This window comes from Brachionichthys hirsutus, chromosome 5 (assembly GCF_040956055.1).
Source record: "Brachionichthys hirsutus isolate HB-005 chromosome 5, CSIRO-AGI_Bhir_v1, whole genome shotgun sequence".
Lineage (NCBI taxonomy): Eukaryota > Metazoa > Chordata > Actinopteri > Lophiiformes > Brachionichthyidae > Brachionichthys > Brachionichthys hirsutus.
The window spans coordinates 5549840-5655832 of record NC_090901.1 but is presented as its reverse complement, the minus strand read 5'-3'; the positions used below and the strand labels follow the sequence as shown (position 1 = coordinate 5655832).

General features: G+C 43.4%; 15 protein-coding genes and 1 pseudogene across 24 annotated transcripts; 6 read left to right on the top strand and 10 right to left on the bottom strand.

Moving 5' to 3' along the window:
* Nucleotides 1–891: 891 nt before the first annotated feature.
* Nucleotides 892–7911, top strand: LOC137893648 (pyruvate kinase PKM-like). Of its 2 annotated transcripts, none has more exons than XM_068739068.1 (11): nt 892–922; nt 2327–2502; nt 2576–2667; nt 3849–3980; nt 4090–4276; nt 4380–4650; nt 4738–4888; nt 4981–5133; nt 5778–5944; nt 6817–6998; nt 7135–7911. In XM_068739068.1, the coding sequence occupies exons 2-11, from the start codon at nt 2352–2354 to the stop codon at nt 7239–7241; spliced, it is 1593 nt and encodes a 530-aa protein (XP_068595169.1). In that variant the 5' UTR covers nt 892–922; nt 2327–2351; the 3' UTR covers nt 7242–7911. The 2 variants fall into 2 exon arrangements, with proteins under 2 accessions (XP_068595169.1, XP_068595170.1); XM_068739069.1 differs by having other exon boundaries at nt 909–918.
* A 991-nt stretch (nt 7912–8902) lies between these two features.
* Nucleotides 8903–20902, bottom strand: LOC137894473 (potassium/sodium hyperpolarization-activated cyclic nucleotide-gated channel 3-like). Its single transcript, XM_068739951.1, has 8 exons — nt 20298–20902; nt 16843–17266; nt 15931–16092; nt 14746–14964; nt 13431–13577; nt 12619–12859; nt 11480–11644; nt 8903–10404 (listed from the first exon to the last, which is right to left on the bottom strand). The coding sequence occupies exons 1-8, from the start codon at nt 20900–20902 to the stop codon at nt 8903–8905; spliced, it is 3465 nt and encodes a 1154-aa protein (XP_068596052.1).
* Nucleotides 20903–22867: 1965 nt separating this feature from the next.
* On the bottom strand, nt 22868–30939 carry LOC137893907 (neuroplastin-like). The gene is made up of 8 exons (XM_068739360.1): nt 30849–30939; nt 26448–26613; nt 26278–26372; nt 25314–25447; nt 24567–24840; nt 23463–23484; nt 23100–23176; nt 22868–22964 (listed from the first exon to the last, which is right to left on the bottom strand). Exons 1-7 carry the CDS (start codon nt 30937–30939, stop codon nt 23116–23118), a joined length of 843 nt encoding a protein of 280 aa, XP_068595461.1. The 3' UTR covers nt 22868–22964; nt 23100–23115.
* Nucleotides 30940–32012: 1073 nt separating this feature from the next.
* On the bottom strand, nt 32013–42505 carry LOC137893489 (UDP-glucuronosyltransferase 2C1 pseudogene; annotated as a pseudogene).
* LOC137893488 (ubiquitin-conjugating enzyme E2 Q2-like) lies at nt 35382–42227 on the top strand. 4 transcript variants are annotated; one of them, XM_068738899.1, is made up of 13 exons: nt 35382–35617; nt 37570–37674; nt 37862–37984; nt 38063–38119; nt 38203–38352; nt 38445–38529; nt 38619–38679; nt 38759–38849; nt 38938–38996; nt 39529–39577; nt 39666–39761; nt 40299–40365; nt 40448–42227. In XM_068738899.1, exons 1-13 carry the CDS (start codon nt 35459–35461, stop codon nt 40477–40479), a joined length of 1134 nt encoding a protein of 377 aa, XP_068595000.1. In that variant the 5' UTR covers nt 35382–35458; the 3' UTR covers nt 40480–42227. The 4 variants fall into 4 exon arrangements, with proteins under 4 accessions (XP_068595000.1, XP_068595001.1, XP_068594998.1 ...); XM_068738900.1 differs by having other exon boundaries at nt 38203–38367; XM_068738897.1 differs by having other exon boundaries at nt 38200–38352.
* Nucleotides 42506–44521: 2016 nt separating the features above from the next.
* On the bottom strand, nt 44522–46998 carry scamp5a (secretory carrier membrane protein 5a). Its single transcript, XM_068739950.1, has 6 exons — nt 46846–46998; nt 46482–46650; nt 45454–45610; nt 45261–45362; nt 44793–44910; nt 44522–44710 (listed from the first exon to the last, which is right to left on the bottom strand). The coding sequence occupies exons 1-6, from the start codon at nt 46996–46998 to the stop codon at nt 44522–44524; spliced, it is 888 nt and encodes a 295-aa protein (XP_068596051.1).
* A 2182-nt stretch (nt 46999–49180) lies between these two features.
* LOC137893872 (tubulin beta-4B chain-like) lies at nt 49181–53221 on the bottom strand. 4 transcript variants are annotated; one of them, XM_068739322.1, is made up of 8 exons: nt 53100–53221; nt 51578–51686; nt 51501–51503; nt 50911–51021; nt 50580–50824; nt 50165–50487; nt 49721–50065; nt 49181–49602 (listed from the first exon to the last, which is right to left on the bottom strand). In XM_068739322.1, the coding sequence occupies exons 1-8, from the start codon at nt 53154–53156 to the stop codon at nt 49449–49451; spliced, it is 1347 nt and encodes a 448-aa protein (XP_068595423.1). In that variant the 5' UTR covers nt 53157–53221; the 3' UTR covers nt 49181–49448. The 4 variants fall into 4 exon arrangements, with proteins under 4 accessions (XP_068595423.1, XP_068595422.1, XP_068595421.1 ...); XM_068739321.1 differs by lacking the exon at nt 51501–51503 and having other exon boundaries at nt 50911–51013; nt 51558–51686; XM_068739320.1 differs by lacking the exon at nt 51501–51503.
* A 1838-nt stretch (nt 53222–55059) lies between these two features.
* Nucleotides 55060–58783, bottom strand: LOC137893843 (tubulin beta chain). The gene is made up of 7 exons (XM_068739283.1): nt 58674–58783; nt 57816–57924; nt 56786–56896; nt 56455–56699; nt 56040–56362; nt 55596–55940; nt 55060–55477 (listed from the first exon to the last, which is right to left on the bottom strand). The coding sequence occupies exons 1-7, from the start codon at nt 58728–58730 to the stop codon at nt 55327–55329; spliced, it is 1341 nt and encodes a 446-aa protein (XP_068595384.1). The 5' UTR covers nt 58731–58783; the 3' UTR covers nt 55060–55326.
* Nucleotides 58784–59240: 457 nt separating this feature from the next.
* On the top strand, nt 59241–62492 carry parp16 (poly (ADP-ribose) polymerase family, member 16). Its single transcript, XM_068739640.1, has 7 exons — nt 59241–59283; nt 59984–60181; nt 60728–60865; nt 60935–61141; nt 61296–61467; nt 61594–61738; nt 61915–62492. Exons 2-7 carry the CDS (start codon nt 59993–59995, stop codon nt 62048–62050), a joined length of 987 nt encoding a protein of 328 aa, XP_068595741.1. The 5' UTR covers nt 59241–59283; nt 59984–59992; the 3' UTR covers nt 62051–62492.
* A 1618-nt stretch (nt 62493–64110) lies between these two features.
* si:ch73-330k17.3 (IGFBP domain-containing protein) lies at nt 64111–66257 on the bottom strand. The gene is made up of 4 exons (XM_068739949.1): nt 65930–66257; nt 64515–64602; nt 64245–64440; nt 64111–64158 (listed from the first exon to the last, which is right to left on the bottom strand). Exons 1-4 carry the CDS (start codon nt 66255–66257, stop codon nt 64111–64113), a joined length of 660 nt encoding a protein of 219 aa, XP_068596050.1.
* A 771-nt stretch (nt 66258–67028) lies between these two features.
* On the bottom strand, nt 67029–71689 carry ctdspl2a (CTD (carboxy-terminal domain, RNA polymerase II, polypeptide A) small phosphatase like 2a). The gene is made up of 12 exons (XM_068739417.1): nt 71501–71689; nt 70788–70923; nt 70551–70697; nt 70204–70431; nt 69563–69656; nt 69220–69331; nt 69053–69139; nt 68920–68982; nt 68735–68814; nt 68527–68653; nt 68335–68430; nt 67029–68079 (listed from the first exon to the last, which is right to left on the bottom strand). The coding sequence occupies exons 1-12, from the start codon at nt 71687–71689 to the stop codon at nt 68014–68016; spliced, it is 1425 nt and encodes a 474-aa protein (XP_068595518.1). The 3' UTR covers nt 67029–68013.
* Nucleotides 71690–73122: 1433 nt separating this feature from the next.
* sqor (sulfide quinone oxidoreductase) lies at nt 73123–77434 on the bottom strand. Of its 3 annotated transcripts, none has more exons than XM_068739035.1 (10): nt 77325–77434; nt 76985–77189; nt 76570–76740; nt 76365–76418; nt 76069–76263; nt 75771–75980; nt 75418–75601; nt 74179–74246; nt 73922–74100; nt 73123–73820 (listed from the first exon to the last, which is right to left on the bottom strand). In XM_068739035.1, exons 2-10 carry the CDS (start codon nt 77180–77182, stop codon nt 73763–73765), a joined length of 1317 nt encoding a protein of 438 aa, XP_068595136.1. In that variant the 5' UTR covers nt 77183–77189; nt 77325–77434; the 3' UTR covers nt 73123–73762. The 3 variants fall into 3 exon arrangements, with proteins under 3 accessions (XP_068595136.1, XP_068595137.1, XP_068595135.1); XM_068739036.1 differs by having other exon boundaries at nt 77265–77427; XM_068739034.1 differs by lacking the exon at nt 77325–77434 and having other exon boundaries at nt 76985–77255.
* Nucleotides 77435–78031: 597 nt separating this feature from the next.
* On the bottom strand, nt 78032–82413 carry galk2 (galactokinase 2). The gene is made up of 10 exons (XM_068739037.1): nt 82301–82413; nt 82109–82197; nt 81623–81746; nt 81411–81504; nt 81146–81292; nt 80919–81017; nt 80594–80746; nt 79772–79982; nt 79133–79334; nt 78032–78440 (listed from the first exon to the last, which is right to left on the bottom strand). The coding sequence occupies exons 1-10, from the start codon at nt 82348–82350 to the stop codon at nt 78233–78235; spliced, it is 1377 nt and encodes a 458-aa protein (XP_068595138.1). The 5' UTR covers nt 82351–82413; the 3' UTR covers nt 78032–78232.
* An 882-nt stretch (nt 82414–83295) lies between these two features.
* cep152 (centrosomal protein 152) lies at nt 83296–94337 on the top strand. The gene is made up of 27 exons (XM_068739371.1): nt 83296–83382; nt 84967–85073; nt 85172–85232; nt 85318–85638; nt 85797–85956; nt 86509–86649; nt 86980–87119; nt 87217–87417; nt 87536–87683; nt 87779–87870; nt 87980–88143; nt 88298–88499; nt 88693–88797; nt 88885–89015; nt 89092–89220; nt 89302–89437; nt 89842–90027; nt 90159–90416; nt 90530–90661; nt 90744–91358; nt 91839–91914; nt 92024–92191; nt 92282–92366; nt 92463–92545; nt 92689–92845; nt 92944–93047; nt 93126–94337. Exons 1-27 carry the CDS (start codon nt 83296–83298, stop codon nt 93938–93940), a joined length of 5004 nt encoding a protein of 1667 aa, XP_068595472.1. The 3' UTR covers nt 93941–94337.
* A 490-nt stretch (nt 94338–94827) lies between these two features.
* LOC137893596 (long-chain fatty acid transport protein 2-like) lies at nt 94828–99696 on the top strand. The gene is made up of 10 exons (XM_068739007.1): nt 94828–95290; nt 96077–96286; nt 96369–96524; nt 97209–97333; nt 97424–97618; nt 97710–97800; nt 98252–98450; nt 98538–98635; nt 99311–99438; nt 99520–99696. Exons 1-10 carry the CDS (start codon nt 94828–94830, stop codon nt 99694–99696), a joined length of 1842 nt encoding a protein of 613 aa, XP_068595108.1.
* A 1387-nt stretch (nt 99697–101083) lies between these two features.
* Nucleotides 101084–105735, top strand: LOC137893951 (long-chain fatty acid transport protein 2-like). Its single transcript, XM_068739405.1, has 10 exons — nt 101084–101667; nt 102490–102699; nt 102786–102944; nt 103048–103172; nt 103257–103451; nt 104041–104131; nt 104327–104525; nt 104923–105020; nt 105103–105233; nt 105556–105735. Exons 1-10 carry the CDS (start codon nt 101190–101192, stop codon nt 105730–105732), a joined length of 1863 nt encoding a protein of 620 aa, XP_068595506.1. The 5' UTR covers nt 101084–101189; the 3' UTR covers nt 105733–105735.
* Nucleotides 105736–105993: the final 258 nt, after the last annotated feature.

Below are 105993 nucleotides of genomic sequence, written 5' to 3'. Positions count from 1 at the left end.
CTCTCAGGGGGGGTGCAACATTTACAGCATTTATTTTAACAATAATTCCACATTTCAGTTTCAGCTTGAAACTCACACAGCAACTAAATTCACTTCAACCACTTGATGGCACTGTTGAAGAGCGAGATCCCATCTGAGTCATACTCGGGTCATACTAGGGTTTGATTGGTTTATAAGCAGTTGGAATTTCATTAATAAGTGTATTTCGCATCAGACTCAACACACTCATAATGACCAATCCCCAAATATCCTTGAGTAAAGTAAAAACATGATATAAATCAATAGAACATAAGTTAAAAAAGGAAGGAAAGCAGTTCCCATAATAAATAACATAAAAACAAGCGATAAAAATCAACAAATAAAACAGATAAAATCAACAAGCATAGGATGTGTGTTCTGTGGTCCCGCGAGAGTCCTGGAACTCCGACTACAATGGCGTCTATTTGATGCGTAAAAACATGTGAATCTCATCATTAGCCGGAGCAGCCAGTCACCGGCCACTCACTGACGCACAGTGGAGAATAGCGCAGAATGAATTTTCACAATTTATGTTATTTTCAATTTAGGTTGGATTTGTTTTTTTGTGCGCGATGTAGATTTTCGCTGCGCGAAGACCATATCAGCTGTGCGTAATTACGCACGAGCGTAAGAGGGAATGTTGCTGCGACGTACCTTCCTGAATATTGTCCAAATTATTTTTGTTTAGCTAAGAATTTCTCTCCGCATTTGAGTCACATACATGAAAGATCATACATGAAATGTTTGTTTTTTTTATGTTTGACCACAAGTGAAATATTTCCTTAAATTGCATGCACTATATCTCGTGAAAAGAGAAAAGTAGTTCCGGTTAGTGAGGAGCATAAAGTCTCAGGTCTCGGGTTGAACCAGCGGCGCCTTCGTCCCTGCAAAGATAACCCAGTAGGTGAGTACGAGCCTACCGAATAACAGAGGATTTAAAATCAATACTTACTCAAATAAATAGTGAAGTCAAATCAGTTTTCAGAATACTTTATTAATCCTAGAGGGTAATTCCATCAGCAACAGTGCTCCACTCAACAAAACTCAGAAATAAGAAATAGTGCATTAATAGAAATATAAAAGTATAATATTAAAAACATATAAAAAGCAATATAAAGTTACAATGATGCATTGTGAGCTGTCAAATGAATTGAAAAGTAATTACTAGGAGCTTTTTAATCATTACTCTTGTCAGTAACTGACTATCGTGTGAGTATATAAATATATATATATAAAGTGTCTCTTTTTTAGCATGTGTTTTTCCTCATATGTTTGTACTGTCCATAAATACTCAGGTCAAGTTATTTTAGTGAATGTTGTAATATAAGCACAAATAGTGTCCTAGCTCGCTGTCTCCATGCACAGACTTTGTCTGTTGTATTATTTATATAACAGGTGGTGCACTGAATCCTGCATTGTACTTTTTATATTTGTATTTTTGCCTTAGTGCAATATAAATACTTTTTCAATGTAGTGCTGGACTTTATCATAAACAAAATTCAAATAACTTCTTTCTAAATTGTTTTTCATTGAAATACACTGGCAGGATGATAATTGATAATTCTTAACTGGGGGCATCAAGAACTTTGTTTTTCTTAGGTATATGACATTGATAACAAGTAATTCACGGATTCTAATGGCTAATCCCAACCCATAACTTCATATTCTTGTAAATTCCCACGCTGTATTTCATTCCCACCTGAGGACGAAAGGCGTTCTTACCAATATGATATATTGTTTCACAGTTGTGTCGTGTTAAATCCTGTAGTCTGAACGCCTCCTCTCAGACCTCTTGTAGAACGTGTTGCAAACTGCAAATTCAGACCAAACTGAAAGCGGTCACCTGGAATGTCATCTGTTTGCAGCCTATGAAAGAAGGCGTCTCCTGTATCTGTTATATGTTGCATGTCAGAGGGAGACTTGTCAGGGACTGATCTACATGCTGTTCTATTTGTCTCTCTATCACTTTCTGTCCTTGTCTCTGTTTTTGTCTCTCCGCCTATCTGTCCTTGGCTCTCTGTCTTTCTACCTCTGCCTCTCTCTTTCTCTACCCAACCGGTCCAGACGCATGGCCGCCCACTATGACTCTTAGGTTCTGTTCAAGGTTTCTGCTTGATAAAGGGACGTTTTTCCTTGTCTCTGTGCCAAAGTGCTTGATCGTGTGGGAAAAGTTGGGTTCTATCTTTTTCTGCAGCACCTGTAAAGTGCCTTGAGATAACTTTATGATCCGGCACTACCTAAATAAAAATGAAATTAATTGAATTGATCTGATTGATCACAACGTTTCTTCCCTTTTGTGTCTCCATAGGACTTTTCCTGACACGGATCCAGTCATGTCGAAGTCAAAGGATATGGCCTCTTCTATCATCCACATGCAGCAGATGCCTGCTGCCATGGCAGACACCAACATTGAGCACATGTGCCTGCTGGACATCGACTCTGAGCCGGCCGTGTCCCGCAACACCGGCATCGTCTGCACAATCGGTTCGACTCAAACAAAATTCACCGATTTGATTTCTCTGCGAAATCCCATCAACATTCGCCTCCCTCCATGCAGGACCTGCCTCGCGATCGGTGGAGATGGCTAAGGAAATGATCAAGGCGGGGATGAACATTGCAAGAATGAACTTCTCTCATGGCACACATGAAGTGAGTTACAAATATTGAACGGAGCAGACGGCTCTTTACCCCCTGCATGTGACTCAGTTGTGATTTTACCCTTCACAGCTGCAGCCATCAGTGTGACTTTACTCTTGCAGCCTGGTAACTGTGGCTGTCATGTGATCCTTGAGCTTGGACATGACCCCCCCAGTGCCACTGCTGTGTTGTAGCTTTTTACTTGGCAAGCAAACTACATCATAGCCCACCTTATACTACTGACCCCTCACCTTTAAAAGTCATGCCTCCTTGTGTTTTTTCCTGCCACCTTTAGTGAATAGGCAATCAAATCAATTAAATCTATAATACGACTACCTAATTTTGATAAGTGGGTCATTAAAGGTTAACTGTATTGTTTTTTTTAAATATTTATTACTCAACTCTCAGGATTACGTTTGAGTTTACAGTCAAATATTTATCTTTAAGATGGGTTTTCAGCAACACAATATTAAAACATAAAGGTGTTCATAACTCAAGGAGAACAGAAAACTAGAAATGTGGGTATGATTCGTTATGAGAAGGGCAGAAATAGATTTGTCCTCTGTGCTACTTGCAATTGCAGCTATAAATAGGAGTTCACTGAGAGTCAGCTTCACAGCAACAGTATGAAAAGAATGCAAAGTGGTTACCACGAGTCATGATTGACCGAGGACGGTGGGCAGATCACACTGTCAATCTATTCCTCTGTAGCATTTCATTCCCTTCACTAGTAGCGGGATGTGAACTGAACCAAACATTTTAGGGTTTGTAGCTTTTTCACCATGAATGCAACGTGACTTTCTGCATACTGATGCCCTTTTGATTCTTATCGCCCCTGGCCTCAGATATCCACAGCCCGCCACTGCTCACCAGTCAAACTCCTTCTTTATTGGTTATCAATAAAATATTCCTGAAATATTCCTAAAAGACATGCTGGTCCATGAGCGGTTATTTATATCCAACTGAGCTGCAGCTGTTTGACGAGACTAACACAGCCGGCTCAAGGTTGTCCTTGTGACTCCATGAGTTTTTCCACCTGTTGTTGTTGATGTACTAATTTCACTCTAACATTTAGAAATGTAAAGGTGATCGATTCACTGCCTAAATTAAACAAGACAGGATTGTTTAGTTCTAAATAATGTGTAATTCATGCATGTAAAATGATTTTGTTTCTAACTCACCACGTCATCCAGTATCACGACGAGACCATCAAGAATGTCCGCGAGGCAGCTGAGAGCTTCGGCCGAGGATCCGTCGATTACAGACCTGTGGCCATTGCTCTGGACACGAAGGGACCAGAAATCAGGACCGGACTTATCAAGGGCGTGAGTTCTGGCCATATTACCAAGGCCCCAATGAGGCCCTACTGATTTTGCACAGATGAATATCAATGATTCCCCCCCCCCCCCCCCATCTCTCCTGGGCCTTGTTTAGAGTGGCACTGCTGAGGTTGAGCTAAAGAAGGGTCAAACTCTCAAGCTCACGCTCGATGACCAGTACATGGAGCAATGTGATGAAAACGTTCTGTGGCTCGACTATAAGAACATCACCAAAGTTGTGCAGATCGGGTCCCACATCTATGTTGATGATGGCCTGATTTCCCTCATGGTTAAAGAAGTCGGTGAGCATAAAATCACTCATCTGTTTGGCTCAGTCCTTATGCGGATGTTGCTTTTAGTTTTTAATGTTGAAATTAAGCATCACTTCCTTCTCTCTGTCTTAAGGCGGCGACTACGTTATGTGTGACATTGAGAATGGCGGTATGCTGGGAAGCAAGAAAGGAGTCAACCTGCCCGGAGCTGCTGTCGACCTGCCGTCTGTGTCTGAGAAGGACGTTAAGGACCTGGAGTTTGGTGTGGAACAGGGTGTTGACATGGTCTTCGCCTCCTTCATCCGTAAAGCTGCAGATGTTCACGCTGTCAGGAAAGTGCTGGGCGAGAAGGGAAAGGACATCAAGATCATCAGCAAGCTGGAGAACCACGAGGGTGTGCGCAGGTGGGCGGGCACCCGGAGGTTAAACATCAGTCGCACGGCTCTGAACCTTTAAGACTTGTTGAACTGATTTGTTGTTTTTCCTCACAGATTTGATGAGATTCTGGAGGCAAGTGATGGCATCATGGTTGCCCGTGGCGACCTGGGTATTGAAATCCCAACAGAGAAGGTCTTCATTGCCCAGAAGATGATGACTGGAAGGTGCAACAGGATCGGCAAGCCCATCATCTGCGCCACACAGGTCTGAGATATCAGAGGGAGCGTTGTGGGAAAACCTTTTTAGGAAAATAGCATTAAAAATGATCTGTATAAGAATGCACTTTTCCTCTACAGATGTTGGAGAGTATGACTAAGAAACCTCGTCCAACCCGTGCTGAGGCCAGCGATGTCGCCAACGCCGTGCTGGATGGCAATGACTGCGTCATGCTGAGTGGCGAGACCGCCAAGGGAGACTACCCTCTGGAGGCTGTGCGCACACAACACCGGGTAAGAGCGGCTCTGGCTTTGGTGTGTAGTCTATGCGTGTGCAGCAGCTTTTAATTAAAGCAAATGTCTGAATTTGCGCGATCAAGCAACCGACTGGTGATAACGCCTGTGCATCATCAGGTCTTCCAATGTAGGTTCATTGTTTTGTGTGGAGATTAACAAAAATGTGTGATTGCCATGTTTGATGGCTTGCACTACTAATTGTGCTGCACTTGTCAAGATTTAAAATCTGAAATTTGGAAATTCTAAGAATAATTAGAAAAGCATTCACAAACCTCCACCAAACATCTCATTTCTCCCGAAATGTAATTGGATCAAAGTTCGACCAAGACCCATCTTCAAGATCCACCCAGAAATTTTTCTGTAATCCGGCAAACAAACAAACAAACAAACACCGTCTAGATTTTCACCTTGTCATACATTACAAGAGCTGCATATTTCATTGTCATATTTTTGTCATGCAAATTACATATGACTTGTATTGTGAGCTAGTTGTTGCTCATTTGGGTTCGTTCCCTTTAACATGACACTTTTAGTCCTTATACTAACATCTCGACTTCTCTGACGCTTGCATGGACAGCTGTCCGTGGAAGCCCGACACAACTCCAATCTGTGTTTTTATTTTTTGTTTTCTGTATGATTAGATTGCACGTGAAGCAGAGGCAGCCATGTTCCACAGGCAGATGTTCGAGGAGCTTCGTCGCATTTCCCATCTGACCCGTGACCCCACTGAGACTGCCGCTATTGGTGCCGTCGAGGCGTCCTTCAAGTGCTGCGCTACCGCCATCATCGTACTCACCAAGACTGGCAGGTCAGACTCGGAGAAGTCCATGCTATAAATCTCCATCCTGCTGTCCTTTGTGCCATCATCATATCCTCCATGGCTACCCTTCTTTCCTTCCTTGGCTCCACCTCCACATTGAGTGTGCCAACCTTCCCTGCACTCCACTAGCGACCTTTTGAGATGTGAACTCTGACATTTTTTCCAGGTTAATTTTAACTCCTTGTTCATTCCTCTCCTTTGGGGAGTTCATCCAATCGCCACATGATTCTGAGTGCATATTTCTCCCAGCTGATTGGATAACACCAACATTAAAGTAGTCATACAGCCGTCCCTAGTTTATCGCGGGTGTTACATTCCAGGTGAGCTAGGCAATTAGCATGGCGTGTAAAATCTCACGTAGGCTCGTCTCTGTGTTTTCCCAATGCAAATCTCGTTCAACATGTACGTGTATAAAATACAGTACCGTATCAGTACTGCATTTTATATCTTGCAATACTGTATATGTTTTGTTTTAGCTATCTTTTTACTGTTTTATTTTTCTTAGGCTAGAAATTGTTTATTTTATCCATAAAAAATGAAAATAATAAAAATTCGAACATTTATACAAACGCAGAATACTGGGATATAGCAAAAAATCTGCAATATATGAATGCGTATATTCGGCAAGAGAACTTGAGATATCGTGAATCCGCAGAAAGTGAACCGAGGAACCTTGCCTTTAGTAGTTGGTAGCAAAAAAAAAAGTGTCAATTTTCAACAGGTCACAATCACATTGGATGAATATTGCTAATGTAGCTCTGAATCCATTATATAAAAATCGAATTATTTCTAACAATTAACATCAATTTCAATAATTTGCTACTTGTGGTTCTTAATTGTCTTTTACCTGCTGCCTGCAGGTCTGCTCACATGCTGTCAAGGTACAGGCCTCGGGCCCCCATCATCGCCGTGACCCGCTCCCTTCAGGCCGCCCACCAGGCCCACCTGTACCGGGGTGTCTACCCCGTGCTGTACAACAAGCCTGCTAGTGACGTCTGGGCCGAAGACGTCGACCTGCGTGTGAACTTTGCTCTGGAAGTTGGTAAGTACTGATGTGTTTAACGTATCTTTAAATTAGATGACTTTTTAACATTAAGACATTAGGACAGAAATCACCAGGAGTCATAACAATAATTTGGAATTAAGTGAAGCCAACTCATTTTTTTCTCCATCTGCAGGCAAGCACCGCAAATTCTTCAAGTCTGGCGATATGGCCATTGTTGTTACTGGCTGGCGCCCCGGTTCTGGTTACACCAACACGATGAGAGTTGTGCTGGTTCCTTGAACTTCATCAGAGGACATTGTTAACAGCTCCCCTCTCCCCAATCCTGTCATCTCCCCCACCTTCCCTTCTTAGCTGTTGGTCCCTGAACCATCAAAAACTCCAAAACCGGGCTGCTGTTTCAAAGAATTTATGACAGGTTCAGGCAGTAAATCTGATCCTGTCATCTAAATCCCGCTGCCAATCTGAACCCAAAATCTTTTAGTGGAAACTCTCCTGTCAGGTGTGTCGACTCGAAGAGTCGATTTCTCCACAAATACAAACTATAACATTACCTTGGTTCTTCCATTTTTTGGGTGAACATAAATTGTATTGTGTTCTCTACAAAGTAATCTGGCATGACTGCATTTCCGTCCATTTAAAGGAATTCTGTGATCACCTGTGTTTGTGTTCTTCTTGTCTAAAAGTACCTGGAGTGTAAAACATTAAACACACAAAATATTGGGAAATAAGCAATGCTATTAAAAATACACACCAATAATGTTTCAAAGCAATCCTGTCTGTTTTTATTACAGCTCATGACTATGAAATATTCTCTTCTGCCTCTTTTCAAACAGCTTATCGCATTCAAAATGTCCTTTGCTAAAAGTCACTTCACACTTCACATTTTCTCCCCACTGAAGTCCAAGGAATCCATTTGTAGTCAATAAAAACAGACACTTTTGTGATTATAGTTGTTGCTTGAATGACTAGTGTTTTGGCGATCTTTGAATGCTCTCATTGTTCACACAGTCTTTTAGCCCTTTGACTGGTGCAAGAAAAGTTCAGTTCAGTCTTAGTGCATTGCTGGTCTAAGGATGCTTGATAACCCACAATTCCCGTTTTTTTTTTTTAATCAGTTCAAACTAAAAGCAGAATCTCACTTATTGATTCAGCGATTCAAAGTACCTATATATACCTATATAAAAGAAAGCACAGATTATTGCATATGTGCTGACGGCACACAAGCCTTGGCTCAGGTGTACGTTCAAACTGAAACATGGTGACACCCGGCTAAATGCTGGAGCAGCTGTAAATGGATGAAACAGAAAACCCTCAGCCCATTCCAAAATGGATCTACTCCATTCAGATAGACATTACATTCATTGCTTCAGCTTTTGTTTTTATGAGCTCTGAGTTGTGTAACCCGTTTGGGTGTGCAGTATTTCTGAAACGTTATCTTGGAAGACGTGTCTTCATCTGACTACTACTTATGGGGATAAATGAGCAACGGGCACGATCTGTCCCTTCTCCTTCTTGAGGTATAACCTTGCATTCCGGCGACACACTCAAGAGGCGTGAATGGGTTAAAAGACGCTCAGTAATTTTTGGTTTCAATCAGAACTGGCTGCAGCTGTGGACAAAACTCAAACTAAACAAGGCTAGGCTAAAATATTTCACAAAACTGCCTGGATAATGGGCTTTAAAGAAATACTTACAAATCACAGTGTAGTTATAATACAATAGGTACAGTTGCTATTTTTATGGTGGTGCTATATGTGCCCATTGTAAAAAAATATCCATAAACATCCGTTATTATTCAGGATTCATTCACAATGTATTTAAAAATTGAACCACTGATCTCCAACGCGAGTCGAGTCACACACCCCCCGACTTTAAAAGTGGTTTAAGCGATGCCGAGAAAGAGGCGATCTCTCCTTTTGCTCAGAGGGTGTGTTCGAACCTCACAAATTGGATGGAAGTTTGAACTGTTTTTGTTCTCTAGCTATCTTGACAGGGGTTGTGGGAACGGACTGGATTTGAGGTTCCGGCCCTGGATGAGTCCGAGCAGCTCGACCCGGGATTAGGCCGTAGGGTTTACTCACAGCGGTGGAGGAGGAGAAGGGGCTCAATCTCCCCTCTACCCCCCCTGAACAGCCGCTCGTGGCCAAAGGCCTTTCCTTGTGTGTCGCGCTATGAGAGCCTGAGATTGTCTTTATTTCCCGGGTAAAGAGATCCACCGAGAAATCATTCCTGTCTTTGAGGGTGCAAGCCCCCCGGGCGGAGCGCGAGGTCGGATGGCTGGGAGAGCTTTCAGACCCCGCAGTGACAGGGTCCTGGCAAACTGTCCTTCCTTTGACAGGACTCTGTATGCTGGGACTGTGGACTGGAGGTGTATAGCATGGCGAGGCCTCGGCGGATCCGTACTGAGCCAAGGAGGCGAGAGCCGAATGTTCTGGGAGAATCTGGGGAAGGAAAGAAGATTGGAGACCTGCAAGGCTGTGCTGTGCCAGGGAGGCCGTGGCCCCAGCTCTGATTGCAGACCCTGGCTGAAAATATCCACTGGAGTGGGTGCTGGTGATGAAGGGAAAGGAAGGGCTCAGGCCACTGGACGTCCTGCTCCCACTGACATGACTTTGCCCCATCTGTTGTATGTTGGCGTGAGAGGACTGCTGCAGCTGGCTTAGGATGGGGCCAACTGAGCTGCAGATCAGAGGGCTTATGGTGGGGGCAGAGGGGGCTGGGAATCTCCCCACCAGCCTCCCTGGCACCGCCTGCTGGAGAAAGCCTATTGGGTGTGGTGGAGTGGCCATGGCACCGAGGAAGAGTTGAGCGTGGAGCTGAGGGGAGCAGTAGGAGACAGCAGTCTGGCTGACGGGGAAGACGGGAGGCATTCCACAGTGGGCGGGATGAGGCGAGGGCTGGTGTGAGGGCAGAGGGCCCAAAGGCTGCAAGCTGCTGGTGAAGATGGCCTGCGACACAAACGTAGGCGACACAGACCCAGTGGAAAGATGCATCTGGACGGACCCCGATGTGGGAATCGCTACCCCAGATCTGAATCTATTGGAGCTGGCAGAAGAACCAGGCCCTGATCCACAACTGCTGGACGCATCAGGTCCAACAAGGATTGTCTTTGGATGGCTGGTTGGGTCCTTCAGGGAGCCAGGTGCCAAGGGATGGTGAAAGAGGATGGGAGGCAGCTGGGATTGGTGGGCTAAGGCCAGGGCCAATGGGGTGGTGGCCGCGGCAGCCTGGAGAGGGCCTTGAATCAAGGGTGTCCAGATGACGGGAACGGGAGACGGAGGATTGGGGGGAGGATGTAGGCTGGTCTGAATCAGTCGGGTGCACTGGGCCATGTCACGGTCATGCTGCACTATTCTTTGGATGATCTCACTCTCTTGTATGTTTAGAGTGCCAGAACTTTGGTGATGCTGAACTTTATGTTGGAGAACAGAATTCCTCTTCCCTGTTAAAAAGAAAAAAGAAAAAAGGAGGCCAATTTAGAGTTGTTTTTGCTCATAAATGAGTACATGCCACATAATATTAAGATTTTCATTTAGTTTAAACGTGATATTAGAAGTGATAAAAGTGTATCTAGTTTGAATTAATATATAATTGTAGCATGGGGTCACTCTCAAGACAGCGCTTCACCGATACAAGGCCTGGTAGCTTGTTCAGAATTCAATACCAGCTTTTTACATTTATTCTCTGTGTAATGACATTAAAAAAACATTCAGTTGTCAACAAGACGTTCAAAGGGAGTTGCTGGAGTAATTGCCTTTTTAGTTTTTACACCATCACAGTGGTGGACTATAAACAGTGGAAATGACTTTTAACACAGGAGGATCAGCATTATGAATTTGCAGCATCAAGTCTGCCAAAAAGAATGAACCTCTGCCAAGCCACAGGAGTAATTCAATTTAATCAGAGGCATATTCAGATTCGTGGTCCGACTGGCAATCATATTTATAATGCTAAAGAAAGTGAAAAGATGTCATGTGAACGCAATATAGAAGTAAACCGACATCCACCAACTCCACACTTCATCGCATTGTAAAGTGCAGAAGAATGACACAACTTGTGAGTTAAACTATTGGGTTTTACACTATATTATTACTTTAATCTTGTATAAAATACATTTACATCTTTAATTTTGTTAATGTTTCATTTACTTTTGCAATAAATAAACAGATTGTCCAATAAACTCTGCAAAAGGTTTTTGATCATGATAATCAAATTCATTTCAGTTTCTCAGATATGTAATCCTTGTATCTGTATTTTGTGTAATAATAAGTAATAAATTAAAATCTGTTGCATAATTTGTCAAAATGTGCCCATACGACTACTGGAGTGTAGCCACACATAGACACTGTTAAAGCAGCCGGGCGTTTAGCAATCAGGGCTATCAAATGTAAGTGTCAATTATTCAAATGACAGTTCTTTGAAGAAATCTAAATAAAACAACCCATAAATAATAGAGCACATTAAAATGTATTAATCGGCTGCTATATACAGTTACCATCTTCTGACAAGCAACTCACCGATACGGTCCAAGCGGTCGAGAGCCACCGTCTCGAAGGCCCTCCTCATCATGGGATACTCCTCCAGCGCTTCATTGAAGTTGTCCACCGACAGAGAATACAGCCGACAGTAGTTATCTGCTCGCACGCTGGCTGTCCTCCTGCCCCGGGTCAGCAGGCAGATCTCTGCAGGGCAAGAGGAGAGAGTCCAGGGTGTCACACACATATTTACTGAGTGCAGCTTAAGCATCATCTACCAGTCAAACATTTCCAATACAAGTTGCAGGATCTATCACAACCGCATTTATATAATTTTACAGTCATTCACAAAAGGAAAAGCAAAACCAGTTTATTGATATTAACATGAGAAAGTCAAACATGAAGACTGATTTCCTCTGAACCTCACAGATGGAGGTCACAGTTTGGCCTCATCTGTCATTGCAGATTAGAAAAAATAAATATTTGCTCCATTTAAAAATGTACTCGTATTTTTCCTGACAGATATTGAGGATATACAAATACTTTCATCTGTCAACAATTACGTTTATTTTTTAATTTTAATCATTTGAGTGTTTTCCTGCAATAACATCTCCTGTCATTTCAGAGCCTTCTCAGCCTCCCTGCACTCAATCCAGCTCATCCCCTTCACCTGTGTTTCCTCAGTCACCTGCAGCTCATCTTCCATTCAGAGCCTCCCTGTTTCCTGCCTGAATACTTAGTTTGCACTGATTTGAATTGTTCTCTATTATATATATATATCTTTACACACATGCACACACACCGGCATCAGCTGAAAATGTAATATTTATATGAGTATTTCCTGAATGGCATTTCAGCCAGCTGCACAGCCATCATAATATGGGCAACGGCAACTGGAAAATTATGGAATTCAGCTTTAAACATGATGCTAACAAAAGGGAAACCCCCACGGATAGAAGCAAAGACACAAAGCTTTGCTGCTCTTAGTCCCGAGCCCTTTTAAGGAGATGATGTGGCCAAATTTTCCTCTCTGTGGCAGTCAGGGAAATTAATCTGCTGAGTGCTCGAGCCAAATAAATCAAGGAAATGATATTATCGCCACTCCTTCACATACATTCAAGCTGATTGGCTGACAGCTCCACAATGTATTAGCATGCAGGACACACAACAACAGACGTCACCTCCAAAATAAGAACCGTCCGACAGCTTGGTGTCTTTGCTGCTCTTGGTCAGCACGCTGACGACACCATGCTGGATGAAGTACATCTTCGTGCCAATGGTTCCTTCCCTGATGATGTAGTCGCCCGGCTGGAAGACCTCGAAGCGCAGTTTGGTCAGCATGGAGGTGACAAAGTTTGGATCCGCGTTGGCGAACAGAGGCATGGAAGCCACCAGTTTACGGCAGTTAAAGTTGATGATCTCCTGGAGATGACGCAGATAAAGCGAAGGCAGTATTTATTAAAGCAAGGTGATTGTTGCTGGCTTAGTGCCGTGAACTCGGCTTTCCTCCCGTCATTGCTAATTAGATTACAAGATTGTTATCGTTCAAGGTAAAAGAGCAATATTATTGTAAAATATCTAAAACAGGAGCAATCACATCATAAATGTAGTAATCTGAGGCCAAGCGCCATAAAGGTTATGAATAATAGGAATTAACTCATTGAGTGCCAGCCATTTTCAACCCCAGTTTTTGCGCATTTTTCCCGATTTTCCAAGCACCACAGAATATTCTTTATTATGACCATGCAAACGCCGAACCTACCAAATTAAAAGATTAAAGGGACTATAAATGATTAAAGTCTCTTGAGACATGAATGGCACTGAAAGAGTTAGAACCATTACATCTGTGTTTCTTATTGTGTCATTCACTCCTCATTCATGCAGCAACATTCACTTATATGTAAAGTGATCAAATACATGAATAAACCGTTAAATCTAGAAACCAGGAATAAAGTGCTTTCTTCAGTTAGTGACATGAGGAGTGACCTCTGACCTCCCGCAGTGGCTCATTCAGCTCCTCCAATATGCTCTCCTCGTCAAACATTTTCCCCTGATACCGGTGCTCGTAGTAGTCGTGGATCCTCTGGCGCATGTCTGCAGGGAGCTTGTGGAAGGACATGTACTGCTCCACCTGTTTGTACTGTGACAACAACACAAGTCCAGGCATCAAACGTTCCATCGGTGAAATAACTGTCGACGCAGCGCAACTGCATTGGTGTCCAAGACAAAATGCAAAGTCACGTTAAAATGAAAATATTACAGTGATGGATTGTGTTGGCTCCGGGGTGGACTGTGATGTGCCTCATTATGTTAACAGTCAAGTGCCAGGCCATCTGTGAAACCTGTCCACACCGCAGTGCTGTGAATCTGCCCCATCTGACAAATATGTGCTCTGCAGGCTGCAGCTAATGACATTAACTGGTCTGTCCTTGAGCGGTGTGTACTACCAGCAAAACACACGAGTGGATAACGTCTGTTACGTCCTGCTGTAAGTCACCTCGCTGCAGTGTTTGCTGTCAAAAATCCACACCAGCAGCTGAAAAAGCCCCGTCCTCGTTTCCTACGTTGCTGGAACGAGTCAAACATTTGCATCAAGCAGATACAAGTTTTCATGTCATTCCTGGATGGAATTCCGTCTGAGGGGATGATTATTTATTAAGATGTTTTACTCAAGCAAAAGCAGAAATGACAGGATGGAAAAAATATTTAGAAGCAAGGTGAAGTAAAAGTACAAAGTAAAATATATTAATGTGTATTAGAAACTGAATTCTACATGATGCAGAAATGTACCTTATAATATATTACTATTGCACTTTTCTCTTATACCGTGAGGGGTTGCCACAGCAAATCAACCTTCTCCACTTCACAAAATGTACCTTATAATAATAAGATATTTTTTCAATGCCACATTTTTAAAATTATTTAATGCGTTTGTATTCTGTGGACCAGCACTGTGTTCACAGAAACAAAAAATTATCCTATTTTGTCTGGAGAGGATGCTTAATTTTTTTTACCAAGGTGCCAAAACAGGTAATAAATATTTAAATTTTTTACTTGTATGTAAGTTTAAAACAAGCTGAGACAAATACTGATTAAACATCATTTATTTAATTATTAATATTTTCTGACTTTATTGTATGTTCTGTGTATAAAATTATCATATGATGTAAAAAACAAAATGCTACATTCAGCATGATAGTACCTTAATGTAGCATTAACATGAAATACCCTTTTTTATTTATTTATTCATTTGTCTTCAGCCTAATGAAAACACATTTTATGAGCTTTGCAAAGAAGCAAACACCCACCTTTTCTTGGTACTGCCTTCTGGAGGAGTCCAGGGACTGAATGAGCGCCGTCGCATGACCCACAAACATGGCGAAGCAGGTAGCGCCCACAATCATGCTGAGGATGGTGAGCCACACATCAGCCATGCCGATGGGGGGATACAGACCGTAGCCGATGCACAGCATGTGACTCATGGCTTTAAACAGGGCGTAGGAGTACTGCTGACCCCAGGTGTCATTCTGCAAGCCACGAAGAGGAGGAAAGAGAGAGCTTATAAATACCCACAACACGAAGACAGCAGCGTGAGCCTGTCCACTGTCTCAGAATGAGACCACAGGTACTGACTGATGATTTATATTCCAGGTTTGTTGGCTGTGAAGCAACTCAGAGTCATAAAACACATGATAACACATGATAACACTGACTCATTCCTGTCCTGGCTGATTTACCAATACATCATTATAATACCAATTTATTTCGATAGATAATTAATCCAACTGATCCACAAATACTCAGCTCAGCATATTCCAATTCTTAATTCACATATTTGTTATTTTCTTACATTTGTTTGCTCAAAAGAACAGAAAATATATTTTCTAAAAAAAAGTTATTTTTTTAGTACAGTCCAAAATACAATGCTTACCCAAAATTAAATCTGGATCCCACACGGAGAACATACAAACTCCAGACAGATAGGATTCAAACCGGGTACCTTCTTGCTGTGAGGCGACAGTGCTGACCACTACGCCACCCATATCATAATCATTTCATGACTTTACTTCTTTAGTATTGAAACGAAAACGATTTTACATTTAGCATTGATTCTTTTAATGTATATTCTGCCTCCATGCAGCGTTTGGAAGTTCAGTACGATGCCGCCTATCTTTTACTCAACAAAACATTGTTATTATCTCCACTAAGGATGTCGTGTTTCCACCAGTGCAAAAACTGCTGACTGATTTCCAGGAATCTGGGTTACAGGATGGATAAAGAATTTGTATTCATCTTTTGCACAATTTTAAGATTTTCTTTAATTTCTCAGGGATGCATCATCATGAAAAACATGATGCCTATAGGATTGTGTGGAATTTCGTGCAGCCCAAAATAAAAATCTGGATGGTGTACTGCAAGAAATGTGTAGCATTACAGTTTTCATTGCTTAAATATTTGAGATGCTGTCTAATTGTCTAAAATAATCGACTTACCACCATCTTGTTTCTGGTGACCCAACAGTCAGGAGGGAAGTCCTGCAGCATGGGAACCAGGAACTGGAGACAGCCATCCCAGTGACACAGCAGCAGCATCATACCAATCAGATTCATGATACGCACCATTGCACTGGCAAGGTCATAGGTCATATGGAAAACCTGTGATACAGATTATCTACATTAATGGAAGTGAAAAAATAAATAAAAACACACTTCTCTTTGTAACCCCATTTGGAAAATCTCATGCAATGAGCGGATTTGAAATGCACAGAGGGTTGCGGGAGAGTCGTGGACTCCGGGGTCCTCCACCAGATCACAGCGTTCTTAATCTGACACAGACCACCAGAGGTTGACTCAGCGTTGTGCAATCATCCGTAGGACACATTAATGGTCCATGAGGACAGCAGCCATTAGCTGGAATTATCCAAATAATTCTGATCTTGTGGAAGGCTCTGAGGAAATCCCACAAATTAACTTCACGGTTTTAAAAGTACAAACACTTGGTTGTTTTTTTTTACAATAAGTGGTATTTTCTATCTTCTCAGATAATAGTTAGTATCCAGAAGTGGTTATTAATGAAGAGGAATCTATTAACGCAAGGCAAAAGCTGGCCTTCAGAGAGGCTCAAGCAATGATCGTTAGTTTCATTACTAGTTAAATTAACCGAATCGATCTGTAGGAACGATGGAAAAATAACCATCACAAATCTCAAGGCCAGGTAGCGTCATCACATGACTTCTCCTGCACAACAAACAGTTGAAGACTTCAAATATTCACATTAAAAAAGCTGTAAGAAAATAATTTGGGCTATTTTTTATTAAAAATCTAATAATCTACTGTTGATTAATGAGTCAACACCGTTATCTAGTCAGAGGCCTGCTCTGGAGACGCTGTCCCTGCAGGGTCTACCTCTTCCCACTGGTGGATGTAGCGGATCAGTCTGGAGAGGCGCAGCAGCCGCAGCAAACTCAGGATCTTGGTGAAACGGACGATCCTCAAGGCTCGGGCCGTCTTGTAAAAGTCAGAGTTTATACGTGTCTCTACGATGAGGAAGATGTAGTCCACAGGTATGGAGGAGATGAAGTCCACTACGAACCAGCTCTTCAGGTACTTGATCTTGATTCGTTGTGGGTCCAGGATGATCTCCGTGTTGTCCTCCTTGACAATGCCTGTGCGAAAATTGAGCACTAGGTCCACGAGGAAGAAGGTGTCTGAAACAACGTTGAAAACAATCCAGGGCGGCGTGTGCTCGTCCTTGAAGAAGGTGATGCCCACAGGGATGATGATGAGATTCCCAACCATCAGCAGCAGCATGGTGAGATCCCAGTAGAACCTGAAACACACAAGCATAACTATGATAAATATGAAATTTATTGTTTAATTTTAATGGATTAAAACAATCTGTTAAAAATACATCAACACAGATTCACTTGTACTTTTCGTGGTTGGTGTATAAAGATACCAAGAACAATTGAGAACTTGAGATTTACACCATATGGATGGTGTAAATCCAATTAGGAGGGGAATGAGCTGCTTGGAGGAGGTTTGTGCTCGCTGAGCGTTTTTCTAGTTAATTTTAAAGCACCAATGACGTGCTTATATGTGTATATTGATTATTTAAAAACATTATATTGAGTCACGGCTTCACTGAAAATCTGCTGACCGTTCCCAAATGTAAGAAAAACGTAGATAAACGTATAAGGCTGAAAAAAAATGCCTTCGCTTGTTTTACTTCTGTGAGATTTGATTAGTCATCAAATGAGTTTTAAAATGATCTTTACAATTCACAGTGTAAACATACAAAGTGTATACAATAACACACACACACACACAAAGGCCTGCTGACAGGCAGAGAGCGTTTGTGAGCCAATTATCATGATGCGCATTATGTGAGATGAGAAAGCATGCATGCGTGAGATTGCTTTCATCCAATCCTAGAGAGCCAATTAACCTCTGATGAATCCAACAGGAACCTGAAACACCTAAAGGCCCAGTAAAATCTGTGTGAGGCCCCAAGTATTACACCAGGTGCTGCAAACGACTGTCACGTTCAGGAGAGGAGAATCAATCAGAGGAAAAGCAGCATTCGCCGAAGCGCTTCTCGAGCAGCTTGAATACGTTGAATCCATCATGACAGAGGAGAGAGAGGAGTGCTCGACTAAATGTCAGCCATATGTGAGGATGATGGATCCACATACAGTAAAAGGATTCATCCTTTTAAGGGCTGCAGGCACCAACATGTGACTTCTTCTGGGCTCTCATGAGGGTCGGGATACTTCCAGTCAGGTGAACGTTACCTGACTGTCCAGGTAGGACAGAGTGGCCATTTGTTTTTAATCAGCTTTCTGTTGTCCCGTGCCAAACAAGGCATTTGCATTCCTCTCTTCATCTGTGTGTTGTCTCTGTGGTGACACACTGGTCCTATAATTGCACGTCCCCTCTCTCGCTACATCCACCGTCATCTCCTGGGAATCCATGTCATCTCCAGAAGTCCGCTCCCATCAGCCAGATGCTGCATAGTTAGCATTACTGTTCTGCACACGTCACTGTGCTGCAGACCACGGCAGCAGCTGGACCAAAAAAATACATAGAAAGTCCTGCGTGGGACATTGCATTACCATCGTCCCCCGCAGACCATCAGGTCCGCCTATCAGCTGACTGCTCATGCAGATCAGGAAGAAATTTGTTGGTGTCACCATCAAAATGCTGCCGACAGTTGTGACATCTCTGGACCTCCACTGGATAGAATCTTGCACTATCTGGGTCAGAGTGTAATGACGTTAAAGAGCACGAGAGCACAAAGAGAGTGGAGTTACAAGCAAAGTGAACAGAAAAAAGCTTAAAATGGTGAAAGGAGCTTAGATCAATCAGGACAGCTGAAAAGGGGATCACATTTGTACCACAGATACTTATCTCTCACTGACAGAGCACATGCAGCAGCCTGCATGCAGCTCAGTGGTTTAACACACACCTGTACTGTGGCTCAGGCCCACCAGCAGTCAGAGACATATTTGGGCAGCATGACAGTTCAGCACGTCTGCTGCTGCATCCACGGAAAGCGTTGATGAAACAGTTTTCACCTCCGCCAAGGAGGTTGTGTTTTTGCCGGCGTTTAGCTGGCTGTCTATTTGTTTGTTAGAAACATAACTCAAATATTTTACAGAATAATCTTGATGAAATTTCCGGGAAATGTTGTGAATATTAATAGGAACATAGGTGATTACACTCAAGCGCCAACACCCACTCTGTCAACACACAACAGGCATTCGGAGGTGAAGTTGACTGCTACTATAGGATTAGGATCAAATTCATCTGTAAGCCCAAAATGGCCCAAATACTCTTTAATGGTGTAAAGGTTTACACCTGCAACTTGAAATGGGATCTGCAGGATAAAGCGCAGTCCGCAACAGGAAGCCCCCTCCTGCTCAGTGTGACCGAATCACGCACAAAGAGCCGACACCTCATACCTGAACAGCTGGATGTCCTGATTCCCAATCAATCAATACATCTATTTGGGTTTCTTTCTATGTGTGTGCGTGCGTGTGTATGTCCCCTCCCCGCCTTTACCGTCTCTGCTCCATTAGACTAATTGTACTGCAATAATCTCCACTGACTTGCTTCTAATATATTGCATGGTCATGCTACCCTATTTTGATTACCCTATTTCCAAGCCAAGCCCCTGCTGCACTCTCTGTAATCCATTGCCCTCACTAAATGATGGAAAAATTTGCCATTCAGATCAGTGAAAAAAACTGTAGCGACTCACACCAGCGTATTGGCCAGTGGAAATGTATGATGACAGTGAGCCTCAAGGTTAAATGTTATGAAAATCCCTTGGTGGTGGTGATGAACAGAATTGTGGTTTTGCATGCAGAGCGCAACGCGATGTAGAGAACGCATGCATGCATGGGTAGGATGCCTGGTAAAACAGGGAGTTGCAGGTTGGCTTACACATTTGGTGCACAATTGTATTTTTGTGTCGGAAATCGGGGCCTTAAATTGTTTTATTGCACACACAAACAAAAGAAGGACTTACACACTCTCACACGTATCTATGTTATAGTATGGCGTGCTCATAAGTGCACCGTCTAAGCGGTTGAAATGATAAAATGAGCATTTTTACTTCATCCATCTATTCAAACTGTGGATTACTGCAGCAGCAAGGGAAGCTATTCTACACCATCATCTAGTGTTTAAATCATTCCGAGTGTATTGGTGCGTGTTTGTGATGTAAAACCTTATAGTTTATATTAAAATCAGTCTAAGATTATCAAAGGTGTCACTGCTGCACTTTTCCTACAGTCACTATTGTTTGTAAAATATTGAAATAAAATAAAATAAGAGCTTTTCTGCAAACGAATTACCTAAAATCACTGTACGGGTGGATTATCCAGAAGCCGGCAGACTTCACTCGTTCCCTCTCATGCTCCACGGCCCTTTCGCTCCCCAACATCCGCAGGGAGAACTTGTTGACTCCCGGTTGGAGCATCGCTCCGAACTGCCGGTGCATGAAGCCGGCTTGGTAGAGCCGCTCGTCCTCGGGCATCGTTTGCTCGCTCCCCTCCAGCTTGATGAAGTTAGGCTGGTCAAACGAAGCTGCTTGCCCGGTGTCGCCACTCAGCGCGCCCGCCGCCCGCCGCGGGGCCCCGGGGCTGCGCTCACCGGGGAAACTCTCGCTGACAGCCGCATCCGCCCCTGGAATGAGACGCCGCCCGGTGATGGAAGCCACGCTGCCCCTGAATAACCGGCAGTCCCCGTTCAAGTTGGGCTTCACGACCGCGTCCCTTTCCAAGTCTCCGCTCCTGCAGCTGCTTCCCGGAGACAGAGAGGACAAATGTTCCAGCCGGATACTTTTCTTCTGAGTGTCCTTGTCCCCGTTGTCTCCTTCGTCAACCTCGACCGGTCTTTGCCCAATGTTTTGCGGCAAGCTGTAGAGCCGTTTGCGCATGGAAGACTGGAACCTTTCCATGCCGAAGAAGAAGGAGAAGGAGGAGAAGGAGAAATAGAAATGCGCTCTAAGGATAGCCCAGGAAAACAGAAGGATGGATCATGAGTCTCATGCAGTTCGGGGTGCCGCTGGAGGCAGAACAGCGACGGCGCGTCCGCAGGACAGGTTGTCTCTTATTTGACACCTGGAGCGTGTCTCTGTCCCCCGGTTTGGACATTGAGATGCGTCAACACGCGGCCGCGTCAACCCGGACGGTCACGAAAAGGCGATGAAGCGCAAATGCGTGCAGGGGGGGGGGGGGGCTGCTGCCAAGCTCCTCAACGACAAAGCATGATCTCCACCTCCCCAAAATATCCGCGCACTCAGTCAGTGCAAGGCGATGACGTCACACACGTGGACGCTGACGTCACCGAGCCGCTTTCTAAGGTGAATATTGATGGAGTTCATCCATCCACCAAAGTGGCTGTTGCATTGACTCCAGCACACGCGCAACAGTCCACGGTGGGTGCGCAACTCCACCGCTGCTGCTCCAACTCGATGCGTGTCCGTGCGCCGCGTCTCAGCTCGTACAGGCCGTGTCATCCACCCCAGTCTGCCGAACGCGCTCCATGAGCCGTAATTGTTCCACGTCCATATCCGGGCTCCTCGTTTCCCTCAACTTGGCTCCCGTCCTCCTGGGTTCGTACTTTTGTCCCTCCGCGACGCGTTCAGTCCCGCAGTGCATGGTGATTGACCGCAGGTGCGTTCTGCCAATGATTGGGTTTCAGGTGGCTGGTGAGGCCTGAACATAATTAATCAAAGAAATAATAAAAGTTTCTGCATAACAAAACACAAAACTCAGCATCTTTACGCACGTATAGCTCGCTCCGATCGAGTCCCTGCTAATGATAATAATATTATTATTATTGGCCGGAGTGGAGCGGATTTTTCATTTTTGTCTAAAGTTGTGTTCCAGTTTCTTCAGGGTTCACAAAGTCTGGTTTCATGTGAGACATTTGCTTTTTTTATTCCCCTAATTTCCAGTCTTCTACTGCGAGTCGCTCATAATCTCACTAGATGGTAGTGTTGCCCACATGCTTTATTTTCCTGCCCGCCCCCCTCTGTGCATAAATCACAGCAGAAAAGGTCTGCTTTGTTTTTATAAATAAACCAACAAAGACAAATGTTATTTTTATTTTTATATATATATATATTTATTCTTAAAAATGATAATTTGCTTCACATGTCATCGGCTCAGACGTGGGCCTCCGTCGCCCGCTTCAGACACGCCCGTGGATGCTTCATGCAGCTCTATCAACGCTCTACGGTGATCCTACTAGTTTAAAGCTTCGTCACAGAGAAATGAAAAGCTGCAGTGATTTTCAATATATTGATATGGATAATAATTGCATAGGATAATAGCCATGCTGTACAATGCACTTACTTATAAAACAATATGTTACAGTAATTAGTAGCAGATCGCCTAAAGTAGGTTTATACAGTTTTTCATCAACATTAAGTGCATCGTATAATATGAATATCTTTATCGTAATTCTGATCATAGTTAGAGTCATTTTAACACATACAGAACATACATACGGTTCGTTAGAGGGACATTGCAAAGCCCTTAAAATGTAATAATAGATACCTTCTGGAATAGCGATGAAACTAGTATGCAGCAGAGTGATAGAACAATACACATCAGTCATACCAGGATACGGTGGCGCTTTCTTTTGCACGCCACAGTTTTGTTTTTCCTCTAGAACACACAGATTATCTACATGAAGCCTCTTTCAGAGAACAGAACCAAAAGCAAAGCATTTCATTTCGCATGCATTATCTGAAAGGTATAGTAGAATGATGAACACGATCAGAGGAGAGGAGGAAATTATAAATCAGCATGCAGCAACAATAGTTCTATTTTTTTTTTTACAATCCCATAACTGTTAGAGCAGATGCTGACCTCGCACGCTCACACAACACAATCATGAGGCATGCCTCACGTAACTCCGTCATATCCGTACTGGTAGAAAAACCCCTCGATTGACTGGTGAGGGTTGCCTTCCTGTTTACCTTCATATGGTCAATGCATGTGTGATCCAACCTGCAAACAGAGAGAGAGCTCATCATCGAGCCGCAGTCTTGTATTGCTTCGTGGCTCGTGCTGTCATTCGTGACTACAGGCATGTAATGCATATGAATGATAAATGAGGCATCCTCTTAATAAATCAGTGCTTACTCTGTAGACAGCCTGCTCAGTTTGTGTTCCTCTGCCGGAGGTTCTTGTCTTTGTGGTTGTTGGTTGAATTAGTTTTCCTTTAGACAGTAGTTTAAAAAAAACACACAATCAGTTCAGACTTTAAATCTGATTGATACGATAAGTCTTCAGTCAGGAATCAGTCATGCTTTAATTAAATACAATTTGGTTGGCGATTAGAAAAATCAACCCCGTGTAAGTAAGCCCCTCGAGTTTTAAATACAATAACACCTCAACATACGAGCGACTTAAGTTACGAACAAATTATACTTGTATTACTGTATATTCAGGTAGTGGAGACACCAAACTACACAAAGATAAACCACTGAGGTGTGTAATACTCACACTGGTCCCGCTGGGTCATCGTCTGCAGCAACAAGGGAAAAGATATGGAGAAATGAAGAGCAAAAAATAATCATAATTGCAAGGACGTTGCTTAACGTTGATGAGCTGTGTGTCTTCTTCAGAAAGCATAAAGAATGAAAACATGTGGCCGTGACCTATATATGGTGCACTTTTGATTTGTTCATGTTTCCACTACTAGACTTTGTGCTGAAGGTGTTATGGGATGGACAAGAGCAAACAGGAAGTTGTCATGCTGCAGGAAAACTTCCTCATAAGCTCACAAAAACACAGTACGCATTTAAATACGGACTAAAATGCATATTAAAAATACATAAACAAGTCAAAAAAGTACATACGAGAAAAAAGTCACATTTTGGAAAATACTGCTGTCATGCACATAAAGAGCAGCGATATAGTGAGAAGACGCTCCGCTGCATGCATATTTCACCATAGCGCTTGTCATGGCGTTGATGCAGGGACGAGAAGATGGGCTTTTCAAAATAAAAGTCGTCTGAAAACACTGCACTCAACACGAATGAATGAGGGAGCGAAACAGAGCTGTGCGCTGGGCTGCCAACTGGAAGACGATGAGGCTGAATGCTCGTTGAAATTCATGCAAAATCTCACACTTACCACAAACACGGTTTGGGTTGCGCAAATTAGGAAAAGGGGAGATGATGGGAGATATTACAGCAAATCTGTTAAAACACTCAATGGCTGACGTTAACCGGATTTAAAGACATGCACTTTTACCATCACAGGCAAGAATGATGATGCCTCGCTTATGGTATAGCTGAACTCCTGAAGGTTTAGGTTTAGCTTGTAACAGCTTCAGCGTGCCACGCTGTCCCTAGAGAGCCATCCATAATAGAAGCTGTCCACCACTGCAACACCATAGTGTTATATATCTCATGAATATTAAAGACTTGACCTCCAACATTAAAGTCTACCCATCGAGCCACGTCGCCGGACTGAATAATTGAATTCAGTGTCAGATGACTGTCGGAGTGTGTCGCTCGCACACTTTTTGTATAAAATTCAGACGTCTAAGTGCAAACTGAATGTTGCTCTGATAAATCGGTAACACCTCCTCTGGTGACTCACCGTCCTGTAAATCCTCTGGCTTCTTACGCTTCTCGTAGACAACGATGATGACGACCAGGATGATGACCTCAGCCAAAACGCCCAGGAGGGGCCACAAGGGGGCCAAGTGACTGCGGACCCTCAACACGGACTTCTCCTCGCGGCTGCCGATCACGTTGGTGGCGTTGCACTGGTATTCGCCTGGATCTAAACCGATGTCCAGGTTTGCAATGTGGAGCTCGGTGTAGTTGTCTCTGCTGCTGATGAAGAAGCGGCCGGATGAGTTGTCAATTTCCTGTTGAGGGAGAAGAAAGGAAATAAACAAATACTTAATGATACATCAAGTTAGGAGACTATACGCATCAATATGTGCTATTTATGATTGATAATATTTAATGATAAATGAATAATCCATGTCAGATTTTAGTTTTCTATTATTAGAAGATTTTTCATCCATGATGGCGCTTCAGACACAGACATTCTCATTGTTGTTGTTATTTCTAGTATAAATGACCCAAAAAAAATCTATTTTATGTAAGATTTACCGTAAAAAGTTGAATACCAAAGGGAAAACCCTGTGGATTGCACTAAACATGAGTTACAGATCAAGTGGATCGACAGCACAGATTGATAATCCAGTTAATTCCTCTTTGACAGTTTACAGTTCCCCAGTTCTAAATGCAGTTTGGTGCCAGTTTGTTGTATTAGATTGCATTCAACTGAATGCCTGTACCCAATAAAGTGGCCAGAAAGCGTCAGATCCCATACCCTGTAAATGCCGTTGTCGAACTTGCGCCAGGTCCAGACAGGGTGAGGATAGCCCACCGACTTGCAGTAGAGCACGGCGAGCTGGCCCTCGTTCTTATTCTCACTACGCTTGTGGCCTGTAATCTCAGGAGCAGCTGAAACGAAGACCAAAAGCAGAACGATAACGATTGTTAGAATACATTTACCTACAAAATCATTCTGCCTGTAAACCATAACATTAATTTCGTGTTAAAAACATGCTTTTAAGCTTTTCATTTTAAATTATTGACTTCAGTAAGCAACAATTATGGAAAACAGAAATTAAAGTCGGGTGGCGCTGTTGCCTCACAGCAAGAAGGTTGTGGGTTCAAATCCAATTTGGGGCCTGTTTGTGAGGAGTTTGCATGTTCACCCCGTGTCTGTGTGGGTTCTCTCCGGGTTCTCCAGCGAGAACCAACAAAAGCATGCAAATTAGGTGCAACTTTCATGGTTGGTGTATAGAAATAGCGAAAACAACTTAGAACCTTTTGATGCTGATCCGGATCGCCATGTGGATCCAGGAATTTATTTTTATTTATTGTGCCTTGGCGAAAGTTCGTGCTCTTCAATCGCTTTTCTAGTTATCCATCGTATCGGACGTGTGAAATATAATTTACATTTAAATAATTGTAAGACAGATAGAACTCACAATTAAATAATATCTCGTAAATAAACTTTCACTGAATCAGGGCAGGTACAGACATCCAAAATAGCATTTTTCCCCCCATGGCGTCGGACGTGACAGCAGAAAACGCTGACCAGATTTTGCTGCTGAGACCTAATCTCTCAGCATCAGACAAACAAGACACCATCTGCTGTCACTGAGCTGGGCATTGGTCCGCTGGAGGCGTCAAAGCCGCCGGCAGAGCCATTTGAGTTCACAGGTCGTCACATGACGGAGCTGAGAGTGCTCAAGGCCACTCGGTAGCTTAGAAGAAACACCTACATTTAACTTCAATGGTGGCGTTGGCTTGTGGGACCGTCTCAAAGGTGAAGACACACATGTACACTCCAGCGTCATCCCCTCGTGGTTTTTTCAGCCTGCAGAAGAGCCTCGGGTGAACTCTGTGTTTAAAATTCTCCCACGTACACACACACACACACACACACACACACCTGTACTCTGTATTCTTGTTGGAGGTTCGTGATTCTGGAATCTCCTCCCCATTCTTCATCCAGAAACTCTCCTCTGGGATGCGGCTGCTGGTCAGGTTGCACTGCATTGTGAACGAGTCGCCTTCCACGGGAAGCATGGCGTGTTCAGAGGCGGAGATGGACGGCTCTGTAAGAGAGGCACGGAGCAGACGTGGCGCTTGCTGGGGGGTCACAGGTGAGGGGGGGGGGGGGGGGGGGGTTTAAAGAGGACAACGTCAAGTCGGGAAGGATTCAGACAGACGCAACAGCCCAGAATAGGGCTGAAAAATGGGACAAATCTTTTCAATCTTTTTGTTTTCTTAAGGTGGGAGATATGAACCTCTCAGTCGGAAGAGAGAAAATATTATAATATACTGTAATTACAAATTACATTTTGTACAGTGTACAAAATGCTGCTTAAATTAATACTTTAACTCATCATTACTATGTCAGGTGGATGCAGTGATTCTATAGTTCTGATTTTATTGAATTAAAAACTTGCTGTGCATAATTTAATTGATTGGAATAATATTGTGAACAAGATGCAACTGAAATGCATTTATGTGTGTATTAATCGTGGAAGCCAAGAGTAGATCTGCCTCTAAATGAAGGCCTCGTGCCCCTCTGAGGCTACTCAGCAGCTCTCTTGGCTTGAAATGCACGAGATTAAATCGCGGACAGAAACTCTACACACTCTGGTATCTGGGTGAAATTCAACCTGTGGAAAATCCTCACATGGATTAAAGTTTAACGCCATCTTAATTGGAGTGTTGTGTTGTTCTTAATCCTGATTAACTCCATCCTGTTTGTACATGTGAAACACTCAATATGAGTACTGGTAGTCACAAACTGTAGTGTAACGTATCTTAATATCTACTGATAGATTTAGATAGGTGCCGAAAGCAAACTACTTCATTTGCATAAAATCATCCATAACTGTCAAACGTGTTCATCGTAAATATAACTGTGAAATGTTCCTAAGAAATAAGCAACATTTCTTTTTGTTCCGTCTGGAGTTTGTGTGTTTTGGACTTCCTGCTGATGGTATAGTTGAAAGAGGAGAGAAGGACTGGTGAAAGCTTATGATCAAGGTCAAACCAAAAATAACTCAGTCTGCATGAAAAAAAGACAGAAATAAAACTAGATAGGACAATAATAACGATTAAAATAACACATTATATTATATAATTGAATATTGTAAAAAATATTTATAATATTCAGTTCGGGGACATGAAAACATAAGAGCTAAAAGGAGATAAAGTGAAATAGGGAGTATAATGAGACCGGGACGTGATGGAGCTCTACGGGTTCAAGGTCATATTCTACTGGACTTTGCTGGAAAGCATTATGACTTTTCTTCTTGTAGAAGGGAACGCACTACAGAGGAATGGTCCTCTGGAGAGGCTGGGGGGGGGACAGTCACACGGGCTAGAGGTGAGCTGGGTGGGTTCTTCTAATCTAAACCGACCACTCACTCTGCAGAACCAATATAGTGGCCTGAGCTCGGATCCAAGTCGTGGCAGGGTTTTGGTGCAGGTCATTACGCCGTGGCGCGTTACTGGCTCGGCACTCATAGGTCCCACAATCGTCCAACGTGAGCCGAGAGACACCCAACAGGCTAACGCCGTTGGTGCCATACGCCGTGTCGATGGACACCCGCCGCTGGCGGGCGCCGTCCCACAGCTGTCTGAAGGAATCGGCTCGGTTGAGCTCAGAGTACCACCACTGGATTTCTGGGGTGGGGTTTCCCACCACGTCACAGTACAACTCGAAGGTGTCCCCCGTGAGCTTCGTCTCAGAGAGGGGGGATTTCACAAAGCCCGCTGGCGGCGGCGGTGGAACATAAAGCGCAAGAAGGAAAAAAAAAAAAGGAGTTCAGGGCGGAAGAGGGGAAAAAGACAAAAGACAAAAAATCATAATCAAGAAGCCTTTAAAGATGATGATGATGATGAGCCACCAAATATCAACAAAATATCGTATTCATAATCATTTTAGAATTTAACGAGTGAGACAAATAACAACAACAACAAAACAAAAAGACAGCTAAAATATAACGTCCTAAGTGAAGGCAGAATGTATGAAAATAGTGAAATATATCCGTCACAGTTTCGCAGAAGCTACAAACTAAAAATGGTTTATTTTGGATGAAAAAACTTCAATTTACGGTTTACTGTCAAACAGACCTGAGAACTGTTTCAGCCGTTACTGCTGCTGCTCCTGGGAAATTTTATTACCTCCGCCAAGGAGGTTAGCAGGATTATGGAAAAGCACATCAACTCCGATTCACTTTTACTTTTCATGGTTGAACAATCTAGAACCTTTTGATGATGATCCAGATCACCGTGTGGGCGGTGTAAATCCAGTTAGGAGGGGAAGGAGCGGCTTGGTGGAGGTTTGCACCTTCTCCGTGCTTTTCTAGTTCAGGTCTGCATTCTGGGGCCTTCACGTTTGTCCACTTTGTGGTATTATATGGACTAAAAGTCCTTCAAGTGACCTTGTCACATCTTTCCTATATAGGACTGAGACAGAAAAGCGTCTGTGATGTGACTCTTTCAGAAAAAAAGTGTCTAAACTAAATGCAATAAAAGTAAAGCAACTGATCATGGCTGCTCAGAGAGGGTTAGGGCGACCGAGTGGGTGAAAGACCCCCCACTAAACTCTACAGCAGCCAACCAGACCCCGAATAGCGCTCCCCTTACTCTGACATCATCGCCTCTACAGGCACATATGAATTCCTGCATGATGCCTTTTATTAGGTACGAGTACAACCAAACAACCAAACAGGGGCTGAAGCTGAAACCTCGGCTCCTGACACAGAACTGCTGAGACACATCCTGCCATCTCGGATATCTGGATGCGTTTAAAGTGCTGAGCGTGCAGCGCTGACGCTGCTCGCCACTGTGCCGGACACGTCCGAATGACGCCACTCACTCACGGCATTGATGCTGTGGCTTTGTTTCAATGCGTTATCCTGATCATCCACATGTTCTGAACCTCTGGAGGCCACAGCCACCGGATTATTCGTCACTGTCATTTTTTTTCAATCTTGCACATATTTACATGGAGCGCTGTAAATGAAGAACAATTAGATATTCAAAATAGTTCTAGAATAAATCTGACACTGAAATAACTGTGAGCTTCGGCGATAACTTTTGATGCTGTTTAGAAACTGATTCATGTGTTGGATTAAAGAGTTTTATTCTTACACACTGTGTGTATTTTTATCCATGCAGCTAAAAAAAAAAAAAAAAAAAAAAGAGTACTGAGCTGTGGAGAAATTTATCACCGGTCTTTTAATGATTAGTCACAAATGATTGGCACCACTTCAAATATAATCGATTAAGTCATTTAAAAAAAGAACACCATTAGATTAACAAATTGATTGATGCAACAATTGGCTGATTCCATTTTCAAAGGGTGTTTTTTTTCAACACCCGACCAAACGTCCTTGATGTTGGCATGGAAACATCCAAAAGGAGCACAGAACAGAAAGCTCAGCGTGAGTAGGATGGTCGCCTCGCATCCGTGTGACGCTCAACCCAAGTGGGCCATCGGGATGCTCAACATTCAAGACAAATACATATCCAATGAATATTTAATGTGCCTGTAGCCATGCCAACCGAAACTACACTTCTTTTAAAAACAGAAATGCACCTTTTTCTCATCGAAGGCTGCATTTCTTGACTCATTTCTTGAGAGTGGATCAAAGCAGACATGTTAGGAGTGGGTGTGTGTGTGTGTGTGGAAGTCTACAGGAAGAGATGTGTAATTCCCTACACACACAGTCAACTCCAGGGAGGACCATGGTTGAATGGATCCTCTCTCACTCCCACGCGGACGCGCGCTGCACTTGGACAACACTGAGACGGGTTTACACTGAACTGAAGACAGGGACGAGATTCAAAGAATGAGGCCGTTTGCACAAGCCTTGCTGATCAATCGGTGTCATTCTGCAGCAAAGAGTTAAAAGAGTGTTTTAAGAAGGATTAAAGCTCTGGTTCCCAAGTGCAGCATCTCGGCTCTAAAAATAGAAGCATGCAGCAAAAATGGACTGATTCTATCTACAGAGCAGCACTTCTGAAGGTCCTGCGTTCTGATTGCACGGGGATTCATGAGCTGCTGCAGAGAGGATTCTACCGGATGCTGCGTTTCTGAGCTCCATCCTCGCATCCCACATTCACCTGTTCCCACAACTGATGAGCAGAACTTGCCCTTGCTGATTGAGCGGCTCCACAATCTAAAGGGCTTTTTTTTTATATATATATACCAGGACCGTCTTGTAGCCATTTATTACAAATGCGGGCATGCAGCAGCATCCCTTCTGAAAAAGCCGCAGTGGCGTGAGACGCATTGAGTCTTCTCCTCGGAGAGCACCTGTCCTACCGTTCTGCGAGGAGACGGACTGCAGCATCAGGGCTCCGAGGATCACCGCGGAGAAGGACATGGCTGCAGCTCCTCCTCTGCCAGGTAACATCTTGGGAGGTGGCAGATGGAGAATACCAGCCGGTGACCTGATGATGATGATGATGATGTGTGCTGGATTCTTCCACACTCCCCACGCAGAGAGTGTCGCTCGGTTGACCGGGGTGGGGGGAGGGGGGGGGAAGCCTTCCCACTGACGCCACCTGCGCTGCGCTGCGCTCTCTGCTGCTGTCTGTCAGCCGGTGCGGCAAGGGAACCACCTTATTAACGACCAGTTCACGCGGCCGGATCTCGCGAGATTCTCTCGACGTTCGAGGACACGAGGGGACGTCGCGTTGTCAATATGAAGACAATATTACGTGCGCCAAGGGCTGAAGTTTAACTATTCATAAAATGTGACAAAATAGCCCGACCCCTATAGTACTCATTTATTTTAATCTGGATGGGTTTTCCCTGCAAATGTTCCACAAATGTATTTCTTACATTTGCAATATATTGTTGTATTTACTGTAGTTCTATTTTCACTTCCTCATAGAGCTGAAGGGTCCTTCAGTGATGTGATCAATTTGTCTACTGATGGATCATAACGTCTTCATCAGACAAGATATATGACAGCAGTGAAATTAGAAAATGGACTGTCTTTTGAGCATTTCTTGGGGTTGGAGTCACTTATTACATGCAAAACACAAATGCAGCTGATGTCTCATGGATTAGTGCCTAAAACGTGTTCCTTTTAGACACATTAATAGCAAATTAGCAAATTATCGTTTTAAACTTGAGGAAATGCCCTTGCACCCACCATCCATGAGAAAATATTTGTCCCAATAGATCACTAAACACAATTTTACATGAAATGACAAGCTAGAGCTATTTTGTTTCCATTTCTTTCAGGTTTAAACTGTAGTGCCCGCTGATCTATTGATTAATGTCTACACCAAATATGGTTTAAATCAGTATTTATACTATTGCGTGTATTTGTGTTAGGTAACAATTACATCTGGCCCTTTAATATTTCTTAGATTGAGCTTTCTTAATGTCAACAGACAACTTCCTTTTCCTATTTTTTATTATACATTCACAATTAATGTTTGGGACTTCTTGGAATTCACAATCAAAACCAACATTTCATTGACGTTTAACTTTGTTCCTGACAAACATCACCCTCCACAGTAACCTTACGACTGAAATACAGGCGAACGCTATTAACGACACAACTGCAGATAACGCCGCGATGACATCCACAGAGTTGTAAACGAGCCAGGGCATTTTAATGGACTGTGCCTGCAGGTGACGGGCTCCTTTATGTCTGATGACGTATTCGATCCAGAACACAGCCTGGTCCAGCGGTTTCATCGGCTGATCTTTGTGCAGTCTTGAGAGCCTCTGCATGTTTTCTCCGTACGAGGAATCGTTAAGAACTGTCAGCAGAGCATCTGCAAAGATGTGTCTATCGAGCATGGAGATATCCACAACCACAGCCCCTCCCTTTGCTCTGATTCTGGACAGGTTATCAGGCTGATCGTAGAGTAAGGGAAGTCCAACCACAGGAACACCGTGATAAATTGCCTCCTGGACTCCATTAGTTCCTCCATGGGTCACAAACACTTTCGTTTTTGGATGTCCTAAGAGATCGTTCTGCGGCAGCCAGTTGAATATTAATGTGTTATTGCCAAGGTTAGCTGGCCTTTGTCCCGAATACCTCCACACAACTTTCTGAGGCAACTGGGCGAAGGCTGCTGCAATCTCCTCAGTGACATGTTGGGGAAGCCCTCCAACTAAAGTCCCTAAGGTCATCAGAATGACCCCATGGTCTCCAGAACTCTGGACAAACTCCTCCAGGTCTGCAGGTAGTGGCTTTGGGGGGCTAGACTGAAAACCACCCATGTAGACTATATTTGGCATTGTTGGGCGTGGAAATTCAAAGACAAAATCATTCCTCATGAGCCATATATCAGCATCCAGGTAAAACGTAGAGTAATCCACATCAGGACCGAAGTATTTCTCCACTAATGGCTTGTAGTGACCTTCTGAGATGTATGATTGCAAGTACATCCCAAGGAAATAAGATAAAACATTTAACAGTCGTTGAGGGAAGCTCATTTTATCTGTGAGTTCTGTAGCAGTGAAAGGAATGTATGACAGAGGTGAGGGGGCAATAAGAAGATGAGCTTCACCTTGAATGGTCCACCTCACGTTATAAACGAGGGGGAGTTTGAGCCAACGCGCAAGCATCGCCCCTCCGCCGATGGCGGGGTCAGTCAAAACCACGTCATACTTGGCTTTGTGTAAAGACTGCATGAAGTTCTGGTCCTCAAACATCTGACTGATCATCTCACTCATTCCTTTATGGAAGTCAAAGAACTGCTCCACCGTCACCCTTTGACTCTCAATGTGATTCCTGACGCGAGACCAAACGGAGGCGTGCGTGCGCTGGAGCCGGAGCTCCAGCTGCTGAGACAGAAAGGTTTCGAAGTTCTGCTCAAATCCATTACGGCCGGTAAGAGTCAGAGAGGTGTAGAGAGGAGACGTCTCGCTGATGTACCAGCTATCAGGAGCCCGGATCACAGTGACCTCATGGCCTTTGGTGTGCAGTTCCTTTATGAGCACTTTCATGTTTACCCAATGGCTTCCGTCCAATGGGAAAACAAGGATTTTACCCCCAAATGAACTGGGCGCTCGGATGAAGAGTAGGACAAAGGTGGTGAGAGAGGAATGAAGCACCTGCATGCTGAAGTCCAAGAGAGACTGAGAAATACACAAAAGCAAGTCGATAAGAGACGACAAGCGCGTCTGGTTTCTACGTGTTTGCTTACAGTCACAGTACGGAAATACAGCGGTGGTAAACAAATAGATGCATTTACTCAAGTACTGTCAATGAATTTAACTTAACTCCTTGCCCTTTGAGTATTCTATGCTTCTTCATTTCTGAGCGAAATGTTGCCCTTTTGTTTCACTTCATGTTTAAAGAAAACACAAAATATGCCATGGCTGCTTTTACTTACATAACATCATTTTTTCTTTTCTTTTTTTAGCACTTACCGAAATCTCCAAGAACAGGAAGATTATACGACTTCAAATGTGGAATTGCAGAATAAGGTCTTTGTGCACAGATGTAGAGAATGCACCCTGTAGCCAGTCCTTCAAAAACAGGACTAGCTGAACTATGCACCTACTCATGCTCTAAAAGGTGTGTACTGTTGAAGATAAGGGAGCTGCACAGAGAACTGGAACGTGTAGCTGCACACACACATTTATGTGTGGGTGCCATCTAGTGTCAAGTCAGTGCACTCAACAAAGATAAGGCTGTAGGGACATATCTTTATTACATTTTCAGGAAATGTTGGGAATATTACCAGGAACAAATGATTACATTTGAGTAATGATCCAAAAGAGAGCCTGGATTCTAGATCACTTTGACATTTGTGTAGGATGGGGATCTCTAGCTTACCACAGAATTTCAGGAATTTCCCTTTGGCATTAGTAAAGTATTCTGAATCTGAATTTCTGATCCGGATTCCGGATATTGTTGATATTTTTCTAAAAAATATGGGTACACTTGAGTTTCAGCCTAATAATATATATCATATATAATATTAGAGATAGAGATTTCTAACAAGTAAATTAGGGTTAAGGTTAGAGTTAGAGTTGGGTTGGTTAGGTTATGGGTCACTCACTTTTTCCACACAGGGCCGTGTACATTTTTATTTATTTATTTTTCTCCCTTAGTAATAAAAACCTGAATTTAAAAACTGGATTTCGTGTTTACATTTGTTGTCTTTGAATAATATTTACATCTGCTTGATGATCTGAGTGTGACAAAAATGTAAAAAAATAAAATAATAATAAGTAATGGGGGGACACTTTTTAACACCCGTGTCTATCTAATCTAATAATTTCAGTATGTTTTTTATCATTTTATATTACAGACCAACTTTTTGGGAAATTGTGTCGCACAAATATGATGATGATGATGATGATGATGAATATATTTATTAGATAGAATGTTAGGGTACAAGTACAGTCACACAGTAGCATGTATTACAGTACAAATACAGTCAAACATCCTGTCTAAGAGGAGCATTTCAAAAAATCCCTTGCGGTCTTGTTTCTGTTGAAAGTCCTTGGTACATAAATCATCGACATTTAACAATACAAATAAAAATAAAACCAATATTAAATTACTCAATTGGTTCAAAATAACAATAAAAAATAAATAAAAAAACATTACACCACAGATGCTAAATAACAATAAATTAAAAATAAATTACGCCACAGATGCGAAATGACAATATAAAAAATTATTTCAAACGCTTTCACCTAATATTGTAGTGGAATTAGTGTCAGATATTTAACATGGCAATAAGAGAATAATAACAACAACAAAATGAATTAAATATAAGTTGCGTGTCAGACACGCGTGACTCTGCCTGCATCACGAACCTCACCCTGCAGCCTTTTGTTGTTGTTCTCACGCTAAAATGCGAGATCCGTCGAGCGACTCGCCTGCGCGGTCACATCCCGCCCCGACTTCCCCTCTGCCAGCGGCCTTGGTGCTTTGAGATGAGTAGAAGATGTCTGTTTCGGGGCTGAAAGCCGAATTGAAGTTTTTGGAGTCGATTTTTGACCCGAACCACGAACGTTTCCGAATAATCGACTGGAAACCCGACGAACTCAGTTGCCAATTCAACGTAACCCGGGAGAAATTGCTGATCATCCACTGCAACATCACGGTGAGTCCGAGGCCGGCGCTGCGCTGCGCACAAGCTAACGCAGCCCGACCGCTGGAAAGCAGAATCAGCCGGGGGAGAAGGGTCCGTGTTTACAAATGAAACGCGAACAAAGTGTTAACCGATCGCCTTCAAGTTGGGTTCAGACACCCGGAATTTAATTCACCCCGATGGTTAAAGAAAAACATTTAGAACCGCGTCTTATTTTCACCAGGAAAAAGTAAAATAAAGCGTCGTTAGTAACTACGCTGCGGTAGCTTTAGCTAGCACTGTTAATTGAAAGTAACGTCGACGCTAGCTTGTCTCGTTAGCAGAACCACAGCTGCTAACTTTCTAACTACCCAACCTACGCATTTTGTTTAACCCCTAAACTTACTCTAGTTTTAGCAACTTAACCTTTCTTTTTTAGCTATGTTTACGTGAACAGGTATACTGCTAAATGTACCTTTTTTTTTTATGTGTTTATTTTTTAATTAGCTCTAAGGCAGTTTACGGAACGTTGTTTACTTGTAGCTTTGCGTTGTAGCTTTTCAGTAAATACATTTTTTCTTATCGATAAACTGATTCATCTGACGAATTTACTAGCAGTAAAGCTTAATGATTCCTTTAACAGGACCGCATTTGTGGAAAGAGTGTGATTTAGAGTCTGCTTTATGATAAAACTCTTGAATAAAACAACAATGGTGATTCTTTTTTTTATGCTTTTAAATTGAATGAAAAATGTTCTTGAATTACATTTGAAGTCCATTCTGTAATGGCTTCAACACAGAATCGTTCTTGGATCGACTGCTGCTGTCAGGGGAAAAACTAATTAATGTGTGATTCGAAATAATGGTTTACACAAGTAATCAATAATAAGTAAACAACCAGCAAGTTGTCAATCCAATCAGCAGTAGATATTTCACACAATGCCACGTAAGGCGTTGGTGGAAAACATTTCCTTCCTTGTTGTGGGTGTCTGAGACTTGTGTGTGGTTCTCATCCTACATATGTAGTATATTATTATTATGGAGAACTGTTTCCTGCTTACCATTACAAAACTGTGGTCTATTGCATTGATAAGATCAAGTTCAACAGTCAGCAGTCCTGTAAACCTGTCGATCCCTTTTTAATTTTTTTTTAGTTGTCTGTTGGGCATTTTTTGCAGCCTTTTTATTAATATTTTATAGAGTTGACAGGAAATGTGGGAGAGCTTAAATTGAGCAAGAAGTGAGAAGACCTGTGGGAAAAGGGCCGTGGGCCAAATCATAACCGGTGGCCTCGACGCCACCGACTGAACAAGTTCCAGCCCAGGAAGAAGATCTTAGATTATAAACCTTGCAGCTTTGTTCATAAAGGTCTTTGTCTACGGTGGCTCTTATTATTTTTGTACACGTCACCATTTGAGTGCCCGAGTGCATGACTAGCGGTAACCTAAACATACCACTTTCATCGCACACCTCAAGTCACTAAATTGCATTTGCATTGTTGAAGTATTAGAACTTGCAAAAAAACATGTGCACACATTCCGCTACGGCACGGACGCAGCCGGGTTTGTTCGGTTGTTGTTGTCATTTTGAGGCTGATGCCAAGTCTGTCTGCAGCACCTTTAAATCAGCATAACCTCAAGGAGACCACAGTTTGACATTCTTCCTCCAAAACATTAGTTAGTCGGGTTTAGGAAGGCTTTCTGTTTTTTATGTATCTGTGGTGGTACATTCTCATGTTCTATTGCACAGCTACTTGTAAACAAAGGATATCAGACATCGTCCAATGTGAGCTCTTTGAATTTGACTTCATGATAGTTGGTGTTTGATCCCAGAAAAGTGTTTTGTTGACCCTTTACCATGGTGGGCCGTGAGAGGGAAAGGAGCTGGTGTGATGTAGTAAATAAAAACACAGCTTGCTGCAGCTAGCGCTGTTTCATCCACGAGATGTAGAATGTTGAACTGTTTTAACTGTGGCCTGTGTTGCAGGAATCCTACCCCTCAACCGCCCCCATATGGTTCGTTGACTCCGATGATCCGAGTCTTGCTGAAGTGTTGGAGCGTTTGGAAGATGTGAGAAAAGGCAGCACTTTGGTGAGTTGGCTGATGTGAGTCTCGCTGACATCTCATCGTGGATGGTAGTCTCCTGTTTCGTCATCCCTAGTTTGGTTTTAGTTCTTGTGCCGATCCGTGTTTGAAGTTACAAAAGTTAAGTGTCTTAAAATTAGAAGCTGTAGATAATTGTTCAGATTATTTATTTTTATTATTTTTTTGCCTCCAGCTCCTTCAGCAGTTGAAGCGTCTCATTTGTGATCTCTGCCGGCTTTACAATCTGCCTCAACATCCAGATGTAGAAATGCTTGATCAGCCTCTACCTGCTGGGCCGATCACCCAAGACAGAAAGGTACTCGAGTCGTAAAACTGCATGTGTTTCTGGTTGAACTCTCGGCATGTGTCAACTCATCGCGTCCCTACACTGCAGCATGGGCCGTCGGATGACGTGACGTCTGAAGAGGAGGATGAGGAAGAAATGGGAGAGGTATTTATATGGATTGTTTACATCTTAATGGCCTAATTTCCTGGGCTCCTTGTTTCTAATTACGATCAATGCATTGGTAGCAGGACATTGACCTAGATCAAGACCTGGACCATTACGACATGAAAGAAGAGGAGCCTGCCGATGGGAAAAAGTCCGAAGACGACGGGATTGAAAAAGAAAATCTGGCTATCTTGGAGAAGATTCGTAAAAACCAGAGACAAGATTACTTGAATGTACGTATTTATTCAGCTTGGTAGACTGTAAAATAATCATCATCATCATCCCATAATAGGTTATGATTCTCAGCCCTCGTTTCCTGTTTCAGGGTGCGGTGTCCGGCTCCGTGCAAGCGTCAGACCGCCTAATGAAGGAACTCAAGGAGATCTACAGATCACAGAGCTACAAGACGGGTGACTGCACGACACATTCCCACACAGCGGTTACTGTTCTAAAATCCTACCGGCAAACGGAAGCTAAGGCGCGTCCCTGTCCTTCACAGGTATTTATTCGGTTGAATTAGTCGGCGACGTTCTTTACGAATGGCACGTCAAGTTACGGACGTAAGTTCATGCACCGAAACCTTCCGACTTGGCCGACGTGGATTGTTTTCCATCGGATCTGACTTGCTCTTTATTGCAGGGTTGACCCAGACAGTCCTTTGCATAGTGACTTGCAGGTCTTAAAAGAAAAGGAAGGCGTGGACTACATTCTGCTCAATTTCTCTTATAAAGTCAGTCCTGTGCTTATATTTCTGTCATTTTTTCAGAAGGGCTTGCGTTTTCATCCGACTGAGGTTGTTTTGTTTCTTTGTGCGACAGGATAATTTTCCTTTCGACCCACCTTTTGTACGGGTCGTCTCGCCAGTGCTCTCTGGAGGGTGAGTGTGTGCAGTCCTTTACACATTTGTCGTGTGCACCTTGATGGGGGGGGGGGGGGGCATTTACTTTATTAATGGAGGAAAATGCGGTTCGGACTTCTTTGGATCTTGTAATGTTACTGCAAAGTACAGTTTGTTTGTTTTTTTTGATTAGCTGCAAATTAATATCCCCGACTCGGAAGATGTGAATAAAAGAATCAGAATGAACCAGTAAATCAAACACATGAACAAAATCCTTTCGTCAGTATTTACACCGCATCTGGAAGTCATTAATAATGGGTTTAAGCACATTTCTGTGTAAATTCCATTCATTTTTCGTGCATCCATGTATAATAAAATGCAATATAAAATGATGTATTTGTGGAAATTCAAATTTGCTCCACAAAGTAAATGAAATCAATTTGAAGCATAGCAAATTTGTGAAAGTTCAGGGTAATACTTTCCTCCTCTTATATATCATGTTAAATGACTTCAATGTTAATATACATACTATTAATTGACTTATTCTCCATGGCTTTCTTTCTATTTTCAGTTATGTTCTAGTGGGAGGAGCCTTGTGCATGGAACTCCTGACAAAACAGGTATGTAAAAGGAGTTTGAAGCATTTTCATTTTCATTTACCCTAAATATTCAGTGGTTCCTCTTTTTGTTTTGTTTCTTTCCTCCCAGGGCTGGAGCAGTGCCTATTCCATAGAGTCTGTTATTATGCAGATCAATGCAACTCTCGTTAAAGGAAAAGCCAGAGTGCAGTTTGGAGCCAATAAGGTAAGGAGATGTTATTGATCAGCTCTCGGTATCTCATTCAAAGTTACTACCGGCATTCATTTTTCAGTTTGGTAGAAAATCAAGTGATAATACAGTAATAATAAAGCAGTATCGATACAGAACTAATAATGATCACTTTACGAGACTAATACGTGAGAGCGGAGCAGAGTACTCGCGATTGAAGATACTTGAATGATGAAGATACATTTGCTGTGCAGTGATGAAGGTGATGATGAGCGCTTTACAGCTCTTCTGACGCCATACTGTCCATCTCAGAGTCACTCGCCGTGTCCTTAAACCACAAAGATGCACTCGTTGCCTTCTCCGATTGACAGAGGCTGACTTCGCCACCTTGTTTTATATTTCTCATTTATGCCTTTTTTTAGCGCTCTAGTGCTGCAGCACCGTCTCAAACTCTCTCCCCAAAAACAACAAGCTCGTTTCCATTCTGGTTCCTTGTCTCCGTGCTTCCGCTACATAACGGCAAGATCTTTGTGCACATTGAGCAGAGCATGTGTTTGTTTTTTGTTTTTGTAGAACCAGTACAATCTTGTCAGAGCACAACAGTCGTACAAGTCCCTCGTGCAGGTTCATGAAAAGAATGGTGAGTGGAATATTTCCAAACTTCTGGAACGTCGTAAACACGGAATTACGGATCCAAACGGTGTCTGCTTGTGTTTTCCCAGGATGGTACACACCACCTAAGGAGGACGGATAAGGCGCTGCTGCCGCTATGCACTGAGAACATGTCTTTGGCTCAAAGTATCTTATTTGATTTGGATTACCCCCCCCGATTTACTGGGACTGTATCATCTTTCTCATGGAAACCATGTCTCCGGCTCCTCTGACAAGGATTCCTTTGCCCCGCTCTAGGAGAGACTTTATTCTGGTACCACTTGGCCCTCAGTGCTGCAGTGAGGAAGAGGAGGAGGAGGATGTCAGAGCGTCAATAGTCCTGTTTTCTCAATATGCTCATTTGTCTTAAGAAAAAATCCTTCTCCCTTTAAGTGTGGAGAAGTGGTTTTTGTTCAGCTGCTTTGACAAAGTGGGCTTTATAAATAGTTTTAAAGTAGACATTGACGCTCTTGAAGCGGCGCCTCACTGCACCTTTTCTTTCCCAAGTACAACTTTCTCTTGTTATTTGAGGATATTACACAATAAATGAGCCAATTTTCCTATTATTTTTTTTTGTAACCTCTCTTTAAATTGAGACGACCCAGCACTCTTATTCCTGAAGCTTTATTAAAAATGAGCGCAATCACAATGCTACAAATGAATCAAAAAATAATCTAATCCAGCAGAGATTAGTTATAATAAATGGGGCCAATGGGCACGGAACATTGTTGGTGCATATTATGAAGACGGTAATGAGATCTGTCTGATCGGCAACATTCGGAGACTTCTATTGGATGGAAAGTTTCAGCGCTCGTGTTGCCTTATTTCTGTTAGCGCTCCGTTCAGCTGGTTGGAGGATTATGTACAGAGTTAACATGCTCCATTCTGTCTCCATTTAACCCCTCTCGGGGGGGGCTAAACATCCATCACTTCCATCAGCAAGTCTTCTTTTGCCACAGCAGAATAAGGTTCATGCTTTGCTCCATTTTCTTTGTGTGTGTTAAAGAAGAATTGCTTGCAGTGTGAAGAGAACTGACCTGAATTGCTTGTTTGAATTTTTGACCACGCAATATATTCTAGCACTTCAACAGCACTGCAGAACAGACACTGAACCAACTTTATTGAATATTTGTCTGCAAAAGTGTGTCTGAAGGGCGACTCAGGTAACAATCTACACGTAGGAGAGGCAGGAAGCTGCACCTGTTGGGTTTGGGTTCTTTTCTCGGATCGGATTGGGCCCAGTTCTGACGTTAATCTTGAGCACGCACCGGTTGGATGTCAAGAACAGAACGTGTAACCAGCTTTACAATATTATGGGTCGCGTGTCTTTCATCAGCATCATCAGTTCTCGCCGTAGTATTTGTTTATTTCCTACCGAGTGCTGACGTAGATTTGATTTCAGGGTGAACTCTTTAAATGTTCCTGATAAAGGTGTTTGTGCACTGGGGTGGGGGCGGGGTCAAGTGTTTTGTCCCGCCAGACGTCCACAGCCCTTCATGTCTGATGCAGCAGAGTGGAGGATGACCAGGTATGTCCTCACCTCTAATTGTCCTGCATTGTCGGGCAGGACGGGACAGTTGGGACAAACACCGGGAGGGTTGTAGGTTCAGCGCTCCGGCTGCTTGACCAGAGCCACCGAAGCCCTGGTCAGAGCGAATGTTTAGAGACGACGGACGTTTGACAGTGTCGCCATGCTGGTTGGACTCAAAAGATTCCTTCATCTCACTCGTTCAGTTCCTGGTTTCAACAGTTGTTGCCCCCCTCCCCCCCCCCCCCTGTTTGAGGAACTTTTGACCATGTACAGTAATTTGTAAACTTGCATCAAGTTTATGAATAAATAATTTTAAGATATGTTTTGTTGGTTTGTCTATTTGAGTCCCCTGAAAGATTTCAGACATCTAATTGGGATGTGTGTGTGTGTGTGTGTGTGTGTGGGGGGGGGGGGGGGCGGGGGGCGGCGTATCATTCTACTGCAACCACATTATCTTTCAGTCGACCTTTCACTGGCAGTTTGAAATTTTCTCCAAGTATATTCCCCAAACCATAAAAAGAATCTTATGGCAAGACCTTTAATTCTTGGATGTTGTGTGAGGAAGGCCTGTCTGCAGACTAATAATGAAAATGAATGCAACAAGAACTGTTTAATATCTATTAGGGTAAGATGTAATAATACAAAAGTAATACACAAAATCGTATTCCACGTTTACTCCATCCATGGAGGCGCTGCCACCTCTGACATTTCACTCACATAATCTGCACATTTCTAACGAATGTCCATCGCAAATATTTACTTCATCTTAAGTATATATATCAACTTATATGGTACATGATCATACATACCAAACAGCATACAGTACATGGGGGGGGGGTGCCTTTCAGAAGCTTTTATACAGCTATAAATTCCATCGTCACGCCACCTGCCTGTTTGAACATGTGGCAAAAGGTTTGGACTCAAACGTTCACAGAGAAAAGTATTTCTGTTCGACTTTGGACTTCCTTTTTGTAATTGATCCATGTAACTTGAAGCTTCTATGACAGATGATCATTGACGGATGGATCTACTGGTGAAAATGTTATGCCATAATTAAACTAAACCGGATCGCTCACTTAAGTCATTTTTTCGCTCCGATCAATACTTTTCATTTCTACATTTGAAGCCTGTGCAGCAGGACGTGCCTTGATCCTGATTATTCTACTGTTTCATATATTCACATTGATATTGCTCCACTGTGATTAACCATTAATTTATTTTTGCACTGATGTGAACATGTAAACAAGTGCAAACATTAAATGTAACCAAAAAAAAGTCATAAAAACAATTTGCAGCCATGAAAGGACATAAAAACGTGCTTCAGTCTCATCCATCTGAGACAGAACAGGGTGGTGCAAAAGACAGAAAGAAAAACATCTAGATCACATCATTACAGTCGGACGAGACGACACGGAATCTTCTGTTTCAAGTCTAATACTGGATTATCGTAAGAACCATCTACTGAATGTTGAAGCTTTCAAAGAAGACTTGAGCGACTCGCTCTCGTTTTCGCTCCGTCAGGAAATGATTTTGAATTCTATTCACCGCCATACAAATGTCATATTTATACATACTCGTAGAACAACACAACAGCCACAGAATAACACACTAAGGCCTGAAATCCAGAGCTTCAGAAACAAGTAGTCGTCTAAGCATTTACACGTAGGGGCGAGTGGGAGAAATCCATCACTTTGACCACTTACAACAATGATTAGTAGTATTTACTGTCCAACCTGGAAGTGTCTTGGTTTTCTTTCTATTTGAACCTGTATAACCTTAATTTGGAATGTTTTATCCAATGAACAGCAATCCTGAATACTCCATGTGCTTCATAAGACCCCCCCCCCCCCTCCCCTCCACTGAAAATAATCTGCTAAAGTGTAACTAGCCTGATGACTCTCTGAAAGGTTGAACAGCAGTGACAAGCAGAGGAGCAGAGGAAGAAGTCACAGGGCTTCACGGGTAGAATCAAACCTACAAAACTGAAAGGTTTGCCGACGCAGACGAGCTGCTCAAGAACGGGCCTGGAAGAGAAGCTGTCTGACCCTCACAATTAGATTTTGTGCAACACACCATTTCCAGCAAATGTCCTCTGAATTATCTTACAGATGCTAGAGCGATATCTGCATCACATCTAACGCTGCAAAACAACAAATAGAAGCGTTTCCCAAATTTTCCATTAGTTGATCATTATAACGTTTTTTTTTCCACTTTTGTGTTTTTTTTTGGGGGGGGGGGGGGTCTAAGATATTTCCTGCGTGTTCAGTGACTTCAGTGACTTTCAAGGCTTATGAAACTAAACATGCAGCCGCTACAGTACGTCATAGATATTAAACCAATCTAGATCAGGACAGTGGTTTTAGCTGTTACGTATCACCTTTGAAATCAGCATGAAATATAAATAAATAAATAAAAAACATCATTCAAATGTGAACTGACTGAAATTATAAAACTCCCTTGTGTCAGAATTCAATAAAACTAGACTCCCACCAAAAGCTGTTTGCATCCCGGTAGTTCAGTGTTATAATGAACGGCACCTAATTTTGAATTGCGTTCTTAATTGCTCCCTTTTTTTTATCTCTCTCCTACGCCCCCCCCCCCCCCCTCCTCAGTTCTACATCGGGTCATCGTAGTTGTAGGTGGGAGCTGCTGAGTACTGGTTCTGCTGCACGGCCCCCTGTGCGGCCCCCATGGCTGCCTGCTGAGCTGCTTGCTGGACGTGGGGGTTCTTCCAGGCCCCCGTGGCCCACTCCTCTTGGGCCTTGCCCAGGCTGCCCCCACTTCCGCGGTAGAAGTTATGAACCTGCAAAGTGATGTTTACCATCAAAACTCTTTCAGTCAAAATATCAACCTGAGCAGACCTGTGGCGAAAAAAAATATTTCACCTTTGAGAGGGCGATGAAGGAGAGAACAGCCACGGCCGTAAACATGATGGTGGGAATCAGCATCACCACAGCTGAGCCGATGTTGGTGCTGAAGAAGGTGATGGTCGCCAGCCAGCCACTGACAGAACGACGACAGAGTTAGTCTCACACCGGTAACGTAACCGCTCGGCATCAGCGGCTCCATTTTATTAAAACTCGGTGTTATCACTGATGTGTGTTCCAGGAAACAGAGGGCGGTGACTGTTCTTTATTACCTCCAGAGGCGGTTATGTTTTAATCAGCATTTATCTGTTTGTTTGTCTGTCTCTTGGCAACACAACTCAAAAAGTTACAGACAGATCTTGAGGAAATTTTCTGGAAATATTTCCAGAAACAGATCAATACATTTTGGTGATGCTCCAGACGAGATCCTGGATCATCCTGTTTACTCGTATCTGCAGTATTTATTCTAGACATCTACGTTCTTACCACACTCCCCAACCAGGGATGCCAACAGTCTGGATGATACTGATCACCACTTGGGCCATGAACACGAAGAAGAAAGCCATGAAGTTGAAGCTGCTGTCCGTCCTGCAGAGGAGACAAAATGTCTACTGACTGAAACGTGGGGGGGCGACAGTTGAGTTTTTGGTGTCTGTAGGTGAGGATGGAGTCAGCTCACTTGAAGGCCTTGTAGATGGGCCTGAACCAGCACACATAGGAGCAGGGGGTGAAGAGGATGAGCCACAGGAAGGCCATTCCGAAGTTGGCCGCTCCACCTCCTCCACACATCCAGGCCAGACAGCCAATCAGATTCACTGCCAGGGTGGCGGAATTCACTGGCACGAGCGTAATGACATCATGACAAACGAAAACCTCCTTAGCACACATGCCGCAGGCTACATTACTCACTACTCAGCACGTTTCAGTTCTCTATTTAAGATGCAGGAACTAAATTTAATTTGTTCCTCAAAATGAAAAAATATATATATACAGTAATGTGTAAAATAATATTTCAGAAACTAGAAAAGCACTAAGAGAACGCAAACCTCCTCCAAGCAGCTCATTACCCTCCTAATTGGATTCACACCATCCCCATGGTGATCTGGATCATCATCAAAAGGTTCTAGATTGTTCTCAGTGTCTTTATACACCAACCATGAAGAGTCAAAGCAAATCAGAGATTATGTGGATTTTTAACTGATTTTTGAATCCATAAATTACTTTTAATGTTAAAATGTAATGTTTTTTCCTGTGCTCATTCTGGATCAGACCCAGAAAACATTTTGCATGATAGTTCATGACTGTGATTTTTGATGAGTGAATTGAATGTGTATTTTACAATATATGATTTTTTGGAAAAAAGTCTACATTATAAGTAAATGGGAAAATCCTGATTTTTTTTTTCATCCAGACAGGTCTCCGGATCATTCTCAAAATTTAATTGGATCTAAGTTAGATCAAGACCAATCTTATTATTATTATTTATTATTATTAATAATATTATTTTTTTAATCAAAATCAATCCAGCAGTTTTTCCGTAACAGACAAACAAACAAACGCCTTCAAATAGAACCTCCTTGGTGGCGCTAACTGGGTCACGACCATCCAGAGTAACTGGTCGGTCCGGTTTCACTGTGGACTGGACTGTTTGACTTTCACAGTATTTTGGGTAAAACAAAAAGAGGTCAACACTACAGATGCACTCACATATCCACAGGTAGTAGAGCCTCTTGCACATGGTGCGCCGCTGGTCTGGGATCTCATCGAAGTCTTGATAGAAGCACGGCTTGAGTGGGATGAATCGAGGCAGAGGAGGGAAGTTGTTTTCTATAGGACACAAGGTATAGCCGCATAAAATGAAGAATGACAATTTATTCTTTATGAAAGGGCCGATCAGGCGGTTGGGACTTGGGTTGGGAGCTGGAGGGTCATCGGTTCAAATCCAGGCCCAGACAGAGAATAGAGTCAGGGGCAAGTCTAACTCCAGGGCACTGACGAAGGGCACCGACCACGTTGACTGCTGCATTACCAAAAACACATGCATGTACTGTGGAATCGGAGGAAAGCTCACCTGCCATGGTGAACTCTCGGGCTTTTCCTTCACTTGCAAATAAGCGACACCAACTTCAGTCTCCGCAGCTTCGACAACCGAGCTGGCGAAGAAGGGAAAGATGTTTGACTTCTGTCGTCCACACTGCCCTCCCTGTAGACACTGATCCTCCATGCTCGCTTTCACTGGTGCATATTCACACTTCAGGAATAACAGGCTGTAAATAGTTCTAGGATTTGGCCACAGTATCCACTCATACTGGTGCAGCATTTATTAAAACGACAGAGATGAATATGTATTCCACGTTTACACATTACAGCTGTCTAATCCGCGTGTGGGGGGGGGGGGGGGGGGTCTGTGGCCTTGTCTCGACTTTGCAGGCCTGTTCAGAACCAATGAGCGCAGATCGCGGAGACTACAGGACATGATAATTGACAGATTAATAATAAAGGCTGTTTGTTTAGCTATTTAATCTGTCAAACAAAACCATCGTCCGCAATATTTGTTTTTTTTTTAAAATCTTAATCCAGTGCAAGTGACCGTGGATACGCGCTGTAGCCCTGAAGGGCATCTACAGAGAACAAACTGATCCCGGTTCAGTTGATGCGTCGTGGTTTTAAATGTGGATGTAGATGCGTGGATCGCAGTGATGCTGCAGCGGGACACGGAGCGTCGTGTTCACGGATGATGGACAGAGAAGCGTCCTTCAGGAAATCGATGCTTCTGATTCATCCGGTTACAGCTCATGGTCAAACTCAGAATAAATAGCTATCGATGGGTGTAGTTCAATAGAATACCTCTATTCGCTTTAGCTCTACCCTGAGAATGAAATCAAAACGTCTTACCTCCCCGTTAAACCGAGAATGTCGCTAAAATCTCTCCGTTCGTTTCAAATAGCATCCTATTGATCAATCGGCAATAAATCACATTGGAGGAAAGATCCAGATCGTTAACTCTGTTGCGTTTATTCCTGCGTAGATGCGGTTCTTTACGCGCACGCACCTCTGTTGGCTTTACTCGAACAGTACCAAAAAAACGGGATTTGTTGCTGTTCGGAAAAAAACAGCCAATCAGGAAACAGAATGTGTCGACAAGCTCCGCCCCTCTGACGCTGTCCACGGTGCTGAAGGGATTGGCTGCCAGCTAGCACACGATGAAGACGTAGTGTCAGCTATTAGGAGTGATGGGAGATGAAGAGTCATGAAGATGTCCAGCAAAATGGAAGGAAAGAAAGGAAGGAAGGAAGGAAGGAAGGAAAAGGAAAGGAAAGGAAAGGAAAGGAAAGGAAAGGAAAGGAAAGGAAAGGAAAGGAAGGAAAGAAGGAAGGAAGACAGGAAGAAAGGAAGGAAAGAAGGAAGATCAGACAGACAGCAACACAGAGCGCTGCTGGATCGAGCCCTTTTCAGCAGAGAGCCAATAGCGTAGCTCCGAATTAGAGCAAACTATAAAGAGCTTTTCAATTTCTGCACTTTAGACAATAAACTTTAACTTAAAAATAAATAAATTTAACAACCAGTAGTTTCATTCATGAAGATAATACAATGCAAGCCAGGGAATTATTCCTCTATTTCAAATTAGCATGCATTTCAATTTAAGCCAAAAGTCTTAACTTCAGGATTTCTCTTTTAAACACAAAATAAAAAGATACAACTGCTTAGCTGATCATTCTTGCTTACTGAAGACTCCCTGTAACAGTGGGGTCAGAGGTCAACCTGAGTGTGGAGGAACCAATGGGAGAACTGGGGGCATATAACGCTCCTGACGAGAGGCTGCAGTATTAGACAGAGTATCTGCGAGATCAAGCTCAGTGTCCAGTCTGGTTTGTCTTCAACCGAACCCACGCTGAGAAGCCACGCCCACAGACAGGTAGCGCTGAAAGGTAGGAGGATATTCAGCAACAAAAGACAGAAACTGAAACTCGCTCATAACAGCTGACTCTCTTCGTTGCTTGGCAACGCTTTCCGCATCCATCTTGTTTCCCGGGAAAGTATTAATTAGTGCGAGCTGTGGTCTGTTGCTGGATGTCATCCGACATGCCTTCGATGTCATTTGACGGCAGTATAGATTTGTTTATCCACAGCCGATTGATCCAGCGTCTCTCCGGCCACATCAACAGCTGCAGGTGAGACGAGTTCCTCTGCAATGGATGCGCAACGAAGCCAAATACGTGTAAATGGAATGGATTGTAATGCGTTTCCCGTTTTGTGCGCTGTGTGGCGCCGTCACCTTGAGTACATAACGCAGTCAATCAAGTGATCCTTTGAGCAGGTTCAACAAGCGACTTGAGTGTCTCAGCATCAAATGTTCATTAAATTTAAAAAATAAATGAACCTGTAGAAATCCACAAAGTGAAGCATCAATAAAGCTTTATTCAAGCAACATTTTTGGAGTCAAAATCTGATAAGCAGAGTGGCAGAAGAACTAGCAGTGAAAGCCATTCATAAATCAACACAGAACAGACATTCAGAAGTGTCAGCACTGCTGCCGCCACAGGCTGGACAACAATTACATGACTTATCAGAGAACAAAATGTTGGTATTAAGAGAATGGTCAATTATGCAGAACTTTGAACCATTTACCCAACCTTAACCGTTGCAAAGTAATACAAAGGACATGCTAGGCATCTAGGCTACCTCCTCCAGACCCTCATCCTCCTCATAAAACTCGCCCTCTTCCTCAGCAGTTGCATCCTGGTACTGCTGGTACTCGGACACCAGGTCGTTCATGTTGCTCTCAGCCTCTGTGAACTCCATCTCGTCCATGCCCTCGCCAGTGTACCTGAATCACAAACTTTATTTAATAACACGCATTGACATTGTGTTTTGACAAATGTGATTGACGAGCAGAAATACGGGGGCTTCGGGCACTGGCCTGGCATCATTCATCCGCTACTCACCAATGGAGAAAGGCCTTGCGGCGGAACATGGCAGTAAACTGCTCAGAGATGCGCTTGAACAGCTCTTGAATGGCTGTGCTGTTGCCAATGAAGGTGGAGGACATCTTCAGGCCACGAGGAGGAATGTCGCAGACCGCCGTCTTCACATTGTTGGGGATCCACTCAACAAAGTAGCTGCTGTTTTTGTTCTGGACATTCAGCATCTGCTCGTCCACCTCCTTCATGGACATGCGGCCTCTGAAGATGGCTGCTACTGTGAGGTACCGTCCATGCCGTGGGTCACAAGCTGCCATCATGTTCTTTGCATCAAACATCTGCTGGGTGAGCTCAGGAACTGTCAACGCCCTGTAGAAAGAAATAATTCAATAAAGATTATCTCAAATGGGAAAAGCACAAAATTCTGAGTCTGAGAGACTCCCAAAAAGCCGTCTCTCGCCGCTCTACCTGTACTGCTGGCTGCCACGGCTGGTCAGAGGAGCGAAGCCCGGCATGAAGAAGTGCAGCCTGGGGAAAGGCACCATGTTGACTGCCAGCTTCCTCAGATCGGCATTGAGCTGGCCAGGGAAGCGCAGACAGGTGGTCACACCACTCATTGTATTAGACACCAGGTGATTCAGGTCACCGTAGGTGGGCGTGGTCAGCTTCAGTGTACGGAAGCAGATGTCGTATAACGCCTCGTTGTCGATGCAGTACGTCTCATCCGTGTTCTCCACCAGCTGGTGGACAGACAGGGTGGCGTTGTACGGCTCCACCACCGTGTCAGACACCTGAAGTAGGAGACCCAAAGGAAAGGAGACAATGGGAGTAACAGGGAACAACAAAACAGTTACATTTAACAATGCAATGCTCTGTACGATACCTTAGGTGACGGCACCACACTGAAGGTGTTCATGATGCGGTCTGGATACTCCTCTCGGATTTTGCTGATGAGTAGCGTGCCCATGCCAGACCCGGTGCCTCCTCCAAGGGAATGAGTGAGCTGGAATCCCTGGAGGCAGTCACAGCTCTCAGCCTCCTTCCTCACCACATCCAGGACCGAGTCCACCAGCTCAGCTCCCTCGGTGTAGTGGCCTTTAGCCCAGTTATTACCGGCACCGCTCTGGCCTGTTACAGGAAAATACAGGCATTAGAACCAACTGGATCAAAATCTAATCACCTCATCATGCATGCAGATACATGAAAGTTCTCACCAAAAACAAAGTTGTCTGGTCTGAAGATTTGCCCAAAGGGGCCAGACCTCACAGAGTCCATCGTGCCTGGCTCCAGATCCACCAGTACGGCACGAGGAACATACTTCCCTCCTGAAAACACACATTCAAATATTCATGAAACAAAACGTTTTGAACCAATCACTGACTTACTGCCTCCACCTGTCTTGTTGGATTCAACTCTGTCTTTTTAAATGGTGCACAAACGGATAAATGCATTTTGAAGCCGAGGCGTTAAGGTCCGTAAGCGTTTGAGCACATTTTAGGGATCTGAAAAACAGAAGTACATTTTTACAAATTTGCTAGGTCTGGCTTAAAATTTAGAAATTATTTTGCAAACTATTAGAGAGCAAACCCCATCTGTACATATATATATATATAGTCATTTGCTTACATTACATACAAATATATGAAACACAAGTAAAAGCTAAATCTCAAGCTGTTGGGATCCTTTCATCAGCTAAAGGTTCTTTGTTGTGTTGCATCGTGGAAATGAGGTGGCTCCAGTGCCTGCAAACTGTTTCCTAGTTTCTTCTAATGACCTCCTGCAGGACGGTTATGATACCCACCACCACCTACAAGTGCTATTGAATATCATCAATCCTCTTAGACAGTGTAGAACTTGAAACCTTGGCAGAGTTTAGTTCACCTGTTGCCTCATTGTAGTACACGTTGATCCGTTCCAGCTGCAGGTCGGAGTCTCCATGGTAGGTCCCGGTTGGGTCGACGCCATGCTCATCACTGATCACCTCCCAGAACTACAATTTTTAAATTCAAATTTTATTTTATATATAAAAAAAAAAGGGACAATCAACATTTCCTAACAGAAAGTAAATATACCCGAGTTAGCTGAAAGGCTAATTTCCATTGGTAGCCCCTTCCCCAGTTAATATACACATTTAATAAATCAAAAAACAAGACATGAACAATAAATAAAGCGTGCATTACATAGCACCAGAAGGACAGATACAACTATAAAATGAGCCACACTGCATACAAGTTTGTGATATTCATTCACTTAAACACAGTAAATTACACCTTAGCCGTGCCCTGGAGATAGACTGACCCTCTCATCACCAGTCAAAACTCCGGATCGTGTCCAGGCCGGGATTTGAACCAGTGAATTAAAGCTTTATTCAAACAATTACACACGATGTCTCACCGAGGAGTTATTTTGCTGACCGGCACAACCTTCTCTGTATCCGTTGATATAAAATGTTGTTTTACTTAAATAAAACCGCTTTATCCGTTACTGGGTCGCATCCCAGCAGTCAATGGGCGAAAAGGCGGGGTCTACCCTGGACAGGCCACCAGTTCATGGCATCCATACTCACACCTGTGGACAATTTAGTGTAAACAATTCACCTAATTGGCACGTTTTTAGTGGGAGGAAGCCGGAAAGCCCGGAGAGAACGCACGCAGACACGCGGAGAACGTGCAAACGCCTCACGACAAGGCCGCAGGTCGGATTCGAAGCTGCGGCCCTCTCGCGGTGAGGCAGCAGCGCTTACCTGGTTAGTGATACATTACGTCACAGAAACACTATATTTTATAGGGACCGGACAATAAAACATCAAATACACCCCCCACCCCCCCCTCGCATCTACAGTGCTAATGGCGCAACAGACAGCCTTAACATTTCTACTGGTAATAAGGAATCTGTATTTTTAATTTGGGCGTTTCCGCGGTAGCACGGGCGAGTGTCTCCCACGAGCCGGTCCCAAGCCCGGCTATATGCAGGGGGCTGCGGCAGGAATGGCATCCGGCGTGATGAAATGCCAGAATCAAGCATGCACTCGACTTGGAGGTTGATTTGCTGTGGGACAAGCCGAAAGAGGAAGAAGCGCGTACGCCTCCGCAGTCCCGTGGAGGTAGGCCGACTCTCCCCAGCTAACACTTCCGTTCTGAGCCACTGCCGCCCACGACGAAGTCCATTTAACGTTAAATGAGCTAGCTAGCTAGCTAACCAGTATGACTTACCTAAATTGTAATCAGCCGTTGACATATGCCCAACGGAGGCTATCGCTAGCTTCAGCCTTAATTCAGATAATTTACCACCCACCTAAGTCGAACTTCGTCCGCACACCCCGCCATTTTAGTTGCCAACGGCTCCTCTCGCTCTGTTCAGCGAGTGAATTCTTCCATTTTAAACAAAAACAAACTATGCTCACCTTCGCTCCAATCTGGTTGCCGCACTGGCCCGCCTGAAGATGAACTATTTCTCTCATTTTGGTAGAAATGTAAAAACGTTTACACGACGAAGCAAACACTACCTTCTTAGTCTACAGCACTTCTTCAACTGCTGGAATACGCAGAGAGCGCGTGAGCTAGCGAGCCTTCCCATAAACGCCATTGGACAAACTAGATGTCACTCAAACCTGAGAAGACATGTTATTGGTTGATAGTCATATTGAGTTTTGATTGGGTAGTCCGATGGCGGTTCCGTTTCCTTGGAAGAATGGCACGACTAACGACCAGCTTTACGGCTTGTCGAAAAGCAAGGTTTTTTGAAACATCAGCTTGACTAAGAGCACCAAACACAACCTGTTTGCGGCTCAAAATGCTACTTTCCTCCTTGTTAATCTCTAGTTTCAAGTGGTTTAAGATGTGAAACAACAACAACCTTCCTTTGTTTAATTCATTAATTAATCCATCCATCCATCTTCTTCCGTTTATCCGGGGCCGGTTCGCGGGGGCAGCAGCCTAAGCAGGGAAGCCCAGACTTCCCTCTCCCCGGCCACTTCCTCTAGGTCTTCCGGGGGGATCCCAAGGCGTTCCCAGGCCAGCCGAGAGACATAGTCTCTCCAGCGTGTCCTGGGTCTTCCCCGTGGTCTCCTCCCGTGGGACGTGCCCTGAACACCTCACCAGGGAGGCGTTCGGGAGGCATCCTAAATAGGTGCCCGAGCCACCTCATCGGGCTCCTCTCAACGCGGAGGAGCAGCGGCTCTACTCCGAGCTCCTCCCGGATGACTGAGCTTCTCAGCCTATCTCTAAGGGAGAGCCCAGCCACCTTACGGAGGAAGCTCATTTCAGCCGCTTGATTGTATGACAGAATTAAGATTAACATAAAAAAAAAAATCCTACAATGGAATAATTTCAAGAACATGACATTGAAATCTGTCTCTCTTCAACGGCCAATAACTCCGGAACGAAAAATAGTAGAAACAAACTTTTGTTTGAGTTCGGCATTTGCATCGTCATAATAAATAATATTCTGTGGATCTTGAAAAATCGGGAAAATTGGGGCACTCAGCATAGGTGAGTTGAAAATGGCTGGCACTCAATGAGTTAAACACAATGACACCGAGTTTCCAGCTGTTGTTCCATTTTAATTTCTATATCGTGTAGTTTATCCTTTGAATTAAAATATTTGAGATAAAGCAGCACTCCCTTTTTGATCAACTCACATCTCTTCATCCATCTTCATCCCAGGACATGATGTCAAAGGGTGTTGTCCAGAGACACCGAAATGGACAACATCTTTGTCGAGCTGAGTTCTGATGTTCCTGGCGTCAGGGTCATGGACTTTGGCTGCAGCTCCTTTGTGGGTAAGACATCTTTTAGTGGCAGCTTCTCCTCTTGCCATTCATCCATCCGCATTTGTATGTCTCTGAACCCGACAGATAAATACCAAATGAAGACAGGCATGGCCGAACACACGATCGTCTCGCAGTTGGGTCGGGCCATCAATAAGATGACCTGCTCCATTATAAATGAATGATTCGTTTATTTAACAGGGACAGCGCACATTAATAAACATTTCTGTCAATGTGCCAGAATTAGCCAAAAGGCTATTTTTCATCTGTTGTCCCTGGACAGAAATTCCATGGCAGCCAGTCTCTTATTGTTTCTTGATACCCCACCGGAGACAAGCGAAAGGTGTGACCCAGGGCGAGACAAAGCTGGTGTCGATATATGACTTGACTGTTATGGTCTCATGTTCCTGTTAGAAAGTTGTATATTAATAATCATTGCCTGCAGTTTCTGATCAATCAAGCAGCAGGGAAATTATTTTTAAGATTCATATTTATAAAACCAATTCAGTTTCCTATTGTCACAATGTGAATATGGTCTGAACATCAAATGTTTCTTACATTTTAAAAATAAATGAACCTGTAGAAATCCACAAAGTGAAGCATCAATAAAGCTTTATTCAAACAACATTTTTGGAGTCAAAATCTGATAAGCAGAGTGGCAGAAGAACGAGCAGTGAAAGCCATTCATAAATCAACACAGAACAGACATTCAGAAGTGTCAGCACTGCCGCCGCCACAGGCTGGACAACAATTACATGACTTATCAGAGAACAAAATGTTGGTATTAAGAGAATGGTCAATTATGCAGAACTTTGAACCATTTACCCAACCTTAACCGATGCAAAGTAATACAAAGGACATGCTAGGCATCCTCCTCTTGACCCTCCTCCTCATCAAACTCGCCCTCTTCCTCAGCAGTTGCATCCTGGTACTGCTGGTACTCGGACACCAGGTCGTTCATGTTGCTCTCAGCCTCTGTGAACTCCATCTCGTCCATGCCCTCGCCAGTGTACCTGAATCACAAACTTTATTTAATAACACGCATTGACATTGTGTTTTGACAAATGTGATTGACGAGCAGAAACACGGGGGCTTCGGGCACTGGCCTGGCATCATTCATCCGCTACTCACCAATGGAGAAAGGCCTTGCGGCGGAACATGGCAGTAAACTGCTCAGAGATGCGCTTGAACAGCTCTTGAATGGCTGTGCTGTTGCCAATGAAGGTGGAGGACATCTTCAGGCCACGAGGAGGAATGTCACAGACCGCCGTCTTCACATTGTTGGGGATCCACTCAACAAAGTAGCTGCTGTTTTTGTTCTGGACATTCAGCATCTGCTCGTCCACCTCCTTCATGGACATGCGGCCTCTGAAGATGGCTGCTACTGTGAGGTACCGTCCATGCCGTGGGTCACAAGCCGCCATCATGTTCTTTGCATCAAACATCTGCTGGGTGAGTTCAGGAACTGTCAACGCCCTGTAGAAAGAAATAATTCAATAAAGATTATCTCAAATGGGAAAAGCACAAAATTCTGAGTCTGAGAGACTCCCAAAAAGCCGTCTCTCGCCGCTCTACCTGTACTGCTGGCTGCCACGGCTGGTCAGAGGAGCGAAGCCCGGCATGAAGAAGTGCAGCCTTGGGAAAGGCACCATGTTGACTGCCAGCTTCCTCAGATCGGCATTGAGCTGGCCAGGGAAGCGCAGACAGGTGGTCACACCACTCATTGTAGCAGACACAAGGTGATTCAGGTCACCGTAGGTGGGCGTGGTCAGCTTCAGTGTACGGAAGCAGATGTCGTATAACGCCTCGTTGTCGATGCAGTACGTCTCATCCGTGTTCTCCACCAGCTGGTGGACAGACAGGGTGGCGTTGTACGGCTCCACCACCGTGTCAGACACCTGAAGTAGGAGACCCAAAGGAAAGGAGACAATGGGAGTAACAGGGAACAACAAAACAGTTACATTTAACAATGCAATGCTCTGTACGATACCTTAGGTGACGGCACCACACTGAAGGTGTTCATGATGCGGTCTGGATACTCCTCTCGGATTTTGCTGATGAGTAGCGTGCCCATGCCAGACCCGGTGCCTCCTCCAAGGGAATGAGTGAGCTGGAATCCCTGGAGGCAGTCACAGCTCTCAGCCTCCTTCCTCACCACATCCAGGACCGAGTCCACCAGCTCAGCTCCCTCGGTGTAGTGGCCTTTAGCCCAGTTATTACCGGCGCCGCTCTGGCCTGTTACAGGAAAACACAGGCATTAGAACCAACTGGATCAAAATCTAATCACCTCATCATGCATGCAGATACATGAAAGTTCTCACCAAAAACAAAGTTGTCTGGTCTGAAGATTTGCCCAAAGGGGCCAGACCTCACAGAGTCCATCGTGCCTGGCTCCAGATCCACCAGTACGGCACGAGGAACATACTTCCCTCCTGAAAACACACATTTAAATATTCATGAAACAAAATGTTTTGAACCAATCACTGACTTACTGCCTCCACCTGTCTTGTTGGATTCAACTCTGTCTTTTTAAATGGTGCACAAACGGATAAATGCATTTTTAAGCCGAGGCGTTAAGGTCCGTAAGCGTTTGAGCACATTTTAGGGATCTGAATAACAGAAGTACATTTTTACAAATTTGCTAGGTCTGGCTTAAAATGTAGAAATTATTTTGCAAACTATTGGAGAGCAAACCCCATCTGTACATATATATATATATGTATGTATATATATATATATATATATATACATATGTATGTATACATACATATATATATACATATATATGATGATGATGAATATATTTATTAGATAGAATGTTAGAGTACAAGTACAGTCACACAGTAGCATGTATTACAGTACAAATAACGTCAAACATCCTGTCTAAGAGGAGCATTTCAAAAAAGCCCTTGCGGGCTTGTTTCCGTTGAAAGTCCTTCGTACATAAATCATCCACAAAAAAAAAAAAAAAAAAAAAAAAATGTAATGTAAGCAAATGACTATATATATATATATATACATATATAGTCATTGTAATGTATGTAATGTAAGCAAATGACTATATATATATATATACATATATAGTCATTTGCTTACATTACATACAAATATATGAAACACAAGTAAAAGCTAAATCTCAAGTTGTTGGGATCTTTTCATCAGCTAAAGGTTCTTTGTTTTGTTGCATCGTGGAAATGAGGTGGCTCCAGTGCCTGCAAACTGTTTCCTAGTTTCTTCTAACGACCTCCTGCAGGACGGTTGTGATACCCACCACCACCTACAAGTGCTATTGAATATCATCAATCCTCTTAGACAGTGTAGAACCTGAAACCTTGGCAGAGTTTAGTTCACCTGTTGCCTCATTGTAGTACACGTTGATCCGTTCCAGCTGCAGGTCGGAGTCTCCATGGTAGGTCCCGGTTGGGTCGACGCCATGTTCATCACTGATCACCTCCCAGAACTACGACGTGCGCAATGAATGAAATTACACCTTGGCAGGGCCCTGGAGATAGACTGACCCTCTCTGTCACCAGTCAAAACCCCGTTTCTCGTCTGGGCCGGGATTTGAACCAGTGAATTAAAGCTTTATTCAAACACAATTACATTTTTCACATCAAAATCTGAGAAACACACCAACAATGTAGCACTGAGGAGTTATTTTGCTGACCAGAACAGTCTTCTCTGTATCCCTTTAAAAATACAGTAACATTAAGCAGAGTGCTTGAAGCTGACAGTGCTAAATTCTTAAATTATGTGTCACAAAAACAGTATTTTATTGGGACAGGACAGTAACACATCAAATTGACTTTTTTCCCCCCTTTCTACAGGTAATAAGAAAACGGTATTACTAATTTGGGTGCTTAGGCCTGAGCAGTACTGTGGCGGTAGACTGACTCTCCAGTTAACAAACCGTATTTTATCCGGTCAGGCCGGTTTCTCAAATTCCAACCGACTGAGCCACTGTTGCCCACGACGTCCATTTGACATTAAATGAGCTAGTTCACCAGCATGATTTACCTATGCGCCAATTTGAAGTCAGTAGGTGACGTAAGCCGAACGAGGCTATCGCTAGCTTCAGCGCTAATTTGCCACACCCTCCTTGGTCCGTACACCCCGTTATTTTAGTCGGTAATGGCCGCTCTTTCTCTCCCTCCTCGTTCGCTCTGTTCAGCGAGGCGTCTTCAATTTTAAACGAAAACAAATACTCACCTTCGCTCCAATTTGGTTGCCGCACTGGCCCGCCTGAAGATGGACAATTTCCCTCATTTTAGTAGAACCGTTAAAATGTTAACACGACGACGCAAATAGGTCATTCACTCTGCAGCACTGAAACTGAATACGCACTACGCAGAGAGCGCACGATCGCGTGAGTCTTCCGATAAACGCAATTGGACAAACTAGATGTCACTCAAACCTAAGACGACATGTTATTGGTTGATAGTCATATTAAGTTTTGATTGGGTCGTCCAATGGCGGTTCCGTTGCCTTTCAGCCGTTGGAAAAAAACAGTGATAACATAACTTGTTTACTGTAGTCGTAAATACTGTATGTTGCCATCCCATGCTCGAATATTACAATGTTGTTTTCTTCTACACATAGAAATGCCACACCAACATTTATTTGAGTGTTGTTCTCCTCTATATACATTTTCATACGAATTTCTATTTGCTAGCTTATTTTATACTTCATATTGTCATATTTTGGGAGTGTAAAATTGGCTAATTCCGATTTTCTTCTACTACACCGGAACGCCTCATTCGCGATCGCGAAAGCTAACGCTTTCTCCTCCTGTTGTGCTATGAGTTGAGCGAAACTGAAGGTAAGGAATCTTGCCTAACAAGAATTATTTGCGTCCTAAGGAATAGGAAGTAAGATCAAAGGTCTGTCGTTTGAAATAGGTCTGATAATTCTGCATCCAGTAATTTCTACTATGCGATAGATCTCTTCACTTGAGGAGCTATGTTTACTTTTAGCTAACGTAGCTTCATCAAACCCAGAGCTATGCTAGCTAGACAGGAAGAACATCTCTAGCTAAATAAATACCGGAACTAAACATTCCAGTAGTCATTTATGTCAAAAACATTATGTGGGACTTTTTGCTTCGTTTTGTCTTTTTGCTGACCACAAATCGTTCACTAGCTTCTGTGTCCTGTCCGCTAAAGTACGAGATGATATATTTACTTCGTATCTTACGTGTAGGCTCAGTCGTAAAATAAATATGGATATATCCTCCTGAGACCCAGCCCGCTGACATGCGTCCTTTGTAATGGACAAATGTCCACTACAGAGGACGTGCTAGCTGGCTTGGTCTCAGGAGGATATTATATGAAATGTTGTGCAGAAGAACTGATTAATATATTAATACCCATGTGATTGGTGATCTATATGAGAATGTATTCAGCAGATACATAACAATGAAATTATGAATACATTTTGATGGGAGTAGAAGGCTTTAACCCAACAGGTTTCATGTAAACCCAATAAACTGTATGTCGTTATTGAACGTGTTTCCCCCCCAGGTCCCGGGGATGCAGCCGCCGCTGCCGCCTGAGACGGTCAGAGAGCTGGTGTCCTCCTGTCTGCACAGAGACCCGGTAGCAGCAGACCTCCGCTGCAGCCTGTTTGCTGCTGCTGCACAGAGTTACAAGAGGGATTCGCTGCTCAGACCCTTCCCTCCAAGATACATAAGTGGTGACAACAAGGACTTCGAAGCACTGGTAAGATACAGCCAGAAGCTTTTAATACCCCCCCCCCTCAACTGTCACATTAATGCTTATAACTTGTACTTAATATGCCAAATACTAACAATACACATTAAAATACACTTGATGGCACTAATGTGCTGAGTCTGATAAAGCACAGTTCGCTGATGTTTGATTCCCAATGTCGTTCTGCTCTTCTGTCTTACGGATTTCCAAAACCTCTTACGTCTGATCCAAGTAGCAGCTGGCACGCTGCCTTATTTGATATCAGTCATTGATTGAATATTGCAACAGTTATACTACCCTCATGCGACTCAAGTATTACTGTAATTTTAGTTAGCGCGACTTCAAATTAAAATGCATCAAAAACATCCAAAGTAAACGTGAAAATATATCATCTAGCATTTTGTCGTTTTAGTGTCCGTGGACGTGATGTTGTATTGCTGACATCACCAAACGATGTACTGTACAAACATTTGTGCTGACATTTACTGATAATGGGGATCCAGACAGATCAGACTAGCTCTGATTTAAAGAGTAAGCCATTTTGGTTTCTTCTAGTTGGCAGATGTGAAATCTTTGCCTGGTGTGAGAGAGTTGGTGAGACTTCAGTCCAGAGAGGGGGATCATCATCTGGCCCTCACACACTGGATTCTCTCTTCAAAGAGCTTCGCTGTGAAGACACTACAGAAGGATGAGGTGCGTTACTGACAGAATCAGATCCTTAAACAGTTTATTTCTTTCTTATTAACTGGCTATTTCTACCAGTACACCAAACTTTGCAAGCTAACGGAGAATGAAGGGATTCCGGCTCCTGTGCCAGACTTCCTGTTTGAGCTGGAATACTGTGATCAGATGAACGCCAGGTTTGAGAAGACGAGGGCAGACAGCGACGTCTTCTATGCGTTCCACGGGAGCCGCCTGGAGAATTTTCACTCTATCATTCACAATGGGCTACACTGTCACCTCAACAAGGCTAGTGCTTCATCTCCTCCGTAGGCGCTCCTTTAAGCCTGTAATATGAAATTAAATATTTAAGACTTCAAGGAGCTGAAATCAGAGATAATCTACTGTCTCTATGTCACAAACAGTCTCACTGGTTGTTGTTGTTTTTGCATGTTGTGATCAGAACTCCGTGTTTGGAGAAGGGACCTACCTCACCAGTGACCTCAGCATGGCGGTGCTCTACAGCCCCCACAGCGGCGGCTGGAGAGAAAGCCTCCTGGGGCCGCTGCTCAGCTGTGTTGCCTTGTGTGAAGTCATTGATCACCCAGATGTTAAGTGTCAGGTGAAGAAAAAAGGTGCGTTATAACCACGTAACTCGCTGAAGAGTGGGGAAGACAGTACCTGCTCTCCCCCCCCCCCTCCCCCCTCTCAAATCGTACAGCACTGAAGTTTAAATCATTTTATATTATAACAAATTTCAGATTCTGAAATCATTGACCGTACACGCTCAAGAGCGAAGAACAGCGAAGGAGGGGAAGTACCACAGAAGTACTTTGTGGTCACCAACAATCAGCTTTTGAGAGTCAAGTACCTCCTTGTTTACTCCCAAAGGAGGCACCTGTCCAGGTTAGAATCACTTCGGGGTCAAATGTTGTTTCCAGAAGATCACTTGGTTTGGAAAAGGATGTAAATTTTGAAAAAGTCTTTATAAGTTATGTGATTGTAGTTATAGCAAAATGACAGGATGCCACTCATAATAAATGGAACCCTAAAAACATGACGCGTTTGTCTTTCATCCTCAGACATTCCCGCGGCACCTCCTGGCTCCTCCGACACCATTTTGCCATCATGATGAGCCTCTACCTTCTGCTGCTCTTGTTCATCGGTGCCTTTAACTCCGCCGCCTTCGTTTCCTTTTGGAACAGGCTGTTCAGGTGACAAGACGACAGTCCAGACGGCCTGGAAGTCCATGATCCACGGTGCCTTCTTAATCAGAGGTGGACTGGAGGCCCGACCTGAAGTTTCTGTCAACTGTCGTAATGTTTCCTCTCTGCAGTTGAGCTTTTCTTTATCAGGAGGAATAATCTCATCCTAAGATGGCATACAATTTCAGATAACAGTTGTTGGGGGTCATGCTTTATTATTTCTGCTTCTTAAAACATTATGCCGTGTTTTGGATTTGTGTTTCGTCTTCAGTGTCTCACTGTTGATCAGGCACTAATGAAAATATTCCAATTTAAAAGCTTACCTTTAAACACTATAACGTTATGTCACTCATTTTGTCCTTGAAATGTTTAAAAAATGCTTTTCTATCCTTACATTATTAAGGAAACAAGCTGTACATGTTTAGGATATAAAATGCTGCATTTCCATATTAAAATGTCTTAAAAAAAACCCAGCTAATTTGAATTATGTTTCCTTTGTTCAAACTGGAGAGAGAATTTCTGCGAGAGTCAGTCACTTCTTATTTACTCGAGTTGTTTATGATGTAAATGATAGTTGATTTTAATCATAGTTGTTTCCCTTGACAACTTGCATATTCATGCACGCTGAGATTTATGTTGAAACCTTACTGCAGTAATCGCTTGTGCTTTTCTGTTGTTCCCGGGTTTTGTGTCATATTGGAACTTTAATGACGGCAACATTTATTATAGCTGGAATGCTGACAGACCTTTGTTATCCTTTTCGTTTATCAGTAAGAAAAAAAACGAGAGGGACGGCTTTGGGATTGATAACTGAGGCGGTCCTCTTTGGTGACCGATCCTGATATGCTGATGTGTACCTGCAGAGAGCAAAAGAAATGATCCATAGGATGATAAACATCCCTTTTTTTTTTACTAGCTATCCAATCTTGTTGGATGATAAATTATTAACTGCATTTCTTAATTTATACCTTAATAAAAAGCTAACAAATGTAAAAGATTTTGCATTAAATCTCTATATTCCCTAGTTTTTAAATTATAAATTGTAATTTCTTGTAAAATATCAAGAGCTCCCATATTTTTGGATTGAATTCCCCTTGCTCATTTTGCTCCTGATGTTGAAGCAGTGTGAAAAAAGTTGCAAACAAAACACCGGGTATTATTTAGATGCTAGAATAAATGAATGATGTGACTGACATGATAAAACAGGATGGAAGTAAATGCAGACTTTTGTTTTGGTATTTAAAAAATCCAAAGATTCCATCTTGCGAAATCCTTCCGATAATCGTTTGAAGGACACAGAACAAACTGTCCATTGTTGGTCCACACTTTATTCCCTTTCTGAACAGGCTTCGTTACTGCCTCATAAATCCTCCGTTATTCAATAACCATCAGTGCCGATGGCAGAGTGGACTCGAAAAAGAGGGAGCGATCCAGACAGCCGACAGATCCTTTATCCTTTACTGAGAAATGAAAGGATTTATTCTACATGAAGGTCTGAGATCATTTAAAAGCAATAAATGCAGGAGTTGTTGTCATGTCCAGTCGTGTACGAGAAGCAGGCAGCTAGAAAACGGTCTAACTCAATACAGGTCATATGCAAAAAAATATTTTCATACAAGGGCTTCAATATTTCTCATTCATCTTTATTTTTTATGGGCACTGCCATCAATTCTGTCCCAGTCATTCATTTCAGAACTTATTTTTGAAGTGCAGGTAAACTTTGCTGCCAGCTCAAATACAGAGACCACAGATAAAGCAAAAAAAAAAATGCTATTTTGATTATGTAAAAGCAAATTATAGAACTAGAAATAGTAGAACTCGCTCACTTAAATTAAGATTCCTGCATACCACACTGGAAAAAAGAAATCAAAGACTGTACATAGAAAATGTAGTTTCTTATTATTTAAAAAGCATTTAAAATGTTATTCAAGTTTAAATTGGATTTAAAATGTGATTGTTGAACGCAGATTGTTTTTTTTAAGGTTATACTGTATATACAAAGTTTACAGATAGCTGCCTCTTTTTTTTTTTTGCTACACTTCCTCTGGGTTTCCTCTCTTTTCCCACCTGCAGTTATTTTGGACAGGCTGGGACCAAACACAAAAAGTATCCCTCGGTGCCCTGCAAAGAAAACAGATCACGGCAGTTGAACGTGTGGAGAGTTTTCACGCAGCTGCAGGTGCGTCCGTGGCGTTTCCACCACTTACCTGCAGGCTGTTGTGACAGATGGGACTGTGAGTTGCCGTTAGGTGATTGTGCACACATTTCCCAAAGTGGTGCAGACAGGAAGAATCAGAGAGGGCGCAGGTCTGGGGACACGAAGGGGGCTTCAGCAGCAAGCAACCTGGACAGGTGGTGTGTTGACAGGAACCCTGGCAGGTTTTCTTCTCCAGAGCCACAAACCTACAGAGCAGCAAATTCAGAGTTCAGCTTTAACAAAAAAAAAAGAAAGGGGGAAAGCATTTGTTTTCAGCCACCTGGCCGAGCAGATTGCAGACGGGTTGGCTTGGCAGTATTCCCTGGTGCAGTCTGGATGACAGCGCTCCGGATGCACGGATTCAGTCACTGCATTAACACACATATTAAACAAATATTGTTGCAGTTTGAAGTCAAACATTTTCAAAGGTGTCAAATTTAATATTGTCCCAATCAGCAGCAAAGAAAGACAATCTCGTATCTTGCACTATGTCTGATACCGTGCAGCTTTTTCACAATGAAGTGATAAGAGGTGTGATTAACACCTTTGAATCAAAGGACGCCTTGAGCAGCATTATCAGGCGTTACATCTTCTAATCAAGATTTACTACCGTACATGGTACCCCCCCCCGCCCCCCGCAGCGAATCCCAAATCCAGTATTGTCCTACATTATTTTTATTTATTTATTTTTAGATTCCTTGACCGTGAAAACAAACCTTTAACATTCTGAGTCACTTTGAAATCATTATTAGTTTAGAAGTTATTCACTAAAAGCAACACTTTCAGTAATGGCTGATTCTTCTGGAGCTATTCTAGATCCAGAGCTTTTGAAGAGACAACAAATCCGTTTGTCCACTTCTAATTCCACAGCGTCTTGGTAAAGGCAGCAGAAACAGAACCTCCTTTGTGGAAGTAATCAGAGAGATACTATTGAAAGGGTCCAAAAACCAAATCATTTTGTTGTGATCATTTACCCCGATTTCAACTGGATCTGTCTCCTCAGAAGACAGAACAAATCCGTTGACCCGCTGCGATGTGGAATCGACTCAGCTATAAGAGGACGCTTGTTACAAATCTCTATCTCTAATATTAAATGTACAGTAGGCTCAAACGCTAGTGTACCTCTCCTCCCCCCATTTTTAGAAGAATCTCTATAATATCCACAGGCTGGATCCTATATCCAGATGAAATAGGGAGGTAAGATAGAGATCCCCACCCTACATGCATGTGTCAAATTCCATAAACATCAGTCAACAATCAACCGAGATATTGAGGGACAAATTTAGAAGCTCCATTGATTGAAATGTTACTGAAAAATGTCAAAGTGATCCAGAATCCAGGATCTCTTCTGGATCATCACCAAAATCTAATCATCTGTTCCTGGTAACATTTCTTCCATTTCCGGAAAATGTTCTCAAGATCCATCCATAACTTTGGGTTGCATTTCTACCAGGCAGACAGATAAACAAAATCATAGCCTCCTTGCCGCAGTCATACGTTAGATACAACAGTAGGATCTCGTATAAATACTTCTAAATACTTTGGGAAATGTACTCATCTGTTCCTGGTAACATGCCCAACATTTCCTGAGTTTTGAGTTGTGCTCCTATAGTCGAACAGACCGATAACATCCCCTCCTTGGCAGAGGTCATAGAATCCTGCTCGCTCCTGTTAGAGGTCAGAGAATAGAACCACCTGCTCGACAGACCCCTTTGTTCTCTGCGTCTGGTCCTGCAGCTTCTGGGTCCGGGTAAACGCACAGCAGCCCCTCGGCACACTTCCCCAGATAGCCCCAGGCTCCCCCGCAGCTCTCCCCCTCCACCCTGGCGCACGCGGGGCAGCAGCCGCAGACGCCCGTCGTCACGCCGCCCCGACACCGGAGCATCAGGGCTCGCCGCGCGGAGCAGTGGACCTGCTCGCAGGGCGGGCAGTGGAGCGCCTGGAGCCGCGGAGCCGCCCCGGTGGGCGTCGCCTCCGGCACCAGCATTCCCAGCAAGGCACTGGCGATGAAGAGCATCCGCATCCTGGATCCACCTGCTGTTATCCCGAGGCGAGACCTTTTATATGTGCACATCAGCCCCCCCGCCCCCCACGGGCAGCCAATGGATGCGGACAAAGGGGCTTTCACTGGGTGGCTTTAGATGCACACAGGTAATTATCCCCACGTCTTATCTTCACACTATCTCCCGAGTGATTTTGTTTTGAAAATAAGCCTGAACACCTTCAGATAAGTCCGGTGAAGACTGGTCCCCTTTGTGTTTGGAGTCACGTGACCTCTGGTTCACCTGCCAAGAAAGAACAAACGGATTAAGACACAAGCAGGTTATCTAAACAGGACATCACCTAAATGTCATAGCTGACATAACAAGAAAAGCACTTTTAAAGAGCATAAACCTCCGCCAAGCAGCTCGTTCCCCTCCTAATTGGGTTTACACCGTCCCCATGGTGATCTGGATCTTGATCAAAAGGTTCTAGAGTGTTCTTGGTATCTCTATACACCAACCGTGAAAAAAGTGAATCAGAGTTTATGTGTATTTTTAACAGATTTTTGAATCCACAAATGGGTTTTTAATATTTAAATGTAATATTTAAAGTCATACTTTAGATACAACAGTAGGCTCTCAAATAACTACTTCTCACATGCTCAGAAATACTTTTTAAAATCTGTCTGTCATCCCAACAGACTCAACCTCTTCGTCGAAGCTGGTGTGATGTAGTGAAAAGCTCTGCAGAATGACAGGAACGTTTGTTTCCTAGCTCCAGACGATGTCTTAATTATAAGCAGGAAGCCGAGTCATATAAAAATGAATTTAATTTCAAGGAATCCATTGATTAACACTGAATACAACAGGAGTGATCATTCAATAGTCAATAAAACTTGTGACTCTTTCATCATAAAGATCCCACATCCGAGATGTGACAACATGTTGGCAATTTGCTGGTGCTACAATTTAACCTTTCTCCTGCATAACAAATTGAGGTGATACACACCTGTGTAGAAAAGTGACATTTTACATCACCTACAAAGGGCTGGATGTCAAAGTGCAATATGCCTAACCCCCCCACCCCCCCACGCCCTTTGTCAAAGAGGATAGAGAATCAGAAATGGACTCAAATACAAATCTCCAAAATTAGAATTCAGCCGCTATGGCTTTGCATTCAGTTTGTTTTCTATTCTAGCTTACATTTCATGACTTTAAAATATTGTTTCAGAAACATTTTCTTCCCAAAGATACATGGTTTCAAAAACTGCACCTCATTACAGACAGCTGCATGTCATGGAGTAAAAGCATCACAGGAATAACGCAGGCAACTTCAAACAGAACACACTGACATTTGTCGGGTTTATAAAAGCAACCAAATCAAAGAATACATCGGCATTGAAAATAAAATGACGTTTAAAAACCTGGAAGAAAAAAAAAAAATACTATGTACAAATATTTACAGGTAAGTGGGTGGATTATTATACAGGGTTAAACAGGCCGGTCAAGGTAGGCGGCGGCTACCGAGGTCCATTTAATCCAACACTGCAGGACATTCAGAACGGTTCCTAAAGGATCGAATAGCTTCCAGAAAACGTCTCGTCTGAAGACATCCGACTCAAATACAGCTTTCAATTTGTTTGAAGTGGTTTGGAAAAAGATCATAGCGATATTAATAACGATGATGGTCATGTGTGCAAAGAGAGGATCCTTTGAATATTTCCTTTTGGGGGGGGGGGCTCTTTTTGTGTTTCAAAGTTGAGACCATCTTCAACCGAAAGACAAGCAGGGAGGTCGTCAGTCTGGAGGAAGGAGGTCGTGCAAACGAAACTGCTGACGGATGTGAGGTCTGACATCTTCGTTCTGCAATGAGGAGTAAACACAGACGATAAAACGCCGTCAGTCAAACACTGATGTCGACCCCCCCCCCCCCCCCCCTCAGATTTGATTCCCACCTGCATCAACGAGAAACACGACAATCTAACAATCCAACCGTTAAACGCTGATACAGCCCAATGATTCCTGACAAGGTTCAAAATCAAAATCGTAAAAATGCCTCATGGTTTTAATATGTACAATCTAATATTATTATTATTCGGTAACTGTTTAAATACACACCAGCTCCACGAGCTTCTCCAGGAAAGGAACGAGCTTTAGAAGCTCGCTGTCGTTTCTATCCACGAACCAGCTCTCGATAGGGATCCCGTTGGAAAGCTGAAGGACACACAAATTGAGTACAACGTTTTTGCACAGACAGGGTTAATTTAAAATATATTTGAAACTGTTTTTCTTGTTGCGAGAGCGTTTTACCTGATAAGCAAAGGCTTGGGGCGAGTTGTCGATTATTATCGTCTTGGAAAGATCCCGTCCCAGAATGTTGAGGTCTTTAATGTAATTTCCTTGGACACACACGCAGTGTTCACGGAATAGCCTGTGCCTGAAACAAAAACACAGGAGGGAATAAGCCTCACCCGTAATACGACAACGCACTCTTCAGATATCATCTGTCATCGCTTACCTAACCAACTGTTTTTTGGGATCCAGGATGTTGAGCAACTTGTCAGCGTAGACTTTCTTTGAAGCCGTGAAGAGAATAATCTGAAGTTTTAATGAACAGTAATGAATTAATAATATATAAATTTAGGGTAGGGTCATTCACAAATATTAAACGTGGAGTCGATTACAAAGGAAAGAGCATCTCACCTCATACATCTGAGACATGCGCTCAAGAAACTCACGGAAGAAGGGCCTCAACCGAACATAAACCTGCAAATGAAAAAATGAATACAAAAACTTTGACCTGGTCACTAGAAGGATTGCATTTAATTGATCCTACCTGGTATATGACATCTTGAAACAGCACAGGGAATGTCAGGGCTGCATCTTCTAGCTCATTCAAACTACAGTGGACCAGAGTTTCATCCTGACGACGGAAAACCCAAACGTTAAGGTTGTTTTGGAATTTAAAACAAGATGAAGAAGAGGAAAACTTTCAGCGCTTACCAGATCCAAGACGAGAGAAAACTCTGGTGTGCTGCGTGTCTTCAAAGGTAACGCTGGTTTACGCGTCAGCTGCTCTTCTGTCAGCGGAGGCACATGTTTGATGAAGAAGTACCTGGGCAGAAATGCACGTGTTTCCGCCCGTTAAATAATAACAGAACTAACATTTGTTGATTTATAAATCGTTCACAGCAGCAGCACTTTTCAGACCGGCCTCAAACTAGTGTTCTGCTGCCATCTGGTGGTGATGAAATGTCAGAACATTTCCAGTTCTGGTCACAAGCCGACATGCAATGTCACCTTGGATGACAAATTTCCTCAGAGCAACTAACTTCAATCTACTTACGGATCAAAAACTTCCCAGTCCTCTTCATAGGAGGTTTCTGCAGGAGCTGGAGGTAATGTGTGTGGATAACCACCGTCTGGTATGCAGCCAGGAGCTGAAGAAGACGAGAGGAGGAAGAGTTCAAAGAAACGATCGAGTAACCAAGTCATCACCGGAGGTTTAAGGCATTCCGTTTTTAACGATCGTTTCGGCATGATCCCACTTTTACGAGAGAGTCTGACAAAAATCAGCCAAATAACTTCCCTGCTGATTAAACAAGGAGATGAAACCATTTTAATAAAACAGCAGCCGAGTCAGTGTCATATGGAGCGCAGCACACAATATACTGCCGAGGAAAAACGCTGGAGCTTTATGTTCTAACAAATGACGCAGAGGTTTTTGAGTTTCATGAATTTTGAAACACAATGTGCAGCTAAATAGAGGTTATATAGAAATGACACGTTTACAGCATAAGAAGCTTTCCAGCATCTCTCATCCCGTCTTTGTTGATTCTTTCTCGTCTACGTTTTCACAGCCGTCCTTTGTGACCCTTGTGATATTCCTATTTTCTGACCGGGGACTCAGGTTCTGTTTGAGCAACATCCGGATGTTTCCCCAAATCAAAGTATCAAAGCCACGGCCGGGTGCGTCTGCAGTCGTACCTGTTAACGGTGGCATGTCAGTTTCAGTCACAATCTCCCCTTCTTCTCCGGTCGGATCGTAGGATAGCTGGAGCCTCTGTGGCAACGCGGGGGCAGTGTGACATGGAGCGATGCCCTCTGTAGACGCGAGAGTGCTGCTTGGCGTTTCTTCTGCCCGTTCAATGTCCAGCTGTTTCATGATCTCCTCCGCCTCCAGCGCTTGGCCGGGAGAATCCGAACCGGGAGTGGCTGAGGAGAAACGGCAGCCGCCGTCAGAACATCTTAGTCCAATCCGACACAACGGTGAGTTCCACTTTAGATCAGAGCTTTGCCGATCCCATTTATCGGGAGATTATTTTTTGCTTTACCAGTTTTAGTTGCTGGTGAGAAAAAGTTGAAGACCGGAGAGAAGATGGTTCCGAGCAGGGTGGTGCGTGGCGGGCTGCTCGCTGCCTCTACGGGGGCCTCGAGTTTACCGTTTGGTTTGATGGGTTTACTACTGCAGGTCATGGTGTCTAAAGAAGTCAAAAGAAAATCCAAAGATATTAAAAATATCAACAATGACGAGCCAGTTCTTTAAAACCCTCGTTTCTCTTCTGTCGTACCTTTATTTGGACTTTTCCGGCAAACTCGGGAGACAGTTTTGCTGGAGAGGGCTCTGGTCTGCGGTGTTGAAGTAATCAGATTACCACCGGAATTACAATCAATACGACTTCTCTTGGCGGGAATATCCTGCTCCACCTATCAAATAAAAGAACAGGGATTCAGAACCAGACAGGGTTACAAATTCCTCACATTATGCTAACTTTCCAAAAGCTTTTCATTCCTTATCTCCCAATTATTTTAATAAGAAATACGCAAGAACTGAGAAAAGGCAATTACTTTATGTTGGATGTTGTCACATTAAATCCGTGGTTTTCTGCATCAACTTCCTGCTTAAGGTTCGTCGAGCACAGATTTTCATGCTTTACTAATATACTCGGATGTCCTTTCTCATACTCTCTCCACAAACTACAACTCTGAACATGACGGTGATGACATATTATTTCTCACTGGGCAACAGGTTGAACTAAGAATGATTAATGACTTTTTCTGTTAACACAACAAACTTAGTTACTGGTTTAGCAGCTCTTTTATTACAATTTAAAACCCCTATAAGACAAATACTTTTTTGTCTGTGTGACTATTTAACACAACCAAGCAGCTGAGACACGGTTTATTCTGTATAAAGTCGGAGCGTGTACTTCGACCTCCAACAGAGAACTAGAGTAAAACCAAAACCAAAAGAGAACAGATGCAAATCCGGACGTGATCCCACCTTGACAGCATTTCCACGGATGAACTTCTTTATAGTGGAGAACAGGCCGGTTTCATTCTTCTGCATTTTCTCTCGACCACTGACCGGTGATGGCTCCACTTCACAGTGTTTCCGTTTGGCCTGGGATGGATGGGTTTGACGGCCTCTGTTTGACTGCTGAGGAGCTTTACGCACTCTCAGCCTCATCATGCTCCGTCGTCACATAGAAAAGTCTTAAAGGGAGGAAGAAAAAAAAAAAGAAATGTGTCAATAATGAACAACAATACCCCGAACAAGATACAGCGACTGTTTACATACTATGTAGCAGTAATAAACACTGAAAATGTCCATGAAACCGTAATAAATTATGAAAAATGATTATAGACCTCGTTTAAAATGAGTTTACGCTAAGTACAATTGCATTCTTTACGAATGCTTGGTCAAATATGCTAAATCAGATTTTGTAGCGTACCAGCGTCGCTGCCAATCGTTAGCTGCAGCTAATGTTAACCAATTGCTGTTGCGCTAACACCGATCAATGGTTTCACGCTTCTGTCGAACGTGTAAACGAACAGTTATCAATTCGCGAGGCCCTACCTGCACCTGTCCAGCTGATTTATCCGTACCGAATCTGATTTTATCCCAACGTAGCTCAACCATTAGTGGGGTTCAGTGGGTAGCTAGCACAAGCGGCTACAGCTAGCATTCAGGCTAACAAAACACCCAATTGGAGCGAAAGCAAGGCTGTGACATTATGCAGTTCAGTACCCAGAGCACATGCCGCATGCGTCCGCAGGAATATATCTATGTTTAACGTGTAAACCATACATAAATTCATACAAAAAATAGATAATTACTAACTAGGGTCCAGCTAGCGCGTCATTTTGTTCGCTTCCATTACTATTTTCAGCCATTAGACTACGCCCCCCTCGTTGCTAACGCTAGCCGCTAGCTAGCCACCTTTTTGTTTACATTTTGACGTCGTTACTTACTGATTATCCGGGAGGGGGGGCTCTTCAAAAGCGCTGTCAGCTTCGGGCCGCGACCGTGGCGGCCACCGGTAGAGGTCAGTCCGCGGTTGCTGCTGCCAGCTGTGTCCGTCTCTCTGTAGCTAGTCACTGGTTAACCATGTCTGCGGACGCCATTTCCCGCCTCATCACAAATCTAACGCTGGCGGTGCGCGCAGCGCGGCGTCAACAAGTCCCGGCAGCGGGCGCACCGCAGCTGGACTCCGGCTCACTGCAACCATCTATCCCCGCTGGCGTTTACCTGTGACTTCATGACAGCCACACAAAAAAAAGTGCATTTATTAGTCTTCTCCGGCGCCTTGTGGGGGATCAGGCTGACGCCTTCTAAGCCTAAGTAAATACTGATTATAATACAAATGCAGCAACCAGCGTACACCTGTACAGAATAAAATGCATTTCAGTAAACTTCACTGCATGAAGTAGAACGCTAAAGATTTAATCAGTAAGCAACACTGATCTGACATGCTGTAAAAATCAAGCAGTTATTTTACAAAGGTTTTTTTTTCTGTTTAAATGAATCAATGTTGCCTGCTGTTAACATTTATTAAAAGTCACTCAGCAATATGAAAAAAACAGTACATTTCCAGTCTCTTGAACAATTAATGGAACCGAATCTGTAAAAACAATAAAACGTCCAGATTTTTTATTGTTCATTTGCACTTTGTCAAATTGTTTTTGAGAACAATAATTTAAGAGCTGGATGTATAAACAAAGTGGATGACAGCACAGGATTTAGGACATGGATGAAACCCACTGGTTTCTAAAACTGCATAGCAGTGCACTTAATAAAAATAAGACTTAAGTTCTAGGGTTTAAAAAATTAGCACTGGTTGGATAAAACGATCGTCAAAAGCAGCAAGACTTTACTTTGAGACAAAAAGAATAAAAGCAGCCGAAAGCAACATCAGATTTGAGTGTTTTTGCCCTATAATCAACTCTCGCTATTGGACATCATTTGCTTCATCATTTCAATGCCGAGTTAATATTACATTTCGGTTAACGCCATCGTTATCATTAGAAATGATGTTCAGTAAAGGCAGCCTCGGATGGGTGGCGTCTCCCTGGAGCAGGTCCCAAGCCCGGGTTGCGGCAGGAATGGCATCCGGCGCAATAATTTCCCAGAATTATGCATGCAATCGCCGAGAAAGTTGATTTGCTGTGGCGACCCCTGACGGGACAAGTCGAAAGACGAAGAGGAGGAAGAAGAAATGATGTTCCATCCATTGTCTAAAACCTGCTCAGTAATAGCCAGGTTTCATTTCATCCCCAGATGAAAGAGTTTCCGATATGGTCCTGGTCCACCCCACAGGCCCCTGACATAAAAAAAAAAAAAGAATTTTGAATTAGATGAAGGGTCTGATGCGATTCCTTACAACCAACTATTAATGTGCATTTTTTTTAACCATACACATACCTCAGGAGCCCGTACCAATAGAGGTGAGGCATCACATCAGCTTTCATATGATACATGAGTCTTCGTTCTTTGGCTTGGTTAATGGGGAATGTTTCCAGTGGTTGTCCATTATAGTCAAACTCTGCTAGAATCACCGTGTTGTAGCTTGTAATCAACGGACACGAGGTGTAACCATCATACTGTTTACAAGGAGGTAACAGGTTATTAATACATTTCCATCAAGAAGTTAAGTCTAAAATATTTATATATTCGCCTACCTTTTTATCCGGCTTCTCGTTTCTCAGTACTTTTCTGATGGTTCTGTCCAAGATCGCCGATTGTGCAGCTGCAAATGAGAAGACAAATGTAAGCGTGAGTAAATTCTATTTTAAGGCATGGAGAAGGCTAACGATTCGTCTTAAATGTCTGTGCAGTATAAACTGCCCCTGCAAGGAGAACCTTCACACAAAAACCTTATTGGAGCTGCTTCAACATATCCATAAAAAAAAAAAAAAATAGTGGTTGATTGGGTTCATGTAGGTTATAATAAATAAAAGAAATTCCACTCAATATTTTCTTCAGCTCGATCCTTCAAATAAGTTTAAAGAAAAGTCATTGTTTAATTTGAAAAACATTACTCATCATTAACAGAATGACAACTTAACAGTTTGCTTCTTGACTCAGGGTAAGTCAGAGTCAAGCCATTTTACAAAAGCAAAATACAAAAGTCAACGGTTTGTTGAAGGCGCTTCACCTCACAATCTTACTTTACAACATTGAAGAAGCCTCTTGGATGAGAACTGAAATGATTTTAACTTTAAGCAAGTTGAGTTGACTTTTTCTTTTTTGCGCTTCTTGCTTTACCTCAAACTGGGATGACTGAAAACCTACACAGACATGAGAGGAAACTGAATTCACACCCAGCAAGGCAGCATGGAGCAGAGTACTGTTTGCTCGCCTGAATACACCCTCAGACCAGAGGATTAGTCACCCTCATCTCAACAGTCACCACCCTTCATTAAGCTCAACTGTACTTTGATCTAAGCGATAAACAGACATTCAGTGTCAGCCGGTTAGTCCACTTCAGTATCTATACTTTACATGCCAGGCTAAAATGTTAAAAGATAATATACAGGCTGTAGCAGAGATCGATTTATCAATTTCATCATTGCCAATGTCATTGCTGGGAACATCCCATCACTTAAGCAACAGTCAGACGCACGATATTTGATCTAATTTAACAGAGCACTAATTTTATTTCACCCCGTCTGTTTGTCACACACTTAAATTCAGCACAAAGTAAACTGAAATACAGATTAAAATTAGTGAGGTGGCAGATGTTCCTGAATTACAAGCTATGCAGAGTGTGTTTCATAATCTTGCGTAAACACTGAATTATGCAATACATTCAATTTAGAAAAAGAACAAGTAGTTGCCTAATAGAACATTCTGTACTTAATTTCTAACAGTAATACTTCACAATACTACATTACGATACTGAAACTAATGACTCTTACCAACAGCAGCGCCCGTTTTGGATGTGGGCAGGTTGGTGCAGTCTCCAATCCCAAACACATTCGCATACCTCCTGTGTTGGAGGTTATATTTGTCGACATCCAGCCATCCGGCCTCGTCCGACAAGGGGCTGCCTTTAACCGTCGAATTAGGTCCCATCGGTGGCGTGACATGAAGCATCCCATACTAATAAAAAGAAGCATAAATACATATTTATTCAGAGCGTTTCTGTAATTTGTTGTATATTTTGGAGCAAAGCGATACGAAATCTGCTGTCGACTCGAATGCTAATAACTAAAACAGAAAGAGATGGATTTAAGAGGAGCCCAGCACAGTAGCGCAGTATCTCATTTACCTCAATCACTTTGGTTTCACCTGGTTTGTCGAGGTTTTCAAAAACGGCTTCCTGCTTGTCTGCACGCACTTCTATGAGGTTGCGCCTTAGGTTCACTTGTAGGTCACGGCGTTCCACAATGTCCCACAGTGAGTCAGCATATTTTTTTATCGCAAAGAGCACAGGAAGGGATGTGTTGTAAATTATCGTGGCCTTGGAGCGTTTTCCTGTCTGTGATAGAAACATGAGAACATCCCCTCAAGAAAAGAAACGCACATTTTCGCTAACATGTCATTGCCGTCTGAAAACATATGGATACCTTTCTAAGAAAGGCGTCCGACAGGTACATGATCTTCTGTGGAGCTCCAGCACATTTCACAGGAGTATTTGGGAACGTGAATACAGCGTTGCCCTCTTGGAAGTTCTGCAGTGCTTTCCATGTTTTAGCCACAGTTTCAACCGAGTAGTTGGATCCAATCTGTGGATGCTCAAATCCCTCTGGCAGTCCTCGGATCTACAGAGGAGAAGAGTTTCCCAGGATGTAAATGAATTTATGTACAATAGAGTGAATTTATGGGATTGCTTTAGAGGTGAAAGGGCAAAGTCTTACTTCACCTTCTCAAAATGAAGTTGTAAACCAAGAGCCACAATCAAATACTCGTAGGAAATCTGTGATAACAAATGTACATAGAAGTTCAATTCCTTTAATCTGCTTCCTTGCCTACATCTAAAAACCCAGACAATAGATGATGTGATGCTATGTACATTTATAACGTCAATATAAAAATAGGGAAACAACTGTTTCCCTTGTCAAACATACCTCAGTCCCATCGTCTGTGCGAACGGTATTAGTGTTTGGGTTTATTTCCTGAACTTTAGATTTCACCCACTTCACTCCGGATGGCATAACACTCGCAGTGGAACGACCCGTCGACTTTAAATCTTTTGCACCGGCCCCAACCAGCGTCCACAATGGCTGATAGTAGTGCATCTGGGGGGGGGGGGAAATGTTGTTACCCACAAAAGAAAATAAACTCTGCACCGACATTAATGCCATTCTCACCATCTCACTCATTTACCCCAAAACAAGTTCTTTTTTTTTTTACTTGCATATATCATGAAAAATAATGCCGCAGTGGGTAGCACTGTTGCCTCACAGCAAGAAGGTCAGAGGTGAGGAGTCTGTATGATCTGCGTGGGTCCTCCACTCTGGGTTCTTGTTTAAGGAACATTACCTCACTGGGTTCCACGACAGCCACGTTTTCGGCTCCCACCAGCCTCTTCATTCGGGCACTCATTGCAATCCCCCCGCTGCCTCCACCCAGCACCAACATCTTGTAGTGCTGTTGGGCAGAAACACGGCTGCTGGTGTGAAGATGAGACGCAGCTCTGCCAGTGAGGTGACACTGCCTCAGGCGATACAACGCAGCCATTCTGCGTCTGAAAATTAAAGGAAACAAACTCAGTGTGATCAGCAACAATATCATCTGTTTGCAGTTGTTTTGTTACGTTTACCTGAACTCTGCTGCTGCGTAGTGGTTTTCAGCCTGTAATATTAACTTTAATGATACTCACCTTCACTGAAAGTCCCGTTAACCACACGTTTTATATCCTAAAACTACGCAAGATAATCGCTTTCACTAAGAACAGGAAGCGAGGCGGCGTTAGACGTCAGTGAAGTGACAGCAGCCAGGAAGTGCAGGAACCCACGGCTTGAAGGAGCGATACAAAACAAATCTGGAGTCCCGCCTCACCCGGCTCTCGACCAATCGAAATCCACAATAGCAGCTCAACGTTGGAAATTATTAGAATCCTACTATGGTGAAGGCGTAGCTCACCCCTGTCTGCTTCTGATTGGCGAGTCGTTGACACAAATCCTACTATGGTGAAGGCGTAGCCCACCCCTGTCTGCTTCTGATTCGCTAGTCGTTGACACAAATCCTACTATGTTGAAGGCGTAAACAGTCCATGTCTGCTTCTGATTGGCTAGTTCTTGACACAAATCCCACTACGGTGAAGGCGTAGCCCACCCCTGTCTGCTTCTGATTGGCTAGTCCTTCACACAAACCCAATTTATTTATAGATCCATTCCTAGTTATAATCCTATTTTATACCTCATAATTTGTTGATTTAGACACAAATAGTAAAAGCTTCGACTCTGTCCTGATAAGTATCATGGAGCTCAGCATTCATCCATACAGACTATTGCTTGTAGAGTAAAATATCATTTTATTTATCATCTTTTTTTTGAGATAATGAAGTTACAGAAATCAATTTCTTCCCAAAATAAAAGGCCATTTACAGTCATGATTTCAAGCATTTCCTGACATGGCAAACACATTCCCTTTGTAAGAAATAATTATCCATGGTTAATGAATTATTGGTCCCCAAATTCCACAGTAATCTGTAGGTGAAAAGAAAAGTGTAAGAAAACTTAATTTATCCCTGCAGCAGTGGAGTTAAAGCTGAACGATGACGACATATCACTCCTCCAGGAGAACTGCGGCCCCCCCACCAGGCTTTGACACAAACAGACTCTGTTTTTCCATGGCTGCTCTGCGTGGATCAGGCAGGTAGTAGGCCTCCCTCACTGCTTGCAGGAAAGTCTCCACCTTCTCGCAGGGAACCATCGACACAGCGCAGCCACCCCAGCCTGCTCCGGTCAGCCGGGATCCCACAGCCCCAGACGACCTTCAGCAAAAAGAAACAAGATCATGTTCTGATACAAAAGGACAACTTCACAAACGTAGGCAGCGAGAACATGGAAGAGACGAACACTGACCAGCCAAAACATGGGTATTCAAACATAGCATTTAGCTCACATGCAGCTAACATACATAAAAATGTATTTGAAGAAAACAAACTAGCATATAATGCAGAGGATGTAGCAAACGGCATGTCTGAGTTTTGCTTCCGGAGAACAACTTAAAGCATTTACAATATTTCTTACTAACACACACGTCGCTTAAAGCCTTCCAATTGATTAATTCTTTTACTTAGTAAAATAAACCTTAGAGGGTGGGATTCCTCTTCAAAGCTTATCTCATAAGAATGGTTAGAATGGTTTACGCTACTTTACTGTGCACAAACAGAAAATGGAGAATAAATTATGTGGGACGTAGGAAATTAAGAGTATAATTATTATGCACTACGGAACTGAGATAAACTAAAACACCCAAGATAAAGTTGCTTCATTGAATTAATCCACATAACAAACAAAATACTGCAATTTTTCAAAACATTGTTTTCCTCAAACCCTATTATTATTTTTTTTAAATTGGTAAATATAAACCAGCTGACATCTCATGTTATCGCATTTTTGTGTCTTGAGTCTGAATGTGGCACCGTAAGTAATAAGTAACGTGAGACTTTTGCGCACTCACAGACAGATGTCCACCAGTTGATCCAGCTCAGGGCAGCTGCATTCATACAGGTCTCTGCAGCTTGCATGACTCTGGTTCATCAGCTCTCCCAGTAGCTGAATGAATTCGTCAGGTTGAGATTCGCACACACTCTTGAACTGCAGCACTCGATCAGCCTCGCCGTAAACATGCCGGGCTCGCTGGTGCAGCCGGAAATGAGTCACTAGGATACAAGGGAGGAGGAAGAAGAACGTTTGTCAAGTCACCCATCAGCTGTATGGATGATACCATCACATCAAACACGGTGGCATCTTTTAAAGAAGGCCTCTACAGAAGAAGGATGTGAGGATATCGTCAGTCATTTCTTCTGAGCGTGGCTACAATTCATTTTTCTCACAATCACCAGACAATAAAAATCCAAAGGATATGTAGTCTCATACTGTATATAATAAAATAAATAATATCACACTGTCTGTCAAAATAAGTCGCTACCTACTACCACAGCTACCTTTAATTTTGATTCTTTCAAGTAGCTCAGAAAATTCTGAGAAATGTTAGTATGCATCCAAAAGAATGGAACTACTTAAACGTATAAAGTCCTTGGAACAGATTTTTCCAATGATAATTCATTGTGACACTTAAACATGCACAGACGCTCACCATGCTGGGTGTTGGTGCTCAGCAGCTCTGTTGAGAACTGCTCAGCGGTGATTTCCAGCAACCTGCAGATCTCCTCTCGGCTGTAGGGTTCAGGATGCAGCACCTCCTCCACCAGGGCCAGCATCTGCTTCAGCGAGGCCTTCAGCTCTGTCTGAACATCGGCCAGCCTCAACAGTTTGCTCAGGTCCAGTTTGCGCGCGCGGGCCAGCATCTGAAAGCACACCCACCAAAACCCTTTACAAACAACTCTGACATACTTTTTTTTTTTCTTTCACTCACTGAAACAGGAGACCTCTGGCTCTGATATTAAATTATAATGGGGTCCCATAGCCCCTCCTAATTATTATTATGAGGGGTTACAGCAACCCAACCTTCTCCACTTCACCCTGTCCTTTGCATCGTCCTCCCCAACACCAGCCACTCTCATGTCCTCCCTCACTACGTCCATGTATCTTCTCCTGGGCCGACCTCTAGCCCTGTTCCCTGGCAGTTTCATCCTCAGCATCCTTCTACCGATAACGAAAGGCTCTCCTATTCCTTATTATTTTGTTTATTATGTTTTCTAAATTATCCAATAATTTGGATGTTATTTTTATATTATAGTAAAATAAAATAATGCTTTACGGCACGTTAAGTTACGTTTTTGCTCGTATCTACTGGTTGGCTGGTTTATTGATGCTCTTCACCTACACCAATAAAGTTGATCACGTTGAATTGATCACTGATCTACATGAATGTCAAATGACAGACTGTAAAAAAACAACAACCGAGGACAAATAGAGATAAAAATTGTTCGACCGTTCCCAAGAATGAGAATAAAACCTTTGTGGCGATTCGACATTCCACTACACGGATGTTGTAGTGAGAACTAGCAGCTTTGTTCACTTCCACACAGCAGTTCGAGATCACAAACACGGCCTCGTCAGGGAGCTTGACATCAGTGGCTCTCAGAGGCTGAAACTCGATCAGCTTTGCCTGACAGACACAGATAAAAAAAAAAAAGAAAGAGGCAAAACCATTATTCAAGTCACTGCTTTTATAGAAGGAACTTCACAGTCTTACATCATCAGGCTTACATTTTTTATATTTTTACTGAACATGTTGCTGGAATCTATAAAATGTAACATCTTAAAAGAACTCTACATACCATTCCTCTCTCTGCCAGGTATGAAATGGACTGGTCCATGCCCCCTCCCTCTGTGCCAATGTAACGCTCACATTTGGTACATATCTCAGCCAATTCCACCTCAGGGATTATTACAAATAAAGTACTAAATATACAATTTAAAAATGACATTACCTACTGGAATTAAAGTGAAACACATATTGATTTGTTTTCATTTTTAAACACATTAATTTAACAAAGTGCTTTACCTTTGGGAGGGACTTTTGATTTGCCTCCATTGTTACAAGCCCAGCACAACAAACTAAGGCACTAGAGCTGGACAGACCAGAGCTAGGAGGTATGGTTCCATCAATGACGCATGACATTCCCACTAATGGAGTGATCCCAAACTTCTCCTGTAAAAGGAATACAGTTACTTTGGTTTTATTAAAACATTTTATTGTTCACTTCAGGAAGCCTACTGAAGAATAAGTAAAAAAACAGACAGGAAAAAAAAAAACCCCAACATCTTACCTGAATCCCTTTCACTCCACAAAGGAAATAATAATGCCACATTGGATTCTCTCTGTCTATGACAATGTCCTCTGAGCATGACACAGAAAAATCCCTTCAAAAAGACAAACATTGTAAAAACCTGTGATACTGTACTTAGATTTTAAGTTTCTGAATAAATTATATAGACCGGCGTAAAAATGCAACAATCAATATGGGTGGTGAGGTCTTACTTGTATTGAGGATTTGTGTTGGACAGCACAATTGTCCCTGAATTGTTCACAGAGACAGCTGCAAGGACATTTTGCTCAATTGCCATTGGAAGAACAGAATAGCCACAGTAATCAATATGCTCTCCTGTTAAATATGAAGAAACCAGAAAAACGTTAATTAAAAGGATTCATCTGTACATGAGGCAAAACAATTGTAACTTATAAACTGACAAATGACATAATTAAATTATTTATCTTCAATGAATAACACATTTCCCAAAGGTTGTCTTCTTCCTTTGAGGTTGGGAAGGCATTTACTTGAATACTAAAACAGTACAACCATTAAGGATGTCCCTTTTGTTGGCAGAACTCTGTTTTCAAACACTAATTTTAAAAATTGCGCTTCTTATTATTATTATTGTGTCTGGCCAAATAAAAGCTCATCATCCCAAGTAGCTCGATTTGGCAATCAATTCAGTTAAAACTCATTATATAAAATGAAATTACCTATCAGATTTACTCTTCCGGGTGCATATGCAAAGAAGAGAGGAGATTCTCCATACTTTGTCTCAAAAGTATTTTTCACGTTTTGCAGCCTGTAAAGAATTAGAAATCAACAAAGTGAGTATGCGACATAGTACGCTGCTGAAGTTATTTTATACACGTCTGACTATCAATCATCTCATCACTGACACTCACCTGCCATCGGCACAAATCACGGCCTTTATCTTTGGTGGGCTTTCATCCATCTTTTTTACTCTTAAAAATAAAGCAAACACTTCCTGTTGTCACACTGCATATGTTTTTTGTCGTGAATCGGCTGACTGTCACCAGAGCAGGATTCCGTAGGCGGATGTTAAATTGCTGAACAGGGATCACACTTTCGACACAACGTCGCCGTACAACCCAGGCATTAAAATGCGCACGATGATGACGTATGATGCTAGAGCTAGAAAAACTGTTACCATGGATATCTCCGGGTTTGCCCGCAAAAACAATGATTTAAGAGGCTTCAACGTTCATGTTGTTACAGGGAATATATGTCAGGCTAATATTCGTGTTTAGGTTAAATAACATAAGTGCTGGTAATATTAAACAAAGGTATATTCAACGTGTGTGCGTTTTCTCAGCGGCGCTTCGGCGCTGCTAATACGCGCGAGTTTTCAAAGTGGGCGAGTCCGTGTCTCTTAAAGAGGAAGCCAAACCGGCTAGCCTGAGTTAGCTTTGTACTTTTTTTTACAACGTAACCAAATTATATACAACTAATACAAACTCATTCAGAGGCAAATGGGTCTACATGTGTGACCGAACACACCGACAGAACTTCTTAAGCATTACATGGACGTGTTCTATCGTGCGTGTAGCAGCCAAGGCAAGCTAACATGGCAATCTGTCGTGAACTAGCGTCATTAGTTTGTATTGTGGACAGTAGGTTAGGCTAGCTAGCAGCTAAACAAAGGAACTTTAATGAATGAACAACTCGTTATATTCATGCAAACAGGTAAGATATCGATATATTTGCATTGTGAATGGTCAAATAAAGGCAATGGTAAACTTTAAGCTATATTGTAGTGGATTTAACGTTGACCACAATGTTTACTTTATCTCACAACTGTTAAGTCCTCGCTGTTGTGATTTCCTCTTTTTCAAACACTCCCCAGAGCAATCCCTGTAATGCCAATAGGATCGACATCATGTCTATCGATTTTGACAGTGCTGCTCTTCAAACCCAGCACGATGAAGAGGAATACGACCAGGAGGACTATGCCAGAGAGCAAGAGGTAGAAACTCCAAGCTATCATCGCGACAGCGTTAAATTTGCTGCGTTAGAGACGAGATCGTGTGTAGTTGTTTTACTTTACTTTGTTGTTACTCGCCAGTATAATCTTTACAGAACATGGATTGCTTGTACGTTGATTTATACATACACATTATACATATTTAAAAAATCTCCTTTTCAACATATGAAATGGCAGGATATACCTAAAACATACTTTATATTATGATCTGTGGTATGTATAGAGGTCTAGATATTACGCGTATCAAACTGTCATGTTGACATATTTACAATTTGTTTTGCTACTTTGTCATGTCTTTATTTGTTTATCTGAAATAGTGTTGCTTGATAAATCATTTGAGGCTTGCACTTAAAAAAACTGACAGTTTCCAGCTAGACAGGTGTGCTGTGTTATTACACACCTACAAGCTGTTGCGCCACGAACCTGAGTTCTTATTGGCTCATGGAAAAAGCCCCCTTTTCAGGTGTGTCATGTTAGGCTTCAACTAGCTCTGTCCTGAGTGAGCATGAAGAAACTATCCCTGGATATTTTTCGGGTGGGAGGCCAGACTTGGACTTTGAAAGTATACTTATAATTAGGCCCGAGCGCCTATCCTAGTTGTTTTTCTTTCTTTTTTTGGGTGGGGGGTATTAGCCAAAGTGGCCAATGTTTACCGCCAATGATTGGAATGTTTCTGCTCTAGTTAACAATACTTTATGTTTTGTCTGAACAATGGCGTTCTTTGGGAGCGACACAGGCCGATCCAGCAGGGACTCGGCAGCATGTCAGGCGCACTTTGGATGTTTGGCACGGAAAGAAGGTCTTTTATAGATATTTTATTTATCATGAGTAGGTAGATTACTATGTGGGTTCACAGCTAAAGCAGGAGTACATTTTCAGATGTTGTTGAATGTGTAAGTTGGATAATATGGGTCCATCCATTGCGGACGTGGAAGATTTGAAGAGTATTCAACGGTCATTGTGGGAAGTAAGTCCAGCTGACTCTGCTTGTTCCATCACATGTAGTTGGTTATAAAGCAAATCTGATCAATCTGTTACTAATGCAAGTGAGGATTCAGAGTGTTGCTTTGTCACTAAGATCTAAGATCTATTAGCATATTTTTGTCACTGATTTGTTGTTGAGTTTTCGCATGATTGTCTTGACTGAAATAACAATTTGTGCATTTTATGCATATTGAGCTTCATTTAAAAATGGGCTCTGATAATTATTCTAAATTGTGATTGACCTACATGTCTGAAAGTAACAGATCCTACATTGAATAAGTTTAAACTGATGAATATTTTGCAATTTTGTTGGATAAATGACTGAAATAAATATGTTCAAAATGATCATGAAATATAAAACTTGTAATATGTTTTGTGCTCATCTTAGTCATATCAGAACAATAGAATTTACAGTTAACTTGTTTTCCTGTTGCTTACATGCTTCGTACCCAAACTACACATCCCCCACTCAGGCTGTCAGTGTTTGCTGTTCTCTGGATTATTTATCCCCCTATGATTTATTTGACAATGTGGTTGCTGAGCAACCCTGATGACTCATTTCCACATGCTGTTTTATCACAGCTGCAGAAACTGCTCACAGACCTGCCTGATGACATGCTGGAGGACAGCCGGGACTCCTCCCCTGGGCTGGAGTATTCCTCCTGCAGCAATAAAAACACTGACAACAGGTGAAACACATTATTGTTGCCCCATCTGATGCCAGATTTACAGAAGTCTGGTTTTGGTCACATAAAATCAAAATGATGAATCTTTTTTGGTCACTCAGCCCACAGTCAATGTGGACTCAACGATGGCCCAGTCATCCACGGCCAGCCTCTCACGAACAGGTTCTTATTTATTTTCGTTGACACATTTTTGCTTTCTGAACTGGTGGAAAAAAGTAATCAGCCAGTATTGTCCATGTCTCTGAAGAACCCTGAAGCTGACTGCGATCAACACTATCATGATGAATACACTATTGCGGACAGAGAAGCTCAGATTAACGGACATCGGAGTCAGCCTCAAAGTCGCACCTGGAACCAGCAGACACAGGATCCTCAGTTTATCCAGGGAGATTATACATATACCAGCGTCGAGACAGAAAAGTCAACGGAGACCAATGACTTCTCCACAGAGGAGTCTAAGCCGTACCCTCAAGACATAAACATCGATGCAGCATATGACAGAGAAGGAGCATGCAGAGACAACCAAAACTATGGGGACCATCCCAATACCAGAAACTGTTGTCAACAAGTGAGTGGAGGGTTTTGCTTTTCCTTAAAAATGTGTAAATTATTATGGAATTATGTTTAGAATAAGATTGTAGTTTAAATGTGCAACACTGACTTGCACAGATATTATTATGACGCAATCATGCTTTAATTTCAAACATATGTGCTTTTAATCTTCAGGATTTTAACTCGGCACCATGCAACAGAGGTGCTAATCAGTACAAGGCTGCCTACAATCCTCACCTTCCTGCACACGAGCCACAAATGTTTAACTCAAAAGCTGCTCACCAAGAAGGTCAACTTCACCAGCTTCAACGAGAATTCCTCGACTCGACACAAAGTAAGTGTTACCGGCTGTACAAAAAGCACAGGTATGTTGTGGTGCAGAGACATAAACCACATAACAGTGCAGCGATATCTGGGAATGTCTTGATATAGCTGTCATCATCAGGAATTCCTGAGCGGATTGACCACATTTATGCAAGTAGTTTATCTCAATCTATAATATTATTCTGTAATAAAGTCCCATCCAATTTATTTTTCCTCCATGCCACTTCAGTTTTTCTGCAAACTGTTTTTTTTTAATAACAACAAAGGGATATATTGACTGATTTAATATTTCGTAGCTCTAATAAGATATCCATCCATTTTCATCTGCTTATCCGGGGCTGGGTCGCGGGGGGGGCAGCAGCCTAAGCAGGGAAGCCCAGACTTCTCTTTTATCTAATAAGATATGTTGTGTATTGCTAATTTTACTTCTTGCTTGAATGCACATGTTGATCACTATGAAACGAGGATGTGATTTCTTTTTTTTTCTTCGCGTCACACTGTTTCTATAACGGGAAATGATGTGTTTCATGCGTTGAACAGAAGGTTTTGTGCTGTGTCTCAGAAACTGCTGACAGGGAGCAGCTTGCCCAGCTGCAGATTTTAAACAAGGCGCAGCAGAGGCAGATTGAAGAGTTGGAGAGCAAACTGGAGGATTCGAGGCGTAAAATGAGATATGTGGAGCATCAGTTTGCAATTGTCAAAGGTACGCATGGCACAGTTTCTGCTGTCAGAATGGGAAGACAGAAGTGCTTCTTTTATTGCAGTTTCTAGATCACTTAATGCCATAGCATTATAAAGATGGTGTAGTATATTGTGGATTAACATTTCAGGTTCTTGCCATTTAAATTGACCATGAGATGCCACGATCAGTCTATTTGCTTGATTTAACTTGCTTGTACGGTTAGTATCAGCATTGTAGAGTATTGTTTGCCCCCTTGTGCAATTTCTGCAGAAACGCTGCGCGACCTGTGCTGGCCGTGTTCTTTTGTTAGTTCTTTTGTGGTCGTTACATAATTTTGTTTGTCATGAATAGATGAAAGGGATGGCCTAGCAGTCAGTCTAAAGGAATCGAGCCGATTGACCGAAGAGGCAAAGGAGAAAGAGACTCAAGTTCAGAACAAGTTGAAGGCCTTGGAGCTTCAAGTTAAGGTCCTCACTGAGAAAGACCAGGAGGTAAAACTCACACCACTGTTCCTCCTCACTTTAAGTGTTTGGAGCAAACTACGCCGTCATCAGGTTAAAAAACACAGTAGCTTTCTGTTGTTTCCAGAATGTGAAGAAGCAGAGGCTGGCGGAGGCTTCAGTGGACAGCATGAAGCAGCAGATGCTGGACCTCTGCCGCTCGGACACCCTGTCCAGGGCGCGGCAGCAGCACGACAGAGACATCGCCGTCATGAAGGAGCAGCATGACGCGGCAGTGCTGACGCTACAGCAGAAACTGGACATCGCCTCTCAATCTCTGAATGAGCAGGTGCGTAGAGTTTCAGTGTATTTTAAAAACTGTCCTAAACACACGCTTGAATCCATATTGTCGCCCGAGTCTAATCCATCTGTGGCAAACTACTATGTTGCTAATTGTTTGCTTCCAGATCGATGTCGTTCTGAGTTTACGGCAGCAGATGAAGCAGCAGGAGCGTCAGAGAGAAGAGGAGCAGCTGGCGAGAGCCAACGTGGTCAATGCCCTCGCTCAGCGTCTGGAGGAGAGTCAACAACAATGTGCCAAGCTGCTGCAGACTAGTGAGTGAAGGGGTGAATGCAGACAAAACGGGTCGCTGCCTTTTAATGGACCAGGTTAAAGTTATTCCTCTTTGATGCGATCCTGTTTTGTCCAGGTTCCGTGCAGGAGATGACTCAAATCCAGATCAAACTACAGCAGACCCAATCAGCCAAGGCACTGAGTGAAAACATGAGCAAAGTCTTGCAGGTCTGCTCAGCGACTCCAGAGTGGAGCCCTAAAAAATATTATTACTCAAGTGCCGGCGGCTTTGTTTCAACATTGCTGATTAATCATTATTTTTTATTTTATTTTGAAGGAGGATCTATCTGATTTGAAGGAGCAGATCACGCTGTATGAAAATGCTGTGAAACAAGGTGTCATTGCACTCGATGTGAGCAGCGAGTGGGAGAACCAGCTGTCAGAATCCTGCGTGGATTTAGGATTAAAGAAGACCAACCGGAAAAATGGCCTGCTCCACAGGTACACAATGATTATAGATCCAGGTCTCCATCAGCGGCTGTCTGCCTTTTGTCTTTGTGGGTGCGAGCGTTTGGAACTTTGCTAACTCTATTTGTATTTCTCCATCATCACTCACCATTAATCATGTAATCTAATGTCCCCGTTGCCTCGGAAGCGCCGTCCCAGCCCATCTGCCGGACTCTAAGATGTCCAAAGACGAAGCGTCGCAGCTTCTGCGACTGGAGATGCAGCGTTGTCTGGTCAGTCTGAAGGGGAAGCGGCAGAAGATCGGCCAGCTGCAGGAGGAGCTGCAGCTCTGCCAGAGTCAAAGGAACGAGCTGCAGACCCAACTGGATGAAGCCAAGCTCGGCTCTGCGGTGAGTCCCACAACCACAACCTCCCTGAAGGAAGCGTTTAACGCTCCGATAGCTTCATCGGTATTTAGCTGGATTAACCACTTCAATCCTAAAACATGCAAACGACTGAAGTAGGATAGTCAAACTTTAACGTTTCAAATTATGTGGCTTTAAATGGCCCTAATGCAAATAAAGACTGAATCTTGGTTCACAGGTCAGAGAAACCAGTCAGCTGAAACATATGGATGCGAGCGGAGAGTCTCAAAAAGAGTTCACGAGACTCCAGGAGGAGACGCGACACCTGCAGGAACAAGTGGAGGTCGGTTGTAGTTTGTCTGATAAGTTTTTTTTTTTTAGACTTCAAGAAAACATTCACGAAGGCTTGACATTCTTTCCAAAACTCTAGAGTTTAGAAAATAAGAATAAGGAGCTGAAACAGAGTGAGGAGAAGGTGAGGTCTGCCAACTCGGAGCTTTGCATCAAGATGAGACAAATGATCCAGGAACTGGACCAAGAGAAGCAGGAGGCATCTGCTCGGTAGGGCAGGAAATACAGGCTCTCTCACCATTCGCTAGCGTAGCACTGACGCGTACGTTTCTGTTTCCTCATGGAGAACCGATCGGATTCATCAGCAGTACAGGGACGACGTGGTGAACCGGATCAGAACAGAGCTCACGCTGGAACACGATGCCCAGGTTGAACAGCTGACTGCCCAGCACCGGCATCAGGTCCACCGGTTACAGTGAGTCTGACCCGTCGCTCAAAAGTTACGTTTTTAGAACCCTTTGCAGCACATTTAACGGCATTCATTACGTGATGACAGGACGCAGCTGTCTGAGGTCAATGACAAGATGCTGGCTGTACAAGAGTGTTACATATCTGTCTGCAAGGAGAAGGACCTGCTGGACGAGCACGTCCGGAACCAGGAGGAGGAGGACGCCTTGCTGAGAGAAACCGAGGTAGATGATGTGCTTAAAGCGTCGACGCAGATCAACGTTCTTCTTACAATCATCAAGCACGATTTAAAGGATAACTCTATTGTGGAATAACCTGGCCTGTTCTGTGCTGATTAATATTATTAGCCTTCAACTTTTTATTTCAAAAATAGACTTCATCTGCAGTGTTGGTGGGTTAGGGTTAGTTTGCTGCTGGTGTTCTTCATAATTGATTCATCATTTACACGTAGATCAATATTTAAATTCGTATATTTGAATGAAAATGGAACTGCAGGGTTATGGAAGGATATAAAAACACACACAAATAATGGACTCCTCCCTTAAACCTGTTATTCAGTGATGAGATTGTTGTATCCTGCATTGATTACCTCCGGACTGGGAACTATTCACGTGGCTCTCATTCCCAGCAACACATAAGAGAGGAGAGTGTCGCAGCTTTGGAGAAGCTGAGGGCTGAGCTCGAGGCTCAGCATCGAGCCACGATAAACCAGCTCGAAGCTCTCTGGGCCGGAGAAAAGGAGGCTGAGATCCAGCTGCAGGTCACCTCTCATGTAGCGTTAGCCAAGGCTGCTTGGAAGGAAGAGCAGCACAAGGTATGACTTCTGTCTTATCCGTCCAACCCCCTCAGATCCAGGACGGTGTTTTATGCCAGACGACAACGTTTGTGCTGCTGCTGTTATTTATTCATTCATTCGTGAATTATTTCTGTATTTATTTGCGGCAGATGGAGCAGGTCTGGGAGCAAAGGCTGGAGGAGAGCAGCGGAGACAAACACAGACAGACTGCCGAGGCCGCCTGTCAGGTAGAAGAGAATCCAGCCAGAGGGGCGATTACATCTGAAGAGCTGGAATCCAGGCTCGGCACCCAGAAAACGCTTCTACAACTGGATGCTGACAAAGTGAAACGGAAAGCCGTCGAAGAGGCCAGGAAACAAACCGAGAGAGAGCTGCACGAGAAACACCTGGAGGACATGACCACACAGGTCAGCTTTTATTACCAATCAGGATTTTATATGTCTTAGATGTTTGCCGTTCAACAACAACATCGGGAGGTGAAAAGGTTCGGAGGGAGATGTCATCAGTGTTGGCGTTTCAGATCGAAGGTGCAGTAACGAGGGCCCACCATCGCTGGATCGAGGATCTGACTTCATTACCAGAATACCGAGCGTCTCTCCAGACGGAGAGAGAGAAATGGGAAGAACATAAAAACAGATTCACAGACGAACGGGTATGGCAGGATTTTATCTTTGTGTCATAAACCGTTCACTTCCGTCCTCCTTATAATGCAAATCACAATTATCGTGTGTCAGGTATCGCAAGCCGTGAGGGAGGCAGAGGAGCAGTGGCATCAGAAGCAAGAGAACTCCACTCCTCACAGGGTGCAGGAGCTCCAAGAGGAGGTGGCGGCTCTCCGAACTCGGTCGGAGCGAGCAGGACGAGAGCAAGCAGCTCTGCTGAAGGCGGAACTAGCCGGAGCTAAAGCTGTCTGGAACCGAGACAGACTCCGGGAGATGTCCGTCGTCCAGGCGCGCACCGAGCAGCTGTACGAAACCAAGCTGCAAGAGCAGCGCAAAAAGCTGGAGCAGGAATTGCAGCAGTCCAGAGAGGAGGCAGACCTCCAGAAGGAGGAGCTGCTTCTGCAGATGGAGGCCAAGCTGCAGCAGACTCTGGTAGCCAGAGAGCACGAAGTCCGGAGTGAGCATGAAGAGAGACGGCAAGCCCAGAGACGGCAGATGAAAGACGACTTGCTGTCAGAGCTTCAGGTTGGTCTAGCAGAGGTCCAGGAGCAGCTTCTAACGGATCCCGAAGATCACCGGAGGAGCAGCCGGGCCACATCAGAGGAGACGCTAACACACGACATCCAGACCTCCTGCAAAGACTTGGTTAACAGAGCAATGTCTCAGGCCAAGACGGAGTGGAGGAAGGCGAGTCCTTAATGATTCTCACTGGTCTAAACGTGGACTCCTTTATCTGTTCACGACTGAGGACGACCGACTCTGCTTAATTATTAATGATTCCTTATAGTCAAGGGAAAAGGTCACAGAAGGAAAGTGGCAGAGCCAAAAGGACGGATGTGTTCGCATCCGACCAAAAACAACAGAAATAAAACGGCCGGTCCAAACCCTTCAGCCAATGAGAGATGGGGGAGGGTGTGTGATCAGATTTTTTTTTTAAATCGAGACACAAGTGAAATGTCATTGTCTCTTCAAAGCAATTGGAGGTGGAGTGTGGGTTCATGGCATCGCCATAGTAGGATTTTAACATTTGCTTCAGGTCCGGGTGTGAACAGTCTCTCCTTTTTCTTTGATCACAGCATGTCTGTCTTCATAACGGGGTGGCTTTCATGTGCTGTGCCATTTATCAGTTGCATTTCCTTTTTTAATGAAGTTATCGATGCCTCTCAGGTCAGCGAGGAGAAGCTGAGCCGCGTGCTCGAAGAAATGCAGCGTCAACACGAGAGCGAAATGGACAACATTCAAAGTCAGTCATTTGTTATTGTTACCAAACCACTAAGATGTGAAACCTTTTCCCCACCTAATGTTTATTTTGATGAGACAGAGCATCGTTATCATGCATATATCGTCTCCAGGCTCTTTGTCTCAGAAGGAGGAGCAGGCCCGCTGCAGGAAGGAGTGCACCGACGCCATAACTAAACTGCAGAAGAAGAACCGGGAGCTCCAGAGACACTTGGAGAAAGCCTGTCGTCAGCTGCAGCACAGCGTTCGAGAGCACAAAACCACCACGCAGCAGCTGAAAGGCATCCCATGCGCTTAGAACCTTTATTTCAAATGATTTACTCAACGGTGAATGCTGGTTTGTTGATGCTCTACAACACTGTTTCTAATAGACGAGCATGAAAGCAGCCTCCAAAAGGTAAAGGAGGAGCATCTGCTGCAGCTGGAGGACATGAGGCGAGCCCAAGAACCCTCGGGGTTAGTCTTTGGTTCATTGTCTAGTACTCCTGTCTGTTACTTGTCTCATATCAATCGATAAAACTACATCAATGCACGAGTTGTTCTTGATTCCAGGAGTCCTGATCAGCAACAGACTCTGCAGCAAGGCCTCACGGAGATGAAACAGCGATATGTGATGACTGTAGAGAAGATCAGAGGTGGGTCCTGATGCCTGATGATTTAGAAATGTCCCGGTTTGAGTGTTGCTATTTATTTAATCCATATTCAAACGTCATCAAAGCCTTTTCAGAGGAACAAAAAAACAAAACCCGGGTGTGATTTATTCATTTCTTTTTGGAAGGAGACATGCTGCGCTACCTCCAGGAGAGTCGGGAGCGGGCCACGGAGATGATCCGCACCGAGGTGCAGAGGGAGCGGCGGGACACTTCCAGAAAGATGCGCCACTATTATCTGACCTGCCTGAACGAGCTGCTGGAGGACGGAGGGAGGACTGCAGGGCAAGCGGCCGTCGTCATCCTAAACCATTCACTAACTCCATCTTGCGTCCCTCGTGGTCCCCCCCTGGACTAATTTTATTGATTTCCTTGTCCTGCAGGGCCGAAAAGAAAATAATGAATGCAGCAAGTAAGCTGGCAGCCATGGCCAAAGTCCTGGAGACACCTGTCAAACATAAACCTGGAAAGAAGTGCTGTTTGCAAAGTGAGTCCTCCCGCGCCTGTTGTAGAACTTCAGATCAGTGGTTTCTATTGATCGGTGAGTTGACTGCTGTGTCCACAGCTGACTGCCCCCCTGGTGGACACTTTGGATTGAGCAACAAGCCGCCGGCACTGCCTGAGCTTCCCGACTGCGGACCAGAGGAAAGATTCCTCAGAGGAAAGACCTCGGCCTCTTCGGAGCAGAAACGAACCACAGCAGGAAGGACTAAGCCTTCGGCTCGCAGGGACGTCTCTACCTCTGTGACGGCAGAGACGTCAGCAGAGGCAGCACTTAAGCCCCCAACTGCTGCCGGCACACACCCCCGCCCTGACAAACCCCCTCGACAAATGGTTTCTCCTCCCCGTGTGGATTTTCTCAATGCGCCTGCGAGGAGTAAAAGCAGGGAGCGATTCTTGCAGGGAGCCGTTTCCCACGAACTGGACCGCCGCTCTGACTTGGGGAGACACAAGGAACCCCCATTCTTTCAGGAGGCTCCTGTCAGAGATGAGGGACGGGCCGACTGGAGCGGTCGTGACTGGGACGCAGGGTTCCAGGCTTCAAGCCTCTCCTCCTCCTCCTCCTCAGGAAGGAGGGTGAAGCCTGCGAAGCCTTTTTCTGTCTCGGGGGAGTTCGATGTTTCTGATCTGACTGTTTATAATGAAATTGTGAAGACCACACCTCAGATCCAGACCTCACCTCCCGCAAAGGCCAACGCCCGCAGGGAGCCTACGCCTGGCTCTGAGGCCGAGAAGCAGCAGGGAGCTTGTTCCCGGCCCGTGTTCTCCGAGATGAGACGGCGCCAGCAGGACAGCGGCTTCGACAGTCCGTCCTACAAGCTGCAAGGCGAAGAAATCTCCTCAAAATCAATTGGCCGCTCGAGATGGATCAACAATTAGTGCCTTTTAATAAACGTCCATGTATTCCAACAATGGCGCCTGACTTTACCGCCATCTTTTATTCTTCTATTTGAAAAAGAAAAATGCAACTCAACATTTGCAGTGAATCAGTCTGGAGTTTATTTTTTACTGCTTGATGATGTCCTGGAGCGAGTATTATTACATTTCTATGTATTCTGGTCAGAAGTCGTGGCTTAGCATTTTTAACCCGTCATGAGAGACCTGGTAATAGATCATCCGAGCATGGTTTTACTATCTCTGGGATTAGTGATTTAGATTCCAATGTGCATCTGTGTTTTTATATTTAGAAATATTTTTTCATATATTGAGATATGCTGTGCATAGACTATTTCTGCGTTTCTTTATTGTTTGTATTTGTTGTAATAAATATTTTATTGCCAACTAGAAGGAGAATAACAATTTTTTTTGCATGTGAGCAAAGATGACCTTTGAGCATCGAACCAACACTGCGTGCAGATCCCTGGGCTTAACATCCAATTTAAAAAAAAAAAGGGTTTTATGCCGAAAGTGGTCACATGCTCCAAAAGATTCAAAATAAAATAAAAACAATTTTGATAAATGAGAAATATATAAGATGGCCATTAAATTGTAAAATAAGGTCATATTATGAAATATATTTCTTAAATATATATCAAAATCCAATAACCCAAAGATTCCTTTTGCTGATAATCAAAAAGAAAAATTCAAGTTGAGTTTCTAAAACTGAGAAGCCACTTGTTTTTATTTTTTTAAGTGTACCTGCTGACCTTTACAACAGGAACGGACATTTAACAAACCAATGATTAACAGATGTTAGTCTTCATGTTTCCTCCAGGGTGACCTGTTGAAGCCCCCCCCCCTCCACAAAGCCAAAAACCAGGACAAGCATGCTGCTCTGGATCGCGTCCGCTCTCGGCCTCACCTTTTTATCCATTTTCATCATCCATTCTAACTTTTTCAAGGATGTCCGACACGTGATCACTAAACTAAAAGCGGGTCGCCGCATTCTGGAGTACGCGCGCACTAATTTCACCATCCTGGATTGTTTTCTGGAGGTGGTGAAAACGCACCCGCACAAGCCGTACATCCTCTTCAAAGACGAGACGTACACGTACCGGGACGTGGACGAGCAGAGCAACAAAGCCGCCAGAGCCTTCCTGCAGAGCGGGCTGGTGACGCGCGCCGATACGGTGGCGTTCTTCCTCGGGAACGAGCCGGCGTTCATGTGGCTGTGGCTCGGTCTGCAGAAGCTGGGCTGCTCCGTGGCGTTTCTCAACTACAACATCAGATCCAGGTCTCTGCTGCACTGCTTGAGCCGCAGCGGAGCCAGAACGCTGGTGGCGGCTGAAGGTGAGGACTCCGTGCGTAAAAAGCTTGTTTGGATGCACTACAAGGTTTGTTTTGGTGAAAAAGGAACGTTTCCTTATCCCTTTTTTGGACATTCAGTTGGAAATTGGACAAATAATATTTATTTAAATGTGTTTTTCCATCAACTTTACTGCTGGTATCTAACTGATAAGGGCAGTGTGGTGGCACAGTGGTTAGCACCAAGAATTTGTTGCTTTTCTGTGTGGAGTTTGCACGTTCTCCCCGTGTCTGCGTGGGTTCTCTCCGGGTTCTCCGGCTTCCTTCCACCACCAAGAACATGCAACTTAGGTCCAGGTCGTTATTCGAAAAGAGAATTAATTAATAAATAAATAAAAGGTCACTGTTGTAAACTATTCGGGAATCCCTTTCCTTCCTTACCAAATCTGTAAACTTTACTCGTTTTTGTAACCCTGACTCATTGTTGTCTACACACCTCTTAAAAGAGATGAAAGAACGGCGGGAAAATGAAAAATGTCTAACAGAGAGAAGAGAGAAGCCTCATGCGTCACACAAGCCGCCGTCCGTGTCGATCCGTGTCTGCAAAAACAAAATACAGAAGATATATATCAAACATATTTGTATATGGAGGCTTGCTGGCTGATGCCAAAACCTCTGAATCTGCAAGTGGAGCTGCTCGTAGTCGTGTGCAGCAGCGGTGAATTCACTACTGTCACTAATACCTGCGTTGCAAACGGAAATACTGCTGAGCATAATACGTCTAAATTCTGTCTGAAAGGTGAATAATTATTTACTCGGTGTCATTCCCAGAGCTACAGGATGCAGTGGAAGAAGTCCTGGACAGTCTGCTGGAGCAGCAGGTCTCTGTTATCATCCTGGCTGATAGATGTCAAAACGCACGCATGGTGAGCTTCAAAGACAAAATGAAGCTGGCCTCATCGCAGCCTATATCCAAGGATTTAAGGTCACACGTGACTCTTCAGAGTCCAGCGGTCTACATATACACATCGGGGACGACGGGTGAGCTGCTTCACGTTTCAGATCTTAAGGGTATTCCGCCTTAACAGAAACATGATGTTTACGTCTGCTTCTCCTTTCACAGGTTTACCAAAGGCAGCACAAATCAGCCACTTCAGAGTGTGGGTCATGTCCAAGATAATGTATTTAATAGGAATGAACAGCAACGATGTGATTTACTCGAGTCTCCCCGTCTATCACACTGCAGGCTTCTTTGGATTGACCGCCGCCATTGAAAGGGGTATGCACAGAAAATGTAATAAAAACTTCAATGACAAGAACAGTTTAATTCAGGGGTCTCAGGTGTTAATATGGCCTGTGAGTTTGATAGGAACTCTTTATTTTTTATTCAATGAACACTATCTGAGGCAGCATGGTGGCGCAATTTTTCTTTAAGTGAGTAAAATATTTCTAGAAGCCACTCCCCTCCATCCAAATGGCACTTTAGCACGTTGGAGCACCCGTGTATCGTCTCATAGGCATCATACAATTATTACTTTATTATTATATTATTATATTATCATATTTTGTTTTTTCAGCAGTTGAAACCCATTGAAGTCAAAGAACTTTTAGTAATGAAGTTTGAGAAGATTAGATTTTTTTTAACAAAGCTTTTTTTGTGTGTGTGGAATACCCGATGCGCCCAACCTCACCCAGACTCTGCCTCCTGCGGCCCCAAAGTAGTTTGCGTTTGAGACCCCTGGTTTAACTCAACAAAAAGACCAAAAGGCACATCTCTAAATACTGTCCTGCTTTGTGTGCGGCCCATTCGATTCAGTGGACTTAAATCTGTAAGAAATTTGCCTTTAAAAAAAAAAAGAAGAAGTAATTTATTCAGTCAAGTCATTTTTGGATTTTTCATGAGAAAGACAAATATTGAAAATTGCAAACCCAATGTTTTTGTTTGTCATTTTGCTTTATGCAGGTGCAACAGTGGCTTTAAGGACAAAGTTTTCTGCCTCTCAGTTCTGGGACGACTGCAGGAAATATAACGTCACTGTCATACAGTACATAGGCGAAATTATGCGTTACGTCTGCAACACGCCAAGGGTTGGTACCGTGGTTCTCAGCAGTAACGTCAATGATCCGATAACGTTAAAGCCACCAGAAGATGATTTTACATCTTACCATGTTCTACAGAAACTCAATGATCGAAGCCATAAAGTGAGGATGGCGCTGGGCAACGGGCTCAGGCCAGATGTCTGGAGGGACTTTAAAAGCAGGTTCGGAAACATTCAAATCTACGAGTTTTTTGGAGCAACAGAGGGGAACTTTGCTCTAATAAATTACTGCGACAAGGTTGGAGCTGTTGGGCGAGACAACTTCCTCTTTAAGGTAACTTATGCTGCATTCCGTGCATTCCACGTTACGAGATAAAGATGAGCAAAGGGTAATGGAGTGCTTCTTTCTGTTTTTCTTCTTGCAGAAGTTTTTTCCGTACACTCTGGTCAAATACGACGTGTATAAAGAGGAGCCTGTGAGGGATTCCTCTGGTTTCTGCGTAGAGGCGGCCATAGGTCAGTCAAAACCAATGCTTTGAACTGAAGCTCCTTAAATCTCACAAATCATAATCCAAAGAAAATTAATTGGGATTTTGTTTATGTTTTCATTGAAGGAATTCCCCAAATCTTCACCTTGACTCCCAAAATAATAGATTTGCACGGTTTTATTATCAGTATACTGTATCAGTATATATGGAATTTTATGTCTAATGTCCTAGCCTGGTTTTAACATTGCCCTTTAACCATGGTGTTTGAGAATTCTCTATATACCAATAAAAAGGCACAAATAAGGTAACTATTTACAACATTGTCATTTCAAGAGCATGAAATTCTGTGATGCTGTGATGCTATCTTTGCCTGAAATATTTGCTGTAACATTTGTTTCATTTGTATTTCATTTGCTGATCGCCTTACAGGAAGTGTAACCTACTGGGATGATGCTTTCTAACTTGTTGTCGTTGCACAGGTGAGCCTGGACTTTTCCTATCTGAAATAACACAGAAATCCCCATTTGCTGGTTACACAAGAGACCTGCAGCAAACAGAGAAGAAGAAGCTGCACAATGTCCACAAGAAAGGAGACGCGTACTTCAACACAGGCGACCTGCTCACCATCGATAAAGACGGTTTCTTCTACTTCACCGACCGAGTCGGGGACACGTTCAGGCGAGCTGAGGTTTTACTTCTCATCTCATTCAAAGCTTAGAGTCCCGCCTTTAACAGCCTTCGAGTTTTTGCGTTTACTCTTAATAGATGGAAAGGAGAGAACGTGTCCACGTCTGAAGTTGCTGATGTCATCACGCTGGCTGACTGCATTGAAGAATGCAATGTGTATGGAGTTAAGGTGCCAGGTAATTCTAACTCCAGAGCTTTGGTTCTGAGGAAAATAGAACTAATGCACTGAGCCACCGGCGGCAGCATCTATGCTGTTCTGCTGGGCGACGGGCAATAAAGTCCTCGTCAATAAACGTCTTCTGATGGTGAGATAAGGTGGTTGCACCTTTGCACATCAGTTCAACCCTTAACCTCCCGCATCAGGTAATAAAGCACAGCCAGACGGCGTCAAGAAATCAGATTACAATCCTACTGAAACAACAATGAAATGACACTAGACCGGTTTTGAACAATCCACTGCAGACCTGAATTGGTGAACCCAAATGTTACGGCTGTTTGTTCAGTCTGAAGAAATGACATGATAAGAGAGATATTATTGAAAGTGTCCAAAAAGAAAATCGCCTCCTTTGGTGGAGGTAAAAACTCAGCTTGACCGTTTGCTGTTTGAAGGATGAAGGGATTATATAATGGAAACTTAAAGCCAGAATGGTAATTATATAGTCATGATGTTACGCTCTGTTTTAATAGGTGGCGACGGGCATCTCTAAACTGCACATTAATAATTGTTAATAATAATTATTGTACAGGCACTCTTTTTGCAGAATGACTAGTCAGTTAAATGTCAGTTAAAACAAGGAATTGTTTTGGAAGCTGACATTAGGTGAAATAAAATGGCGCTTTAACTCTTTCAGGCCTGGAGGGAAGCGCAGGAATGGCTGCCGTTTCTCTAAGAGGACAGAAATTTGACTCTGCAGGTGTTTTTGAAATAGTTGAAAAATTCCTGCCGACCTACGCAAGGCCGCGATTCATAAGAATCAAGGTACATGGCTTCTTATGCATTAATTTGTGGCTTTCAGATGATGATCTAATTCTCCATAATAATTTCGTGCTCTGGTTCCAGAGTTCCTTGGAAGTTACGGGTACGTACAAGTATCTGAAGAATTATCTGGTGCGAGACGGCTTCAACCCCAATGAGATTACGGACTCCCTCTACTTTCTGGATGAGAAAGTCAAGCGTTACATCCCGCTGACGCCGGACATATTCAGTTCAGTCATATCAGGGAAGATCAAAATTTAAGAGGGCTTTTGTTACCACACATTAATGTGATTTGTGAGTTTTCACTTTTGTTAATTCAACAGTTAATTAAGGGTTAATGCACATCAGTGCATTAACCCTCTTACTGCTGCTCCACATCACAATGATTGAACATTAAATGCTTCTAGTCATCATAATCATAAATTCATCCTAGATCTACTTACATAAATTAAATGAGGCAAATTAATGTTTTTTTTTAAATACAATTATTATTTATGTTCTACAATGTTGTTGTCCACAGGTCTACGTTGAGCTTTTGGGATTTAGTGTTTTTTTTTTTGCTGTTGCCACACTATCGATTTATTGAATATAATTAATAATCGCAGTTTTCTTTTTTAATCAAATTATTCTTGCAACCCCTAGGTGGTGCTGTTGCTCACAATGCTGTCATTTTAGTCACGTCTGAGTTTATCTTCCTGTCACAAAAAGCAACTTATATAATTCTAATTATGAATCTTGTTTCTCTGATTTTTTTTTTTTTTTTTCAGTGTAATAAATACTTTAATCCTGACATGAAAAATGAGGTTTGTGATTAAATAATGAGAATAAATAAATCAATAAAGCTACATGAGACTAGGGAGTGTTTCTGATCAACCTCGTGTCAACACGCAGGTGAGAAGCTTTCCTCTCACATTTTGGTTGCGTGCAGGTGCAGGGTGACCCAGGCTGTCTTGACCCGGGCACCGATCAAACATCTACAGAACTATACAAGCATGATGAAATAACTTGTTGCAGAAAAGACACTGAGAGATACATAAACTGCATCAGAGCCTGCAGGAGTAAAATAACGCATACAAAATTAGTTTTTGTTAGTCACGGTTCGAGGTTTGTGTTCTGAGTCCATTTCTAGTTTTTTAAAAAATATATAAATCCTTGAAATCTGCTCAAAGAAACCAAACATGATTTTTTTTCCCCCGGAATTTTTACCCTTTAAATGTTTAAATGTTTGAACTATTAATTATTTATTACAAAAAGTTACACTTCAATATTATTCTCTCCGTGGAGGCCGAACCCCGGGTGGAAACAGGCGGAGGTGTTTGCGTGGAGCGGCTCCACTCCTCCCCACTGAGCAGCAGACGAGCGGCCGCGCGCGGAGTTTTACGCACCAGTTTAACACTTTTGTTTATTTATTTAGATCCGATTCCACATTTGAATCCCGCAGACATTTACGTTGTTGGACAATTACCAGGGAAATAATCCGACTTCAACGTGGAGGAGGCGCAGATTTATTCGGTTTGGAGTAAAGCGCAAAAATCACGACGCGTGGAAAACGTCGTGTTAATAAATGGATTCCCGTTGATGATGGATGGGGAACACCGGAACCGGCAGATTCCGGTGTTGTACCTGGTGGAGGGTTCGGCACCGCCCCGAGGAAAGGGGGGGGGGGGAACCCAGAGTGAACTTTGTCACAAATATCGATCAGCCGCGTTATTCTTCCTACTGACGGATGAATCCGGACAGCTGCGCTCTTCAAAATGTTCCTCTGGCTCACTGCTTTCGCCGGACTGGCTCTTCTCTTCCTGCCGTTCTTCCAGAGATGGTTCCCCCACGCCACCGATGACTGCGTCTACATCCTGAGGAGCATCGGATTGGGCATCAGGCTCCTCAGACTGAAGAAGCGCAAACCCTTCTACAGCCTCCTGGACTGCTTCTTGGACGCAGCGAGGACACATCCCAATAAGACTTTCCTGATCTTTGAGGGGAGAGAATATTCTTACGGTGAAATGGACAAGCAGAGCAACAAGGTGGCCAGAGTTCTGCAGTCCGAGGCCCGGCTGAAGGAGGGGGACGCCGTCGCCCTGTTTCTGGACAACGAACCCAACGTCGTGTGGACTTGGCTCGCTTTGGCCAAACTGGGCTGCCCGGCGGCTCTGCTCAACTTTAACATCAGGTCCAAGTCTCTGCTGCACAATTTCTTCTGCTGCGGGGCCAAAGTGATCGTCACCTGTGCAGGTAGGACAGGACACCATACAGAAAGCAGCAGAGCGCTCAAGATCAAAGTCTGAATCAGTCCCCAGACTAGAAGTGATGAATATTTACAGAACCAAACAGGAGCCAGGGAAGCTGAGATTCCCGTTAGGAGCTACAACCTTCATATTACGATCTCCCAAACCTCCTCGAATCAGGAATCACTTCAGCGTTCTTCTTATTTTGGTAGCTACTGCAGGAATAAACAGCATTTATGCACTATTGATGCAGGTTTCTTCCGAATTCAGATCAGTATCAGCCTGTACAATATCTGGAATATTGGTGGTGGATGTTGTGGGGATATCTGTGTAGGTTTTATCCAAACAATCCTAATCTTGTAATTACCCCGATACCACAGTGGGAAATAATTGGAACCCTAGTAATTGAAACCTGAGGCATTTTGTTCAGGTGCAAAATCTACTCAGGTTCTAGATTATTCCTGCTCGACAGGACAGACAGAAAGACAATCCAGCCCTAAAAAAAATATATATTTCGTTACCACTTCCTTGATGAGGTAACGAAAAGGGCAGAACCTGAAATACATGTTCTGACAGTATTCACAAAGAAGACATTCCCACAGCAGAAGAGTGAACAACAGGTTGGTGTGAACTGTGTGACCACACTGTAAAGTATTATTAAATCTCCACCTGGTCTTGATCTCCACAGGATACACCCCCATGCTCCTCTTGAACTCGCCCCCCCCCCCCCCCCCATGCTCCTGTCACCGTGGCCCGTCTCTCACAAGCACATGGGATGCGTTTGCGCAACAGTTTGTGCAGAGCTGATTGCGTGTTTGTGTATCTGCAGCGCTGCAGGACGCTGTGGTGGAGATTTTACCGACGCTTAGAGAGGAGGACGTCAGCGTGTTCCTCCTGTCCGATTCCTGCAGCATCCGGGACATCGAGCCGCTGTCCGAAAAGATCTCGCAGGCCTCGGATCAGCCGCTGTCCCGGCAGCTCAGAGCCAATGTCCACATCAGGAGCACCGCTCTGTACATCTACACATCAGGCACCACAGGTAGGCCTGCAACCCCCCCCCCCCCCTCCCGAAACTGTCACAGAGGTCAACACTAAGAGCCGCCGTCACCTTTTTATCCATTAAAGGTTTGTCTAAAGCAGCCATCGTTACTCATGAGAGAGTTTGGGCCGCCTGCTTCGTGCAGGCTTTGTGTGGAGTCACATCAAAGGACATCTTCTACATCAATCTGCCTCTTTATCACAGTGCGGGCTTCCTCATCGGAATGGCCGGAGCCATTGAGAGAGGCAAGGACGCTCTTCTTTAGAGCTACACACCTGGCTGGGTGAGAAAGAGTCGGCGAATCAGCCTACATGAGATAAAAGCTGTGTCCTACGATGTTCATCGCAGGTTGCGTTATTTTCCTGAGGAGAAAGTTCTCTGCATCTCAGTTCTGGGACGACTGCAGGAAGTACAACGTGACAGTGATGCAGTACATCGGCGAAACGATGCGCTACCTCTGCAATACGCCCAAGGTAGACGGGGATAGACGGGATCACCGTCGGCTTGAGGAGGAATTAACGAGCCTGGTCTAAGTGTTGAATCTGATCTGCTTGCAGAAAGACAATGAGAAGAATCACAGAGTGAGGATCGCCATCGGCAACGGGATCCGAACAGACATTTGGACAGAGTTCCTGAATCGCTTTGGTGACATTCAGGTCAGAGAGCTGTACGCTGCCACAGAGGGAAACATCGGCTTCATCAATTACACGTCTAAGATTGGCGCGGTGGGGCGAGTCAATGTCGTCCACAGGGTGAGTAAAGGAACCGGTCTGGAAAACTGGAACGTAGAACCCATGAAGGCACGTAAAAAAAGCATTCTTGTTCACCAGAGGATGCGTTCGACTGGAATGTCTCAACAACTGTTCAAGGGTCGAGTTTTATTTGTTCACAGAGGACACAGGGTTGCACAATGTGTTGCTGATAAAAACAGTCATATACACACACAGGAATTATTCCATTTAGAATAAGATCAAAAGAGATTAAACAGTTGTGTAGGCATTTGCAACATTTTAAACAGCAGCAACAAGATGGCGACGACAATCTGGACAGTGTCTGCACACGACATGTCACAAACTGGGAAACGTTGTCCGTGAACTTTAACTGCAGTGAAGCGCCGGGCGTCGTGAATGTAAACAGAGTCCAATAGACTTGAACAGATGCAGTCCGAGCCATTTACAGTACATTCTGCTGTATTTGCGACCAGTCCTGAGTGCTATTAGCATGTTAGTGCTGAACTCAGAGCAATACGACGGAGCCGCCTGCATGGCTTTAAACCCTTATTGACTGATCATGTGTTATTCAGGAACATTTTAAGGGAACTTTTTCTTTTCTTCTTTCTAGTTTTTCTTTCCCTTCACTTTAATCAAGTTTGACATTGAGAAGGATGAGCCTGTCAGGAATTCTGAGGGCCTGTGCATCAAGGCACCCATAGGTGAGCCGGTTTCCAGAAACCTACCTGCGTGTTTTCAGTTTCCGTCATCGCTCAGCCAGCTAACAGTTAGTTGAAACTGAAGCAATTTGCCACCATGTAATTGATTCATTATTTGCTTCTTAGACATTAAAATGTGTATGCATTATAAATCGTCAGTCATACAAAACCACACGCGTGTTTTTGTTTTGTGTTCAGGCGAGACGGGGCTGTTGGTGGGAAGGGTCACTGAGAGGTCTCCATTTGTTGGTTATGCCGGCAACAAGCAACAGACTGAAAGGAAGCGGCTTTTTAATGTTTTGAAAAAAGGCGACTTGTATTTCAACACTGGAGATTTGCTCCAGTTTGACCACCAAGGCTTCGTGTACTTTCAGGATCGAGTTGGCGACACCTTCAGGCAAGTTGGTCATCGATGGCCAAGTCGTGTTGTTGACTACCTCAAATAAAAGCGTCCAGAACTAAAGTTGTATTTTCAGATTTCTGTCTAAATTTTGCCGGTCTACGGAGATATACAACTGGTCCTCACTTAAGGACGGAGCTACGTACCGGAGACCTTGTCGCGAAACAATTTAGTCATTAAATGAAACCCCCATTGATTGACAAAAAAATGTGGTATATTTGCATACGTATACTCCATTTATACTGTACATACGCACGTACTCACTCAACTGTACAGCGATTCCACATACTTTTAATATTTCCAAAAGGCCATCGTAACTCCGAGTCGTCGTTAAGTGAGGACCATCCGTATTGGCCACTGTTTAATTATTAGCTTAAATGTGTTTTTGTTACAGGTGGAAAGGCGAGAATGTTGCCACATCAGAGGTGGCAGACGTCCTCACAATGGTGCAGTGCATTTCAGAGGCAAATGTCTATGGTGTTAAAGTTGAAGGTATTTTTGTAGTAATGGATTAAGAACAACAAATCTAACCAATTCTATTCTGTAAGTCTATGTAACCAAATTGTCTGCTCAGGTCACGAGGGGCGGATCGGCATGGTCGCTGTCATTTTGAAAGAAGGACAAGATTTCGATTGTTCAGACACCTACAGGCAGGTTGTCAACCACCTCCCGACTTACGCAAGACCTCAAATCATCAGGATTCAGGTATGAGACAAAAACATGGATTTGCTGTATTACATCATGCACATGCAGCCTCGGGTAGAATGGTCTCCTGAGCACCCGTCTCCAAGGTATCTCCTTCATTTACTTTGGCTTGGACACAATCTCATTAATATGTTGCCAAACCTCTTTGCTTTGTTTAAAACCAAACCAGCCCGCCGAGTAAGTGATTTAATCGGTCATTGTAGCTTTCCACGAGACACTCACCTGTCAAAGGAATTTCTCTCATTGTGCAATGATTGTTGCCGTTTTTAATACTAAGGTTGGATGTATAATAGTCCTAAAAATCACCGCATGTATTTTGCAGCCATGCCTGGAGATGACAGGAACATTCAAGATGAAGAAAGTGAGGTTGGTGGAGGAGGGGTTCGACCCGGCTCACATCCAGGACCCTTTATACTTTTTGCATCGGGAGAAGATGATGTACGTTCCCCTAACTGAGGAGATCCACAGAGCGGTCATCTCCGGGGAAATTAAACTTTAACACAGAAAAAGGTCAGCGAACTCGACAACGGTTTTATTTACAAAGTAGCAGCTGATTGAACTTTTTCCACGATCAATCATAAACCAGAACAACTTTGCATCTACACAGTTAACCTTTGCTCAGCCAGCATCCGTCCCAAATTAAATACCATCCTACAACAGCTTCTCCTTGTAAAAAGGGAGAGTGTAATTTGGGTTTGCTGGGCCGTTGAGCCTTTCTAAAAATCTGAAAGCGACTTCTTTTTTTTGCTGGTGGGATTAC

Excerpts from the sequence above, each read along its gene's own strand:
- si:ch73-330k17.3 (XM_068739949.1), bottom strand. The coding sequence starts at position 66,257 with ATGCGGATGCTCTTCATCGCCAGTGCCTTGCTGGGAATGCTGGTGCCG. Across the intron at positions 64,603-65,929 it reads CAAAGGGGTCTGTCGAGCAG|TGACTGAATCCGTGCATCCG; the intron begins GTGGTTCTATTC and ends GTGTTAATGCAG. Across the intron at positions 64,159-64,244 it reads TCTGTCACAACAGCCTGCAG|GGCACCGAGGGATACTTTTT; the intron begins GTAAGTGGTGGA and ends TTTTCTTTGCAG.
- LOC137893951 (XM_068739405.1), top strand. The coding sequence starts at position 101,190 with ATGTTCCTCTGGCTCACTGCTTTCGCCGGACTGGCTCTTCTCTTCCTG. Across the intron at positions 101,668-102,489 it reads AGTGATCGTCACCTGTGCAG|CGCTGCAGGACGCTGTGGTG; the intron begins GTAGGACAGGAC and ends GTGTATCTGCAG. Across the intron at positions 104,526-104,922 it reads CGAGTTGGCGACACCTTCAG|GTGGAAAGGCGAGAATGTTG; the intron begins GCAAGTTGGTCA and ends TTTTTGTTACAG.
- scamp5a (XM_068739950.1), bottom strand. The coding sequence starts at position 46,998 with ATGGAGGATCAGTGTCTACAGGGAGGGCAGTGTGGACGACAGAAGTCA. Across the intron at positions 45,611-46,481 it reads GCTCTACTACCTGTGGATAT|TGAATTCCGCCACCCTGGCA; the intron begins GTGAGTGCATCT and ends CGCTCGTGCCAG. Across the intron at positions 44,911-45,260 it reads ATCCCTGGTTGGGGAGTGTG|TGGCTGGCTGGCGACCATCA; the intron begins GTAAGAACGTAG and ends TCGTTCTGTCAG.
- ctdspl2a (XM_068739417.1), bottom strand. The coding sequence starts at position 71,689 with ATGATGAGGCTGAGAGTGCGTAAAGCTCCTCAGCAGTCAAACAGAGGC. Across the intron at positions 70,924-71,500 it reads TCCGTGGAAATGCTGTCAAG|GTGGAGCAGGATATTCCCGC; the intron begins GTGGGATCACGT and ends TTTATTTGATAG. Across the intron at positions 69,657-70,203 it reads TGACATGCCACCGTTAACAG|CTCCTGGCTGCATACCAGAC; the intron begins GTACGACTGCAG and ends CGTCTTCTTCAG.
- LOC137893648 (XM_068739068.1), top strand. The coding sequence starts at position 2,352 with ATGTCGAAGTCAAAGGATATGGCCTCTTCTATCATCCACATGCAGCAG. Across the intron at positions 3,981-4,089 it reads GGACCGGACTTATCAAGGGC|AGTGGCACTGCTGAGGTTGA; the intron begins GTGAGTTCTGGC and ends GGCCTTGTTTAG. Across the intron at positions 6,999-7,134 it reads GAACTTTGCTCTGGAAGTTG|GCAAGCACCGCAAATTCTTC; the intron begins GTAAGTACTGAT and ends CTCCATCTGCAG.
- LOC137893488 (XM_068738898.1), top strand. The coding sequence starts at position 35,459 with ATGTCTGTTTCGGGGCTGAAAGCCGAATTGAAGTTTTTGGAGTCGATT. Across the intron at positions 35,618-37,569 it reads TCATCCACTGCAACATCACG|GAATCCTACCCCTCAACCGC; the intron begins GTGAGTCCGAGG and ends CCTGTGTTGCAG. Across the intron at positions 38,997-39,528 it reads TCGCCAGTGCTCTCTGGAGG|TTATGTTCTAGTGGGAGGAG; the intron begins GTGAGTGTGTGC and ends TTCTATTTTCAG.
- LOC137893872 (XM_068739321.1), bottom strand. The coding sequence starts at position 53,156 with ATGAGAGAAATAGTTCATCTTCAGGCGGGCCAGTGCGGCAACCAGATT. Across the intron at positions 51,014-51,557 it reads GTGAACTAAACTCTGCCAAG|TATGTTCCTCGTGCCGTACT; the intron begins GTTTCAAGTTCT and ends TCAGGAGGGAAG. Across the intron at positions 50,488-50,579 it reads GTGTGGTGCCGTCACCTAAG|GTGTCTGACACGGTGGTGGA; the intron begins GTATCGTACAGA and ends CTCCTACTTCAG.
- galk2 (XM_068739037.1), bottom strand. The coding sequence starts at position 82,350 with ATGGATGAAAGCCCACCAAAGATAAAGGCCGTGATTTGTGCCGATGGC. Across the intron at positions 81,747-82,108 it reads CGGAAGAGTAAATCTGATAG|GAGAGCATATTGATTACTGT; the intron begins GTAATTTCATTT and ends CATATTTAACAG. Across the intron at positions 81,018-81,145 it reads ATCAAAAGTCCCTCCCAAAG|GTGGAATTGGCTGAGATATG; the intron begins GTAAAGCACTTT and ends ATAATCCCTGAG.
- cep152 (XM_068739371.1), top strand. The coding sequence starts at position 83,296 with ATGTCTATCGATTTTGACAGTGCTGCTCTTCAAACCCAGCACGATGAA. Across the intron at positions 92,192-92,281 it reads CACCACGCAGCAGCTGAAAG|ACGAGCATGAAAGCAGCCTC; the intron begins GCATCCCATGCG and ends TGTTTCTAATAG. Across the intron at positions 93,048-93,125 it reads AAAGAAGTGCTGTTTGCAAA|CTGACTGCCCCCCTGGTGGA; the intron begins GTGAGTCCTCCC and ends CTGTGTCCACAG.
- LOC137893843 (XM_068739283.1), bottom strand. The coding sequence starts at position 58,730 with ATGAGGGAAATTGTCCATCTTCAGGCGGGCCAGTGCGGCAACCAAATT. Across the intron at positions 56,700-56,785 it reads ACCAGACAACTTTGTTTTTG|GCCAGAGCGGCGCCGGTAAT; the intron begins GTGAGAACTTTC and ends TTCCTGTAACAG. Across the intron at positions 56,363-56,454 it reads GTGTGGTGCCGTCACCTAAG|GTGTCTGACACGGTGGTGGA; the intron begins GTATCGTACAGA and ends CTCCTACTTCAG.
- LOC137893907 (XM_068739360.1), bottom strand. The coding sequence starts at position 30,939 with ATGTTACCTGGCAGAGGAGGAGCTGCAGCCATGTCCTTCTCCGCGGTG. Across the intron at positions 24,841-25,313 it reads TCGACAACGGCATTTACAGG|GAAATTGACAACTCATCCGG; the intron begins GTATGGGATCTG and ends CTCCCTCAACAG. Across the intron at positions 23,485-24,566 it reads GCCAGAGGATTTACAGGACG|ACGATGACCCAGCGGGACCA; the intron begins GTGAGTCACCAG and ends TTGTTGCTGCAG.
- sqor (XM_068739034.1), bottom strand. The coding sequence starts at position 77,236 with ATGATATTGTTGCTGATCACACTGAGTTTGTTTCCTTTAATTTTCAGA. Across the intron at positions 75,602-75,770 it reads GTGAAACCAAAGTGATTGAG|TATGGGATGCTTCATGTCAC; the intron begins GTAAATGAGATA and ends TCTTTTTATTAG. Across the intron at positions 74,247-75,417 it reads CAAAACGGGCGCTGCTGTTG|CTGCACAATCGGCGATCTTG; the intron begins GTAAGAGTCATT and ends TCTCATTTGCAG.
- LOC137893596 (XM_068739007.1), top strand. The coding sequence starts at position 94,828 with ATGCTGCTCTGGATCGCGTCCGCTCTCGGCCTCACCTTTTTATCCATT. Across the intron at positions 98,636-99,310 it reads GTATGGAGTTAAGGTGCCAG|GCCTGGAGGGAAGCGCAGGA; the intron begins GTAATTCTAACT and ends TAACTCTTTCAG. Across the intron at positions 99,439-99,519 it reads CGCGATTCATAAGAATCAAG|AGTTCCTTGGAAGTTACGGG; the intron begins GTACATGGCTTC and ends CTCTGGTTCCAG.
- LOC137894473 (XM_068739951.1), bottom strand. The coding sequence starts at position 20,902 with ATGGAAAGGTTCCAGTCTTCCATGCGCAAACGGCTCTACAGCTTGCCG. Across the intron at positions 17,267-20,297 it reads CACCCGTACAGTGATTTTAG|GTTCTACTGGGATCTCACCA; the intron begins GTAATTCGTTTG and ends TGTGTGTTTCAG. Across the intron at positions 16,093-16,842 it reads ACATCCACCAGTGGGAAGAG|GTTTTCCATATGACCTATGA; the intron begins GTAGACCCTGCA and ends TCTGTATCACAG.
- parp16 (XM_068739640.1), top strand. The coding sequence starts at position 59,993 with ATGCAGCCGCCGCTGCCGCCTGAGACGGTCAGAGAGCTGGTGTCCTCC. Across the intron at positions 61,142-61,295 it reads TACACTGTCACCTCAACAAG|AACTCCGTGTTTGGAGAAGG; the intron begins GCTAGTGCTTCA and ends TGTTGTGATCAG. Across the intron at positions 61,739-61,914 it reads CAAAGGAGGCACCTGTCCAG|ACATTCCCGCGGCACCTCCT; the intron begins GTTAGAATCACT and ends TTTCATCCTCAG.